The following is a 131,771-nucleotide window of genomic DNA, read 5'->3' as shown; positions in this document are numbered from 1 at the left end:
GAGGTAACCCCGGAGCCTTCTCTTCTTTCGGCTGAACAGCCCCAGCTCTCTCACCCTGTCATCATAGCAGAAAATGTTTTGAAGACCACCAGATAGTGCAGGGTGAAAGTCACTGTAATGTCCCCTCCGCTCCTTTGCCTAGAAGCAGCCTGGCTGGTGGCTGCACCTCCATCTCCCCCAACCCTGTGCTGTGGCACAGGGCAGCTCCTGCTCTGCCAGGTTCTTCCACCTTTCAGTCCTCCCAGATTCTTTCACTTTCTCTGTCGTGAACTCCTTTGCCCTGGTAGCTGTTTTGGAGGGCTGCCACTGTGACCGGCTTTCCACCTGGTTTAGATAATCTGAGCACTAAGGCTCCTTCTTACAGAAAATTAAGACTGCAATATGGCCCATCAATTTAAGGGTGTTTTTAAACCCAGGGATATGGATTAGAAATCATGCCCTGTTTTACCTCAGGCTTGAATGCAATCACTGTGCAATGAGGAAGCAGGAACAGTCCTCCTACACTTTTTCATAGTTCTCTTAAAGGAAATTATTTCACAACCGACGGTGGAAGGATCTGAGCAGGTTTCAGGAGAGAGGCCCGTGGGGATGTGCCCACACTGGGTCAGGGCAGAAACGAGGAAGCTGTAGAAATGCTCTGTGGTGGGCTTTATGGCAAACTGCTCCGGACACTGATGTCTGAGTGCCAGCTGCCCCCTTCAATTAGCTGCAGTGCGGATATAACCTTAGACCTTGCTTCATTTCCTGCCTCATTCTCTTGCTCCAGTTTGACATCATATCTCAATTAGAGACGGTACAAAATGAAAGAGGAAAGCCAAGTTACACACAGTATTCCCAATAATGCAATTACACTGAGCTGATACCTATTCCAGAGACTTCCCTGGTTTATAAAAATCAAAACAAACCAGCAAGGTAGCAGGAGGGGTTATAACAGAAAAAGGAAAGCAGCTGAACAGTTTATGTTGGGAAACAGCTTTGGCTAGGTTTGAAATTAACACTGTACCACTAAAAGATGTCTAAAAGTTCACTAAAGATGACACAAGCTTCCAGTCTTGATTTGGTGGCCTTCTTCCAGTACTCCTGGTTCTGTGCTCACTTGCCTCCAAATCCAAGGGCCATTTAATGCAAATGCTCTCTGTGATCAGGATGGTTGTCTTGTCCTAGGGAACATAAGTGGCTATCTACAAAAGAAAACATCTCCCAAGTGTTGCCTTGTATATGTAAATATGTACGCATGTTGGCTGTGTTTCTGTGAGGGCATTCACTAGTATCTCTCTGAAGAATGAAAGGAAAAATATGTATTTTCTGTCATCCATATCCTCAAGTTTTCTTTTCCTGAAGAGATTACAAACTCGTCTGTTGTATACAAGTAATATTCCATTCTTTTTCTTTCACTAGCAACTCATGAGGAAATCCAATCCAGCTTGCTTTCTGATTTCTGGAAGGGCAAATCTGTTAGTCTCCTCTTTGCCTTGGGCTCAGGGCAACATTTTCTGCAGGACATAAATCACTGAGACAGTTGGGTCAGGTCTTGGCTGGAGCCTGCTCAAAGCTTCTCTGTTCTTCCTAATGCATTCCCAAGGGTATATTTGTGCTCACAATCCATTATGGTCCCTGCCTGCTTCATTACCAACCTCTGGTCCTTTGACTGCCTCCATTCAGACATGGTACTTTGGTGTAGGATGGATACCTGGAGCCTCCATTGCCAGACAAACTCATGGCATGCATGACACTTCAGTCTGTGAGCTCTGCTCCTTGAACAACATGGCATGGACACGCTGTTCTTCCACACAATGGGAGGGTTTCTCCAAGTCTCCAGACGCACCGTTGCTCTGAGGAGCCCTGACCTGTGATTTTGGAAACTGCTTAGCAGTGTGTTATGAAAGCACACAATTCCTCCACTGTGCCGGTCCCTCATTCATGCAGCAATCCTTTTGGTGACATCAGTGTGCAAGATATTTTTAGCATGTAAAATGGGTGCGTTTCCAAGCTGTATTGCAAACTGTATCTTTCTCATTCATCATATATGGCATTACTCTACTCATTAAAATCAATTAGATCACTGCTATAAATCCTTAGCTTGACTATTTATTTTCTACTGCTCGTGTTTTGCTTTTCAGGGCAAATGCTGCTGGTTTAGTACCATGATGCCTGTGTATTTCTATCTCACATGTGATTAATAAATGTTGTATTTGCTGTCAGGCTGTAGCCAGGCCGTTAAGCTCTCCCAAAACCACTTGCAGTCTTGAGAGCTCACTGCAGCTGAGCTTGGGTCTGGAAGCAATAGTATTACCAGTGTTTTTCCTATATCCAGGTTTCCGCAGACCTCTGGAACAACCCCACAGAGTTAACCACAAGCCTACTTTGAAGTAATTCACTTCACAACATTCCATATTAAATCAAGACTGACAAGGGAAATCTCGAAGCTGCTCAAAGTCTTGGAACATTCATAAGAGCCTTGTAAGTAATAGAAGTACAAGCTTAAAACATACAGAAGGTGTTTCATTCCAATTTCTTGATGATTAACTGATTGCTCAGCTTTATTTGCTGCAAGCCAACTGTCAGCTTGCAGAGGGATTATTGAAGGGAGCTCAGAAATACAACATTTCACTCAAACAACCCAGATGTCATCTGTTTGCCAAAGTGGTGAAGCTGATCAGAATGACTTTGGTTGTACTCAGTTTATATTCAGTATATATTCAGTTTATATTCAGCTGTTTTCAGGTTGTATTCAGTTATTTACGGCTATCCAGTTTCACTTTTCTATCTGACATTAATACAGGGGAAAACCACAGCTCAGCCATTGTATGCTTTCATTTGTTCACAGGAGGCAAAACCGATACCTTATAGCTGACTGAGACTGCAAAAGAATTCATTTCAAGTAACAGAGGACACAGGTCACTCTTGGAAAACTTTTTCGAATAGGGGTATGGTTCCTTTTATTCATCTTCAAAATACAATAGCAAAAATGATATTTGGTAAAACTGTTTCTATGCCATGACTAAATATGTCCACATCTGGCAAAGGGAGCTTTATGTCCAGGTTCACTCTTTTCTTCATTTATTAAGGCAGTCATTAACTTTTAGGAGGGGATTAACCCATTGAGTTCCCCATGTTCACCTAGTTTAGAGGCATCTCCAGCTTGTCACATCCACAGGTCACCTCTGCATATGCGACAGTTTGTTCTATACAGCCTTGGGAGCACCTTTGCTATGGTTTGCAAATTGCATATCCCTAAAATTCTTGCACCAGGGATGTGCCCCTGCTCTCATAGAGCAAATTTAAGCCACCCATGCTAGGCTTGCTTTTTGTACTTTCCTTTCAGAAACCCATAGCCAGTAGGACACAACCTCCAGGTGGTCACAGATGGAGAAACACTCAGCCAGAGGCAATAGGAAAGAAGACAAGGTGGGTAGCACTCCTCCATGGGTGTCCAAATGCCACCTGCGAACACAAGAAAAGCTCCTGGGTGAGGCAATGGCAGAAAATAGTCCCCAACATTTCTAGCAAACGGAACTCTTCAAAACGTCCATGCATCCTTAGGAGTAAAAGAAGCAGGTGGCTTGTTAATTTGTTTTGTTTTGCTTTTTTAAACCATCTCTTGATTAGCTCTTGTGGCAATTCAGCCCCCATAGTTCCTGTCTTCCTGGACAAACCCGTGTCATGCCCCACTAAAATACTTAGGAAAGTGGTGACTTCATATGGGCGTTACTGGTTAGTAAGGCTAGTGTGGCTTTTAGAAACATGCTTGAAATAACTGTTTGAATGACGATTAACCTCTGGTCTTGATAAGAGAATAGTTAGGTGAATTGTTCAGGTTGTCTAAAGGACACATGAGTCAATTCTCATCCCAGCTGTTTTAGTTTCTGTGAAACTGAGTTGTTCTAGAAAGTAATTATTGCTTCTAAAAAGCCTTGCGTTTAAGAACAGCTAATTATTGCCAAACTGGCTGGCAGGGGAGATATCCGAGGATAATTTTGTTGTTCAGGAAACAGTAATCATAACTTAGTTTATGGCGTCATGTCATCAGAGCCCGTAAGGGATCCATGGCCCAGGATGTCAGTAGGAAGACTGTGCTCTTTTGACAGCAGTGCAAACACAGACACTGGCTGCTTGTGACAGCTAAACAATTCAAAACACCTTGCAGGAAAATGATCATGCAATTTATTGTTGATATTTCTGTAGATGATTCTTATTTCTATCACTTTGTCAGTACAGGGCAAACCGCATTAAATACAGACCGTTTACTCTCAGCATCAGTCTGCACAACCGATACCCAAACTCTTTCTAGGAAAGATGCAGTGACAGCAGTAATACCTGCCACTGCAGACTGGTCTGTCAAATTCCATGCCCTGAGCTTCAGATCCACGCAATTGTCTCTCTCCTGAAGCTTCCCTGAAAGAAGGTCTGTACATCACAATCCTCACTTTTGAGACATCTTAGCTGTATTCAAATTACAGATGAATAAACACAATGGAGACCTTCAAATGCCAAACAGCTCTTGCTGGATGGTAGAAAAGCTCATAAAAACATCTATTTTTCTTCTATTTTTACGTGTATGGTAGATAAATGGTTGAGCGTATTGTATTTCTAAGTTTGAATTCATTAGTTTCTATCCAACCCAGGCAAGAAATCTCTGAAAGTTGTTACTAAATGATCAGGCTTCTGTGTTGTCAGTTTGATCCCTGCAGGATTTGTCCATCTCAGACAAAATACCCATTCAGGTCTACTGGCTGCCTCAGCAGAGAGGTCAAGGACTGAAAGGGTGATGAAGTCTTCAATATCTACACATCTCTAAAGATAAATCCAGGGGGAGCCACATTAATGAAAATGCTGCTGCATATATCTTACTGCTGAATAAAAGCACTATTTTCAGATGTTGTCAGTCTCCCGTCTGACACAGATATTAAATTCACATAATCTGTCTTTAAAAAGTGCACGGCGAGTAGATTTTGAACCACGTTGTATCTTGCAATAAAATTTGATATTTATTTTTGGAACTGAAAGGCAGGCAGGTAGTTATGAACATGTCTTCACCTGTTTCCCCCACCTGAAATGTAAGTGCTGTTTGAAAACATTTAGGGAAACCGAACATCTTAGTAGGAGCTGCAGCAACTTTTTGTGAATTTATTTTAGCTTACATCAGTGTTCTCGGCTACAAGGATTATAATTTAGTGGAGAGACTCTCACTGGGAGCGGGGACTGAAGGCGTTGAGGCAGCAGCCCTGTGAGTTGACAGGGATGCTAATAGAGCCGCGGCGGAAGTTTAGAGAGCAGATCAGAGCAGCTGGGTGGGCTGATAGAAGGGATCAGGGCAGCCCAGAGGAGCAGTAAGAGGATCCAAGTAAGTGGATTAGTAGCATACCAAAGCACACATTACTTTTAGTTTTCAAAGTCCCATTGATTTTAGCGCAAGTGCTTTTACTAATGTGTGGCAGGAGAAACGGAGGGGGAGCAAGGCAGAATCAAGACGCGGAGAGCGGCTCCCTGTGGCAAGCTGGAAACGGCAAAAAGGCTGGGCTGGGGGGGCACAGCATCATGTCCCCACGTCAGGACTCAAAGGAGGATGGTCGTTGTCTGGGCTCCTTCATCCCGCAGCCTCAAGGAGCTGTCTAATGTCGCTAAATGCTATTGTTCCTGCAGCTGATTCTGCATTCATTTTGTGTCTGTAGCTCCAGTGATTGACTCTCCATGGCTGCACTCTTGCATCTGCCTTCAGCTGCTGTGACTGAAGCAAACAGCCACAGAAACGTAGGTGTGATTAGCGGCACAGCCCTCTTTGAACCCTTCCTAGCAGGGGACTCTCCGGGCTGACGGACTCTGAGCTGAGCTTGCCACAATTTGTGCCTGGAGCATTCATCAGTGATGGGACCACTCAGCCTAGCCGTACTTGGCTTCCCGTGATTAACGTTGATCCCTGAACTACCCCAAGCTTAAACGTGCCATTTCCTCTAGTGCCAGCCTGGGTTTACACTTCATCTCCTAGACAGAGGTGGTAGCGATGCAGAAACACATCCAGACTTTGCTAAGATTTCTAAAGACTATTACTCTTTATAGAGCACAAAAAATTCTGAGTTTCAGGCAAAATAATAAGCCCTGCTCGCATTGCCCTCAGTTACCTCGAAGTATCTTGGGTTTTAAGTCAGAAGCAGAGCAAGATTTGTGCAGCTTTTGATTTTTCCATGTTGTGGAGAAGCACAAAATAGCCATATATATGGGCAGATTTCTCCATTCTTCCACTTTAGCTTTCATAAAAAGGTTGTTGAGACCTTTTCCTCTTTATCCTCCAACCAAATCTGTTGCTTGGACACCTCGGTCTTCCCACTCCTCCCAGAATTCAAGTTTGAAAAGTGGCTTATCCTAGGGAAGAGTTGGTATCCTAATATCCATTTATCCCACGAGAATTCAATCAGAATGGATAACCATCAAAATTTGACTCTTATACTGCCCTGCCTTGCAATTTCCATCCAAGGTACACATAAAATGACAGAAGGAAGGAAAAGTCCAGCTTTACAGCCAAAATGGATTTTGCAGTCTGAAACAGAAGTGTACAGAGGGCTTGTAACACGCACACAAAGAACACTTTGTACATAGATTCAGTTATATTCTTTATTGTTGAACCAGTTCTGGAATGTTTTAGTTTCCCTGAGCTGGCAAACAGATAAAAACATCGTTGCATCCTGTAGCTTTTTCTTTAAAATTTATGTGAGGAAGATTAACAAACAGCAGAAGAGACAAGAAGTTATTTCAAAATAGCATCCCAAAGGAAAAAAAATGAAAAAAGAGTAAGGATTGAGACATACTAAGATGTCAAGTACTGCGACTGAAATGTTACAGGGAGAACTTACTGGGGATCAGAAAACACGTTAAACTGCACTTCCACGCTTCAGACTTGGGCATCCAGAACCCTACCTCTATGATGACCCAGTCCTCAGATACAACAACGTGAAAGCCCCCCAGAAGAGAAGGTTTATAGTAAGACAGAGAGACATTAGTGACTTACTGTCAAACTGGAAGATGAGAAAAAGTACTGCCTACGTATTCTATATGACCACAAAAACATCACTGGAAACCTGCAAGGGAAAAATGCTACCAGAGTTTATAAAATCTTCAATGACATTCATTAAACGTAACTAACTGAAATAGCTAACCTATTAACCCGTCACCTGTGCAACTCCTGATCTCTAATTTACCTCTTCACCCTTCTCCTGCTTTCTAATATCACCCTGAACTTCCTCAGGCTCCAAAAGGAGTAATCATGGCAATATTAAGACAACAGCAGCCTCTTCCTACCTCTCTTGGCCCTACGTGTGTTCCTTGATGTTAGACTTAAAGCCTCAAATCAGTCCATCGAGTTTTTACACCGTTTTTCAGTATGATTTTTCCACCTGAAAAGCTGAAGGATCTCTTAGTAGACCTGTGAAATTCTCCTAAGCTCTAGGCTTCTTCAGTCATTTTGGTCCTATTCAATCCTACTTTGTGAATAATAATCAAAATCTTGTGATTAACTGGATGCACCTGTTCTGGGGCTGAGGCTGGAAACAAAGGAACGGTCTGCAGCATCCTGATGTGAAGAGCATTGCTGCTATCCATACTGAAATATTACGAGGGTAATTATATTTAATTGATTAGCTAGTGTCCTACACATGAAATAAAATCATCATTTTACAAACCAGAAAATTGTCAGAAAAACTATTATCAGTTAGAATGGGAAGGGGATATTTTGAAAGTTACTTACAGCAGAATAAAATGGTAACTAGGAAATAGCCAAGGATAATCATACTGACTTGGAATATGTTGCAAGATAAAGCCTTTATTTAGTTAGCTAATTTCATGGCATTTTGAAAAACACATTACTCAATTACTGATTTGATTGAGGAAATACTTTGTGACCATTCAGGAATACATTAAACAATGCTCTGAATTTTCCATGTTTTCACCAGAAAAAAAAAAAAAAAGAACTACAGTTTCTTAATATGTAATGATAATAATCCAATACTGGGACATTAACTGAAATAAAAGATGAAATTAAAAGCTGACTGCCTGTTGGAGCCAGTGCACTTTATCATAAGTTACTTGGCTACCACAGAGATGCAGCCAACTATTGGAGTGACACAAAGCAGCAAGGAATAAGGACGACTTTCATCCCTGTGTTTCTCCAGCTAGAATATTTTGATGGTGGCCCATGAAAAATGAGCAAATGGTCTGAGTCCAGCTGCAGGATACCAGCCCCAAAACACCCCTCAAAAGAATCTTGCGACTTATTGCATACGTGGACTACAGGAGCCTTTGAGTTCAAGTATTTTTTTCTACATCATGGCTGAGAAACATGAGCAGTACAGGATGGAAAGATTGTTTTGCAGTTATTGGATCCTCCTACACATTCTGTGGATAACTAGAAGACTTTGACCTAAAGTCACCTTGTCCTAGTTTCTAATTCACTTTTATGCACATGAGATTGCAGGATCGGGGCCTAGGTATCCAAACTGGCTAACACTTTCATAAATGAAAAGCACAAGATTTACTTATCTGAGTAACCATAATTAGGTTTGTTTGCAGAATAAGCTCATTCCGCACATAGAAAAGGGTGAATCTCTTTTGTCAAATGCACAGGAAGCAAAATGAGTAATACTTATGAAAAAATGGATGTGCTAACCTGTAAAATGTTACCTGAAACTTGTATGCAGTGTTCAGACGAGAATGACATTTTGAATTGTAAGCGTTCCTTTAAGCAAAAAAATCTAACACAGAAGAACTAAAAGGAGGAAAAAACAGTCAATAAAACATGTTTCCATAAATTATATACCAGATGTTAAACAAAATTGAATAACCAAAGAAAAGAGAAAAGACCTTTTTATTTTTGTATCACATTCCTTTGGCAAAAGCAGGATAAAGCTTATCATGTGAGTTGACCAGTAAATGAAGGCCTTATGTTTCATAAAATTCTCCTATTGTCCCAGTAAGGATGAGAGTCATACAACAGTTTCAGCAATGCTTTAAGTCTGGTAAATAAAGTTAGCAGACAGGAATCAGCAGACTGTTTGGTAAAAAAAAATATACTCTTTTTTGTACACAAAACTTAGGAACACTGCTTCTGCATCTCAAACCTGACTTCACTGCACTGTACCAGAGATTAATTGGACCCATATAATTTAGCAAACAGCATATGACATCCATCTACCTTTGCTGTTTCAGCATTCACCCAAAAATATATAATACAGGATTTTAAATAGTATGTTAGCCCAGTTTCCTTTCACAAAGTCTTACAGAGAAGTTTAGGAAAATTCCAAAAGTAGCATATTGATTGCCTCTGGGATTTTCCACTTAGCAATTTAATAGAAAATTACACCCTTACCCAATCTGTGAGGTTTCCGTAACCTCCCTCATGAATTTAATTTTCCAGAGTCTAATAAATTTTACCATTAGGCATATTTTCTGATATTGCTTCACCATTAAGCCTATTTTCTGATTTTGCTTTTCGGGAACTGGGTAAACTCTCTGCATGGCGTTTGGACAGCACCTTCCACTAGAGAATTCAGATCTGTGTCTACTCACGCCACTATGATACAAATCATTATTATTAATATTCACTTTGTTTTCCTCTTACTAATTTTATTTCATTACTCAAAGTGATAGGGTCAGTCAATATTACTGGAGCCAATGGAATTCTCCTGGGTACTCTGATTAGACCACGTGAAGATCTGCTTCTGTTCGAGTATGCGTATGCAACTATCACATACTCTTCTCCTTGTCATAACACAGCCTGACTACATTTAAAACACAAGATGATGATCGGGAGCTGTGTTTTGGTTATCCGTAGTCATAACTGTAAAAGGCTGAGTCCTCCTCTATAGGCAATAAGCAAAGGCAGTCTTGACAGTGAAAACTAAAAGCTACACCAGAAACTAATTTAGTGCAACATAAGTGAGCCACAAGTATGGCTGGAGGCGTCAACTGGCAGATAAATCAAAGCATTAAGTTCAGCTGCATTTGGATCATCCATATGGCTATGGTGACCTCCTTGGTAATCATCGGAGGGTTGCCAGACGCTGTGAATCTTATTCCTTCCAAGGAATGAGACTGTTTTACTATGGGACTCCATGTTTGCCCATCGAGAGTGAAACTTGGCATCCTTTGGCAGGACAGCGGTTCAACGCGCTCTTCACGGTCTCGGTCTGTTCCTTGATGTGCTATGTGATAGATGCTGGCACATCACTGCCAGAATTGCTGTAAAACACAACAATGAACAGTTAGTTACTCAGCCCAGCCCTATTTCTGCCTTTTACCCACCCCGCATACCCCACTTGCACAGTGGCAGCTCCACCACCGCCAAGTCCAACGTTGCTGTGACACTCCCCACCGTCACTGTCCCCAGCTTGGGGTCACCTCCAGCCTCCAAAAATCACCCAGAGCCCCTCAGGGAGCCTCCCCCGTGGCTGGCAGGAGGGCTCCCTGACAGGAGGCCGCCGCTCCCTCACGGCCGGCCACCCCACCGAGGGGAACCGGGACCACGCCGAGAGCCCTGTCAGCACCCCCGGCTGCTCTGAGGGAGCCATCGGAGCTCCGAGGGCCGTGTAGCAGCGCCGGGGCACGGCAGAGGGAGCCAGCAAGTGGCTGTAGGGAGGAGGGAGGGGAAGGCGGGAGGGGGGCCACAAAATGGCGCTGCCCTCTCAGCCCCTCTCCCTCCAGCCCCCCTCCGGCGCCCAGCCCGGCTCGCCGCGGGGCCCGAAGCTCCGGGGCCGCGTCCCCGGGGTGGCGTGGGGCTGCTGGCCGGCCTCGGGGGCCGGCTCCTCCGCCGCCACCACCGCCGCCGCCGCCACCACGGCGGGGCTCGCCGCCTTCCCCCCAGCAGGTGGCAGCGGGGTCCCGGTGCCATCGAGCCATTGCGGGCCGCCCTTCGCAGCCGGCGGGGGAGGCGGCGGCGGCGGCGCTGCCCGGCATCGCCCCGGGCTCGTCCGTCCTCCCCCCCCCCTTCTTCTCGCCGCACCCCGCTTTCCCCTCAAAGTTTGGGGCGGCCTGGGAGGGCGGGCGGCGCCTTTGGGGGCCGGAGCCAACTTGTCCCGGCTGCCTTTATTTGCAGTTGGAGCCGAAATCTGCCAGGCTGCGTTTATTTTGCTGATTAAAGAGACGGACCTTGGTCTCGGCTGCTGCTCCCCGCTGCGCGGCCGCCCTGCTCGCTCCTCTCATCCCCTTTCTCCTTCCCTTTCTTCCTCCTGGCCGCACCATGGAGTTTACCGAGAGGAAGAGAAGCAGGAAATCCCAAAGCTTTAAACTGATAAATCAAGGTAAAAGTGGGGGGGGGGGGGGGGGGGGGGGGGGGCGGCTTTGTGCTGTTTGTTTGTTTGCGCCTCGGAGAAGACTTTTACATAAACGGGGCTGGCTGCCACGGGAGGCGAGCAGGATGTTATGAAATGTGTGTGCTCCCTTTCCTCCACCTCTGTAATGTCTCTCCCTCCTCGTATTTATTATTTAACTCCGGAATCGTATGCTTCAACTCCCCGAAGCACTGCAGGTCTCTATTTTGCTATTATTTTGTTGCCCCCCTTCTTTCCCTCTCTCACTTCTCACACACGCAAATGTACATTATTTACGTGCACGTCTTATATGTTGCTTTAAAAAAAAAGACACCTCCAAAGGTGGACGTGTTTTTTTTTTTGTTTTTTTTTTTTTTTTCCAGGCAGATCTCCTACAAAATAAAGTTGGATCGCGTTTCATTGTAAATCCCCCTGGGGTGAGGGGGGGGAGGAGAAAAAGGTGAAATGGAGAATTTATTAGAATAATGACACTTGAGCAGCGACGGACCTTTTTAGTATTCAACTCCTGTGGATTTGTTGTGTGTGTGTGTTTTTTTGCTTTTTTCTTCCTCCTCTCGACTGTGTCCATACGCGTATTTCAAAGAAAAGCCTCATAGAGGTTGCTTTATTAAAATCCACGCAGGTAATTAATTGTACGTGGGCGAGGAGGAATTGCTGGCATGCAACTTGTTCGCTCGGCGTGTGTTTGCTTTTCGGAAAGAGGGTATTTTAAAAGGGATCGCTGGGAAAATATTTGGATTCATGTCGGGGAAGGAACACAGCCCTCTGGTTCAATCCTGTGTGTTTTTGTTTTTTTTAAAAGATACAGCCGGTGGTAGTCATTTTAACAGGTGGACTTCCCAGCCCTAGGGTTTCCTTTGGGCTGGGTATTTATTGCTTCTTCAGCTGATTAGATCTCTTGCCCTGATTGATTTGAAGTGGGATTTTTTTATTATTATTATTTTTATTTTTTTTTTCCCCCTTTTGTGTCTCGAAGCCTTGGGCTGAAATATCTCCCTGAAATGCTGTGTGTGTCCTGCATGCCAAGTTCAGGGCAGGTGACTACTTTGGTGTAATGTCACACTTAGGGACAGGGGGGAGGGCGACTTTCAGTACTTGCTGGATGAAGGCTGATGTCTTCGTAGGCGTGCTGCAAAATCAGATTAGGAGCAGAGAAATGTAAAGATGGAAATGAACTTGCCTGGTAGGAAGAGTAAATAATTACTGCTTAAACAGCACAGGAGGGTCTGGAGCAGTGCACATAGCACCTTCTCCAAACTAGGGGGCCAGCGACTGGTCAGACTTGTTGAAATTTATTGGAGGTTTTTTAAACGCCAGCATCAGCAAACCCATGGAGGGCTTTCATTTCTATAAAGGACGGCTTTGGTTTGTGGGGTTTCTTAGCATCTGATGTTCGGAGTCGCCTCTCAAGCAGTTCGTGCAGGGCTGGAGCGTAGGGCTTGAAAGTGAAACGTGTGGACAAGCAAAACTGAAATCAAAGCCTCGGTTTTATTTTTCTCCTAATAGAGCCGTAAAAAATGTGCGCGCTGTCAAAAACGTGTCAATATTCTGCAAATTGTCAGTTGTCACTCATAACTGGATTAAATATTTCTCAATGTATAAGGCAATCTATTTAACCTCGTTGGATAAATTCATTTATGATGGTTAATTATTGGCATTTCTTATTTTATCTGCTGTCTCCTTTTGGATGTAGGAATTCAAATAGAAAGCTACACTAAAAGCACATCCTGGGAGAAAATATGTCTTTGCGCTTCGAGAGCAGAGAAGATAAAAATCACATTCTGTATGTGAGTCTGCTCTCACGTACCCTCTTTCTATCACAGTTGATTATGAAGATAATTATGTATAAATAGTTGTCTCTTGTAATTGGCCTTTGCCTCTTGCTGGAGTCATTCAGTAATGTCACAGTTTAGTGTTTACTGTTGTGAAATTGATATGGATTTCACAGCGCCTGGACTGTGACATCTGAGGCAGAAGAAGGAAACCAGAGAAAATGGTACGCTGGGTCGATTTGTTTGTAATGCACAGCCTGTCAATAACATGTATGATGCTTATTCTGCCCCAAAAAACTTCAGAGCACCTTACCAGCACCATCAGTTCCTTTCAGATCGAAAGGAAGTCCCTTCCTGCACTAAAACGCAGCCACCTCTGAGGTGCAACGTGGTGACTTCCAGGCAGCAGCTGTAGATCAGGAGAGCATTGTGCCCGGCTGGATGAGCACAGGGAAGTGCTAGAGAAGAAACCACATGTAATCTATGTACCTAAGGACTGCAAGTCTGTAAGTTATTTAGATCCTAGTTTCCACGTGCTCGCTCCTAGCAGATCTCCGGAGGATGAAAATGTGGAGAAAAGCTAATGGGCATGGAGTGCAGCTCGCATAAATTCTGTATTTTTAGCCTCGCAGAAGGGACCTTTTACTTCCTCGATGTTGTGGCTCAAACTTCACCTTTACCCAGTACACGTCAGGCAGCCCATATGTTTCACTCCCTCTGTGTGACACGCAAAACCCCAATGCTGCCTCTTTGGTTAGCACTTCACTCCTGACCTTGCTACCTTCCTTCTTTTTTTTTTTTTTTCTTTCTCTTCCCTACCATACTGACATTTCTTTCCAGGCCCTTTTCTTTCTTTTGTACTGCTGTATTATGCTTGATTCTGGTTTACTTACTGGGTAGTTCCTCCTCTTGTGCCGTTAAGACAGTCATGCTGTACAAATAAACAATCGTAACAAAGACGCTTGACTTATAGGAGACCTTTATAATTCTGTAGCTGATTGTTTTGTCAGAAAGGCAGGTGTGTTCCTCTTAAGAGGAGGAGTTGCTTATGGTGCCATTCGGTTCTCTTGTGCCTTTTAATTGAATCCCTCCGAGTGCTCTTCCAGGAGTTAATCTCCACCTGACTTCTTGCGAGGCAGGTAAATATAAGAACCAGTTTTCAGAGGGAGTAACTGAGCTAGTTGGGAGGGCTTCAGCATTACAGGAGTTAGGTGATGAGGCAGCTATTTCAAGACACTGAATATATTGTTCAGTCTTGAGTGACTTGCCTAAGGACAAAGTGTGTGCCAGTAGCAGAGTCAGAAATAGAATCCAGGAGAGCTGCCCTTAGATAGTTGTTTTTTGTTGTTGTTGGTTTTTTTCCTCTTGTAATTACTATTCCCTCTGTACACACATGTAAACAGAACTGTTTTTCTGCTGAACGCGTGCCTGTGATTACAGCAGAGACCTTCACAGAAAATATCCTTTTATTTGAAACAGAAATTCAATTTTCTGTGCGTGTCCTGTCATATCTCTGAATAAAAGATGCCAGTGTTTATTTTTAGGGTCATCTCGCGTGGACGTTAGTTTCTATAAGTGAATATCCTAAGGTGTCCCTGAGCCTCCTTTCCTCAGAACTCAGAGGCCAGTGACCTCAAGATAAGTCAGCAGAGCTGAAAGATGCAGCCCTGACTTACGTTGCTGGTTTTCTTATCAAGGCAAAGTTTGAAAGTTTCTCTCGGTCTCTGGGAAGGTAAAGTTTTCATTATAAATCTGCTTTCCATCTGTAAAGCAAGAAGCCAGATAATTGGCATCTGGTGGGATAATTTGCTATGAAAATGAACACAGTAATTTAGGGCAGGCATGGCTATTCCCTAAAATCTGTGAAATATTTTAGCTAAGCCTCTCCAGTGTGAGCGAAGTTGGTTTTGTTTTTTTTTCCTTTTTTTTTTTTTTAGGAGGTGCTGATACAGAGCACATTTTCTGTGGTTAATCTGATGTACATGAAATAAACTGCAGATATATTGATAAATTATGTAGTAAAACTGTAGCAATGTGTTCAGTGTTCATTTTTTCCAGATCACTTGAGTTCTAATTTTTTTTATCGTTTTTCATTCCAGATTACCATCATGAGATATATAAGATCTCTGACTACAGCAATGATGTTAATGGGGAGACCAAAGAAACACAACCCGTTTTTTTAGGTATGTGCTTGTGTTGATTAATTTCAGAGCAACATAGCGTGGCCATTTGCAATTAGGGAGGAAAAAAATCTCTGTGCAAGCATGGGAAGCGTCTGCCATTGTTTAATATGACGTTCTTTTCAAGACCCTTTTATTCTACGAATTGCCAATATATCCTTTATTAACACTGCTAAAAGTTGTAATTTCAGACATAAATGTTTATTAGTGTCTACACACAGTGCTAATTATCACTCACTCAGAGAGCCAGATGCTGACTCTGCAGTTTTGCAGCTCTGTGCTCACCCCATTTACATTGCATATTCTCTGGCATGCTTCACTGGCAATAGTTTGTGTAATTGGGGTATTACATCTTTGACATCTGGATAACAGAAATTCAATTTCCAGGAAGCTGCTATTTGTTTGGTTTTGCTTCTGCCTTGGGTGGGATAGAGGATTAATGTGCTGTCTTAATGTAATGTCCTTTCACCTCTATAGCCTGCCTGCTAATCCTGCCATGGGAAAAATTAAATTAAATTAAATCAACAGTTAAAAATGTGTAAAGAAAACAGAGAAGTAATACATAGTCTGCAGCGTGATATATACCACAGCATGATAGGACTAGTTATCGGTGAACCTTTATCTTTCTTGCCTGTATGCTTGTTGTCCTCTATAACTCTTCTGTAGAATGCTTCTCTTCCTGCTTCCAGCCCCCTTCTGTCTCATCCAGGACCTCTTCTGGGTGCTGAACCCCTTTGCAAAAGGACAGTGGGCCAAATTCAGAAGAATAAAGGCGAGGTTTTGAGCTACAGTAATGACTCTTAGCTCTTGCAAGCTCTTGGTCACCTTGCTCAGGCTTTGGAGAAAGCAAGTGCCTTCACAGCAGGAAATCTGGAGGCGTCTGCCTTTCCTTAGCTGTACCGGGAGCCTAAATGTTTGTGTGGAGGTGATCTAAGGTTTCTGGAGTCTGTGTGTGTTGCCCCCTAGAGCCAGTGAGAAGCACTCGTCCCGAGCATGTGAAGCAGCACCTGAAATCAAGCTGCAGGTAAAATCCTGTTGTCTCCTTAGTTCATTGTGCCATATCCTTTCCTAGAGGTCAGCGGCAAGTGGAAGAGAAAAGGGGGCGTCTTGGACGGTGTGGAGTCTTCCGATTAGAATATTTACAAGGGGGGAGAGCTGTGTGAAATTCCCTGCTTAGCTTCTCGCCATTAGGGTTGTGAGCAAACACTTCTTCCCTACACCTATTTCCAGGGGGAGTGAAGGAGGCTGCTAAGCTTTGCGTTTGGATTCTGTGTTGTGTAAGCACTTTTGGGTTGACCTGCACTAGAGATTTACCACGAACGTTTTCTCTTCAACCCCAAATCAGAATAAGGCTTTGTCAGGGGTTAGGCATCTAGCTGCTTAAGCCAGGGTGCTTCTAAGGCTGTGCAGGAGTTTGTGCTTTGCCATTTGTGCCGTGGCTCAGACCAATTGATGATTTTGGTCTGGCTGCGTTGTCTTTTGAGGGCTGCTTTGTCTTCTGGGGGCAGGTTTGTTACCTGCTTTTTATTTGGTTTTGTTGCTTTTTGTTTGCTTGGTTGATTTCTTTATGTGTCCAGCTTCTGGTTGTGACTGAATGTGCTCTGGCATCAAGTTCACCTACATCAGGAGCCCATCAGAATTTAGTCCTTAATGAGTCCCACCAAAGGACTTTCTTGTCAGGTGTTGAAGCCCAGAATTGCAGTCCTGGGAGCCCACCTTCAGCTGCTGTGAAAAGAAGGAGGACCCTATTTTCTAGAGACAGCCTGAGTTTCCAACTTCCAAATTTCCTCAAAACCTGTTAATTTTGACAAAACTAATGATTTACGACTGTGCAGGATCTGCAGACGAGGAATTTTTCTTCCTGTGGGAGCTGGGTTCTGTAGGTTGCCCAGAGCTCACATAACCCTCTCTGCTTTGTCCTCGGTAGCTTACGCCTCTGTCCAGATTGCTTAATGACAAAGGAGGTGATCTGAGATGTAGGAAAAGCAGTGGTGGGAACTGAACTTGGCTGAAAGCACTTGAAAATTGAGTTCCCGCCTTCCAGTGGGGATATGGGATGAGCAGCGCTTGGCATTCCAGCTTCCCTTTTGAAAATTTCACGTTGCACGCCGTAATTTTTCATTGTGCTTCAGGGAGGATGGGAGAACGATGCTTTCCCCAGCTCGTTGTCCTGTCCCCTAATAAGGCTGTAATCCCTGCTTCACTTAATTTCAGTGTTCTATGCCAAAATTAAACCTGGAAGGATAATCACTCCATCGAGTGCTCGGGTCCTTGGTTTAGAGTCAAGTTTATTCTTTGATTTAGGTCTTTTGACTGATCCGTGGGATGACTACAGCTGTTAAAACCTCAACGTGCTGCAGCCTTTAGTATGTAAATGGATGTTAAGATATGTCAGCGAAATTATTTACTGCAGAGAAGGGGAAACGTTAATGTCATCCTACAAGTGAAGCAGTGAAGCTTGGGAATAAGATGAGCAGATGTTTTGGTCAAGGGATGCACGGATGAGAAGAAGGGAGATTCCGGGGGTAAATGATTAAGCATTTAATGCATTGTTGGCATACGTTGGGATCAAATGTCGGAAAAGACCTGTTGAACCTGGATTTTTATTTATTTTCATTTTTTGCAACAGCACTAAATGGGCAAAGCCTGGCTTTGAGTCAATGTGGGCTGCGAATCGGAGGAAGCTTCAGCACCAGAGAAATGTGGTGGTGGAAGCGACTTCTGTTGGGTGTGAGGGCACACAGCACCACTGCTTTTTAAACGGAGCTTCATTGGCTTAGGAAGTTTGCACGTGTGTTGCAGTGGCTGAGTGCGTGGGAGATTACCCCGTCGTCTTTTCTAATCCTTTCCTCTGATAAGATGATAAATGGGAATTTGCATCGTCCTAGACAAAGGATGCAGTAAGCGCAGCCTTTGCAAAATTCCGGGTGAATCTATTGCTGCTGCCTTTTGCAGGTGAGGACTGGCATCTTTTTGTTGTTGTTGTTTTGAAGGGAAGGGCTCGGATATCTAATATCAGGAGAGTGCTCCCTCTGAAAAGCAGGACGCAGCCCGGAGTGAAGTGCTTAAACCTTGAATGTGATCAAGATTTAAGACAGCCCTGTCTTCAGCTTTTAGCAGTTATCAGCGTTAATGTGCTGTCAAGGCTGCTAGCCCAGACTTGGAAACGCAAGCCCGTGCAGGGACCGTACAGCCAGGGTTTGTGGACAACACCGGTTAAAGCCAGCTTGTCTGGTAAAAATATCTTTTGTGTATACCACTTTTTTTTTTTTTTTTTCCCCAGTCATAATATTTTATTATCAACACACAAAAAAAAGCGGAAAAAAAAAATATACCTCCAGACTGAGTGTTTTTACAATGCTTTCAACTTGAAATTCAGGCTCTATGTTTGAAAGGTTAATGTAGAAAACTAATTATATTATCCTGGTAACCAAATGTGTGATGAGACATTTGTCTGTGTAATTAACAGTGAAGAACTTTTATAGTTTCATAAAATCGAATGCTGCGCGCAGGGTGCTTGGAGCATTTGTTTTGAAGAGATGTCCAAAACAGAGATGTTTATGACTGATATAAAGTGGGGCTGAAATGTACTGTAATGCAGGTGTCTGTGCATTTTACAGCATTTCACGTTGTTGAAATGGAAGGCAGCAGATTAATAACGTTAGCGTGCCATGATAAAATAAATAATGTGTTCTTGGAGCAGGGGAATGATGCATAAGTTACTCACTAATTCCAAGAATTTATTCTGTCCCAGAAATAATACCCTTTGCAATTTATTCATAGAGGAAAAAGTTGACTTACCGCAAGTCTGTGAAGTTACTTGGTACTTTTAATAGAATTACATCCCAAGTATGGTTGTTGCAGTAATAGCTTCTATTATTAAGACCGCAGAAAAGATCATCTGAGAACACAGATATATAAAATAACTTTGTCAAGCATTTCCCTTTTGGGGCTGAAGCACGATCTTGACATGGGGTATTTCCAAGAAGACATTGTTGCACTTTTTTCTTTTTTTAATTCTATGACTCTGTTAGTATGTAAATGTAGAAACAGTTGCTCGCTTGCAGTTTCCTGAGTGATTTAGTTGATGCAGTGTGGCCTGAAGTCTGTAACTTCAGTATCTGATCCTACTGCGTGTTTTTGAAACTGTTTTACCAGGCTCTTCGGAAGAGTTACTTTGTCGTTGTGGCTGCCGCTGGGCCACCTCATCTCATTCGTCTTCCAAGGAAACAGCCCTTCGGATTCGCAGTGGTCCCGGGGCCTGACCCCGGCTTTGATTCTGCAGGTTGCTTTGCTCATATGTCGGTGATGTTTGTTAACTTCCCGGCTCTCGCAGCAGGCAGGGGGATCGATCAACCCATGGGCTTCCGTGCTTAGTTTCGGAGCGGGGGCTGAGGCCAGCTAATCCGAGGGTGCTGATTCAGAAGGCGCTTTGTGTGGTGATGTGAAGAATGGCAAGCGCTTTCAAACATCATTTTAGAGCACTGGTAAGATGCCTCGCCTAAGACGGCTTCAATATCCCTATATATTTGCTAGGGGTAGTAAAAGTCCCAGGCTTATAACTCATGGTGCTCGTGTGACCCTCTGACATTGTTCGTGACCGCCGCTCTCCCTGTTGACTTGGGTTTGAAGCTTTTCATTTGCAAAGCGTGTTGTTGCCTGTGTTACTTGTTCAGTGTAGGTTCTTACATGCCAGCGAAGGCTGGGGATCACTTGTTTGAGAAATGTGTGCTTATCCAATCAGCTTAGCTACACAGTTGCTCAATTCAAATTATCCACGGAGCAGTCACAACAACTTTCCGTTCGGTTTAGGAAACCTTTGATCTGATAAGGAAACAGGCACACGGCTCCTCTATTTTCCCCACGCTGGACTTCACAATTTTCAATTTCAGGAGCCCTGAACGGTACGAGTTAAGTGGCAAAAATAGCTGAGTTTTTGAAAGTTAGGGCATGCCGTAGGTATAGTTTTTGCTGAGAAGGGTTGCCTAACTTCCTTCTAGGATAACTGTTGTTCTTTTCTTGAGCACCACGTAATGTTCACAGCGGTGTTTTGGCCAGTGTGCTGACTTGGGCTGTGCACCGAAGGTGCGTGCCGTGCATGCGTGCACCTCCCCGGTTCCCTGCAGTACTCCGAATTAGCCCTTACAAGTTCTTCAAACACGGGCAGCTGACTTTTGCTGGCCCCGTTCCAGGAAGAGCACCGTTCAAGTGGTGTCTAATAAACTGGCATTTAGTAAGTTTGATTATATAACCTGCGTGCTCTGTCGCAATTTCTTCTGAGCCCTCGAAACTTGCAAGCCGTGCATCGACTTCTACTTTTTCCTCGCCTCTGCAGCCTTGTTTCCTTACAAACCGAAGCGATGTTGTCACCTCGTGTGTGTTTGTCTGGGTGTCTATTGCTGTACTTCCTACACTCTTAATAATTTCTGAACTCACTCACCAATTCCAGCTTAGTTTGACACAGAGGCAGAAATCTGAGATACCAAGGTCTTGCAGTAGGCAGCCTGATAGAGGTAAAAGTCCTGTTTATATAGCCAAGAAGGGAAGATTTCCCTAGGAGTTTTATCTGCCAAAACACAACAGAACACAGAACGAGACACTAATTCATAGAAAATCTGACTTTATTAGAAGTCAGCTACGAATACTTCCCAAAATATTTCCCATAAATGCTAAAAATAATGAAATTAATTGCAAAATATCAGGCCAAGAGAACATTACAGTTACTCGTTTACATAAGTCAAAAGGGGGGAAAAAAAACATTATGCAGTCCATTATCCAACCTTAACTCATTCATATATACACTTCGAAAGATATGCATTAATTACGTTGCAGTATAAAAGAAGTGGCAACCAAATATGTAATTAATGTTTTACCGAATGGGTATGGCTGCATGTCGCTTTATCGCTCTTTGTAGCGCTGTGATAGTATTTGACAAATTATTTGGAGAAGTCTAATGACCTGTTTGTAGGCAGCGAGCCATATTTATATGAAGTTCAATAAGCATAACGGTGAAAAAATGCTCAAGCGTCCAGAGGCAGAGAATTAATGAATTATCAATGATATTTTATTAGGGAAAATTGTTAACAGTTGTGTTACTTCAGCCAGTGGCACGCTTAGCACGTGGATGCCACCTCCTAGTAGGACATTTATGTTTTGTATCTGTGCATTTTAAATTGTTGACGTTCCTACATCTTTCAAAGCAGTACGTTTTAACACTGTGCGCATACTTGCAGTCAGGAAAGAGATTGAAAGTAATTTGGGGGGAAATCACTTTTTATGAATATTTGATGTAGAATTTATGAAAGGGTTTTGTTTTGTCCTTTGTTGTTCTCTAAGATTACGGTCAAGCCATGTGGAAAAAAAATAAATTATATATAAGGGGCCATCATAGAAATTACTATAATGGTTATTAAAAACATTGCTAATACATTTCTGCTGTGACTCTTATTTTCACACGCAAGCTCCTAAACGGGGCTGTAATTTGCCATGCCTGTCTGTTTTGAACAGTAATTTGCAAGTGAATTCAGTGGTTTCAGAGAAACCCAAAGGGATTACACGGGCAATCTGAGAGGCAAAACCTGGGGCTGCTGGCGGAGGCACTCCCACCTCCTCGGGTACGTACCCACAGGGCTTCCAGGGAAGGGCTGCACCGCAGCAGTGGTGCTTCGGAAGCCCAGAAGAGGGGAAGAGATGCTGGATTCTGGCAGATGGGCTGGGACGCGTGTTGCAAACGCTGCTCCTCCCAGTCCTCAGCAGCTAAGGAGCCTCTCAGGAGGCTTGTCACAGGCAGGTAACGCAGCAGCAAACTTCTTTTTTCTTTATTATCCCGTTCAGCATTTGAAAAGGAAGGCTGGCTCTTCCATAGGATGTAGTAGCTTGAGCTGTTTGGTTTTTCCTTTTTTTTTTTTCTTTTTTTAAATTACATAATTATTATCTATGAAGATCATCAGCAGTGGAATAGCTGACAGCAGAACGCTATCGTTGGGCTCTAGAGCTGATAGCCAGATGAGATAACCAGGGAGCAAGAAGTTAAATCTGTTCCTGCAGCAGCCCTCACATTCAGGCAGGCAGTGTAACATCCCCTCGGGTTGGGAAGACTGTAGCTGGGCAGTCACAAATTAAAAGCCATAAAAAGATGGCAACGTCATAACTGGGTTGGGTGGGTGGATGAGCTGTTGTAAACCTGCACGCTGTAGGCTTGACCTAATCTTCAGGGTGTGTTTTCAAGGACCTTCCTTCGAAAGAGAACGTATTTTGTGGGGGGAGAAAAAAGTTCATAAATGGGAAATCTCCCCCGTTTAAGTAGGGATCTAGGTAAATGCAAAGATATACTTAGGTAGGAGTTGCTGAAATTTCGGGATGTGTTGTGATATAAACGTAGGGATTTTTCTCTTTGGAGGTAAGCGTGCTCGCATCATTATATAGGAAGACCTCTATAAAAAGGAACATGCAACCAGAATCAGGGCTGAATAAGCTCAATTAACATTAATATTTGATGTAATTGGGTAAGGGAAATTTAATCTTTCAAGCAGTGTGTCACCTGACCAGCAGCGGAGCATGCAGTCAAGTAAGCCCGATAGGAGGAGGTGGGTGGGAAGCTTTTTTGATGTTTAGGTACGTTTTGCTATTAAACACCGACACGAGTGGGTAACGTAAAGCTCCGAGAGCACTACGTGCTGCTAAGTGGTACGATGGGAAGGGATCCTCTGATGCTGTCGTGCCGTGGAAGCGTTGGGAGCTGGGATGTGGGGCAAGAAAGGCAGCCTTCAGCGCCCAGATCTGAGCGCCTCGATCACCGCAGTCCCGCGGTACTCGGGGGCCTCTCCGTTTCCACCGAGGCTGGGAACTGCAAACGGTCAGCCCCTGGCTGGCTTGGGTCCAAGGAGCGTAATTTGTTAATTAAATCACCCGCGCGCGCATCAATCTGTAGACGACACAGCAAAATGAAACGTAACGTAGAACTTCCTTGCAGATGGCTTTCCTCGACGCTCCGGCTGGAGCGGAGACGCCGTTACGGTCCTTCGCACGGGGCCGGCGAGTGGTTTCGGCGTTGGGACTGGAAGCTTTCTTGCAAAGCGCCCGCTTTCCTGGTTGGAGTGGGCTGGAGATGCTCTGGGGTTCAGCCCAGGCTCGGTCCGATCACTCAGCTCATCTCTGCTCTGCTCCCTGGCCACGTCCTGAGTGTCCCTGGGTGCGCTGGGCTTGCCGGTGTCCCCGGTCTCCCCTCCTGGGGAGGGAGATGCCACTTTTTTATCTCCCTGGTTTAGCTGAGCACCTGCCTAAGAATGGTGCTGTTGAATTGATAAAACATTTCACGTGGCTGGCGTTAGCACGCTTTCAAATACCCTGTTGAACCAGAGCCAGTGCACGCTAGGTTTGGGTTTTGGAGAGGTTTTTTTTTTTTTTTTTTTTCTGAAATTTCTTCTCTATTCCTGCTTTTCCAAAAATAAGTTTGCTTTGGGAAGCAGGAATGTAAATTGAATTCAGCATCCCAATTATTACTGTATTAAGTATACTATAAAGGGTCAATTCATCAGTTTCTTGATCTTTGTTATTCCATTTGCTTAGGGTGTTTGATTTTTCTATTACCAGTAAAATAAAAAAAAATAGAAGCTTCTTATTTCAGAAGTGGTTATGAACACATCCTTATTACCAGTGAAATGTAATGTACGCTTTAACGAGCAAAATAGCTACTATCTGCCCAATACATATATATTCAGTGTGCAATCAGCAGTTTCGTACATAAAATTAATACTTAAACGGTGCCAGGAGTATTAAAGTATGTAATTGTTATTATTTAAATGTCCTGGATTTATTTGAAACGGTCACATTTGTCTTGTGTGTATTTTCATTTTGTTTTCCTAATCTACACTTTAAGACACCCAGCAGTTAGGCTATGTACGGTTAGACACGTATTAGCTGCTTTTTAATTTATTCCTGGATAATCCAGCGTTATTAAATTCTGTGGAGTGAGGAACTGATCCTGTTTATTAAAATCAATAGGTGCAGTGGTACTCTATGTTAGGGTGTGGTGTGGTGGTTTTTTTGTGTTGATTTTTTTTTATTTCCTTTGTAAAATCTGTCCTTAAGCGTACAGCAAACTGCTCTACAAAGGTCTGCTTCCTTAGGCTATACTCGGAAAATATCCGCTGATGTCAATGCCTGAATAGGATCAGTCTCTTAAAAGGATAGATTATTTGAAACTGCTCTAGCTATTATTATTTCCTTCTGGAGAGGAATAATCTTGCTCATCAAAGCCTTAGAAAGGGCATCAGGAAAGCCAAGTTCAGCAGGTCTTTTAACCATGTGAGACCTCAGCTTCAACTGTGTTAAAGCATAGCCTGGTGTGTACCAACTACTGCTCATCCGTGCCTTTTCTTTCTCTCTTTTATTTATTTATTTGTGTCCTCCAACAGCTAGGAACTCTTATTGGCATCTAAAATCACTAATCTCAACCCATTACCGTTTTTGCTAATTTACAGTGATAACTGTGGCTCTGTTTTCATTAGGAGATGAAAGCCGGGAAATTAAAAAACAAATTACAGGGATGAGAAGATTACTGAATGACAGCACTGGAAGAATCTATCAGCGAGTTGGCAAAGAAGGAGAAAAACTGAAGGAGGAGCCCCAGGATTTAGACTTAGCCTGGGCCCAGCGCCTGAATCCCCCTGCAGAGTCCCAAGCGAGCCTTCATCCTTCGCAGAGCGGTGCGTGGAATGAATTGTCACCCCAAGCCAGCCATTTTTCAGGGCAATACGGAACTCGATCCAAAACGTTCCAAAATCAAACGCGAGCCGTGACATCCAATGGTATGATCTGCATTAGATACTGAAAATAGTCTGTTTTTTCTTTTTTTTTCCTTGTACTGTACTGAATATCTGCCTTTGTTCTGATGATTTATTGTACCGCTGCACTGAAATCAGTTATAGTTCAGAGTCTACCAAATGAGCACATAGTTATCACTTTGAAAAGGTGCGAAAGTGGGCACAGTGCATTCTGCTACCATCTGTCTTAGCTTTTAAAATGGATTCCTGGTGATAGGACGAGAATTACTCAATTCTGTTATATAGGCTTAATTCCTTTCCAGTACTTATTAAAACAGCTTTTGCCATTGTTATTAAATTCATAGCTAATTAAATGTCAACTGGTACCACCCCTCTTTGCAGTGAGTAATGTAGTACAGTTGTGACACCACTTGCGGAGCAGGATTCTACTGGCTTTCATAAGGTGATGGAATCAGGCTTATAACTGGCCACTAAACTTCAGGTACAAAATCCCACTGGAGCCCTAGGGTTTTATTCTGATTAGGACCAATGGAGAAGAGATAGGATGGAGTCTACCTATGAACAGCATGTACTGTGGTCTATTCTGATCTGACAGAGAAAAGGAGATGGGTCGTGCCTTTTAAATGCATTTCTCTTAGTTTTCACTCCCAGAAAAAGAAGGTTTTACTACCAAATTCTTGAAGGACTTCCTTAAGAAAAGGAAAGGAAATTAAGGTTTTGCTCCTGATATAAGCCCTACGCCTAGAAAAGTTTTCATATTGAGGTTCGAACATCTAGAAAATAAAAAAAAATTGTCAGATTGAATCTGAAAACACTATCAATTTTCAATTTCCAGTTGGTTCTGAAGGTATTCATGCTTCCCATAGAGGGGCATCTGTTGTGAGTCCTTATCTAAAGGCACACGTTCTCATTGCTTCTAACATACAAAAAAAAAAAGGTATTGTTATTATTCTCAGTACTATCCTTTAGGAAGTAATATCCCCACACTAAAAGGCACGTGGTCTTAGAATTCACAGGATTGACTGGGTCTCTGTATAGATAATGATTCACATAGATGTGCTGGGTGACGTGGAGAAAGATGTTGCAGTAAGTCCTGCTAGGTTGGTTTGCTTTATAATGCTTATTAAACAGTGGTGGTGTTTTTAAAGATGCATAGTAACTTAGCAGATCTAAGGGAGAGGGGAAAGCAGACACTTGTTTGGATTTTGCATTCAAGTCTAAAACTGCACTCTCAAAATCCCACCGTAGCAGCCCTCTAAGTGTGGCAGGACCTGAATTTCATTATACATCTCCCTCTTTGGCCTGAGAGTCCCTGGGCACCTGCAGGGACAGTTCTCAGCATGCACAGGAGTGCCCGAGCCTGCACAGCTTAGGTGCCTAGTTCCTGGATCCAGCAAGTAGGTGGAGCAGCACCTATATCCCCTTAGGGGTCTGATTCAGCAGGTGAGCTAAACCGTGTCGACAGGATTTGGCCCCGTCTGCAAGAAAATGTCAGCTTTTTTAGCTTTTCACAGGAGGAAAGATTTTTTTTTTTTTTCTCTGATTTATGGTGTCGTACAGGTTAGCACGGTCTCTGAGACAGTCAGCTTGGGCTGAGATGAGCTCCCCAGCTCGGTAGGATGGATGCCCAAATCTCCCATCTCTCGGGGAAGTGCACCGAGGGAGCCTGGGTGGAGGCACCTTCCACCCCTCCCTTTGCAGCTGCTCTGCTGCAGAAAGGAATGCAATCTCTAGGCTATTACATAAAGCTGGGTGTGGGCCCTCTCCTCTGGTCACCTTTGCAAAGCAACCTGCCCAGTTCTTTGAGGGCAAGGTGATGGGTGTCTGCCCGCAGCAGGGTGTTCGGGATCCTGCTGGGCAGTCCCACTGCTGGGGCTCTGGTGCCCCACCTCTGCAAAAGGAGAGCTGCTGAGGCACTTCTGGGCTGCAGGCAAGCTCTGAAGCTTCTACTCAGCTAGCACGCAGCTCTTTTGGGCAGCTATGCTGAAGTCCCTAATTCCCCCCCTCCCTTGCATTGGGAACCCAAGTATCTAGTTCGGTATTTTACATGTTATTTAAAGGATGGACAAAGTCCTTTAAAGCTGGTTCTAGTAATGCTGAGCAGTACATCGAGGGAGATGCTACTTCTTGGGATTTACTTACCACAGCGTTTAAATTCGTGAACAAAACTGATCAGATAGGAAATAAGACGATTATTTAGGACTCTTAGGCTTAGGTCATGACTGGGGAGATGTCCAGGCACGTATAGCTGGTGGTTTGAGTCCAGAAACTGCTTCTGTCCACTGGATAGATTAAACCATACAATCATTTAGGTTGGAAAAGACCTCTAATATCATCAGGTTCAACCGTTAGATACTGTATGGGAAGCCAGGGTCTGGCAGATATACATTGTAGGCTGCCTGGATTACTCAGATTTGAAAGTAATGGACATCTGAATCCATCTAACTAGTATGGTTATCGACTTGCAAGCTAAAGGTTGTTCAAAGGAAGGCTGGAATGGATGTTTAATAGATGCTGGTATGTAGAAGGCAGGTGTGGGGGGAAAAAAATGTATTGCCAAAGGTAGACAAAGAGAGAGAAGGAGTAACAAGGAGAGACTAGAAATCGCTGCAACAGAGGGAAGAAGAAGAACATACTTGAAAAGCAAAGTGATTTCTTCCAAGCTGGACTTAAGGAGGCAGTTCTACAAGTCAGGGTGTCAGGTAGACATCTGTTACCCACTGATTTTAGTGAGTTTTTGATTTTAGTGGCCCCCTCTTGGGGCCATAAGCAGCGATAAGCATGCCTATCCAGCTAGAATCAACAAACTCAGCGTCTGGCTAAAATATTTGAGTTTCATTTTTGGAGTTCTGTAGGAAACCCAGTAGCGATGCAGCAGCTGGATTTCTTTTTTTTGTTTGTTTACACCAAGATTGTTTGCAATGGATTTCACTTGCATGTTTTTTCAAATATAAACTCGTGCAGTAATTTTGTCCCGATTGAATTTACTCTCAGCAGATCCAGCTGCAAGGACCGCTGTCCTGGGCTACTCGCGGCTCTCACAGGGAAAGCAGTGTGTTTGTGTAATGTATTTGTGTCTTCTCTCAATCATACAAGCTAGTATCAAATTCACATGCTGGCTAGCTTCCAAAAAGAGAGGGGAGATGGCTCTTTAAAGACTCCTTCATAAAAATAAAAAGTCTGTTCTCTTTTTAAAATTAAAAATTGATTTATAACAAGTTGAAAAGGGTTGCTTTTGTCCTCTAAAAATGATAAAGATAGTGCTTGGAACAATGACTGAGAACACTCTCTAAGATGTTTCTTACAAAACAGTAACTGATCAGAAGAGTGAGGGTAGAAATAAAATAAAAAACCCTCATGAATATGTATGAAGTCAGTAGAACCCTGCTTTGATTTGAAATATTGGTGGTCTCTTTTTCCCATTTCCAGCGCCTATGGTAGATTTACATGGGTAATTTCTATCAATGCTAATGGGGATTATAATGTAAATCCCCCATGCCTCAATGGGAAAATAGACCCTCTGGTGTTCCATCAGGAGACTGAGTGCCTGCACGCTTTCATTAGGGGTGTATTATATTGCAACAGGGAAGACGGACAGGTATTTACTGATCGAATTTGCTTTGTCCAATTTTTACTTGTAATTCAGCACGATGTAGAGTCTTTGTTAAGAAGACAACAAAAGCCACCAGCGTTGTCTCCCACTGTAGTCTTTTCAGATATTATTTCCAGAGGCCTGCTAAAGTACGGGATTTTGATGAGGAGGGAGGATGGGCCTTATCCCAAGGAACTTACTTATCCTAAGGAACTTCTTAGTCTCAGCAGAGAAGAGAGAGAGCACCGGAGAAGCCTGCAGGAAGGGATGACGAGGATTTCCTTACTATGTATTTCTCTTATTAATAAAAATCTCCTGATTTTCTGGGACTCCATGTTTCTGGGAAACAGATACAGGCAGGTACTGCAGAAAGGGCGTCTTACTGAAAAGTACAGAGTTATGCTGGTGCTGTTAAATTTGAAAGTAGTTGTGAACCTCACGTCTGCTTTAAAAGTCTACATTAACAAATAGGTGAAAGGATGTTGGTGGAGCCAAGTTCAGGGATTCTGAGTAATCTGCAAAGCCAAAGATAACATTTTTTTTTCCCTATGTACTTGTTACAATGGGCTAAACATGTTATGGACCATTGAAAACATAAAATCCTATCCATGCCTCAAGGAGCTTTCAGTGTGAATAGACAGGGTACAAAGGAAGGATGATTTCAAACTAGGCAGGGTTGTGCTGAGTCAGTAATCTGGGTTTGTTTTAATATGAGGCTCTCAGCCTGTTTTCCAGATTGCTTTTTACTCTTAGAAGTTGTTATAGTTACAGCTGTAACCTTGAAGAAGAAAAGCCAGTGGAACTACTACATTCACGTTTATTAGATTCTCAGAGATTCTTAAAATGCTCCATTTATCCTAATGCAGTGTGAACAGTTGTTGTCCATGGATTTGTTGTCCGTGGATTACTGAATTTTCAGTAGTGCAGACAATCAAAATATGTGAGGAAAAGAGGAGAGTGGTACCCAGAAGACACGAGCAACCTTTAAGTGACACATCAGTTTAGCTTTGGAAGTAACTCAGCTCTGGGGAAAAAAAAGCACCAGCTTTCTTAAGTCTGATAGATGACACACAAGGTCTGACAGAGTGAATGGGACAAGAAATAAGTACCTGGGAAGGGAGTTCTGAGGAATGAGGGGCGCGCTGGAAGAACTAAGAAAGGGTGGGATCAGTCTAGCAGTGGCCAGATTTTCAGCCGTTGAAAATGAGGATTGCGGAAGTCAGAGGATGTGTGTGGGTCTGACATCAGTGGAGCCCTGATGAAAAGACTGCAAACCAAACCTAGAGAGGTATTAATAAACCAGTTTGGCTTCAGAGGAAAGCAAAAGTAATAATGAAAAATGGAAGGATTTATGAGTGAAGATTAAATAAGTTGCTTATGTTCGCTTTAGCGAAGTAATGATAAAAGGGCACCTGATAACTGTCAGGATATGGAAGAAAAAGGGAAACACGCTCTCTGAAGTCCACCATATGTGACACCACGTGAGATGATTTTTGTTAGATCCATTTGTATATATCTTCATAAAATGATCATCCCTCCTCTTGCATGCTTTGATGAGCAGTAAAACAGCCATCAATTTAAATGACGCTGAGCACATTCTGAGACGAAGGGAGGTGCGTTCCATCTGGCCTCAGTTGCAGGCAGACACTGCTAGGTGTTTTGTGGAATTTTGAATTTTTTATTGGCAATATTAAAGCCAGGGATGCAGTTATTTTAAACTAAAGCACAGGATGTAACTGTTCAGGTAAAGCTGAAAAACTCTGAACTGTTACAGCCTAATTCAAGACCTACGGTGCAAAACTCTTGGAAGGCAAGGCAGTAATAACAGCATTTGAAAAGTGCGTGAATTCAGTTAAACAGTAGTAAGAATTACTAGAAAAGGGTAATCTGTTGAACTACTATATTAATCTTCAAGGAGAAACTATGGAAAACCCATCTCATAGGTCAGAGTGCTGGAAAACATGCCATAGAAAACAATTCCACGCTAGCAAACAGAGGAGCAAATCTGAAAGCTTTTCTTGCTGGTGATTTTTTTCTATTCTTTTTTCCATTTTGTTTGGGTTTGGGTTTTTTTGTGTGTGCGTGTCTCATTCTCTGAATAGAGGATTTTATTTTCATTCTCAGTTCTTCGTGTGGTAAAGAATCACATGTAACATTCAAGCAGTTTAAAAATTCTTAGGCCCTCATTTAATGTGCAGTATAAACCTTTATTACGCAGCCTGTCTTCATTCTTTATAAGACTGCTCTGGGAGATGGGCTTTTTTGTGTGTGATAAAGTGAGTATGTTTATAATGAGGTTTGGTGCTATTGTTATTCAAGATGAACTAGCCTAACAATAGAGAGCCCTGCTGTGAGGAGTGCATTGTATTCATGCTCTGAGCAGTCTTCTCCAGCCCATGTAACATTGCATCCTTTACTGTATATAACTGCGCATCCTAGTAATTGGATAAAACTTAGCATCCTCTTCCTCTTAAAAGGGACCACGTTGAAAATTATTTGCTCTCTTGCTTTGGATCTAATTTCACGATCAGGTGTAGTGATAATAGTTTCAGATTCCTGCTGGTATTTTTTGTTTGTGTGGGTTCGTAGGGGTTATATCGCCTCTCACGTATTTCGTTCCTCTCTCTTTCAGGAGAAATCCCAATGGTGAATTCATCAATTGGACCAAACTGCTGTACGTGCAATTGCCAGTCAACTCTACAGGCTATTCTTCAAGAGCTCAAGACCATGAGGAAATTGATGCAGATTCAAGCAGGTACAAAGACTGGTCCCATACATCTGCGTCCATGTCTAGCATCTTCTTGTTAGGAAAAATAGTCTCTTAAGACAGAGATCTATCTGGACATTCAGCATAACCTGGGCAACCCGGACCGTTTATTTCTGGTTGGTTGGTTGGTTTTGACACATCGTTCAAAGTCAAATTTTCACAGGCTCTGTGGAAATGTAATTTTTACTTTTTCTGTAACATGGGATGTGAACTTGTAAGAATCTTTTGAAGCTGAACTACAAAAATAATAGTGTGGTTAGATACTCTACTACTAGTGGGAGATGAGTAGGTGGGTTAATATGCCACAACTAACCCTGGTTTGTGTGTATTTGTTCAGAGGTGCCAAATGCTACTTTGCCTGTTATTACCTAGTCCACTAATCTTAGGGAAAAATAAACAAAACAAAAACAAATTTGGAAGGCAGCCTGAAGTTACTGGCTAGCACTTCATTCGAAGATCTTTCAAGTTGCAGCTCCGCGATAGCCTAAACTGAGCTAGATGCTGCATGTTGTGGCCTCCACCCTTCTTCAGACTGGTCTACCATTTCCTGTACTAAGCTATTTCTACTAGCTGAACTAGCAGAAATCTGTTCACTGGGGAGGACTCTGGGGGCTAGGTTTCTGCTAGGTTAGGAGCTGAAATAGAACAGCGCAGGGCTAGAAGAGCACTGGAGCCAGCAAGATAACGAGACTGGCAGCTGGGAGTTAGGTAGATGATCGTAGGCTGCCATGAAGCTTACAGCCTCTGTGCTTCGTAAAGGGTGGTGTTAATCCTAATGAGGAGTTGGAGACATTGGAGATTTTTCAGCCGAGTTCCCCATCCATTGTGAGCGATAGGGAGTGGATCCATAGAGGTTTTTCTTACAGTAGCTGGATAACAACTCTGTAAGAAAAGAGAGCGTTGAGTAATTACCTGAAAAATGGGTGGAGCGAAGGGCTGACTAAACTCCTTGTATCCACAGCACATAGTGCTTTAGTGAGCTAAGGGGAGGATCAGACAGGTTTTGTAATATCACTTGATGCAAATAAAAACGATTTTTAAAAAGTCATCAATTTACGAAGAAGTACATGAAGGCCCAGTTTTACAATATTTTCTGGGATAGGGATTTCTTTACTCAGGTGTGCTGATTTTATTGAAATTATGTGCATGATTAAAATTTTTTTGTGGTGTTTATGCCAGAAGAGCTGGCTCCTCAATAGCAGGAGTATTTCGTATTTATTATGTATTTACAATATAAAAACGTTGTTAATTAGTGAATCTCTTGATGAAAAGACCAGGGAATAGTCCATAGTTTCTGGTATGCATGGAAAAAATGTTTTTTCAGAGAAAAAAAAGTTTGGTATTTTTGTTGCTAAAAGAAAAAATGTAAAATGTCAATATATAAGTGAAAGTGTAATAACTTCTTTTGGTATTCAGACACCCTTCTGTCTAAACGATAAACTATAAATTACAGCACTGTAAGTCCTTACTAGAAATTAAATACCACAGAAATAATTTAATAAACAGTATCACAAGGTTTGTTTTTTCCCCAAGTTTTGTAGGCGAGAACCCTTAGTAGTTCACTTGTAGCTTGAATGAGTTTGATTTGCATGTGGTGAAACATAGATGTCTAGCACTTTAGTGGGTTTTTTTGGTTTTCCCCTTGATCTTAATAAATATCAATACAAGTCATTGTATCTGCATAGCGTTCTGCTGGAGGACTGGCTCATGTTGATATGGGTTCAGGATTGGTGCCTTAATTTGTACAAGTGACAGTGGATACTAGAAAATGCAAAATATCGATAATTATAAAATACGGTCTCTTGGGTTTCAAAAGTAACACATGAACTGTCAGTTTCTGTATGAGCAAAAAAAAACTGATACAACTTGGGGTTAGTTTTTTTTCCTAGAAATTAAACTATTGAATAGTGTTTTCACTCATTCTTGACATAATGGTACTCGAAATGTTCTTGCTGAGCTAATTAACTTGGTGACTACATTCAGAAAAATAACTGTAATTGCATTAGCACTTGTGTTATTTTATCAAGAAAAGATGCTCAAAGACAATGAGATTCTCAGTCATTCAAGAGTATACAAATTAATCATCGCTTAAGCCCTTTATGTCACTAACCATCCAGTGGACACTAGGAGGAAAAGCCACATATTCCTGATTTTCCTAAAACTATTCATCAATATGTCTTGAAATACCTCATAGTGGAGCTCAGTGTCATTATCCCCATTGTACAGATTGGAAAATTATGCAAAGGTGATAAAATGTAACTGTTCCACATGCACAAACAGCACTGAAAACTGTACCATTTATCCAGAAGATGAGTTCAGTATGCCTGTAGTTTAATGGTGTGTCTGTGTGGTTATGCATGTTTCTTTGTCTATAAATTTAATTCATTACTTTTTTTTCATTCAGTTGGAACTCAAAACAGACAGCAGCCTCCTGTTCCTCTGATTTGTGCGCAAAAGTCGACAATATCAAGAAAGAGAAATAAAAAGAAAAAACTACCCCTCAAAACTGTTGAACCAATTACCATGAATAAGAAAACCAGCACTGCAGAGAATGAAAAGAAGCTGTCAGCAAACTCTGAAAGATCAAATCTGCAAGCAGTTGAACCCCCCCTAAGTTCAGAAACCACTGTTTCAGGATTTGGAATTATCCTTGAATCAACTTCATCAGATGTAAGTTATATTTCAATACATTGAATCACATGTGTTTAAAGCACTAATTTGGGAGAATCTGTACTCATGTCAGCTTGAAATGTATTTCCTCTTCTTGCAAGAATAAACAAGAAAAACTTGGGTAGATTTGATGGAGACAGTAGAGTTCGACATGGAGAGTGCTGATTAAAAAAATTGTTTTTTTTTTTTGTTTTGTTTTTATTTTCCATGTTTCATGAGCATGAAGTTTGGTCTTGAATTCAAGGCATCCTGTTGTCTGAGCTTGCAGTGGAAAATTGTTTTTCTTTACCTGTCCTGTTGCCAAGAGCCACCATGAGATCAGGAGCTGTGGAAAGTGCTCTGTGCATAAAGATTCACAACCCTGTTATTTGTTGATTAATTCAAGTAGTCCACACATAAGCCCTTATCCTGCCTAGATGTGCTTCACTGAATGCCTGGCTGGTCCTACTGACCTCAGAGGACTCCTCACCTCCATAAAGTTCATACCTGTCTTTGCTAAATTGGGTTCTTTAGTCTTCATTGCTGTGGCTGCTGTGGCCTTGGCACTGTTGATGATGTCCCTGTGATTAAAGGGGCCCAAATTTGCCGCTTTTAAAACATGTACTTGTCACATATAAAATTGCAGTAAGCATATTTTCTTGATTCACATAACATGTATGCATTGATAGAAATTTCATGTATCTGGTGGCTGATTGGCTTTGTTTAATGACCAAACAGATGTAGTCTGAACAGTTCACTGATGAGTAAACTGATCATTAATTTCTCTAATACATTTTTAATTTTGAGAAGGCAGTTTCCAATTTCCTAAGTACTGTGAGATAGAAAAACATAATTAAATTCAGTATCAATAAGCGTAAATGAAAACAATGCTGCAGATAATGTTCTACCTTTCTGGAAGTGGGAACTAATAATAAAAGAGAGTAGTCATGATAATTCAGTTATATAGATGCAAGCCACACCACTAATTAGATTGCAGTCTCTTGCCATAGAGTCTGTGTAGTGGTATAAAGTAACTAGTTTGATGCTTTTTCAAAGGTTTTGTTGTATGATGCTTGATAATGTCTGAAGGAATGTGTTTGGGGAGGGACTTGTAATTTAGCTCCAATACGTGATTTCTGCTTGTAATTTTTCTTTGCTTGTGGCACTCCTTTCAGTTTGAAACACAGTTTTGAAAACAGTTTTGTACTTGCAATGGAATTTAATTTGGCTTCATGAATGTGTTTCATTGCTGGACACAATCCTTTGTAGGTGCCAATTTGAACTTAAAAAAGAACAGAAAGCATGTGGTTCATAAATCAGATCTTCATTTGCCCTCCCATGCTTTGGCCCCTGTTTGCCACAGCAGTTGTTTGAATATATTTACAGAGCCAGAACCCCAAGACAAACAAATTGATTTTGTTTTGCCTTTGGAAAGAAAACAGTTGAGTTCTGAAAACACATATATTTAACAGTGAAAATAAAATGTGACCTTAAACATTTTGAAAAGGCTAAATAAAGTCATTTCTTTCAGACTGAATGGTGGTATTATGTTTTTCTATTTAGTCGTAAGCATCTCTAGTGTGCTCACAAACAGCATGTCTGAGTGCTTAAAGAAACTGAAAGACATTTTACACGGCACCATAAATTAGCGTTCTCGTTACAATATTGCATGCGTTGTGGGTCATACACAAATAGCGCTGCCACTGTTATTTTTCCAACGTTTATTGAACTTTAAGAAGATCACAGAATCATAGAACATCCTGAGTTGGAAGGGGCCCCCAGAGATCGACTCCAACTCCTGACTCCATGCAGGACCACCCAAAAATCAGGCCATGTGTCAGAGAGCGGTGTCCAAACACTTCTTGAACTCCAGCAGGCTCAGGACCATGCCCGCTGCCCTGGGCAGCCTGTCCCAGTGCCCGACCACCCCTGGGTGCAGAACCTTTCCCTAACCTATTCCCTGACCCTCCCCTGTCCCAGCTCCATGCCGTTCCCTGGGGTCCTGTCGCTGTCCCCAGAGAGCAGAGCTCAGCGCCTGCCCCTCCGCTCCCCTCGTGAGGGAGCTGCAGGCCGCCATGAGGCCTCCCCTCGGCCTGCTCTGCTCTGGGCTGAACAAACCGAGGGCCCTCAGCCGCCCCTCATATGTCCTCCCCTCTAGACCCTGCACCACTTTGTAGCCCTCCTTTGGGCACCCTTTAATAGTTTTATGTCCTTTTTATACTGTGGCACCCAAAACCACACACGGTGCTTGAGGTGAGGCCGCCCCAGAGCAGAGCAGGACAATCCCTCCCCTTGCCCAGCTGGCCATGCCATGCCTGAGGCACCCCAGGGTGCTGTTGGCCCTCCTGGCTGCCAGGGCACACCGCTGGCTCGTGTTCAGCTTGCTGTTGACATCTCAAATGAAGATCGCAGCTTCATTTATATAAAATTGGGGCTACATAACCCAAACCAGTGCAGTTAGTTCAGATTTGCTAAGATGAAATACTGCTGCTTATGGAGATGGAAAAAGTCTGCGTTTGGCTCACTGAGGTCAACCCTTAATCTGGCCCACAAATCAGATAACCCATTTTTTAAATGTAATGATCTGTTACTCATAGATAAATTTTCTTGTGTTTGTTTTACTGTTATAAGATTTCATTTATAATCTAATCATTTCTAATCTAAATAGTACAACCTACTGAAATGTCTAGGATTAACTCTAATTCACTACCTGTTAATTCTAGCACTGGTATTCAGGTCTTATTTTTTTCATTGTACAGGAGTAGTTTACACACCAGTTTCTTATGCCAGGATCACTGTCTGTTAACAAATGCTTTTCCTTTTGAGAAATCACATTCAAAATGATCATAAAGTTCAATTAGATACTGATTGTCTTGGATTGAAAAACAATTAGCTACTAAAGGAAACCAAGAATAAATCAGTATTTTTCCTTCAAATTCTTTCACTTATATAGAAATTAATATATTTAATATAAAGAAGTCAAAACTAAAGTAATATTGACTCCTTTATGGTGATGCAGAGGTGAGGTTTCAACTGTATTTTACAGCTGTATTAGTGAGAATGACTTGTCTGTTCTAGCCTGCTTGTATCGTCGAGGTCATCTTAAATTGTCCATTGTAAGACCCAAGACCAAAGTAGCAAAAATAGGGTAGGATACCTTCATCACCATGACAACTACATTCTGGTTTTTGATTAACATGAAGTAGAATTTTTCCCAAGTAGTAAACTTGGCCCACATTTATTTACACTTGAAAATCTTCATCACCAGAAACTGTAGAAGTGAAATATAAAACCCACCTACATCAGAAGAGCGTCAAATAGAGTAACACTGACAAAAAACTTTTTGTCCAGAACAGGCTGAAAATATTATGTGTTTTTCAGACTTTTTCATTACTATCTGCATATTTTAAGAATGTTCATCCTGGCTTCCAAAAGCATTGTGTGTGGTCTTCAGTTTCATGTGTGTATCACACAATGTACATTGTGTATAGTGTATGCTTTGGAAATACTGCTTGCTGTAACTCTCTTGATATTGATTTTAAAAATCCATGGGAAAAGAGTTATGCAGCCAAATCCTTCTGCAATTGGCAGCCATTTCTTCTATCTAGACTCAAGAAGTTTGCAGGTGATTTGATGCAGGCTGGCATTTGCTCTTGTTCTGTAAACACTTTTGAAAATGCACCCTCGCTGGTGAATGTATTTTCATGCAAGGAAATAAAAAGAGCAAGTCGTTAGGAACAAGGCTGTAATGTTACGTTATTTTCTCACATCATGACCACAGATTTTAATTTCATTTTTTTTTACCCCTTTCCAAGTTCCAGATAATATCTTAAAATATATAGTCTTTTCACGATGCATCTTCATTCTAGATATACAGTTTTTTCCATACAGGCACCTTGTGTAAGCATTGTGTGGTAGTCATCAAAGAAAATGCTATAAATGTTGTTCGTGTAATTTCTGATTTGTACAGACAGGGGCAGCAAAAAAACTCTCAGAAAGGGGACTTCCTCAAAGGCCTTTGTCTGCTTTGGCCCAAAGTGTGCTTGAGATGAGTCGTGTGAAATACAACATGATTTTTCCTCCTTCATCCCCTCCATCTCCCTTTCTGGAAGTAGCATAAATCTCTGTGATTTATCTCAGAGGGTTGTTGGGTTTTTTTTGTTTGCTTTTGTTTTGTTTTGTGTTGAAATTATCTATGTATATGACATCATCCTGTTCTGAGGCTGCATTTGGGGGATATAAAACTGAGGGAGAAGTATCTAATCAGCAAGCACTGGCTACAGAGACAACCTCTAAGTCATCCTCTACTTTGCATGGGCTGTATTTGCACTAGAAGCCCTCTTGGGAAGCTGCATGGAATGGACTGTTGGCCCTGCCGCTGTCCTTCCTGGAAGCGCCTGGCTGCCTCACAGCATGCTAATCTGCATCATTTGGCAGCGAAACAGGTCCATAAAACGGGTAGATAAATGTCCAAAAAGCTTTGTATAGGAATATTGCTCCGGGATGATCCTCTGGTTTGTAATTATTATCCAATATTGAAAGGTATCTCTTTTCTTTTTGTTAGCTGTACGCCTTGAAATAATGTCAGTGATTGTTAACTCTTACGGTGGCTAGACATAAGTGTGATTATTTGATTTGCCTTTTAAGGTTCTTATTCACTGATGGGGTTTGATTTCAATGAAGTAGGTGCTGAATGGGATACTGAATAGCTGGAAGAAGATTCATGGTTTGATTATTTAAGTGATTGTAAAGTCTTGCCAGATGCATGATTGAAGTAAAATAATGTGTTTGAATGCTATTTTAATTAAAACATTCATATTCTTTTGGTAGCCAGAAGTGCAACTTGCAGAAGGCTTTGATGTCTTCATGCCGAAATCTCAGCTGGACTCTATATTGTCAAACTATACTCGCTCAGGAAGTCTGCTCTTTAGGAAGCTGGTCTGTGCATTTTTTGATGACAAGACTTTGGCTAACTCTTTACCAAATGGCAAAAGGAAAAGAGGGCTCAATGACAACCGAAAAGGACTAGACCAAAATATTGTGGGTGCAATAAAAGGTATGTTTTTGCTTACTTTCATATGTGTAATTAGAACACATTTGCAGCTAAGGAGAATCTAAAGGGATTAGAATTTCTGACGTGCATTAGGTCTATTAAAATATGCAGTCTTATTTTTATTCCCTTTCATTCACTTGTTAAAAATAGATTCTACAGGGACAGCTTGTGTTAAGTTTAAGCCAATGATCCCAGTTTCTGAAGTCAGGCTCTAAGGCTGGAATCTCAATGTTCTGTTTAAGAATTCTTTTTTCCTGGATATCAGTGACACAAGGAAATCTTGAAAACATAATGACGGCATAACTGTTCATCTTCAGTCAGAATTCTGAACCTTCTCTACATCTGACTGCATCTGCTCTGTAAATAGTTTAATAGTTGGTGGCTGGAATGGGGAGAGATAGGGGAAGATTTTACCGGGACCAAGAGATGAGCTTGATGCTCATAAGAGCTGTGGTGGTTGAACTGGGAGCAAGTTTCTTAGCTGGTGTTACATTATGCTGGGTATTTTTGTTAGCGATCACTGCTTTCCGGGTTCCAGAAGGAAATATCTACTCTCAAACACTGTAATCACAACATATGAAAAGCTAATATTACATCAGAGACTCTGAATTGGATTCTACTGTTTTGAAGATACTGTTTTGCCCAGAGAAGCTGTGGCTGCCCCGTCCCTGGAGGTGGTCAAGACCAGGTTGGATGGGGCTTTGGGCAACCTGATCTAGTGGGTAGCATCCCAGCCCATGGAAGTGGGGATGGAACTAGATGATCTTTAAGGTTCCTTCCAACCCAAGACGTTCTATGACTCTATGAAATTGCATATAGCAAGAAAAATACCCAAGTTACGAAAAGGCGGTGTTCCAAAACAGGGCTTATTTTAGGGTCCTTGACTTGTCCTGAGGTACAGACTGCTAACCTAGGAGATAAAAGGCAATGAGAAGAACTTCTGTAATCACATTGGCAGCAAAAGGAGGCAGGGGAACCTTTTGCAGCCACTGCTGTGTGTAGTTTCAGGCCCCCTCCCCATGCAAGAAAGACATTGACATACTAGAGTGAGGCCAGTGGCTGGCCACCAAGACTTATTGTAGGACTGAAACAGGTAAGTGGTGAAGTATGTATGCAAAGTGGCAAACGAGAAGAGGCTGAGAGAGCTGGGTTCAGTCAGCCTGGAGAAGAGAAAGTTCAGGAGAAACCACATCGCTGTTCACAACTGCCTAGTGGGATGGTGTAGAGAAGATGGAGTCTGACTCTTCTCAGAGGCACAAGAGGCATTGGACACAGGGAAAATTTCAACAATATACAAGAAGCTTTTTCAACGTGAGGGTGGTGAAACAGTGGAACAGGAGCTCAGAGAGGCTGTGGGATCTCCATCCCTGAAGGTATACAGAATTTGACTGGACATGGTCCAGAGCATCATGATCTAGTTGGGTGTGCTTCAAGCATCAGGATGGACATGGAGATGTCCAGAAGTCCCTTTCAACCTGTGCAATGCTTTAATAAAGTGGTTATGTCATAGTCCTAATGCACCTTGCAGAGTTTCTGGCAGACTTCCTTACAGTTCTGCCTATAATTACGGTTCAATTATAAACACTACCTATTTTTCTAGAAATCAATAATCTGTGAAAATTTGCAGTTGAATTCGCTCCATCTGTATTTCATTCTTCCCTAAAAGCTTTAATAAATAAGTTAAGTGGAAGAGAAAGGAGTTTGAAATTACTTTAAAAAAAAATAAAATACTTGGAGCAGCACTGTTGTAAAAAAAAATGTTTCTGAGTTGATGCAGTGGCACTATTAAAATAGCAGTCGTCACCCACTGCAGAGATCAGTGTTTCTCAGGAGCTGAGCTCACGTTACCAGCACAAATCCTGAAGCTTGGTTTAACCTCTTCCCTTGGTCCCAGCAGGGAGGAAGAAGGAGTTTCAACAGATAAATTTTGTCTGCGTTGGTACTACTAGGTACCGCTGTAAGAACAGTGACCTTTATTGGCATTTACAGGGTTGCCCAAATGCTAGTGCGTGATCCCTGGTAGGGGAGCCCCGTCCTAAAAGCTGTGATGGAATAAGATGCTGAGGGCATCTGAGGATCTTTACTCAGCCTGGCTCCAATGGCACCGTTTTTCCCCTCAAAGAGCTGGGCTATCAAGCACTGTGGTTTCATTTATTCCAAGAAATGACTGAGTCAGTATGAAATCTCCATGAGAACAACATCATGTTGTTTGCATTATTTCATTAGGACATTCCTCTACCAGATATCCTTTAGTGGCACTTTTAGTCCTTCTCTGTGGCAGAGACACGAAAGTGGGGAAAAAAAAAGGCTACATTCATGACAGAAACGAGCAGAGAACTTAAAGGAGAGACTGTTTGCTTGAAAATTGCTCTCCTTGTCTGAAAACATTTTAACTGCCATCCTTACGGGTAATTTAACACCTCTGTAACAGGATGATTAGCCAGGAATAAATTCTCCCTTTTGACTTTGGATATTCAGTGGCACTTGTTGAATCAGTTGCAGTGCTTCTCCTGGGCAATCAATTTCCCGTGTGAGCTGCATCAATCTTTCCCTTAGCGCTCAGAGGAGGGGGGAAGAGAGATCAGAAGTGGTTGGTTTTTTTCCTTTACGTTCCTGACAAGAAGTCCAGCCCTGCACGAAGGTCCGTTCCTGCAGAAGTAATGAGCTGTGATCAGATCTGCTGGGGAGACTTATGGCACGGGGTGAGGTACAGCTCAGATGGACCAGAGATGTGAGGTCCCACTTCTGCCTCCTTCCTATTCCATTCCCACGCTTGCTCTCCGAGGCTGCTGTACCCTCTTTACACATGCAGCCAGCAGCAAGCAATAGCCAAAATTTCACCTTGGGCACGTGTGGAGGGTGGCCTGGTGTCCCAGGTTGTCCCCAGGCCCCAGTCACAAACACAAAGTGCTGTCCCACGTTCGAAGTAGGAGTCTTAAGGCATCAGTCAGGCTCCCATTGTATTAGGGACCATATGAATTGAGAAGAGAAAGATCATTTCTACCTTCAAGGAGCCTGTGAAGCGTTGCAAATCGGACACCGGCAATATATGGGGCTGTACTGACTTCTCTGGGAAACCTCCTGAGTCGGTCCAGACTGCAGAGAAAAATATTGTTAATGCCTTTCATGCAATGGTTTTGTGAAGTTGTTAACATGAAAAGAATTTGGAGGGTGTGATTACTTTGGGTCCCTTTGTACTTAGCAGCTAGCACTGCTTCAAAAGTCTGTGTATAAGAATTCTAAAATTGACAGTTTTTGTTGCATGCTTCTCCACCCTATTTGTGTGACATTTATTCCCAAGGATTACAAATTCCTTCGGCTGGGACCAGTTTTCTTTCTTTGTTTGCTGGTCGTTAGTGGACAGTTGGCTCTGAGGCCTAAGCCCAAGACTACAATAGCAATACTAACAGCCATAATATTTTTTCTATTTTTGCTCTCGTTGACTTTGCACACACCTCTCAGTTGTGTGATGAAAATCAATTGCATCAGTTTCACTGCATTTATAATTTCCTAATTTTGATATATCAGTGTTTGGTTTGCTGTAAATATGGCACAGAATTTCCTTTTGTGCATGGGTTTAAAGACAGTGTTGTTCATACATGAGCTATTTTTACAGAAATATAAAATTGGACCTATATGATATTTATTTTTCTCAAGCAAATCTGCTTTTTTAGTAGCTTTATAAAGGTTCTGTTCCGCCCAGCTTGGCAGTATGAGAACTGTAGAGATTTCTGCAGTGGTAGGACTTGTGTCTTTCAACAGTTTGCTTGCTGACTTAGAAACGAGACTGAGAGGCCGCCAAATGACCAGATGTTCACTCCTCTACTCCCACCGTACGGAAGGCAGCATTTAGAAGTGCCTACCACATCTGGAGACTCGGTTCAAAGTACTTATTTTGTGAAACATTGAGTTTGACCCTGTTCTTGCAATCCTAGACTTCGCCATTGAAATGCTCTTTGTTAAGCTGACAGTTTGATGTAGTTTGTTTGCAATCTTCTTCAGCCTCCTTTTCTCGGTTGTGGTGGCACGTTTGAAAAAGATATCTTTTTATTTCAGTCTTCACAGAAAAATACTGCACTGCTAACCATGTGGATAAACTTCCTGGTCCTAGGGACTGGGTCCAGATCCTTCAGGATCAAATTAAACTGGCAAGAAGACGATTAAAAAGAGGCTCAGGTATGTATAAAAAAAATAAGGAAAAACCATGTGAGTGTAAGATTAAAATCTGAGAGCCTTTTCTTGTTGACTGTAAGTGTTGTACACGGTCACTCTGTGAAAATCTGACCTCCCAGATTTTAGCAGGTTTCTATGTAAAAGTACGGGGTGACACGTTCAGGAGCGGTCTTTGCAGCTTTTTAAAAGTCTTTTTCAATGTTGTCTCCAACCTCTTTCCATTAGCAACCAAAACTTTCTTAGAATCATCTCCTGAAGTGGAAGGGACCCATGGGGGTCATTGAGTCCAACTCCTGATCCCACACAGGACAACCTAAGAGTTAAGCCGTCTATCTATGAGCGTTCTTCCCAGCGTTTTATGGGATTTGAGTCATAAACCAGCTGATCCAGCCGGGGTTGTGGGTAGAAGTTTTTAAATTCCCTGTTACTTGGCCTGCCAAGCCACTTACCGTGCTGTTAGGACATAACCTAAATTACCTTTCCTTCCAAACTCTGCGTCTCTGGAAGGACAGAGGAGTTTTCTCACACTCCTTGCGAAAGAATCAGCATCACTGTAGCAAAAAAAAGACCCTCCCACGCTGGTTGTGCCTGTGAGGACCTACCAAAGCATAGGAGTGTGCTTGCCAGCAGTGAGTAACAGGTAATTTGGGTAGGGATTTGCAGCAAAGCCGCTCAGCTTTGCAGAGTAACATGCAGGGCAGCCTGGGACCAACCTGACAGAGCTCTCCGGGCAGCGAAGGCACAGTTTGAAGCACCCACCCTGAGAGCATCCGGCTGCATCGCTTTGCCCACGAGCTCTCAGTTGCAGTGATGAACGGCAACGCGCAGTCCCAAAATCCCCCGTGGAGTTCACAGGAATCTGAAAGCAATATCGCTGATTAAGAGATGTTTAATTACTTTACAGACCTGAACTAGTCTCCTTCCCGTCTTCATGCCTCATGTCCTACAAGGGGCTTTCTTCATGCTTCCTACTTTTCCCTTCTGGTGTCTCTTAAGGCTCTCTTGTGGTCATATTTCCTGCCCGTCTCTCCCTTGGAGCATCTGACTTCACTGTCTGAGGTGCATCACTTGTGCCAACGTCCTTAAATGTGCTCCTTCACCGTTACCATGTGTAGCTGACTGCCTCTTCCCCTCTTCCCTTCTGCCCCTCGCCACAATTAAGTGCCAATTAGCATCCATGGGTTGAGGAATGGGAAACTCGATGGCTCAGCAGGGGGTGCAGTGGTCCTGCTGGCTATGGAGAGGTGAGCTAGGCTGCAGGAAAAGGCAAAAACATTTCTCTCCGGCTCCATGTGCCAGAGAGCCAGTGTTTTCTGTCCAAACACACACCGGCATCTGAATTCTTTATCCACAGCTCTGTTAATGCCAGGAGGAAAAAGTGTAAAACTAAGGAGAACGAGGAGCACCCAGAGGTGGGGGAAATGCAGATTATTCAGTAGCATGAGCTTCCCACCACTAGAAACCACCACTAGCCTTAAAAAGGGCTTCTTGTGCGTGTTGGGGAGGGAGGAGAGAGGGACACAAGGTAATCTCGTTAAAGACAGTGTCAGCTCACTGAGGTTGTACAACAGGACTGCTTTCTGCCCCTTCCAAAGGCTGGCTGGGCAGAAGGGTGGAAATGCAGTTTCAGGCTCTGATAAGGTGAAGAGCACAGCGTGGGATGTGGGCAAAAGAGGGTCTTTGGGTTGTCTGCAGAAGATCCCTCAGGGAAGAGGATTGACCTAATTTTGTTTGGATTTTTGTTTTCTTTCATCCTTTTTTAACTGCTTTTCTTGGTGCCTCTGCAGGGTATTAATTAAAATGACAATGCCGTTCTGCTTTTGCCTTTTAAACAGGGCCACTTCCATCTCTGGTCCTTTCTTGGGATGGCAGAATCGAAGCAGAGGATATTCTTTGTACGTGAGCAAGACTATGAAGAAAAATAAGCGAGGCTGAGTATAGTGAGGGTGAATAAGATAGGCTCCCGTCTCTGTCTCTGCCTGCAGAGGGAGGCTAACTCATCAGCCGGCGTGGGCATGAGTAGTAAACAGAAACACACCTAACAGCCCCTCAGTTTTATTTACTAAAAGAAGTACGTCGTAACTGCATTGCTAGAAAGGCTCTTTTTTTTTTTTCCTGTTGTTTAGTTTGCTCACTGATCCCTAAGTGCATCGTTTTCTTCCTGCCACTTGGCCACAGGCAGACACGGTCTTTTAGATGCAGCAGGAGTGATTGAAAATGCCACTGCTGTGGACAGTATCCACTGCTTGGAGTTCCCCCTTCTACGGCAGAGCAGGAGCAAACAGGTTGCAGTCTTCATCTTGTTGAAACAAGGTTATTTGGTACTTGAGTGTTACAGCCATGAGTTTGTGATACCAGGAGCACAGAGCTGATCAGATGACATCTCCATCCAGTCCCATATTTTGCTTCCTACGATGCCCATTAGTAGATGCCCAAGGAGGTCCCCAGGGCCAAGGGAAAGATGGGATGTTTGCTAGCACAGTCTCACAGTCCTCAGAAGTCTTAGCCTGATTTAAACCTGGCTGCGTGGGAACAACGCAAATGTGAACTATTCATTGTGAAACCTTTCTAAAATTGTCAGCGCTGTGGGTAACTCGCCGAGACCAAAATGGGAGAGGAGGGCAGTTCCGGAGGGAGGTTTGATCTGCTTAGGGGAAAAGATGTTCCCAGCCTTCATCTTGCAAAATGCTGTCTTTAAGAACCCGAAAACCCCCAAGCAGGTGTCCTCGCTTCCCTACTCCCCAGTCACCCTCTCTTAGCTTTGTCTACGTTTGCTCCCTGCAAAACTCCAGCTGGGCTTGTGGGCATGGGCTGAGGTGCCCGAAGAACAAATTGGAGCCAGCATTAAGCTAGATTGACCTGAGACTTTCTAAGCCGTCGTGTCTCCCTGCTGGCTGATCATGCTGCTTTATCTAAATCAGTTTCGAGTTTGTTTCGACACACAGGCTTTATCTGCGAAAAGCTTAAGGTGGTCTATTTATTTCACAGAAACCACAAAACAACTTTTTAGTCACCACTGAGTTGTGCTAAATTTGAACAGCAGAAGTATTTAAGAGACAAGGGGCAGGCTTTCCATTCTGTTTGCCTTCCCCTGAGCCGTTTAGTCTATCCTCTGATTAGTTTCTCACTTCAAACCAGGCAATAAGACACTGCATTCATGAGCAGCCCTGTCTGCTTTATCCTGTAGAACATTATTTCAGTCTGATAATGTAAATCCTGCTCTAGCTTCCAGTGATATTAATGATTTCAAAGAATTCTAGCAAATGAGTGAGATAGGTCTGCTTTTTGTACCTCTCTCTCTAGGGTGTATTCTCTTGAGGATTCCCAAATTAATTGAAATCATGATCACTGGATGATTGATGCTGTCCAGCTTCAACCTTATTTATCATGTTTGGCTCATCTCCTAGAATTGGGGATGGAAAAGCTCCCTACTTGGAAAGCTAATCAAAAAAAAAAAAAAAAAACACTTAAAAATTCTGCTTTCTAGAAAATAGTTCCCCTGTGTGGATTTTGAAAGGTTGTTATCCTAAACCAAATAAAAATTCATTTAAGTTCGGAATCAGTGACAATATTTTTCATAGCTAGAAATATTCTTTTTTTAATTTATTTATTTTTGCTTTGGCTTTTTCTTAGCTCTTTGAGATTATTGCCTGAGATCTGAGACTTGGGTAGGGTTTTTTTTTTATTTGTTAGATCTGAGAATAAAGCTGTCACTACCATTAAATTTTTATTGGCCTTGTTCAGTCTTCTCAAAATTTCACAAGTCGGCTGTCACAAAGGGGAGAAGAGACTGCGAGGTTAATGTTACAAACAGATGTTATAATTAAAATTAAATAGTATGATAATTTTCCTCAGCCTTGACTATCGGTCCCGTTTCATGCCAGCAGCACAGCGTCCTGGGGTACAGCTTCGGAGTGCCAGATCTGCCTTCTCCCAGCAGAGAAGCTTCTTGGCTTCTGGCACGGGATGCAAAGTGGCCCTGGAAGGGAAGGAAGTCAAAGGGAAAAAAAAAAAAAAGATGCGTAGGTTTCCTCTTTTAAAGCAGTGTGAATTACTGTGCAAATCATCTCGTAATTTACTCGGCGCGTTCCCCACCGCGTGGTCTTTCCACCCTACAGAGAGAACATGGGTCGGGGGCTGGTGGCCTTGCCAGTGGCATTACAGAGCCAGGCGAGCATTAGCAAAAAGATCTAAGAAGGGCAAAATCAGAAGGAACTGACTCGCTGCTCATGTCACCTCTGTGCTAGACATAGTACGGAAGCCTTTTGATTACTAAACTCTTCATCCCTTAATAAGCAGCGGGTCAGGGGCCACACATCTCTTGCAGTAAGTTCTCCCTCCCTTTTTATGTTTTGAGGAGAGTACATACTCCATTAATCTGTAACGTCTGCCCGTTGCGTAGCCAGGGAAGTTGATGCTGTATGACTAACTCTCCTGGAGTACTGAGGGTAAGAGCTGTTCATGCAAAGTGATTGCAATGTGCATAACCTGGAAGCTTTTGATTGCCGTACTCAATAAAGGAGAACGTGGCAATGTTGGAAAACATGCCGAAACTTTTCAGGCAGGATTAATTTAAATTACAATTCCATGACGTTTCATCCTTGAATTGTTGTTTAAAATTAATATTGCTTTGTTGCAATGTAAAACAGTGGGAAAGAAGGAAAAATACTTGCACGCTTTTTGGAAATTTGCCTTTTCTCCCACATCCTTGTTCAAACCCCTGCTTCCATTGCCTCGTGTAACGTTTTGGGAGGGGGGTAGAGGGGCTTGGTTGTTTTTTGGTTTTTGCTTTCAATTTCTCTTCATCCTTCTGATTTCCCTGTTTTGTGCTTCTGATCCAATGCCTATGTATTGTGAGAGATTGTGTTGATTATTTTTTTTTTGCTTAGCAATAAACACAGGACCAGGAAGGATGTCGGATGTAAGCCCAAGATGTGACACACTGCTTTTGTGGCTAGTATCTTAGATAAAGATAGCGATATTAAAATGAGCTACTCTTGCAATAATCTTGCCAGCCCTGAGCATACAAGTACTGCTGTCCAAGGAGCAAAACAGCAGGTGTACACTTAACAAACATGGACACCAGAAGCTAAACAGTTTTTTGGGGAAAAAAATAGACCTCTAAGGAAATGGCTAGTAGGATTGTTTTGCAGTAGCTGTTGAGCTCTACCTAAGCAAAGGACAGAAACGAGTGTTAGAATTCCCACAGCAGAATCTATTCCTGCTTGCCTTGTCTTGCAGGCTGGCTCAGGACATGTGAAGTTTGGCTGGCAGTCCCTGGGTGCGGTTGTTGAAGGCAAACCTTCTTTCCTGCTTGGAATGCAATGGGAGAAGGTGCTGCTTTACATCCATGTTAGGAGGTCCAAGTGTTTATCACGCACTTGTGAGCAGGAGCTTTGCTGGTCGTACTTCACCTCAAGCTGTGGCTACACATCCAGTGTCATAAAACAAACTGGGACAGGCACTGAGAAGTGCATGTCTTGTTCCCACTCCCTTCCTGGCATTGGCAAAAGCATTCATGTGGCCACATTGTCAGTTTTTAACTGGACGTGACCTCTGTGGCCATATGAACGTTTGTGCTGGCATGAGCAACGGGGCTGGAACAATCGGTGGTGAGCTGGACCTCATCTATCAGCACCGTATCGGTCTTGTGCCAGATTAAAATGGCCAGGTAACTACTCTGTTATCAACAAAGTTGGTTCTGCAAATTTGGAAACTCAAGCCCTTATCTGCGGAAAGCCAAGTACTTCCTAGCCTCCGTTTGTTTCTGTGTGACTCCTTCCTCTGAGTTCAAGTTTAGCCAGGCGTGAGGAGGGCAGTAAGGCAGAAAGAGAACCACGTTTCTAGAGCTGCTTCAGGAGTCGCTGCTGAGACTTCCAGAAAACCTCTCACTGGAGTGGACGGTGTAGCTGGTGGCATGGGCCTTGATACTGATAGAGGGAAGACTTCCAGACTATTGCCAGCATTCGTATCATGTCTTGCTTCCCCCATTTTCATAGCCTGGGTCCCTTCAGGCCATGGGACCGTTTACATCTCTTGCATGCCATGCTGCAGAACCACTTGGTGCAGGTAGTTCTTCGTAACATAGCTACAAGTTGGCCTCAGCCTGTGATCCCAGTAGTATATATCCTATCGGTTCTTTCCTAGCCACTCATTTCACCACACTGTCTCCTCCATCCAGTCCTTCCATCGCTGTTAGTCCAGTCCGGATGCAAACCAACGTAGAGGCAGAGAATCATGTAACCTCTTCCCATTTATTGAGCTCCACGCTCCTTCCAAAATTAAAGATTTTTTGCAATAAGCTGTAGCAAGCACTTAATTTCTTTCTGCTCAGTGTGCCCCCCTCTCACAGGAAGGAGAAAAAGTTATCAGTTCAAGGCACAATCAGAGTAATTTGCAGGCCTGTGTCTTGTACTTGTTAGGGCTCTCAATTTAAACCTTCCATGGGAGGAAAGCTGTTTAATATTAGTTGGTTTTTTGTTTGCTTCTGTTTTCTTTATTACCTGCTTGAGGGTAGGAAGGCTTTGCAGAGGGATCTGGATAGGCTGAGTCCAACCACAGGACATTCAACAAGGCCGAGTTCTGGGTGCTGCGCTTGGGGCACAGCACCCCCAGGCAGCGGTGCAGGCTGGGGGAAGAGAGGCTGGAAAGCTGCCCGGCAGGAAAGGACCTGGGGGCGCTGGTCAACAGGACCAGGGAAGCGATCGTCCCCTTGTACACACCTCAAATATCGTGTTCAGGTTTGGGCCCCTCGCTACAAGAAGGATGTGGAGTTGCTGGAGCATTGCTCAAGCAGAGAAGAGCAACAAAGCTGGTGGAGGGACAAGAAAACGAGAGTTATGAGGAGCGAGTGGGGGAATTGGGGCTGTTTGGTCCGGAGAAGAGGAGGCTGAGGGGAGACCTCATCGCTCCCTACAGCTACCTGAAAGGAGGCTGCAGCACGAGGTGTCGGTCTCTTTTCTCAGGTGACAAGTGATAGGACACAAGGAAATGGTCTCAAGTTGTCCCAGGGGAACTTTACATTGGATTTTAAGAAGAACTTCTTTATGGAGGGGGGTGATCAAGCATTGCAATGGGATTCACAGGGAGGTGGTGGAGTCCCCATCCCTGGAGGTATTTAAGAGGCGTGTGGACGCGGTGCTTAGGGATATGGTTTAGTGATGGAACTCGGTAGGTCAGGTTGATGGTTGGACTTGATGATGCGGAAGGTCTTTTCCTACCTAGCTGATTCTGTGATTCTTTACTTCAACTAATTTTGCAGAAGTGGGTGGAAAGCGTAGAGCCAAAACTCTAAACTGACTTCCATACAAGTAGGAAAGAGAGCAACCTCCGGGGATGGATAGCCAGGGGTAGCTGGAGGAAGGGAATTTTAACATAGCTCAGCAGCTGGATTAGTTCATCTTATGATGTCCTCATAAAGGCAACAACTCAACATCTTTGTGTACAGCTATAAAAAAGATGACCAGGACAGTTAGCTTAGTGTCAAGCGAGAGCTGAACTAAGTTGCTCAAGGTATCTATGGCCTTGGTTAAATTTGGTGCCTGTGGAAAACGTGCATGGAACGGAGGTGGCACGATGCACATCCACCACACTGCACGTGTACAATGTAAGGGACTTCACCTTTATGACCACATCGAGTGTGCTTAAGTGCTCTTGAAGATCTCATTGTGTTTTAAAGGCCTTAAATATCGTGCTGAATTGTCAAAAGACAAAGGTAATGGGATTTTGAATGGGGATTGTGTGGGTTAGGCACCTAATTCCTGTTAAATGCCTGTAATTTACTCGGGGTTCAGACGCACACTCCAGGGTACTACAGCCTGACAAGTCACTGCACATCCGCGGAGCCACATGAACCATCTCTATGCATACCCTTGGCCCGTGGCAAATAGGAGAGGAACAAATTAGGCTTTTAGCCTTCCTTTACCGTGGGCTAGATTAAGGCAAATGATCTTGCACATGCCGTGAGTTAAAAGCGTGTGTGTGTGTATATATACACTGTAATTGCCTGTGTACCCGCACGGTTACCTGCTGTTGTAATTCTGCTAGGTGCCCACCTGCACCTTTGAAGACTTCCTGCCCCAGCAAATCTCTCTCCCCCCAAACGAGCTTGCCTGTGGTCACGGAAAGTTTGGATGCAGAAATGGGACTATTCATACTTTCCCCTCAGGTGTCTGATGATGGCAACTACAGGAGGATGGAGTAGAAGCCGTAGATGGCTTAACAAACAGGACTTCTCTTATGTGATTTTATAAAATGATTGCAGCTCCCCTTATCAACCTCTTATGTCCTGAAACCTTAAAAGGAGCAAGCGTTACTGCAGCCCATTGCTGGCACAACTGCTTATTAATACCAAAGCCTCTCCTAAGTTTGCATTTTTATTATATGACCTTTTCCTCCAAGCAGTGAGTTTTTAACCGAGCGATAGCAAATTGCAGCTGAGGAAAGTAGATAGAAAATGCAAAATCACTCTACAGTGTGTAGCTTTTTAATCGCATTCCTGTATTCAGTAAAAGTAATGAGATTTCTTGTTTATATTTGTAATCAGCAGAGGCAACTGACTGTGATGAGAAGCCGGACATTTCGTTACTACAAACAGGTAAAATGCATTAAAATTTTTATCAGCTTCCAATGTTTGTGTTTGTTTATTGCGCATAAGCAGTTTTCAATAATCCTGCCGTGCCATATACATTCGGGTAATTGCACACGGGACCCAGCTATCTACGTTTTGAACGCCCCGTATTAAAAAAACAAATGCACCGGAATCTTAAAATTTCCTCCTCTATTTCATATTCATAAAACCTCAGGGTTCATGGCAGCAGCTAAGCTAATAAGGCCGGTAAGTCACCCTTCTTATTCCAAACAGGATCTTGTGCTCATCCCTTGTATTTCTGGGAGTTTTCGGGGTTCTTAACAGTGTTACGGGTGGGGACGGACTCAATGATTTCTACTGTAGCATCTGTTCAGTTGGGCAAGGTAGTAGCAAGAATATCTTGGGTTTACGGAAGGACTGCATGTTGTATGCATATGTTATGATAGTTAAGTGTTGTTTTACTTTCTCTTGGAGTGCAGGCACCCTGCCTCAAAGCCTGGTAATTGTTAAATAGCAATGTAGCTATGCAGGGCGGGGGCTAGGAAATACAGTTTTTTGTGTGCTGTTTTACATCGTGTTAAAATCGAGATAGGCTGAGAGTGAATTCTGAAACACCCTCTCGTTAACAGGCAGTTCATTAATAAGTGCCCTGGTGGTAGGAACAGAGTTCCCATCCTCCCAAAACCGCGTGGAGCCAGAGTGTGGGGAGGTGGCCATTCCCCTGTAATTTCACAAGGATGCAGCCTAACACCGCCGAAGCCAAAGGAAAAGGAGGGATGCTACAATAGATGCTGCGGATGCTACAAGAGCTTTAGCAGATGAGCAGGGTCACAGCCTGCAGTCCATTTCTATCAGATTCCTGAGGTGTAACAACAAAGCGCGGCTGGAGATCAGCCGTGCAATTGCTGCGAAGATGAAGGACGTGGCTGGCATCGGGTTGCTGAGCACAGCCCGCAGTACCTGGAGGCTCGGGGTGGTCGGGAGAGCGACACCGCAGCATCTGCCTCGGCAGGATCACTTCCTAATCCCTCTTACGTAAGGGCTGGAGAAGGGGCTTTCAGCCGCCACCGCTGCGTGCTGGGGGCCAGAGCAGCAGCTGCCAGCCGCCGAGCACGGCCGGTTGAAATCCTGCTGTCAGAGCACGTGCAGTTACCAAGGAATAGGAGCAGCGAAGCAGCGGCGAGGACAAGCAGCTATAGTCTTGTTCTGGCAGGGACCCAGTGGGGGCTGGGAGCACACGCTCGCTGGGAGCTGCCGTGCTGCTTTCTTGGCCAGCCAGTGAATATTTCAGGGTACCGTTGTGATAATAGGCGCAGGAAGCTCTGCTTTGAAAGGTCTCTTCCAAGTGACATCCTGTTTGTTTCCTTTATCAGGGAGGGAAGCAATTCCATTGAAAGAGGGCCCTAATAAAGCTTGCTAACGCTACGTAGCGTTATCTTTACGTTGCTGGAGTAATCGTATTAAGGCGCAGAGTTACCGGATTGCTGCGCTTTTCTGTAGCTGCTTCTTGCACCTCGTGCTAGCGGTGGAAACGAGCGTGCTGAGATGGTCGTGGCAGAGAAGCCAACTCCCCGTCCACCCTACAAGCAACTCACCACCAGTGCGCTCTGACCGCTCGTACGACTCGGAGCATCACACCGCGCACACAGTTCTCGAGCCGAAATGTTTCTTTTGCGTGTGTGTGTGTCTCCATACTACCCGCGGAAGGATGCCTAAATAAACCACGGTGCGATTTGCATCGGTGGGGGAGGCGGTGCTCGCGGGCCGCGCGCCAAGCATTTGACTCACACCCATTATTATATGTGTGTGCAAGTGCCTCTTTATACTACGTATCAATGTAATATCACACTGTTCTTGGAAGCAAATGATTTAAAGTGATATACAGACAGTCTAATGACAGTAATTACGATGGAGAGCCAAAATACAGATGCTTTCTATCGAGGAGTGTCACAAAAGAGGTGGAATGGAACTTTTATAGAGGTCTTTCCCTGCCTTAGCACAGCTGCTTTTATAGGGGGAGTTACTGACAGGGCGTTAAAAGAGAGCTTTAGCGTGATGTATTCAGCTGTCTTCTCTGTTTAGCTTGCAAATTCTCCTTGCTGACGGCGTTTGTACAGCGCCTGGTGCGGTGGGCCTCCCTCGCAGGTGACATCTCTTGGGAGATAAATCAGGAACGATCCGTGGTTGGCGTGGTGTGGCAGTGGGATAAAAGTGGGCTGGATCAGATCACTTGAGGGGAGTCGTGCCCAAGGCTGGGCTGGGAGGAAAGGTGGGGTGCTGGAGCCGTTTGTGACGAACATCGGGTGGTTGCTCTCTTGGTCTTCACGAACTGAACAAACTTGGGAAGCGAAAGCGCCCAGACTGAATTAAATCAGTGGTAAGTGTTGGTGCACAAAAGGGAGAACTCGGATTTCTCTAATCTGCCTTTTCTGCTCAGTCAAGGCTACCTGTGACCCCGGTGACATTATACACACGATCCGGGGATATGTGGGCTGTCAGTGCTGCAGTTCTTCAACCTACGCGTTTTCAGATCACAGCCTATGGATGGCTGGCATTTCATCTGAGACACCTCGGTTGGAAGTGTGCTTGCTCCCAGCTCTCTTCACAGATGACAGGAGAAGGAATAAGTTCAGATCAGCTACATTCACAATCGGAAGAGCCTGTTCTGTGGTGCCAGGAGGACTGCTCTGAATGTGGCTCATTTACGTAGGTGCCTCCAGCCAGGTTTGAATCTGCTCCTTCTGGGCCCACAAGTGGCAAAGTCCTGGTCTCCGGGGAGAAAAGAGGTGTTTTCTTTCCAAAACCCTCTTTTGGAACTCAAAAGCCTTGTAAAAAATGTAGCTGGTACATTCTCCTAAAACTAAGGAAGATGTTTTTGCCCAATTATGTTTTAGCACTTCAGAGCAAGAATCATGCTCCCGTTTTAAAATCACCCTAGATGCTGAGAGTGCCTTTGCTTTGAAGGCTGATGATTGAAGGGTGTTTAAAGAAAATTGGAAGAACTGTAGCAGTTAAACTTGCTGGGAACTTTGGCAGAATAACAGATAAATCTCAAGAAAATGCTAGAAGAGTTGTGTTTAACAAACCTTAGGAAAGCTCAGGACTCCGATAGTTCCAGCTTCTGCGCGTACTAAAGCGGGCTGTTGCTAAAGCTGAAGTCTGTGTCCAGAGCTGAGCTGAGACAGATCAGGCAGCTCCCAGGCTAATTACTGTGGAGTGGCTGCAAAGACCGATTAGTTTCTCATTGATGTGGGAACCTGAAAGGTGTGGGATATATCTTTATCAGAATGAAGACGTGGCAGCTTTTGGAGTCTTCCTGTATGAGTTGGCGTTGCAAAAAAAGCTCATTTTAGTTTGGTCTACGGTTTATATAAAGCATCTGGATTTATTTTTTTTTTTAAGTATAACCCATAAGTTCTGCATATGGAAACAAATTTAAGACAGCTGCAACACCCTTTTCATGAATCCTCATCATGTAAATCACATTTGGAAGATACGCGCAGCCCAGGCCCTCCTTATACCTGTGTTTTGGACCACCGCTGGGCTGAAGGTTTCATACAGTTTCTCCGCATTGGGGTTAATTTTGAGATGAGAAAGTATTTTGATATCCCTAAAAGAAGCAGAATCAGTAACGTCCCAGTCCTCAGGTCCGGGGGTGATACGGCTTTGTCGAGAGATGAGAGCAATCTCTTCGGGAAGAAACCAGTGATGAGAAAATAGCAACGATCCGATTCTGTATAGGTTGTCTCCTTTTCTCTCGAAATACAATATCAAGAAAATGAAACTTCAAAAAAAAAAAAAGAACCTTTTCGAAACCTTAAATATAAATCCTTTATTGTAATATAAATCTTTATCCTTTCAGTGCCTGATTGTGAGTCTTCCCTTTTCATTGGGTTGTGTTTGCCTTTTACACTGATTGATGTTTGTCTTCTATTTGCCCTGTGTTCTTAGCGCTGTAGTGGTAATTCTTCTGTCCATCTTTCATTGTGCTGTTTAGAAAAAACACATTCTTAAAGTGGTTTAAAAAGACAGGATATAATCATACAGCATACCTCTGTTTTTTTGTTGTTCTTTTTTTTTATTTTTATTCTGCCATATGCATTTGGACTGCTATGGAGTGGTTTTTTTCCCTCTTTTTTTTGTTATTTTTTTGTTTTTTTTCTAAAGAACATCCAAAAGTATGTACTCTAGGTTTAAAATTCATGGGGTGCTTTTTTCACTTCTTCAGAAACGCAACTTCAAAGTGGGAAGCAGCGCAGTGCAGTTTGTGCCGCAGTCTAATGCGGTGCTTTACATCTGAAGTGGGGCGTACTTTATTTTCTGTGAAAAACTTTGGTCACTTTTTTCAATATGAAAAAAATATAAATCCATTTAATTTGCTTTCTTTAGCCGGTTGGGCTCTACTCTAGATGGAATTCAGCAGCTGCTGTCTGCATGTGCACCAACAGTTCGGCCCCATCACGAATTAGAATTAGAATCCAAATATATAATTTCCAGCTTTTTGTTTTGTTTTGTTTTTTTAAATGGATGACTGAACTGATTTCTTAAAAAAGTTTTTCTTTTAAACTAATTTAATTTCTTAAAAACGTTTTCCTTTTAAACTAATGTCCTCCAACTCTTCTTCCTCCAGGTAACCTTTTCGACACCACAACGGATAATCTGATCGATGCACACCCAGATTTTTCTGTTTAACCTTCACGCCGGTGATGGTAGCGGTTATAAAACATCCTCTCCGTTGAGTAATGTTCCTGCAAGATCGGTGCGAGAACTTCAGCCTCCTGCGGGACGTGGACGTCCGTACAGCTTTCCCTTCGAGTTTGTGTTGTTCCACGCGTTTTCCATGTACCCTCAAGTAACGAAACCACCAGGTTGTTTCACCGGTTCTCATCTTAATTAGAGATGATTTCTCTCCATATCTAATAAGGTATTTAATTAGGATGGTAGCCACTCTACCTGAAGACGTTCTCTTGCCTTTGTTTTTTCCTTGGCCATTGTACTTTCCCACATGATTGTGTGCTTGTGTTTCATCTTAAGCTATGCAGAGGTGGGTGAACACAGCTGGATGACTCTTCCCCTCCGTGGGGACCGTGGTGGCATCTCTCCTTCCCGAACCCAGGGGGCTCGATGAGCGCTTGACTGGTAGAAGTGTCCTGCTCTTGTGCTTCTGCAGACCCACTTTTCCTTTCCTGGCTGCTGTTTCTCTGTTTAGAGACCCGTAGTGCAAATGGCCAGGCATACACAGCCGTAATTAAAAAGTCCTGCCTGGATCTAGCAGGAAAAAGAGCAGGATACGTAGCCCATTTCTGCATGCGTAGCAGGGAGAAGCTGTTCCTCGAGCAAGCTGGAGTTGCCCTCCGTGGTCCCAGCGTGATGGCTCTCGAGCAGTTTTGTAGTGCTGATTGCTGGAGGGAGGCATGCTCTCCTTGCTTTCCCTACCACCTCAATCTCAAAACGGATTAGTTTGCTGATTTCCAGGATGAGGGTCTGCACACTGTGATTTCGCAACCACTGCCCTTGGGGACAATATTTTTTTTTTTTTTTTAAAAAAGTCACCTTTTGACCGGCACTCTATTGATGTCTCAGCAGTTAGGATGAGTGAATTGATCAAGAAATTCACCCTCTTAGACACAGAAAGCGTCGGTCCTTTCAGGTCAGGGCTAAGGGAAAATCTTACGCGGCCCTCCTCCGTGCAAACTGCCACTTCTGCACCTTTCAACAGCACTAAATTCACTTTAAGAAACGTAGGGGAAAAGTCTAGAAGGTCTTACCTGCAACATCTATCGATCAGCAGAGAGTTTGAGTGGGCTTCCTGCGATTCGAGGGAGAGATTGCTATAGCCTTCACCATTGTGTTTCATTTTCCTTTGTGTATTTTAGGTGCATCTTTTTTTTTTTTTTTTCCCCCCCTTTGAAACTATTTGGCCTTTGAGTGTTTCAACTGAAGTGCTATTACCGAGTGGGATGTTTCTTTTTTCAAACTATTTAAAGATTTCTTTCATTTTTAAAACCCCTGAAGCCTGTTTCTCGGAAGCTGTCAAATCCCCACAGATGTGGTGTGTTTTCCCAGCACCTGAGAAATCAGGCTGCCAGCCTTCCCCACCCACAAACGATGTACTTTTAGGAATGACCGTGTCTTCTCGAAAACTGTGGAATATATTGAATGTGCACTGCGAACCTTAAAAAAAAAAGTCTTTCCTTCCTTCATGGCTTGGAGTTGTCTGCATAGGGCGGGGGCAGCGATGCCCCCACGCCGTGTGTCCGTATCGTAACACTTCAGCAATGAAATCAGCGTTTTGTAAATTTTGAAGATTGCGTTGGTGTTTACTTACTGTGACTACTGTTCAGACTTTCTTCAGAAATCTTTTTATAGGGTTTATTAGAAAAAAAAAAGAAAAAAAGAAAATCATTCCATATTTAGGTAAAAATGTCTCAATCTTCTGTATATATGTTTTATTAATATGTAAATATTTAGATATTTTTAAATTCCTATGTTCTTAATAAAGCGACAAGGGACTAGTTGTGATATGGTGTATAACATTGTGTCGTGTTATCGATCTCTGGGAAACCCTCTTTGTCAGTCCAGAAAAGAAAACCTACAATAAATAACTTTAATTGAACGTGCCTTCCTGTGTTTTGTACTGGATTGCCACATTTCAGAGAAATTACCTAGGAATTTATGGACCAGGTAGGGAAACGTATGGAAAACCCTAAAAGTTGCTACCACGATGCTGTTTTTCTGACTGGCTCTGATGGAAACGCTTCTGCCCGTCCATCGGAACAATGGCTATATCCAATCGCGTAATAACTCTCGAGTATTAAGTGCTGATATGCCTGAAGTCTAATTTTAATTGAATTAGGTGCCTTTATAATCTTCACTTAAAAGGTTAAGCTCTGCTTCTATGGAAACAACACATAGGGAGGGCAAACCAACATTCATAATTTGGTGTGGCCGCGAAGAAATACGCCCGGTAATTTATTATCACACCCTCATCAAGCGTTGGTTAGCCTTAGAAAATATTCCCTGCAAAAACACGCTCCTGGTAATCTCCAGTCGATGAGAAGAGGGCAGAGCACTCGCCGCACCTTGCCTGCTTTCTGCGAGGAGCACCAGGCAGCAGTTGATGGTGAAAAGGCCTGCGACGGTTTCGTTTCCACTTCGGTGGGTGCAGGGAGGATCCACGGGCATTGTGCAAGTCGTCTGGGTTCCTGTCCATCTCCACGAGCTGAGAGAGCTCCACCTGAGTCCGAATTGGCTTCAGATCCGAGTGCAAGTCGTCGTTCCCACAAATAATGATCATTGAACTTGGTGGAACAAATCCATCCTTCGCTGAGCGATTATTTTCACTGTCCCACTCTGCGTTGCGAGTCGTCCTCGTGCGGGTTTGTTCTGCTTGATTTTTTTAATCCCAGGGCAGGTTAACGCGCTGTTATTTGTAGCTTTGTGATACGATCAGGGACAAGAAATGTCACCGTGTGCCAGGAAATGCGACGGCTCAGAGGCCGTGGCAAGGATGCTGCAAGGATGCTCCAGGATGGAGCCGGCACCAGAGCTCCACGCCGTGCGTCCCGCCGTCCTATTTACGGGACGCTAGCGATGAATTCTTTGGGTGAAAAAAAATCCTTCTGAAGCTTAACAGGAAAAGGATATCCTTGCAGTGACATGAAAGGAAACGGGAGCCCGGGCTTTATAAAAAATGCATTAATTGCGAGGCAAGAAGAAAGTCATCTGAAGCCTGTGTGACATGTGGGTTTGGAAACGGCTGGCAGAGGGAGCGCGCCGTCACATCGCCCGGGTTTTGGGGGACTGGCGGCCCCGACAGATCCCACCCTAGAGCTGTCAGTGGGAAGACAAAGCTGCATCCCCGACGGGCGACGCAGCTCTACATCATCGTGGGAAAGGGGAGGCACGGCCCCAGGAAAACCCCAGAGATGACAACGGGCAGCTGGGGTGTCCTACCCCACTGCCACGTCCCCCTGAAGGGACAGACACAGCCGGCATTTCACGAGACTGAGCAAAACCAACCCGCTTGTGCACGTTCTCCCCAAAATCTCAGATAAGTTGAGCGCCTTCACCCCTTCCCCGCCACCGGCTGCGTCACGGAGAGGCAGGCAAGGGGTTCCTACAAGTAGGTCAGGTATGATTTCTCATCCGACGAAAGCTAATAAAAGGCACTGATGTGAAACCTATAACATTATGTGTATAAATAATTTAGCTCGGTTGTGTAAACATTGATTCTGGGTTTAAAAAAAAAAAAAAAAAAACAAAGAATGAATTCCGTCAGCTCTTCCCCCTCCCTTGCGTGCGTACGTCGTTATGTATGACATAACGGGGGCAGAAAATAATTAGCACTTGGGGAATTTGGAAGCCGGGGAGATGCCCCACATGTTTCTGCGTTGGCTCCTTCCTTCACCCAGGCCCTCACAGAGGGATCAGAGGAGCAGGGGAGCTAATTACAAACAAAGACATCATTTTTGTCGTGTAATTGCAGGTTTCCATTGACCAGAAGGCTGGTGGTGAGAGAGGAGGCTGTGTTTTGTACCCCATGTTCTTCCCTCTGCTCTTCTCCCCTCCCTTTGCAGACACATCCACCTGGGAGACATCCCAAAAACGCCTCGTACACGGCGACGCTCCTGCCCCGCAGCAACTCTGGAGGCACTGGGCTAAGAAAATGCGGGCAGGAGGGGGACGAGGGGGGCTTTGTGTGTCCGGACACCACGAGCCCGTGCAAAGTCCCCAGCAAGATGCAGAGAAGTCAGCACGGGGGGATCTGGGCTGGCACCAGCGTGAGGCTCTTGCTGTTACCGCAGCTTAGAGAAGGCAAAGATTAATGTAATCATTTAATCCCAAGAGGTTTCAGGATTCGCTGACTGTACCTCATGGCTCCATTCATCGCGGCACACGGGGCGCGTGTGACCTGCTCTGTTCCCATCCGGGCACACCTCCGCTCTCCACTCATTTCCCTTTTCCAACCCATTACGCGTGCAGTTAGAGCCCAACTCAACCCCACGGGCTTTTTGGCTGGCGAGGATAATGCTCACGGATGTCCAACAAGACCCATCGTGCCACCCCAAATCCAGACTTTCTGCCCCGTTTGCAGACACCAGGATGGAGGCAGCGATGACCCCGCTGAGACTTCAAAATGTGAGTGGGATCAGAGCGAGGATGCTGAGCCCAATTGGTTTATCTCTAAACTAAGTCACTCGCAAGACACGGACCACAAAACGTGTTCAGAGTGTCCTGGGGCTCCTAAAACCACCAGAGCCACCACCAGGCTGGCACGAGCTGAGCCAACAGCTCCCTGGCAGGTGGCTCTCAAAGACCTCTGAAGGTGGAGACCCTGCATCCAGGCCATACGAACTGCTCCCGACTGGGTAAGCATCATCCCACCGCCCAGCCCAAAGGGGTGCACCTTCCCCTGGTGCCAAAACCCGGGCAGCAGCCTCTGGGCAGAATTTGGGGAAAAAAATCAGTGCTGCTGCTGCGAGGACTCCTCCGTGTCCTGGCTCCTCTGCCCGTAAGGGCATCACCTGCGGAGCACAAAGCGTGCCAAAGCCCGGTGCGTCGCCAGAGATTTTGCATTTAACATTTATTACAGTAACGAGCTCCAGCGCAGCAAATTCGCTGCCCTTTGCTGAGCGGCCGTCTCTCACTGAATGTCCCTTGGGGAACCGGAGGCTGGAGCAGGAGAGGTTGGTCCCAAAACTGGGAGCTGCTGGGGCAGGGGAGGAGCAGGCAGGGTCGAGGGACACCTTCTGCCACCCCTCCGGAGCTGCGCAGGGTTGGTGCTGAGCTGCTGAACCACCAACCTCTTCCCAGGCTGTAGGGTTTTCCCGCAAGCCAGCACCCACCCTAAAAAGCACAGTGGATGCTTCCTCCAGCAGAAAATCTCCTCCAGCTGGCGATTGCTTTCCGGGAGCTCCCGGTGATTCCTGCTTGCTGATACACGGGTGGAGAGTCCGGGTTTATGGCCGGGGGGTTTGCCCTTCCTGCTCTGCGTCAAAGCACCGCGTTTCTTTCCGGGGTTGTCAGAAAATCAAAGAGGGCAGCCAGGGGAGACGTGAGCAGTTGCTCTTGTGGTGTTGCAGAAATATCCTGGGCTGGAGAGACCCAGGGTGGAGGTGCTCGGGAGGACGGCAGCGAGACCTGGAGGACATCACCACGCTGGGGCTCCTGGTCCAGGGCGGGAGGCACCGACCTCTTGCTCTGAGCTGTGCCACTTGCAAATGTTCACCCGGCTGGCATGCAGCGGGTGCTCAGACCTAGGAAAAATAAAATAAAATAAAATAAAAAATCCTGGAAAGAAAGAATCAAACAGCAAAAAATCCTGCCCAAGACGGGAGGCTGTGGGCACCCCGCACCAAGAAGGCGCTGGGTGACCTTGGGCCACCTGGCTTCTCCTCCGTCCTTCTCCATCCGTGGGAGGAAGGATGAAGCCAGAGGCAGAAGGAAACCACTTTGCTCCCCTCCAAGGCTCCCAGGTGCAAAGGTTAATGCGCGCCCGGCGCCGTGCCCTTTGCAGGGCGGCGAGGGTTTTGCTGGGGAATCCAGCTCCCTTCCTCCAGCAATAAATTGCTCTTCAACTATTGCCATCTTGTGGCGCCCGTGACCTGCTGCTTGTTCCTCTCCTCCGCTAATGGTGCTGGGGAGAAGCAGCGGTGTACACGGGCAATTTTAAAATGAAATGTAAATGAATCAGAAATGCCTCCGGACGAGCCATTAGCATAAATCCAATCAAAGGGCTTTGTTTAACTTGTTAAAAATGACTAAATATTTAGTGAGTGTGGGTGGGCGAGGTGATTCCTGCTCACACTCGGCGAGTTTTAGAAGCAGAACTCTCTCCGCTATCTTAAACGACTGAACGCAGAGGCAATTTTCCACCCTGAACTCTGCCTCCTTGCTGGGTAACTCACAGAAGTATCACCGCGTATGCAAGGAGGCTGACTCCAAAATGGGATCTTTGCTTCTAAAAGCAGCCCAAAGGCTTCGGGGCCGTGCCCTGCCCACTGCAGGGGCCCCTTGCAGCAAATCCCATCTCGGTCGCTCAGGCAGGCGATGCGGTGCAGCACGCTCCTGTCCTGCCCCACCACGACTTGTGCCCATCGCCTTTGCCACGGGCAAGAGCTGCCCCGATGACAACAATTTTGGCCCAAATTGGGAAGGTTTCTTCATCTTGGTTGTAGCTGTGGAGGCTCAGAAGGTGCACGCAGGGCTGATGGCTGTGCTGGATCGAGCGGTGTGAGCGGAACCTGCGCTCCGCTGCCCTCGTCCACCCCGTGGACCACTGGCGTCCACTCCTCGCCCCCCCCCGAAGTGCCACCAGCTTTGGCACAGCCACCAACAGCAGGAATCAAAGTGTTTGCAGGAGCACAGGTCTGTTCCCTGACCTGTTACACTGCAAACGTGATATAGTAATAGTAATAATAAGTAATAAACTAAGAAGACAAAAAAGACAGAGACAAAGACAACAAAAAAAGATGAAGACAAAGAAGACAAAGACGAAGACAACGAAGAAGACGATGAAGAAGATGATGAGGAAGAAGATAGACAAAAATAAAGACGATGAAGAAGAAGATGATGAAGACGACAAAGAAGTCAATGAAGACAACAGAGATGATGAAGATGATGAAGACAAAGAAGAAGAAGAAGGAGGAGGAGGAGGAGGAGGAGGAGGAGGAGAAGGAGGAGGAGAAGGAGGAGGAGAAGGAGGAGGAGGAGGAGGAGGAGGAGGAGAAGGAGAAGGAGAAGGAGAAGGAGGAGAAGGAGGAGGAGGAGGAGGAGGAGGAGGAGGAGGAGGAGGAGAAGGAGGAGAAGGAGAAGGAGAAGGAGAAGGAGGAGGAGGAGGAGGAGGAGGAGGAGGAGGAGGAGGAGGAGGAGGAGGAGAAGGAGAAGGAGAAGGAGAAGGAGAAGGAGAAGGAGAAGGAGAAGAAGACAAAAAGGATGGGAAGAAGAAGAGGAGGACTGGTGATTGCAAGTCTTAGCTCTGCAGGTTGGGTTAATTCAAACAACTGCATTAAAACCAGCAGTGGCTCCATGCGTCTGCAGGCACAGCTCCAGCAAGAGGGCACTGCCTTCCTTTTGGAGCTCTTCCCTGCAGGTTTACTCTCCCGCACAGAGATCTCACTCGATGATTTTTTGTTAGCGAGGGTGTTAATTGCATTGCTGGAAATCAAAGCATCTGTCCCTACCATCGCAGCCATTGGTAGTTTTTCGCTTTTGCTGCCCCATGGGGTCCTGCAAAGGCAGCGGGGAGGTTATTTAGTGCCAAACCTGGGCACGGGCAGGAGAAAATGCACCCAGACGGTGCTGCAGTGGGAGAGAAGGGGCAAGCGGCTGCAGGGCAAAGAGATGGAGAAATGGGAGGATTTAATGGCACGGTCTTCACCTTCCCTGGGTGTTTGGGTGTTCGTTTGTTAATGCTGGAGAAAAACAAATCAGTAAATCCTGCTGGCTCCTGGCCCAGCACCTTGCAAACAGCAGCACCCGAAGCAACCGGGGTCGAACCCAAGCCACCCGGCACATCGGTGGCGTAGAGGAGAGCATCCCACCCTCTGATCTGCAGGATCCGTGCTTTAGGAAGCGAGCCCCGCTGCGAGGTCTAAGAAGAGTGAAAGCAGGGCTTCCGCCTCCTGATGGGGGCTTGGACAGTGTTTCCCCCGTTGGTCCCACCGATCCCACCCAGCCCCGCAGCTTCTGGACGGGGCTGGCAGCGGTGGGAGACCAGATCCGTGGATGGAGATTAAGCAAGAAGCCTACTTGCCAGAAAATTATCTGAAGCGGGTGGTTCCGGCTCGCAGCAGCTCCATTTACATTCACCGATGGCTCGCTGCAAGCTGCGCGCAGCTCCGTAAACAAGCACGAGATGGGCAAGGCAGGTGTTCCTGCTGGAGGACGATCGCTGGCGCGGTCGGGCTGCAGCCAGGGCTCGTGGTGGTGACTCAGGGCTGTCCCCCAGGGGAGCACGAGGGGCAGCAGGTGACGGGCGTGCAGCCCTGATGGCTCCGGAGGCGGCCCACGGGAGCGCACGGGGCTGGAGCAGCTTTGGGATGCCCGTGCCGGAGCATCCCTGCTCCAAACCTCTCTTGGTGGGGATGCCGAGTTTCTGGGGCATCTGAGGAAGAAAAAGAGAGGTTCCTAGCGTGGCCAAGATGCTCTCTGACAGCTGTGAGCACTGCAGAGGGTGCAGGCAGATCGGGGCAGGATTTATTGTGGCGGGACGTGTCTTGGGAGAATGGAGTCCTACAAAGGGTGAAGGACACGAGGGGGAAGGAGGGGTGAGTGTGGTACAACGCCAGGCTTGAGGCTGCAATAGGGAAGCGGGGAAGATAGGGGATGGCTGAGGTGGGGAGGGACCTCTGGGTCCGTCTGGTCCCATCCTGCTACAGCGAAGGCTGTCGGCTCACCAGCCCCATGCACACGTTTTATTTTCCGTGTGGAGACCACACGGGCATTAACAAGGAGCAGCTCTGCAGGATCTGCCTGGTAGAAGCTGGGGACAAGTCTGGAAGGCCGGCCCTGGCTGTGTGTTTTTGCAGGGGGAGTGAGCAGTGGGCAAAGGGCCGCCCAGCTCAACCTCTTCGGCTGCGGGGTGGAGATGAGACGATGCTCAGGGCGAGGCGGGAGCACGGATGGCAATCCCATCGTTGCCTGGGTCCTTCCCCAGGTGGGGATGCCATGCAGGTGGGAGACTAATGGCAGAACATTTTAGGAGAGATTTTGGTAGGGCCAGGAGGGATGCAGCAGGAAGCCACCCTTAACTTTGTGGGCATCTCCTGCGAGAGCATGCGGACACGTCTCGTGTAGGAGCATCCTGGGGAGAGCCCTTGCTGCCCGGCTGTTTGTACAAGCCCCGTGACACCCGGGCAAATAAACAGGCAGAAAACAGGAGGCGAACGCTCCCCTGGTGCTTTCAGGGCGAACACGTGCAGCAGCAAGGCATGAAACGCCGCAGAAGAAGCGAGGAAGAGACGGGAGCTGCAAGGGCACATCCTCACAGCAAGGGTTGGAGCGGCTTTAAAGCGCGAGGCTGATTTCCCCTCTGATGCAGATGTTATCTGCGCGGATGGGCCCCATCTCGTACCAGCAGGCTCTGGAAACAGGAGCCCAGACACCGCTGGGACCCCCTGGGCTGCTCGGGGGCAGCATCACCCCCTGCTTCAGCCCCCAGCTCCAGCCCAAGCCCCTGCCCATGGGCGCATCCCCGTGGGCACCCCCTGCTCGGCTCAGAAGAGGACCTGGATCGGGTGCTGAAGCTGTATTTCTTGCCTTTGACTCAAGCATCTGCCAAAACGTGCCAATCCGGCTGCTGGGAAGCCGATTCGGGCAAAGGCAGCTCCAAACGCTGCCTGCAGAAACGCGGGGACACGAAGGAAGCGGCACTTCCTCGCGCTGTCCTAAGACACAGTGGAAAAAAATGCACAAAAGCTGCTGGGCGGGCACCGTTCTGTTTGGATTTTGCACAGACTTTTGATAAAATCTCCCATCAGAGCCCATTAAAGCGCCTTATCGGAGGTTAATGGGGCAAAGTCCCCGTTTGGCGACAGAAAACAAAGACGTAACGAACATCTGCTCCTCGGGGCAAGGAGGGGGAAGCACTGAGGCACAGAAGAGGCCACTGCTGGCATCATTACTAATTAATGCCGCCCGCGTATTAATGAGAGGCAGGAAGAAGACAGCGAGGCAAGGGAGGCTGAGAACAGCACAAACTTAGGTCGCTTCATCAAAGCAGGGACCTCGGCAGGACGCTGCGTTGTGAAATGGGTTCTGCAAGGCGAGAAATGAAGTTATAGCAACAAGGTCAAAGCTCCTGCACCAAGAAAACACAGCATTTCCCTCTCAGACCAGGAGAATGCTTAGCATACGAGGCCGTAACTCTGTCGATTTTAAGTAAATGCATGCGTTTAAGCACAGGACCAGCCCTACATGTCAGTGGAAGGAGTTGTCTCCACGCATTGAGCTCAGTGTTCAGCACGATCGCTGCTGAATCAGCTGGTTGGATTTTACCAGCAACGGGTATCCTGAAATGGAAACGAATTTTCCCAGCAGTGGGAATTCTGAAATGGAAATAAATAAATAAAGTCACTTTTAGTTGCCGTTCCTTACCCTGGCTTTAATCAGCTCTGTTTTATCATGCTCTCGTGACGCTGCAGCTTCTCACTTAGAAACCTTGCCATGGGAAGGTTGTAGGTATTAAAAACAAAAAACAAAACCACTTCTGCTGACGTTTAAGAAACAGAAAGGGGAGATTACAAGCGCTGAATCCGGCAAGCTCTAAAGTAGCAGAACCAAACCTGCCGCCTGCCTCGCCAGGCCCATCGCTCGGATTTACCTTCGGCCACAGAAATTTGAGCTGCTCCAGCCCCGGCCGCACCTGTAAAGGTGAAGGCCGCCCGCTGCGTGCTCCTGGTGCAGGAGCAGCCGGCTTTGGTGTGACAGCGCCGTCAGGCAGCACCCCGGGGCATGCACAGAGGGCTCTTTATCTCTTTTTGTTTTTTTCTTCCTGTTTTTTTCCACTTCCGAAGGTGTGCGGAGCAGACCGTTTTCATGGCGCTGGACCAAACCGCTCCAGATCGGGGGATTTCTGCAGAACTGCACGCCAGACAGCAAAAAAGCCTTTAAAAGAGGAAAAAAGACATTCAGTCATTTTTGTTTATTTATTTGTTAAGTCCTAGAACACCATTATTTAACCGTAGGAAAATGCTACATGGATAATTTCACCATGCAATCTCACTGATGCGTGCAACGTCAGGCAGGAGGCTGCCATTCGCATCCCTGCCGTGCACCATCCCCCATTTCAGCACCTTGCCCCCTTTGCGCCATGCCCCATTTTCCCTCTCCTCACCCCAAAACCCAGCCATTCGCAAACAGAACGTGGGGCATGGGGTGGTGTCACCGGACCTCTCCACCTTGGTGTGAATTTTGGTGTATTCAGGTTTTCTTTTGCTCATGCTGCCACCTGGAATCTCAGTATTATTATTATTTTTTCCCTGCTCTATTAAAGAAATATCTGTTCAACCCTCGTGAGAAAAAGGCGAATGTGATTTACTTCCTCCGTCCCCTACAAAGAAATCAGAAGAGAAAAAATTCTGTAAGTCAGGGCTTAAAAAATCTGCAGCGTTCCTTGTTTTATCTTGGTTTCCTGTATGTTTAGTGTCTTATTTATTTGTTTATTTATTATTTTTTTTTCATTTAAATGAGATGGAGTGATAGAGGCAATGGGGAAAAGCTCAGGGAACTTTAGGTTGGAGCACCCGATTACGGCCCCTCAAGGCACTGAGGGGTGACTTTTCAGACCGAAATCATCCACCACGGGGCACACAAACAACACGTGGAAGCAGTGCCCAGCACTTCAGCTCGGATGGATGGCTGTCGGAAAAGATCCTGAGATCCTCTGGTGGCCTCCACCCCGCTCTGTGGCCTCTGAGGAGGAAGGCAGGGAGGAAGAGGAGCCCAGCCTCCAGCTCAGGACCCGGGGCATCGCCAGCTGCCCAACACCTGGATCTGGAGAACTTCTGTGTGTGGAGCTTGGAATCACCAAATTAAGGTTGAAGAAGACCTCCGAGATCGTCTGGAAGGAGAAATCGGTGAAATTACACAAATATTGGTGGCCTCCAAAAGGTGCTCGGTGCCTCCACTCTTCTGGTCCTCAGCTCTGCAGTCCAGGGGCGCTGCGTTTGCTTGGAGATAAAAAAAAGAGCAATTAAAAGCCAGGCGAGAAAAGTAGTGTTTTAATTTCCTCCTCTGTTTAATTTGAAGCCGGACTTTTTCAAAGAGAGTTGCACAAAAGGCCGCCTACGAATTAAACCATCTTTGAATTAACAGACAATTACTTAATTAGATGCTTACCTGCAAACTGCAAGAAACAAGCTATTTTTTTTTCAAAAAAAATTATTCTGCAGTGTAACTGCGGGCCCTACGCTATCTGTATCTCCCTTACCTCAGCAGAAAGCTCACCTGGCATGTGAAGCAAGACAAATTTTGGGGGGAAATCATGCAAGAAATCCAAATTTTGAGGGAAAATCATGCCAGAGCGGCAAGTTTTGAGGGAAAATCATGCAAGAGAGCCCAATTTTGAGGGAAAATTGTGCAAAAGAGGCAATTTTTGAGGGAAAATCATGAAAAAGAGGCAATTTTTGAGGGAAAATCATGCTAGAGAGCGAAATTTTGAGGGAAAATCATGAAAAAGAGCCAAATTTTGAGGGAGAATCGTGCTAGAGAGCCAAATTTTGAGGGAAAATCATGCCAGAGAGCCCAATTTGGGGGGGAAATCATGCAAGAGAGCTTAATTTTCAGGGAAAATCATGCAAGAGGGCCCAATTTTGAGGGAAAATCATGCAAAAGAGGCAATTTCTGAGGAAAAATCATGCAAGAGAGCCCAATTTTGAAGGAAAATTATTCCAGGGAGCCAAATTTTGAGGGAAAACCGTGAAAAAGAGACAAATTTTGAGGGAAAATCATGCCAGAGAGTTAATTTTTGAGGGAAAATCATGCAGGAGAACCCAATTTTGAGGGAAAGTCAGGCGAGAGAGCTCAATTTTGAGGGAAAATCATTCAAAAGAGCCAAATTTTGAGGGAAAATCATGCAAGAGAGCCCAATTTTGAGGGAAAATCACTGAAATTTCGCATTTCACTGATTGAGAAAAGGGGTCTTTGGGGGCGAGGGGCCCCCTTCGAGGCGCAGCAGCGCTGCACACGGGGGCGCGCAGGCCGTGCACGCCGCATCGCGGTGCTCTGCTTGCAAACGGCCGCGGGCCGCATTGCCGCACGGCCGCCGTTGCAACCCGGCCCCGGGGCGCGGTTGCACCGCGGGTCGCGCGCGCGGGAACGCGGGAACGGGGTTCGCGCGCGGTGCGGGGAGGGGAGGGAGTGCGGGGAGGGGGGGGAGGGGGGGGGAGCGCGCGGCGCGCGCGCCGCGTGGGCGGGGCGACGGGGCGGGGAGGGGAGGGGAGGGGGGGGAGTGAGGTGGGGGGGGAATTTAACCCCTTCGCTGCCGGCGGGCGGCGGAGCGCGGCGGCGGTTTCTTTTCTGTTCAGGCGGCGCCGAGGGAGCCCCGCCGCGCCCGGTGCATTGTGGGACTGGGCCGGGAGCCCCGTTCGCGGGAGGAGGCGGAGGGCGAGGAGGCGAAGCCGGTGAGAGGGAGACCTGAGGAGGGAAGGGGGAATGGGGGGGGGGTGTTTAAAGGGGAATTCGCCTCACGCTGAAATCGAGGCGGGGGGGGTGCGGGGGGGGACGCGCGGGGCGCTGCGCTCCGGCTTCGGGCCCCGGCGGCCTCCTTCCCACCCCCCCCACCACAGGCAAGGCCTCGGGGAGGAAGGGCAGGGAGAAGGGCGGTTGTGGGGAGGAGGAGGTTGGGGGGGGGGGGGGGGGGAGTGAGGAGGGCGAGCGCCGCGCCGCTTTAAAAATAAATAAATAAAATAAAAAGGAAAACCCGCCCCGCGCCGCCGGCCGCCGCCGCCGCGCCGGCAGCGAAAGGGTTAAACCATCGGTTACCCCCCCCCCCCCCCCCCCCGCCGACATTTTGTTTCCTGGGGGGGGGGGGCGGCGCGCGCCCGATGGCGGCGGCCGTGAGGGAGGCGGGAGCGCGCCTGAGGCGCTGAGGGGAAATGGGGGGGGAGGGGGGGGTGGCTTACCTGCACCGCGCCTCCGCTTCTTCCTCCTCTTCCTCCTCCTCACCTTCATCATCATCTTCCTCATCGTCCTCCTCCTCCCTCACACGCGGCCCCGTGCCCGCTCGGTGGTGGCGGAGGGGGGCGCCCCCCCCTGCCGGGCGGCTGCTGCTCTTCCTCATCTTCCTCCTCCTCATCTTCCTCCTCCTCTTTCTCCTCATCTTCTTCAGCCTCCTCCTCCTCCTCTTCCTCCCCTCAGAGGCCGAAAGCACCAGCCGGCCGCCGAAGGTGTCCCAGAGCCGCCGTTTGTATCCCCCCCCCCCCCTCCCCCCCCCCGCCCGCAGCTCTTTAGCGAGGCAAGGGTGAAACTTAGTTATTATTATTTATTGTTTTATTATTTTTTTTTTACTATTTATCATGCCTTAAAGCAAGGAGCTTTACAGGAGGGTCAGGAGGTGCTCCCTGCCGCCAGGACTTGCTGCCATGGCAGGCTGTGGGGCGCTGCTGCACGCTCTGCTCAAACCTTCATTAAATTAAATGTTAAAAAAAAAAAAAAAAAAAAAAAGGCGACTGTCTTCTCTCTGTGGGTGTTTTCCATTAAATAAAGGCGTCCTGGTTCCTTTCGGTGTTCCTTCTCGAAGCGGGGAGCTTGGCTGGCTGTGTCTTGTAGAAAGTTGCTGTGGCCTCGAGCCCTTCCCTTCCCTGTGTAGGTAGGCAGGGGGTGCTAGGAGTAGTGCAATTACCGCTTAGACGAAGGAAAAAGTTCCCCTTTTGGGGCGAGCTGCTGCTCGTACGCTTCTGGAATTAATTTGGACCAAGTGCTAAAACAAAAAAAACACCCTCCTCGAAAAGCTTTTGTCTCCCCTTCCCATTGACAGGTTCCTTCCCAGCCAGTATCTTTTCTCCCTTTCTTTTCTTGTTTTTTTTGGATGGCGAGTGCTTTAGTGGCTCACGTTGGAAGGCGACAGCTCCGGACCGGGTTCATTGCTCATCCAAGACACGTTCGTGTAGCTAGAGGTTGGATCACTGCCCGCGCCTGGGCTTTGGGAGATTTGTTTTAAATAAGCGACACGCCTCCCCGAGAAGGAGAGAAAGCGCCGGACAGGGGAGCCGGGCTCCCTATCACAACTTCCCAGGGAGCTTACAGCTCCAATTATAACAAAATATATCCAGCAAATTAGCAGACTGAAAGGTTCGTGCAACTGACATAACCGCTAACAAGCGGCGGACAGGGCGGATCGGTTGCACAGCCTATGGATTTACTTCTTCCTTATGTTTGGTGCTGCTCAACTTACTCGACACCAGTCATGTACTGTCTTTTTCTTTTTTTCTAACTTTCCAGCTTAACCTCCTGTCAGGTTTTGTCATGCTGCGCTCTGTTTGTCATTTTCTCGTGAGGCAGGACCCTTGCTTTCTAAGAAACCGCCGCGTATGGGTCATTTTTAGTAACTCCTGAAAGCTTTTTTTCTCCGAGGAAGATAAACTGCATTGTATCCCGGCCGTTCCTGTTTAGAAGGCAGTGTTTGAGTTAGGCCCCTTATTAGTTTTGGAGTGTGCTGTATGTGAGTCAGAGTGGAAAAACGTTCTAAAATTAGACGTGCATTGTTAAGAATTTTATTAAATGAGTTACATCAGTGTCTTTTTACATTGCCACTCTAACGGACGATTCTCTGGGTACTCTCAGTCTAGTTGCTTGACTAAAAAAGGGGCTCGAGAGGCACGAAACTTTTAGGCATTTTTAGGCCCGTGAACACACGGAAAGGTAAACCGGCGTGTTTGTGGGTAAACTGCTCTGATTAAATGCAGCCTCTTTGTTCTTCTGTTACCTGTGCGAACACAACACCGGCGTTGTGTTTTCCCCCAAGGACAGCAGGTGTATTCTGCAGTTTCAGCTTCTTACATCAGACCCGAAGCTGAGCCATTATACGAAAAAGTGTCCCGCTCGTGAGATTCACGTGTTAATGGATCAAAGCGCGATCCTGCGCCGCGCTGAGTACAACCAGATGTCTCTGCTGAGCGCCTCGCAGGATCAGGGCCCGGGCTTCCTTTTGGAAATTGACCTCGGCGCTCTGGGAACTATTACATTTCTTTCATTACTTCTGGGTTAAATGAGGTTGGTAAGCGTGTTAGATTCTCTATTTTTAATGAGAAACGCAGCATAACCGGAGGAGAGATTTATTCTCTGATGCTTCTGAACGGCGGAAGGTAGGAAGAGGAGTGGGGACAGGTGGGCTACACGGGGCGCTTTTCTCTTTTTAACTTTGTGCAGAGCCTGGCGTCTCGTAGCTGCTAGGATTTTCTAATCTTCCCCATTTTTCCAGTCAGACTGCTCGGCAGAGAAACCCTGATACCGTTGCTCTGGGGTGGGAAAGGCCAGCGGCGCGTGCGAGGGAACCATGTCTGTTCGGGAGTCGTTTAACCCAGAGAGTTACGAGCTGGACAAGAGCTTCCGACTGACCCGCTTCACCGAACTGAAAGGTACAGGCTGCAAAGTGCCTCAGGATGTGTTACAGAAACTGCTCGAGTCTCTCCAAGAAAACCATTTTCAGGAAGACGAACAGTTCCTGGGGGCAGTTATGCCCAGGCTGGGTAAGTAGTTGCTCCCCTAGGCACGCGTGGTCCTTCTGCTCTGTCCGTGTGGCGACCCCAGCTCATCTGCTGTTTGTTTAACCCCTTTGAAGATGTTGTGTGGTGCGTAATGCACGCGTATCACCCAGAAGTCGGAAGAATTAATCTGGCTGGCATCTGGGATGCGAGAATAATTATTTAAGGTCCTGCAGTGCGCTCAGCTGTGAAGATAAAATGGTCAGGAATGGCCTTAATTAGCAATAGCCACGTGCGTAGGAATTGCAGTCTCCCCCTTCACCCTCTTCCCCGTAGATGCTTTGCAAACTGAAGTAGTAGCAAGTAATTTCTGGAATGTTAAATTAACGCTCTGGCTTTTAAAATCTATGCAATGAATAGTCCTTAGCGGACTTAGAGGTGAAGTTCCCCTCTCCCTCCCTTTCCCCTCATTCCTGGGGCAAAGAAAAGCGAGCGAGGGAAAACTTTCTCACTGCAGCAGAGGCTGCGAGTGGATTGTTTCGCAGCCGTCATTTTTTTTTTTCCCTTTCGGTCCTTTCGTTGTACCCCACTCTAACCTTTTTGCTCACCTGTAGAAGCTGCCTGGGAAAGGCTCTTTCCACGACCTCTGTGTTTCTTGCCAGCTTCACTTTCTCTTTGGTGTTTGCACAATGATGCAAGCAATAAGGGAAAACAACCCGCACAAGCCACTTCCATGGGGAACAGGGCGAACGTAGGTATTTTGATACCAGCTCCTGTACCTGACACTGATATAGATATAGGAATGTAGATATGAGTTTAACGACACTTTTAATTCTGTTTGCCTATTTACTCAGCCCTGCGTATTCAAGCTCTGCTTTGCGGTGCAGTATGGATTTTTTCCTCAGCTTAGGAATATCAATGTAGCATTTATTCTGAAATTATTTAATTATCAATTTGGCGTCCGATAGCCTTATTAAAAAATTATTTTAACGTGGCTAATTATCTGTTAGCAGACTAACAGGTTGCAACCCATTATTCCAGTGGAGATTGAATTCAGTGAGAGATTAGTAAGGAGCCCGTGTTCTGGCTTAGACAATAGCGATCTTATTGTGTGTGGAGCTGGGGTGGCACGATAATTTCATATTCCCTAACGAGGGACGCTTTGAGCTTCTTTTGTACCCAAATTGCTATTTATGTGCCGTTGTTTTTTTCTTAATTAAACGCGTTATTCACAGCAACGTTTCCATTTGGCAAATTTCTGAAATCAGTAACAGTTTGGTTTAGGTTTAATTTTCCAGCTATTTTTTTCCTCTTATAAACTTAGAGGCTCTAAACTGTAATGGGAACTGCTGATAGATTTTTCTTCTCCAGCTGTATGATGAGGTACAAAGCGGACTAATGCCGTCAGTACGTAGGTGCGTCGTGGTGTAGCAGGAAACGTGTTAGTGATAGGAGGTGGAGAAAGCAGATCTCTGTATAGAGATGCTTTTACGGTGAGTATCCCTTTAACGAATCTGTCTTCAGGTAAATTAGGTATTAATTACCTCTGGTGCGTTGTGCTTGGAAGGGCTAGCCTGGAAGCTTTACAGGCTGCGCGTATGCACAGTGCTTCTGAGATGCAGCCAGAAGGGAAATTCCCACAAACGGGCTCAGCTTCGCTCAGTGTGAGTTTTACAAGTGGTGGCACCCAGAGCAATGTCGGAAACTGCAAGCTCGGTACTAATTCTCTGAGCTGTTACACGTTTTCGGATTCTGATTGGGTTTCTCTTATTTAATCAGCCTCCTTTGTTTGTGGTTTTGTTTGCGTGGAACATGAACGTAGCCTCAGAAAGGCCCTGGTGCCCGTCTGTGTAGCAGCCCTTTCGCTGCAATGTCAAAAACCTCCCAAGCGGAGTCAGTCCTGCAACATCATGACGCGGGGGGGTGAGCTGAGGGCAAAATAGCTGCTGTATCTCCTCTGTAACTGCTCGCATGCCCCTCTCCGGAGATGTTAAGTGTCGGACATAGTGGCTTGGTAGCTTCTGCAGAGGATGAGCAACCCTAAATTACTGCTTCTTAGTACCCCTTCTCTTCTGAGGCAAGATCTTCTGCCTCTGCAGCCGCCTGCATGGCTGCTGCCTGGCAGGCCTTCAGCTCCGTGCCCTCAGCGGGGGCTCGGACGGCAGCAGCTCGCTCGGTTCCTGCACAGGACGCTGCCAAACGCTGCCTTGTAGCTCTTGGTAGGTAGCACGTTTCATTAACGCCCGGGGAAAGTTACCTGCCCGCCTTCTGCTCCCTGCAGGCTGGTTGGTTGAAGGGTCTCTCCTTGCGAGGTGCACAAAGAAAAGGCAGGCAGCTCGCTGTCAGCCCAGGGAGGAGGTAAGCTACCTGCCGCTGCCACCAGGCAGGAGCTTGTCGACGGGGGGGACACACAGGGCAGCTGCCGTGGTTCGATTTGCCACCCGCTGCTTTTTTGTGCGGGCTCTCGCATCCCGGCGAGCGCCTGGAGGTTTCTACCATTGCTTATTCTGTTTGAAATCTCCCCCGTCAGGGAAGGCTTCGCTTGGTGTGGTATTGTGGTTTTCTCAAAGGAGTTTCCCTGCCTGGCAGATCGCCTTGCCGCCTTTCGGTCTCTCAGAAGTAAGACGAGGTGAACGCAGAAGCTCGCAGAAGCTCCAAGTGGCTGAATCATCCTTCGCCAAGGGCCGAGGCTGTGACTTAGGGTGGTTTTTTTCTCCCTCCAGAAGTGAGGAAATGCCCTTTATGAGAAGCTGTGCCCTTTGAAAACTGTCATTATGCTTCTGTCGAGGTGGGAGTAACAGGAAAACCTATTAGCTTTTGACAACGTCAGTTTACGTAGTTCCTTTTAACTTTAAATGCACATAAATACAAGCACAGATGTTAAAAGCAGCGTGCTTTTACTGTACTGCAACAAACCGTAGCAAGTTTCCTTCTCACTTTCAGCCATTTACATTTCTGCTCTGTTCCAGTCAGGAGTTTTCATTCTTTTCTCCGTTTTCCTCTTCTTTTCACTACATGCTTTCTCCAGGGAAGGGATTTGCCACCTCTGTTCAGGCAGCATCGAGAGCTGTATTTCACAGGCGCGTTTTGTAAGGTCTCTTGTTCGGAGCAACAGACAGCTGAGGACAAAGTTGCCTCACTGATGGATCTCTCTCTTTGCAGGAATTGGGATGGACACTTGCGTTATTCCGTTAAGGCACGGAGGTTTGTCGTTGGTTCAGACAACGGATTATATTTATCCTATTGTGGATGACCCTTATATGATGGTAAGTTGGCTGAACGGAACTGGTAGATATATATATTACCGATCTGATTTGTGCTTCTTGCTTGTCTGACGGCAGTTTGGACCATTTCTTCTAGACGTGCAGCGTTAATTGTTTGCTGAACTGCGCTCAGAGCCTTTCCTACATGGCAGCGAGAAGGGAAGGGCCTTGTTTCATCCCGCAGTCCTTTCCGTGTCAGCCAGGAATGCTGCAGCGCTGTGGCCGGAGGTGAAAGCTGGCCGATCTGCCACCTTGAATTCAAATTTCCCTCCACCTGTTCCGTGCGATTTGGCTTGAAAAGCGTTAAAAGGGGAAAAAAGAGCTGTCTGTGAAGCAGCAGACAGAAACCTCTGCTTACGAGGAGCACTGCATTGTAGTTGGCCTTTGTTTTTTTTTTTCCCTTGGGGTTCTGAAATGACCGGGTAACTTGTTACTGCCGGAAAAGCCTAAATGCCAGGAGGTGGTAATAGCGTCTGGCAACCTCAGGGTGCTTTGTGAACGTCGGGTTTCCCGCCCTGCTATCCAGTCACAGAAGGGCAAGTTGAAATGGCTTGTCAGAAGTCGCGTGCTCTTTGTCTTTGGTTCTTTCTGCGTTCATCTTTCATTCAGTTCACTGCAACAGCCCCCTCCGTGGTGTTGTGTGATGGCGGTCAGTATTGGCTTGAGCAGAAGGCGGTGGGGAAGCAGATGTGTGTTATAAGAAAGGTCTCAGTGAAGCTGTAAGGACCTCCACAGCAAGCTTTCTGCAAACGACAGTTAAGAAATGCTAGACTTCGAGTTCCTGTGATTTCGGTGTGGCTCCTTTGCGTTAAAGCAGGCTTTTACTGCTGTTTATGTGATCGCTTCTTGTTTTGGTATTTGTTCTGTTGGGTAGGTTTGGGACGTGCGGTTTGCGATTGGGACGGTTTTTTCAGCACGCTTGACCAGGTGTTGCCTGTGCATATAAGCAAGCAGAGCTCCTTTGATTTCCGCTCCAGCAGAGCGCTGCTCCTGCTGACTGAGCAGCCAAGATCTCTGGCTGGTTCCTAGAGTTTAAAGCTGCTGAGCTCTCCTGAGAAATTTGGTTCAAATTTCAAGCTGGGAACCGCCAGGGACCAGAGGAAAAAAAAAATCTGTCTTCTTGGAGAGTAGTTTTCAACGTCACCAGCCGAGAAACTTTCTTTTCTCACCTTGTACCCAAAACTTGTAAGGGATGGCGTAAGAAGGCTGCGGTGGTGGTGGGGGTTGTTTTGTTTGGGGATCCAAAGGGACTGAGATGCCGCAGCGGCGAGAGACGAGTCTGCGTGCAGATGAGGTTTAGGCCTGTGTGGCGGCAGAGGAATGTAAATTTGGCCTTCGCCCGCCTTCTGTGGTTGCGTCTCAGTGAAAGCCTCTGCTGCGATCCCCACGCACCAGCAGCTGTAACTTTGGCATTTCCGAGCTATCGGGTTCCTCGCTGCCATTCTTATCAACGTCCGTGTCAGCGCGATGGCTTGCCGCTTCCGATCCGTTCGCAGGTGGGTGCTTCTTCTGAAAAGCCGGCTGAGAACAGGGGTTGTGTGATACGCCTTCTTGCTGCCTGACCCTCTGCTCGGACCCCTCTCACCTGGGCACTGGAGTACCTGGGGGAAACAGGGATCGCCATTTCCTTTTGCGGACCAACGTCAGCTGCAGGAGAGGCAAACACAACCTGCTAGGGCTTTTTATTTTTTTTTTTTTAGGACAGCGAGGAGCTGAGGAACGGTGAGACTCGGGAATTCCGAGCTGGTGTCCAGGCTGCGTAAAGGACTGTGCCCTGGATACCTCTGTCCTTTTCAAGCCGGGCTGTTTCCGCCCTGTTTCTCTCGCTGCTTCTTTCCCTGTTTTTAACCTAGCCTCCCCGACCCATGCCTGCTGTTATCCCTCTCTGCTCTCATTATCGCTCGCATGCACTTGCTGCTTCTTGCTCTTCTGCTCCGTTTCCTTACTTAGTCAGTTCTAGCCTGGTTTTGGGTGGGTGCTCTGTGACTCAGAGTCTCTTCCTCTCTCTGTTCGCGCTACCTACCTGCAGCTCCTTATCTCATCTCTCTTCCTAGCTGGGGGCAGGGAAAGGAAGGAGGGAGAGCCGAAGGTGCAAATGGGCTCCAAGCCGGGAGCAGCGACAGAAGGGATTAGAAGGCATGAGGGAGGTAAAAATGCGCTTGGACCCAGCCGAATTTCTGAGTTTTGCTTTGGAAAACTGGACAGTGACAAAGTTTTTAAACTTGGTAACCGAAATACTTTGTTTTAAAACGAGCAGAAAAACGAACAAACAAAAAATCCCTCCTCCTTCTCCCCGTGCCCCTTCTTTTCAGCTCTGTTCTTGAAAACACCTGATCCATGTTGGCTGAAGCATCCCAGGATGTGTGCCTGTAAAGGTTACGTCCAGCATAGGACTTCTCCCTTTAGATGGTTCGGGGTTGGAAAGGTTACAAGTAATTGAAAATGGGTTTCCAGTCAAGTACCAAGCCACCAGTGGTAGGACTGGTACTGGCCACCCCTCTGGGATGGCGTGGGGATGCCTTTTTGAGTGCAGGAGCAGGAAATTGGCTGCTTAAAAGGGCTGGGCTCCGTTCCCCTCTCTCTTACAAGGACCTGTTCTGAAAGGGTTCTGCTTTTGCCCTCATAAATACTTCTTAGTATTGCGAGTAGATTGCCGTGTTCCAGTGATCCGTGTGGTTAGGAGACGTGTGGGACAGAGCTCAGGTGACCTGCCCGTGAATCCTGGCCTGTCTGTCGGTGTTTGCAAGCCACGTATCGTTCCCTCTGCTACTTCAGACTTGAGGCTTGCCCTCCCCGGGTTTGTTTCCAGAAGGGTTTTGCCAGCTGGCAAAAGCGGTGTTAGGCTGACCTCTGACTGCTAGCAGACAGAGCTGTTGTCAGTGTGGTTTTAAAAACTTATCTCTCATGCTTAAGAGGGCATAAACCAGCGGTTTGCTTGGTAAATACTGAAGATAGTGGAGAACAGTTTGATAGTCCCCTTCCAGAAAAGGAAAATGACAGGCTTTAGTGTTCTTAAGCATCCGGGAGTTTAACAGTGAGTATCTATCAAACCACGCAGTCCGCAGCTCATTCTCCTCTTAGTAGTGTAATTTAAAACATATTCTGCTTTCCAAATGCACAAGGGATTCCCCTGATGCCACTGGAAGCTCTTTAATTTATGAAAAACTGGATCATGCTTAATTGTGGTTTGGAGGTTTTATTTCAGGTCATCAGAAAGTGAAGCAACTGCCCGAAAATACTCGCTCTTGAATAACAAACCCAAAACCCTGGATGTGTGACTAAACTGTAAGGTTTTGGGGATGGCAGAAATGTAGACACGTGTTTAAATGTTTTCTCCCCCACCTGTCTTCCAGTTAAAGCGTGTTTCTGTGTTCCAAATTGTGTTGAATAGGCATGTTTTTGCTGCAGTGGCATTGCCTCTGAATTTGATGAAAAACGTAGATTTAAGATCATCAAACCAGATGCTGATTGCAGTTTTGCAGCTGCAAACCTAAATCTTTTAATAATATGTGTGGAGTCTTCCAGATTAACACACCAGAATGTTATTTTAGAAAGTAATTTAAAATTATTTTGCCCTCCCTTGGGACACGCCCCGTGTCAGAAGGTTCTGCATCTTCATCAGGAAGCTTGATGTCTTGTCTCTGCCGGGTTCATAACCCAAACCCACCCGACTTGCTGGCTAATTGAGATCCATTCATTTAGCAAAATTAGAGCAGATAAGCTCACGAGACCCCGGTGAACCCTTCTCGGTCCTTTCAGCTTCAAGACTCCTTAGTCTTCTGTCAAAGACCCCTCCGCGTCTCTTGGAGAGGGTTTTATCGCACAAAAAGTTTATAAAAAAGGTGTTTGTACGCACAAAAGTTTATAAAAGTGTACGTGCTGTAGGAAAACTCCTGTTGCTTGGACAGTGACAGAGCAGGCACGTCTCCCACGCCACACAGCTGGTGTGGATCAGGCAGACACCTTGCCCCAGCAGCCGTGCGTGCTTCCAAGCCGTGACAAGGCCAGCATCTGGGAGACCTGAGCTCTTCAATCCCCAGCATGTGCTCTCTTCTGCAGGCGGCTCCTTACTGAAATCCTAGCACAAGAGCCACCTGAGCGTGCCTGTGTGCTGCTAGCACAGCTGTGTCCCCTGCAAAGAAGAGTACTGTCCCGAAAACTTGAGAGTAACATGGCCTCTGGGGTGGTGCAGAGGAGCTTTCTCATCCAGGTCCCTGTCTCCTATATACTCCGGTTCAGAAGAGACTACAGCTTTAGATTTTGGGATCACCTTCCTAGCAGGTGTAAATTGACACACCGTAGTCTTCATCATCAGCGTACAGAATTCTGTGCTGGACTAGAGGTAATAGGAGCTTAGCAGTTTAAGTGAGCTGAGCTCGTTATCAAAGCTGGATTTTCTCAAGTGTAATGTCAGCCTCTAAAATAAGAGCCTAAACTCATGAGATCCCTGTGTAGCTACTGAGAGCGAGGCAGCTGGGATGAATTCTCTCCTTACCTGTCAAAGGGGCAGGTATCTGCATTTCTAGATGGGCACGTTGTATGGAATGGATCACACCACGTTTTGGGCTGGGTTTCTGAGTGCAGGAGCCTGTGGAATAATCACAGAATAAGCAGCTCTGAGCCCAAACTCACACTAGATGTCTCGTTTATGGCAGGTGTTTGTCTGAACGTACACAAACAGCCCAGCAGATTTTTTTTTTCTTTCTTTTTCAGGGACGGATAGCGTGTGCCAATGTCTTAAGTGACCTTTATGCCATGGGGGTCACGGAATGCGACAACATGTTGATGCTCCTTGGGATCAGCAATAAAATGACAGATAGGGTAAGATTCGGGGTGACTGCTTTTGAAGTAAGGACCCAAACAGCTCTACGTACTTAGAGTGTGTTTTTTTGTAGTATTTTCTCCTCAAAGTTTGAAACCTTTTAAGCAAGAGGTGGTCTTAGTGAGAGCCTCAATTCATAGTGCGGGTCTTGCCTCATAAACTTTCTGAGGTTACTTGATAAAAACTGATTTTTCTGTGGCATTGTAATCTGCTGCTGCTTTGTGATACCCGCAGAAATGGATACGGCTGGTTTGCTTATGCAAGCTTCGTAGCATCGTGTTGAAGCAGAAGAAACTGAAATAGATTGCTTTTATTTTTATTTCTTTGTGGTGGAAGTGACCAGCATGTATGTACGTTTGCTCTAGCCAGAAAAAAAGAAATGACTGTTTATTCTTAGAAGGAAGTAAGTCGGAATTTTACAAGTTAGGGGAGGCTAAGTGCATCTCGATTTAACGTTGCCTGATTGCGCTGTGCTGCTGGCTGTACCTCATTTACAACAGCAGGACAGTTGTTCTGAGTCTTTCAGAGCTCTCTGAATTCTCCAGTTTTATATGACCTTTTGGAGAATGTTTCTTCAGCATCCTTCGAGGAGCTGCTTTATGGCATAACATGCAATTTTCAGGAAGCTGCCTTCTTCCTGAGGCTGTTTTTTCTCCTTGAACTATTTGCTGTGAGGGGATTTGACCTGAGTGATTAAAGCCCCGGACTGGTCTTGAAATGGCTCGTACTGCTGTGTACGGAACTCTGACTTCTGTTTTGATCTTTAGGAAAGAGACAAAGTGATGCCTCTAATTATCCAGGGTTTCAAAGATGCAGCAGAAGAGGCAGGAACATCTGTTACTGGTGGCCAAACAGTGTTAAATCCCTGGATTGTTTTAGGAGGAGTGGCCACGACAGTCTGTCAGCCTAATGAATTTATAATGTAAGTTAAATCACTGAACAATCAAAGGCATTGGTCTGAAGGGATACAGTAAAAATCCTTTAAATACTGTGTTGTGATCTGTCTCCTGATGAATAAAGCAGTGCCTTCTCCTGCTTGCATTTGTCCGTAGCACTCAACAGATGCCACATCTTTTGTACTTTATTTGCTTTTTTAAACGGGAAGTCCTTTTACTTTTCCCCCAGTATCTTTTGATCTTGCTCTCTCTTCTGAGAGTTAAGCTTCTAACCTTTAAAGGTACCGAAGACTGCTTTGGGACATAAATTTCTGTCCCAGTTTAAGATGCATGTATAAATATCTCCCAATTAACCTATTAATTGCTGTAGAGAACGGGAGAATTGCTGTGTTTACATCAGTCTGGCTGTTTAACAGTAGCCAGTCTTGAATATCCTACTGTGGCATGCTGCAGTATACAAAGGAATTTGGGATCCTAGTGATGCCAGGCTTATGTCCTCAGTGACCTAGCCCACTTTTTCCCCTCTACTATCTTATGTCTCTGGTAAATTGAAAGAAGAGATGTAAATTAGTGTGTCTGATTGCAAGCATTGTTCTACTCCAAGAAAGGAGGATTAGCACTTTTAAATAAGTTTGCTGCTTTTTTGCTCAATAATGCCCCTTGGCAACGAATCCCAAAGGGTAATTCTGCAATTAGTCTTTTTTTTTTATCTGCACAATAAGATACACGGGTCTGTGAAAATATAATTATCAGCACTTATTCCTAATAATGTGTGAATCGCACTCTGTAATTAATATATGAATTCTTTGTTTTCAGGCCAGACAATGCAGTGCCAGGAGATGTGCTTGTATTAACTAAACCCTTGGGAACACAAGTGGCCGTAGCTGTCCACCAGTGGCTAGATATTGTGAGTACACCGCAGAAAAAGGAGTAGGGAAGAGGGACGTGGGGTAAAGGTGACCTTCCCTATTCGCTCAACGTCTCAAAAGGAAAAACTTCAGTAGTGTGAGAAGTATATTGAGTCCTCAGCTGGGACTGATCCTCCTCTCTCCCCTCCTTCCTCCTTGGTGTGTCAGCCTTATCTGCTTACATGCAAAGCTCTTTGGAATCGAGGCAGTTTACCAGTTTGCGTTTAGTGAACCTATCTTAATTGGGTCTAATTCTTAGCTCTCAGGCATTGCTGTAACAAACAAAATCGTTGACTAACAGACGAGCACCCTGGGTAAAATTATGCCCTATTCCAGGTGCCAAAGTAGTTGGCAGAAGCTTATTGATGTCAATTACGCCAAGATTGCTGTCTGTGTTCATGGGCTTGCTGCTCGTGTACACGGCATTAGCTCTACGTTTCACCCTGTGCGTTCAGTAAGAATATTTCCAGCAGCATTATGTAGGTAGACATATTTCCATCTGTTACTTCGGGCAAAAATGGAACTACTGAACTGAAAAGTGACTACAAAATAGGCATCTGCTTATGTTGTCTGGCTCCCAGTCCGTGTCTTCAGAACTAGACCTGCTCAGTTTACATTTTAAAAAGATGCATCTTTTTCTACTTTTGGGACTACCAAGCCAATAGGCAGGCAGAGGAGTGAGCTGAAATCTACTTAGTCTTGACTGTCACCCACTGCGGTGTCAGATGAATCCTAATTCCAGAGCAAAAGTGGGAGAGAAGCAGCTTAAAACCTTCATTGGGGTCTGAAGTGTGAGCAATTAGGGAAATGTTTCTCCTCCTTTGTAGAGTATGGCCTAGCCATTTTGAATCCTCTGTTTTCCAATCAGATAAAAGGATCAAGGCCTCAGATGATCCTGATATGAAAATCAAATGAAAGAAGACATACATTTTATAGCATGTTTTCTGGCCATAATCTCACTCCTTAACATATCTGTTACTATACTGACAAATAGACTCGCAAATTAAGGATATTCTGCGTTTCCACATATTTCAAGTACTTCTAATTTCGCTGACTGTCAACCAGAAACACTTTCTGGTCTGAAAAATGGGGACAGCGAGGAAATCAATTCTCGTATTGCATGTAAACAGCATATATCTTTGTGGTAGGAAAAATTCTGAGTAGCTGCGCTGCCTTGTCTTCAGCTTTGTCTTGTGAAAGAGGAGGGAAAATAAAGCTGGAATTACCCATCACAAGTCCACCTGTAAATCAAACTTCAGAAAGGAATTTGACTTTGTATTGAAAAGTATGTGGAAGAAGGTACGTAGTACAGCAAGTTTATACCCAGGCGAGAAAGGAAAAACAGAGTGTAGAGGTAGGTGGCTACAAAACAAACAAGCTTTAAAAATAAACAAGCAAACCAAAACAAAAAAAAATCAAAGCAAACAGAGGTATTTAAACACAGAGCAGTAGTGAATAGTTAAAGGAACTAACTAAAGGGCAACCCGTGGCAATAACCACATGAGAGCTGCCTTTACGGAAGGAAAATCCAAATGGAGGCCCAAATTTTCCTCCTTGCTTGCTTCCTGGCAGCGTTGTTGCAGCTAAGCCCCAGCTATGTTGCTGGCAGCAGCTTCTTCAGGGTGTAAAGGGAAGAGGCTGTAGGGAGAGGGGCTCTGTGGGGGCTCCAGGGGACCGGGTCAGGGATGGAAGGGGTTGCTCCGATGTACATCTCCAGGAAGGGTTTTCTAGTCCCTGCTGTGAGACACCTCTGAATGGGAAAGGTCTATCTAAGCTTGCTTTAAAAGTTCTTGGGGGATTTTTGTGAACTTTTCTGCCTTCTGTTTCTTGCCCGTTAATCCCACTGTACCTGTATCTGATTGTTATAGTGGGAGGAATTTGTGTCTAATTTACAGCCTATCTGTGTTTGAGCCTCAGCCTTTAGTTCTTCTTTCACCTCATTTCCATTCTTAGCATCTGACCTGTTCCCATCTCATGATCAGCCTCAAAAAGGTATTTTCAAAACTATCACAAAATGACTGATCAGGTTTTTCAGTCATACCCAAAGCCAGATTAATCTCTATTCTGTCCTAGGTGTTAATAATCTCATTTATTTTTCCCCTGCTCTCTCACTTATCTAAATAAAAATGCTTGTCTTGCTTGCTTGGACAGACCAAGTTCAACCTCATTTCAGAAGGTCTGATCTTACTCCTATACTTCTTTAGTCTTTAAAAAAGGATTTTTTTTTAGTTGACCAGCCTCTTTCCCTTTCTTACACCCTTTCTGGATTCTTTCTTACACCCCTGGAAGTCAGTGCTCACTTCTTAAGGATAAGAGCCTCTTTGACAAGACCCTTCCCCAGTGCAGCATCATACAGCAATTCTTAGCAGTTTTTGCAACTTTGGTTAAGTAAGAAATTTTTTAATGTATTTATGCTGTGGAATAGCAGTGTAGGCTTTGTGGCTCCAAAACAATCTTATTTTTATTTACTGCAGTTCGCTGTAGTTTTACTTTATTTGCAAAAAGAACAAACCCCGTTGTAGCGTTGATCTAAACAGTTAAATGGTTGCTTTGTTTCCTTCTGGGTCTGGAATTACTTCAGTTTCGAACACAATAATTGCTCTTTATAAGGTACCGTTTCCTAAATCGTTCTGACAGCCTTTGGGGATGAAAAGCATTGCTTAGCGTGTGATGGAGGCACGAATCCACACGAGAGACTGGGGAATGGGTGGAAGGATGTGCTGATGTTGAACTGTAAAGGAAGCTTATGAAAAACTGTCTTAATCCTACTTCACTAGAGTGAAGTGTACCTTCTTGAGAGCTGGACTTCTGGGTAGCAAGTGGCCTTTCTTGATCAGAGCGTCCAGGTGTGAAATGAAGAACTTTCTCTTTAAAAACAAAGAAGCCAGAGATTAAAAATCTCAGCATCCAGCAGCAGAGTTCCTGTCATTTGGTTGCAGAGTTCAAGCCAGAAAGTTGCCTTGAAGGACTAATTTGCCTAGGGTAGGTCGTTCCACTCCACTACACTGCAGGTGAAAGCGATATTAGAGGTGCTTAGGTGCTCAATAGACCTTTAAATGAACTTCACGTGGGTGCAAGCAGGGTAAAGCACATACAGCAGGCTTCAGAACCTCTGAGTGAAACACTCAGGCTGTTGTTCCTCTTAAACTCAGTTTAAAAAAATAATAATAATAAAAAAATCACAAGTGCCTTTTGAATGAAGGATTTTAAGTGATAGGGATGTGCTTTAAAATATGTAGATGAAAACCTAAGAAAATCCTCTTTCTTTCATCCATTAGCCAGAAAAGTGGAATAAAATCAAACTAGTGGTAACGCAGGAAGATGTAGAGCTAGCATACCAGGAAGCAATGATGAACATGGCCCGGCTGAACCGAACAGGTAAAGGAAATGCATGTGTTGGGGGAGGTGGGGGAGATTGTGGGGTTTTTGGTCATTCCTCCCCAATTCTGTACTTAATTTCATTTCGCTGCTGTGGGGAAGTGTGACACAGCTGCTTTATCCCTTCCTTCTTTCCCATATTTCTGCTGTTCAGTGTTTGTGAAGCAAGCAAATTAAAATCAAACGCCCTCTTTTAATTATACAGCAAAAACACAAATGCTGCTGGAGATGATTATGACTCATACGAGTGCTGCAAGTAACATCTGAGTGAGTTAGAGGATGTTTTAAAGGGAAATCTATGGGATTTGTTCCTTTTTATTTTTTGTGCCTAGAGAACTCGGGAGGGCCTGACTGCAATAAGGCTTTAAAAAAAAAAAAAAGGGAAATGGAATAAAAAAGGAAAATCTCTTAATTTTTTTGTGCTTCAATTTAATTTTTTAATTTTATGCTGTCATATTATGTGTTTCCCAAAGTGTGGAATATGTAGCACCTGCATTCTTTCCTTTTTTTTTTTCTTTAAATTTTGGTGGTGGGGTTGTTTTGCTTTTACCATAGAAATTTTAAGTCAGGATTTCCCTTTGCTCGAAGTATCTTTAGAGGAGCTGAGGATTGAATTAGACATTTCCTTCTCAGTTGAAGGAACAGGAATAGTTAAATAGCTCTTCTCCCATTTATTCGGATTTCATTTGGTATTTGTTACATCATCCCGCTGCTTTTTGATTCTTTCACAAAATCTTCCAGGAAAAATAAATGACCAGGATTGTCTTATGGAAAAGAACTCAGTCCTGCTCACGTACTGGGAAGCCCCAGAGAAGGGCAAAACGTTCTTGGCTTTGTTTTTCTGCCCTCACTTTTGTCAGGCACTTCTAACAACACTTAAATATTCCTACCTGGAGCTATTGTGCTGCATGCAGAGGTGCCTTTCTGATACCCAGGGCTCTGTAAGTTGCAAATGCCCAAGAATTTCATGAATGCATAGGTGGGGAGGCTGGGGCTTCGGGCTGGCTGCGCCTGTCCATCCACCAGCTTCACTCCCTTCCCCCACGACCTGCAGGCTTTGCTCTTAAGCTCTTAAATTAAGTGTCCAGCTTAAACTAAGTGCCCAGAACTTAAGTTCCAGTGTGATCTTTTCTCAAACACTTTTTTTTTTTTTTTAAATTTAAACAGTAAGCAGAACTGATTTGAATTAAAGGTATGCAACTTCATTCGAACTGCGCACAGTATCGTGGAAACGTTACTTTCCCAGATACTTCTTTTCCTGATTTGTTTGTTTTTTCTCCCCTTTTGAAGCTGCTGGACTCATGCACACTTTCAATGCACACGCAGCTACGGACATCACGGGGTTTGGAATCCTGGGACACGCACAGAACCTTGCCAAGCAGCAGCGAAACGAGGTGTCCTTCGTTATTCATAACCTTCCTGTTCTTGCTAAGATGGCTGCTGTCAGTAAGGCTTGCGGAAACATGTTTGGCCTTATGCATGGGACTTGTCCAGAGACTTCAGGTAAGCAACAGTTGTATCGCTTTTCCTTCCCTGTGTCTCTACATCGGAGTTAAGTAACATTTCAAATGTATAAACGCTGTGCTTTGCGCTCAGAATCACCGTTGATTTGGGTTATGTCCACGTTAAGGAGCGTTAGCCGTACAACTCTTTGCAAGTAAGTTGTTCAGCCTAATTTCCAAACCACCATCCTGTTCTGAACGGCTCCTTATGAAACGCTATCATAGAAACCGTCGCCGTGCCTGGTATCTGGAACCTTTTACAGTTAAGAGTCGGTGACGGTTCTGAGTTCTTTTGAAATGCATTTTTCTCATAGCTATTAGCTCCAGAACAAGGAATCCCAGCACAGCTGGCACAGCGCTCTCAGAAAGGTAGAACCGCCTGCAGTAGGTTGCCAATTAAATGAGTGGAGTTTGGCTTCTCATTCTGAAGGAGCGTGAAGTTGGGTGCTGAATGGGCCAGGCTGAGGGAAGCCTTCTCTGTCCACAGCACACAGACATCGAGAATACAGATTTTCTGTCCTAAGTTTATAAAACGTGACTTCAGGGGCTATGAGCAGCAGCAAGAAAAGAATTTGGTCTCTGACCCCTTCAGTTCTTGAGTTCCCTAGTTAATACAGCTGCCCCTTGCAGTGACAATTAATACAGAAAACTGAAAATCAGGCTATAAGCATCAAGTTAATTTCAGATGAACATTTAAACGCTCATCAGGTGATTTTAAAACTTCTGATGCTCTATTTGAACGCTGTCTTATTCAGTGTAGGCTGCTTTGCCTCCCAGAATAATCACTGTCGTCTGCTGGCAGTCTCTGTACTTCATTTTCCCTTTGAACCGTCTGTCCTGTTCCATTTTGTTTTTCTTCTTCAGTCTTGCTGTTCTTTCTCTTTGGGAAATGGAGAAGATATAGCAACGAATCTGTCTTTTCTCTTATCTCTTTTCCCCACCCTCTTCCTGCTCTCCAAAAGTATTATCCAAGTTCTCTGCAGCTCACAACAGAGGGGGCCCCTTGAAGCAAAACAGTCTAAGGCTCTGGAAAGAAGCATCACAGTGAGAGCCATAAACTTTTCCCCCAGCGAATACACAACTTGCCACGATCTGCGGAATTGTTCCTCAGCCATCTGTGTTTATAACAGATGCTCTGTCCTACAGAGAGCGTGTGGCTCAGATGCTGTGTAACAGGATATGGGACATGAACCCTTCCAGGAGTTCAAATCCAGCTTCAGTCGGCCGAGGCCAGAAATATCTGGTGGCTGTGTGGTGAGCTGTAAATAAGGTTGGTAGCACCAGGCAGGTCCTTTCTAGCTAGGAGTCCGCGTAACCGGAGTGCAAGTGGCACTGCTGCTTGTGCTGCTTGCACAGGGCGTTTGTTACCAGTTGCAGGGAGGCTGAAAAATAGCTTGGACACAGATCTGGAGCTGCAAGATGGCTCTTTCAGGTGAGTGGCTGTGACACAGGCTTCGTGCAGCTGGCATGGGAATGGTGTAGCTGTAAACTGGGTGCTGGAGTCTTCAGAGCTGCCCCTTCTGCACCCTGCGGACAGTGCTGTCCTTTCACTGAAGGAACGTAAAAAACAGGTGGAGAGTATGGAAGGGGAGAACAGTCAACTTCTGAATCCCTTTTGGGAATGAGAGTAAGAGGCGTTTGAAACTCAGAATTGCCTTACCTTTCAGCAGAAACAGGTGATGATTGGAAAAACCAGCAAGAATATCTGGTTAGTTGTGAACTTCGGGTGCCTCAGAACACCTATATTTGATTTCATCGTAGCATTAAAATGGGGTTTTGTTACAGGGTCGTGTCTGCCAGATATTAGAGAGATCCTTAGCCGGGTGGATGTAGTAGCTACAAGGGTATGAAAGCTAAAGGGTCTGAAAGCTGGAAAGCTGCACGTGTGGGCTTTATGCTTAGCGCTTGCTAGTCTGGCACGTTGCAGCAGTGTGTGTCAGCTTGGTGAGCTGCCGTGGCTGTTCGGCATTCAGACCCACGCCGTTTGTCCACTTCACGTCCCAGGGTTGATTTATTTGGAGGCAAGCGTGTGCCCTGCGGCACCCGTATGTCCAGCTGTGAGGATGCTCTTTTAGGGCTGCTCAGGGCTGTTCATACTGTAATCTTTGTATACGCTCTTTCTCTGATATCTTAAGTTTCCAGAAATGCTCTGTCTGTGGCTTCTTCATTTGCGAACAGATGTTTTTCCGCGGAGTGGGCAGGCAACGTGAAATTTACTGGAAAACAACGTGAATGGATTTTAAGAATGTTGTGTTTGTTTTGTTTTGTTTTGTTTTTTTTTTCCCCAGCGCACATTTGCTGGGCACCTGTTGACAAAAGTCAGTGTTGGAAAGATCTCGTGTGTCATGTGTTCCATCCTCCAGGCACTGCTGCTTGTGGTGTTTTCTGAAAATTCCAGTTTTATGCGAGTTTGGGCTCTCTTCTAGGCAACTCCTTGGTAGTGGTTAAAGTTGCGGTTTCAGAAAACTTAATTCTGCTTATTAGACTGGCTGCTGGTAGAAATAAGTTACAGAATTATTCTGTGGGGGATACTCTAGGATACTTGAGCGTGTGTATATTTTTGCCAGTCCTCTTCTAATAACTTTTGAAGCTGTTGACTGGTGTCAGACTACTTTGTTGGTATAGTAGAAGTGTCTCAGCGATACAGTGTTTCTGTGGATTTTGTGAAAATCGACGGATAGAAAAGAAGGGCTGTTGCCTCACTGAGAGGTAAGGCTTATGATTTCAGCCTATTGTTAGTCGGGAGAGAAAGCCGTTAACAGGAGCCAGGAGATTTGTTCGGGAGCTTTCAGTGGCCAGTCCCCTGCTTGCAGTACAACAGTTAAAAGCAGCAATGTTCAAAATCTCTTACAAAAAAAAAAAAAACCCTTACGCTTTTAGAAAGGTAAGCCGGAACGGATAGCGAGTGTCTGCATTCTTTTCCACCCCCCAAGAAGCACACACCAAATTCTCAAACTGCCAGGGCCATTTGTCCATTCGGTCTGCAGCCTGTTTGCTTTGTCTTCAGTGGTGGTGGCTGCAGACCTCGGAAGCTCCTTGAGATGCTGCTTGTGTGCGCTTCTGCTTCGTTTTCCCTAGGCGCGTTGCAGCAGCTTAAGCTCCTGGTGGCTGTGACGTTGTACAGGTGAGGATTTCCTGCAGTTGTCTACGGGACAAAAACCACTCTGAGCAGCTGGGGATACCGGTAATAGAGCGGAAAAACCTTTGGGCAAATCCCAGGGTAAAAGAAACTGATCAATCTACCACAGAAATATATTTAGGATTCCCACAGACAGGAACCCTACCGCTGACCAGCAGTGCCCCGTAGCCTTTATTAAAGGTTATTGATCAAACTGGGGGATGCAGCCAGCAGGTGGAAGTATGTTTCAGCTGGGATTTGGTACGTTTTTCAGATCTTGCCAAAGAGTTTTAACCAGGTGAGCATACAAGTGATAACAAAATTGCAGGAAGAGTGTATGGGGAAGAGATAATGAATGAAGACTATTCTCATGTTCTTGGTTCTCTTTCTCCCTGTACTTCCACTTCTCCCTGCTGGCTGGTCAGCACTCTCCGTGCACTGCTACTTATAATTCTCTTCCCTGACTCGCCTGCACTGTGACGTGGGTTGCTCTTCAGTTTGATTTAGGGCCTTCCACAGGAACGGCACGTTGTTCCTTTGCAGTTGATTTGTCTGCTACGTATGGAGCAGCTTAAACGTTTTCATGTTTCTGGTTTTTGTTGGTTTGTGCTTTTGGTGGAGGTACCTGGATGTTATGTTCTGAAATCTCTGTGAGAGAGGTAGGCATTTTTCTGGATGGCGCACTCATTTGCTCCGTATAGAACCCCAAAAATAACTTTCATGCTTCCACATATCCTTATAAATTATTATAAAATACGTATAATTATACATTGCCCTTACAAGAGGCTGGCTATTGGAACGTGGCACTGTATAGGCATGAGCTTTGCAAGTTGTGTGGAGCACACGACACTTTGAGGTTTAACTAGGCATCTGTAGATGAATTTGCAGCTCCGCGTTGTAGAGCTTCACAGATTTGCAGTACAGCATAAATTTAAAAAAAAAAAAAAAAAGTAAGCAATTCAGGAAACCTGTAACTTTTAGTAGTAGAGGGCAGCACCAAAATATTTAGTGACTTCATCTGTGCCCCTGGAAATTTGTGCCCTGGCTGACAACAAAACTCACGCTAGTATTTGCAAAATCCCCTTTTCAGTGCTTTGGGATTCTTCAAATGCAGGAGTTCTTACTAACCAAATGGCAACCTTGCTAGCTACTTAGGGTGCTGCCTCTGAAAAGCATTCATTAGTCAGTATTTTTCTGTTGTCTCTGTAAGAAAAGATCTTACTGGAAAGGCTAAACGAGGTCAGAAAACTTCCCGTCTAACAAAGGGGGTCAAAGGGACTGACTGTCTCGGAGCACTGGGTCAAGCCTGGGTTTAATTTTCTGCCTTTTGTGTTCTGTTGTAACCGTCCCTGTTCTGATGGAGGATTTCATCACAGGCAGTGGGGTTACTTGCAGAATCAGCTGCTCCCAATCCGTGGTTATAGGTATCTGAATATGACCTTTATCCAAAACGTTCCTGGGTACGCTTCTTGCGGAGGCACTTTGCAGCCCTCTGTTGGAAGTTTACAATGCTGGCGTTGTTTTCCTGTGTCGTTTGTTGGCATCAGCACGATGTCCTTTTGCCAGCATCTTTTTTGTGTGGTTGGCTTCATTTACGTACGCACCGAACACTGAACTTTTTCTGTAAAACAAGAGCTCGCAGACTTCCACCGTGTCTTCACTTGGAGTCCTGCAGTTTGACAGAACCCACCGAAGTCACCGAGTGTGTGTCTAAACAGGAATTTGGCACGTTTAGGTTGAAACGCTTTGCAATCAGACATTTAACGCTCTGCTTTTTTTCTTCCTTTTTCAGGAGGCCTCCTCATCTGTTTACCACGGGAACAAGCAGCACGGTTCTGTGCTGAGATCAAGTCTCCAAAATACGGCGAGGGCCACCAAGCATGGATTATTGGCATTGTAGAGAAGGGCAACCGCACGGCCAGAATTATAGACAAACCACGAATCATTGAAGTTGCACCACAGGTGGCCACTCAGAACGTGAACCCAACGCCGGGTGCCACCTCTTAATATAGATGAAATAGCTGTTTGTTTTTAAATAGATCTATTCCTTTATCATCCTACAATTTAAAAAGAACTGTAAAAAAAGAAAAGAAAACTTGTGTCTGCACATCTGGTGGCCTTAGGTCAGTTTATGAGTGGATACAATTAATGAAATAAAATCCATTGCCTTTTTTTCCTGTTACATTAACTGAAGATGCACCTAATCTTGAGGCAGCTTCTGAGTTGAGAATTATATTGTTATCCAATACTGTTGATTCATTTTGAATCTTTAGACACTTATCTCTTGCCGCATAGGCTCTTTTTAAAGGTGCTTTCACGTAGCACAGACATTACCAGTAGTAGTGTCAAATAGCAGTTTGTGTCCTTTCATTATATGTATATTTATCATAAGTCTAATTTTGATGCCTTGAGTGATATTCCAGAGAGGCAATAAATTTGATAAGCGACACAGTGGGTATGCCCAGTAGTAAGATGGTTGCATGATTACATTCAATCTTTGATTTTTATTTTTATTTTTTTTTATTTTTTCGTAAGGTTTAGTCTTACCAAGAGCATCTACGACCCTGGACATTGCTTGGTAGTGCACTCTGTTTAAACGAGCAAGTGCTGACTTTGCATGGAAAGCACTTCAGAGTCGAAGGAGTCATTTTTAATTTCATTATTTGTAGCCCTGACAATATTTACTGTATTATCAATGATTTTCTTTATTGATAGTAAGGAAAAATAATCCTTTTTTTTTTTTTTTGCAATGTGATTGGATGTGCTATAGTGCAACAAAGGTTTTGCAGACCAAAAGGAGGTTACTGTATAATATTCATTTACAATTCACTATATAAATAACTACACAAATAATTTTTAAATATAATCAAACTAAAATAAACCTCTGTTCTGTGGATGGTAGTGTTTAATACATTTTATATTTTGTATAGTGATTACAGGCCTTTTTGTTTCTTTAAAATCAGCAGCTGTTTAGTATAATTCTTAGTATTATTTTGTTCTTTGCTCAAATACATTTTTGTGCACGCTTTTGTGATCTGTGTTTAAAATCTACATTGCCAACATTGCAGCTTGAACTTAAGCTTGTTATTCAAAATAAATATTTAATTTTTTTTTATTGCTCTTGTATAAACGCATGAACTTTTTTGATTCCTACCTGAATTACAAACTGGAAAGAGGAGAGATCCTCCTTTATCTTTTGTTTTAATGCAAGTGTAATTATATGGATTGTTGTTACTCCTTTGGTCAGCTCTGCGAGCTGTGATGTCCCATGGTAATCTAGAATATCTCCTCCTGTGTGCCAGAATTTAGGGGCAAGCAGGTTATCTCCGAGCATATTGTCCACTTCATTGCGTTTATTTTACTTGTCAGCGCAAAGCATGCGATGGATGTGAATTGTTTCCTCTGTATCCTCTGCAAGTCTCCTGGCTGTGCCTGCTCTAACCCAGACGAGGGTTCGTGAGCAGCCCTGTGCGTGGAACGAAAGCCGAAACCCATCTTTTTCCTCCGAGGGTGTGTAAAGCTCCACGTTCGCTGCTAACTCTGCTCTGCCAGCCCCCAGGAGCCAAGCCACACCGTGCGATTCTTCTGCGGAACGGAACCGAGCACGTTTCTCTGAACCAGCTCTTTTTAAAAGCTTCCCACATTGTGGAATTAGCTCCTTGATGCTCAGACCAGGACGAAAAAATCTTTGGTAATCAATACCGCTACCAGCAGGAATAACAAGGGCTTCTGTCTGTGAAAAATGACTCGCTAGAGACAAACCTGTCGTGTGCAACGTGCAAGGCTTAAATTTCCAGTCTTGCTCCTAGTGAAATCTGGGGCAAAACTTGGCTCATCTTTTTCCACTCAGTAGCGTTCTCAACAGACACCTATGAAAAGCTAGAGTTTTCTTCATTTTTTTCCTTTTGTAACAAAACAACTAGGACATGGCCGTCCTGTTCCTGGAAACTAAGTCCGAGTTGTGTGTTCACAACACAACCTCAAAGCAGTAACTGAATTTTTGACTTTGTTGGGGGTGGGGGGAACGGGACAAAACGTTTTAGGGTTTTCACAGCCGTTCTGAACACCAAAATAAAGCATCGAAAACTAGCTGTCTATGCAAAAAGTCCTGAATTAAGTTTTTTTTCCCTTACCATTTTGTGAAATGCATTCTGTGTTCTGATACAAAACCATGTGGCTGGGCTTCTGTTCTTTATGGTCAAGGAAAAGACTGTCGCTGCATAAATAACTTCATTAGATTAAAAAAAAAAAACTAGATTAAATGTGTATGAAGTGCTCGGTGTGTGAAAGCACTTGTTGGAAAGATGGCTTGTGTTTTCAGCTGGTGCTAGATGCGGGCGAGGGGCTCGTACCGCGCAGGAAAATGTTCTGGTTTGTAGCTGCTGCTCTTCGCTGCTCTGTCGATAAGTTCATCAGCCAGGTGTGAAACCAACCCTTCTCTTTTACCGAGCGTGCTTTGAAGGTTTCTCCTCGCGGGTGAGGGTGCCTGGAGGAAGGCTGCTTCATCAGCAAGGTGAGTGAAAATTCACAACCATCGGTCATCGTGTTCCTAAAAGCTTTCAGGGCCAACCCCCTTTTTTTTTTTTTTTTTTTGTCCAGCTGTTCAGAGAAAGCTTCCCTTTGGAGCTGCTGAATCCAGCCACCAGCAGCAGCACCAGGGGAAATGCCTTGTTGGTTTCTGATGGCAGCAATTTGCATCCCAAAGGGCTTCCTGGCGCTGGCAGCCCGGAGGTGGTGTTTGCCCTGGTCAGAGCTGATGTGGGCAGTTATTTCCAGCTGTGCCACTGGATTCAGAGGGGGCGATAGCGCTGAGCTGCAATCCCCCCTTATCATCACCGGGTGAATGCGGTGATTTGTGCAGAAGCTTTATTTGCTAAATGCCAGGTCTTCGATCAAGCCTAAGCTATAGGAGGGTATATGAAGAGGACTTAGCAGGTCCGAAGTCATACAGCTTTGAACAATCAGATATTAGTGCTAGATATTTCTAGCACTCAAAGATAGCCTTTTAAATTAATTTTTTGTTAACGCGTAGTGTTTTGCTGGCATCAAAAAGCCGTGAGAAAGCAACAACTAGTGTTTTTTATTGGCTTTGTCCAGCCTCCTATACAAATGTAATGTGCTTTCATTTGCATACGCAGGTATCTGCATGCACCGGCTTCCACAAGTCAGTCTCGAAGAAAAAGCTACTTGTAAAACTCCATTGAAGTTACGGCAGGAGTGGAGAGTAAGAAGAAGGAATTTAACAACTGGAAAGCTCCCTAGCCTGAACGATACAATTGATAAGTAGCGTGGATTGTTAGCTAGTTAATATCTATTACAATCTCTCTTTAATATGAGGTTTCTTCTGTCTTTTTGCTTTTCCCCTGCAGCAGGGGTAAAATAACGCTCTTGAAATTAGCCGTAATGGTATATAACGTCAGAATGGTTTTTATTTTTATTTTTTTTTAAAGGTATTATTTTGAACTGATGTTTTGCTAGTAATTGAGGACTGGCCAGCTGTTTTCTACCTGGGAGACATGAGAGTTAGTGTGAGTGCTGCAGGAACAAGGCAGAACTCAGAAAAAAGAGTGACCGGAGGGTGAGCAGATGGGCACAGTAACCAATATTTGCTGGTTTATTGACTTTTTTCCACTAAATGTTTGGCAAGCGGTTGGGAGGAGTCATCATCTAAGGTGTGTCTGTATTCTGACCACGAGATAGGACTGCAACCTCTGGCCAGTGCTCAGAGTGGGGGAAGGTAATACGTATCCCTGTATAATTCTGGGGGCATTTGTCCCAGGTTAGGTGGTCAGTGGGGAGAGGGAGGAGACCTCAGTTGGATCAACACCTCCGTGAAGGGCGATTCTGCACATCAGCTCACAAACTGCAGGGATCAGGTGGTGGTGAAAGAGCTTGCTGTGCAGGAAGAGGCTGTTTTTTTTCTGTGTGTGGTTTTGTTTTTTCCTTTTTTTTAATTATTTTTAAATTTTTCTGTTGCCTCTTTTTAAGGTATGAAGAAGCTGTTACTTCACATCTCCAGCCATCAAAGAGGGAGATATGGTAACCACAGGAAAATGGTCCTGGTGTTTCTAAGGTAAATGTATATTTGTGTTCACATACGATACACATTCCTTATTACAACAGGTCACTCAGAGGATGCGCCTGCTATAGTAAATGAGCTCTTAAAATAATTTAGTCTGGAACAGATGTCTTACAGGCTCCTGGTCCAAAGCAAGGACAATCACACTAGGTTTCTGAGGCCTGTGTGAGTCAAGTTTTGAATATCTTCATGGTAGACATTGCTCAGTCCTTCCATACCCCCTATTCCAGTCTTTGGCCACCCCTGAAATTGAAGTTTTGGCCTAATTGAGAAATTTGGCCTGATTTTCTTCATATATCTAACAGGAATTTTCCTTGCTGCAGTTGCAGACATTTTCCTTGCTGCAGTTGTTGCAGAATTTTCCTTGCTGCGGACCTGTTGTCTCTTAATTTTGTTGTGAACCCTCAGGAAGAGTTTGGCTGTCTTCTCTAGTACCTATTAGGCACTTGCAGACAGCTGTAGGATCTCCGGGGAGCCTTCTCTTCCTCCAGCTGCAGTATTTTCTCAGCCTTTCCTTGTGCATCGTATGCTTCAGCCTCCTAATTTGGTGGCTCTCCACTGGACCAGCTCCAGTGTGCCAATGTCTTTTTCTCTCTCCTGCTGGGGAGCCCAAAACTACACACAATGTCCAGACGTAATCTTTCAAGTGCCTGCTGGAAGGGAACAATCACTTCCCTTGACGCTTTGGGGGTATCTTGCTAATGCAGCCCAGCATGCAGTTAGCCCTTCCCGCTGAGCAACCTGAAATATGTCCGTGCCCGTGGCAGCGGCGTTGGACTAGGTGACCTTTAAAGGTCTTTCCCAACCTAAACCTTTCCGATCGCAGGCGTACGCTTCTTGCTCATCTTCATCTCATCCGTTGAGACTTTTCCTGCGAGGCTGCTTTGCAGCCAGCTGCACTTTGTACTGCTGGTCACGGCCTTTTGAGAGCAGCAGTTCAGCCAATGTTCCACCCATTTTTATAGTCTGCCTGTCCCAACAGGGCAAAAACCTTTGTAATGTCAAAGTAAACGCTGTCCATTGCCCTGCCCTAGTCCGCGGAGCTGTTCCACTGCAGAAGGTGAGGAGATTGGCCAGGCCCAATTTGCCTTTGGTAAATCTATGCAGGTTGTTCCCAGTTGTCTTGTCCTTGGTGTACCTGGACATGGCAAACCCAGGAAGACTTAATCCATAATCTTTTTGGAGACCGGGGCATAGCTTGTAACTCCCCGGATCCCTTGTCTTGCCCTTTGTGAAGACAGGTATGACATTTGCCTTTTTGTAGACATCTTGAACCTCTCCTGGCAACAGTAGAGGGAGCAGCTTTGCAGTTGTATCAGCTCATGCTGATACATCCCATGTAGCGAGTCCCACAGATTTGAGAACGCCCACTTTGCTCAAGTGGTCTCTGACTCAGTCTGCTGCAACACAAGTGATGTTTTTTGCCCTGGGATCTTGCTGCTTGACTCAGGAACCTGACCTCAGGAACCTCAGAGACCATGCCAGCAGTTCCCATGCAGTTCCCTTGACCTTTTCTGTGTCCTTCATCACTAGCCCCCTCTATTTGTTCCCCACAGGGTCCATATTTTGTCTCCCTTTTGCTCCTAATATATCTGCAGAAGCCCTTCTTGAATCTTCTGGTGTTGAAAAGTGAACCTGTGTGTTGGTGGTAGATTTTATTGTTCTTGTTAGCGGCTCCTACATCCGTTTTCCCTGACATCTAAGTTTAAAAAAGCTAATTTTGCTGAGTTGCAGCAGCTGCCACTTCCCACTGCAGTAAATTAGGCTTTCAGAAGACCTCATCTTTGGAATTACAGTTCTGATCATAATGTGGATTTTAATAGTCAATTGAGATGCTTATTAAATTACAACGCTGTGCATTAGAACCATCTCAGTGCTGCTTGTAGAAATCCTGATCGTTTAGTTTTTATTACTTTTGTGATTTAATGAACAGAAAACATTAAAACTAAAAGCCAAATGCAAAACAGCTGTATAAAAATGTTCAATAAAACTTGGTAAACTGACAGACATAGCTGTAAAAGTAATTTGCAAAGACACGGCCACTGTCAAATGCCATTAATTTTAATAAAAAGATGAATGTCGCCATCAGTTATCTTAACAAAGAAAGTCTCTTCCTTCTTTCTTTTCCTAGGTTGGTGATATTCAGCCTGTACTTTAGCAAAGCTTATGAATGTATTTGAAAATGATTCACTCTGTAGTGTTTTTTCATTTATTGAATAAGATACAAAGGACATTTTTTTCATTTGAACAGACCACCATATTATATATGAGAGAATACCATGTGTGTTACAGAACAGCGAACGCTTTCCCAGTTTTTAGAGAGTGAACACAGCAGTTGTGCCATTTATGTCACGGTGTGGTTCTCGCTTCTGCAGCACAGAGCGGTGGCAGCGATGCCTGAAGTCGACCTTTTGTTATATTAAAGTACACGTGTACAGCGCTTTGGGCATGGGCTGTATGTGATGGTACAAATAAAGGGCAGCCGCACCTCAACCATCCATTCCTCTGTGTCAAGGTGGATGATGTATCCTGAATTATTTGGGGATTTGATATAACAGGGTGGGCCAGGAACATGGGAGTTGCTGTGCAAGCCAGTGTTACTGGATATTAACCAGTATTACCAGTGCTAACACGGGTGGTGTTAGCAACATCACCAGAGAAGCAATAAGTAAAAAGGAATGATTGTAAACAATGCACGGGGAGATGAGCTCTCTGAGGTTTGATTTATTCTTGTTTAAAAATGCATATATGTACATACACACAGGTATGTGTGTGTATTATGTATGTATAAAAGCATGTTCGTTCTCAAGCTTCTAAATCAGTACAGCAGAATTACTCACTGCACGTTCTTTTTATTTTTTTCAGACACGAAAGACACCTTTGCAGAAGATGCTGTTAAACGTATACAGGGGAAGAAACAGCTACATCACAAGGGGTCTGTGTCAGAACTGGCATGTGTAGTATTGTTTGTCTTTTATCTTTTTGATGTCTCGTACCTGAATTTTGTCACAGGTGAAGATTTATTGGGGTTCCTGTCTCTTTGGATTGTGAAGGTAATTACAGCATATATCTGAATTATAAATAGAGCTTTCGGTGCAGTTGTAATTACAACCTCTGTAACAAAACTGTTACTCTTGTTGCTTTTTTTCCTTTCCCTTGAATTTGCTTTTAGAGAGACTCTTATTAACTTTTTGTTTACCTATGACTAAGGGTTTTCCTATAGATCAGGAGTCAAAGGTCTGCTGTTACTGGCAATAAAGGGCTGTGTGCTGTCACTGCTGCCGCTTGTTTTCCCTTCGTCATGCCTGCGTGCTTCCTTCTGACTACACAGAACAGTTTTGTCATATGAGAAGTGTTTTTCTGGGTTCCTGATCCTGTTTTTTCCCACTTGTGTGAACACCCTCCCTTCTGTCACGGTCCCTGAAGGGAGTGACCAACCTCACTTGAGCATGCATGGGACTGCTGGCCACATGAGCAAGAAACAGGATCGCGCTCCAGTCCGGGCAGCAGCCACAAATGACTACGTACCCTGCTGTGCTACATCTTTACTTAAGTCCTTGATAGTTTTGCCACCGAGTTTTGAAGGCATTCAGGTTTGGTTTTAGGATGCGGGTTAAGTTCAGAAGCACTTCCTGTCCATGCCTTCGTTTCTGTTTATCTGTAGAGCTAACATACTGAAGCTCAGGATGTTGACAGCCGAGGTCTTGTTTCATCAAGACGCCACCTTGGATTCGAGCACAACCTGTTGCACAATGGACTTGAGCTTCCTAAAGTAGCTGTGGTGCACACCCCATCATCGTGAGATGGCTCGGAGCAACAGGGGACGTGCTCTCCTGGAGGACTGTACAGCAGCGGTGATGGTGCGTCTTCAGGAGCAGGGCCTGGCTGCGTCGCTCATGCAGAAGAGGATTATGAAGAAATTGAGCAGGTGCTGGCATACAGTGCGTTGGCACAATAATGTCAATTCTTAGCGTAATTTCCCTCCAGTCCTGATGCTGCTACTTGGTTTATATTGCTGCAAAGTATTTGTTAACGGGTTTTCCCTGCAGTGCTTTGCTCAGTCCTGGTCGGACAAACACCCCTAGCCCAGGGAATGGAGAAGGAAGCAGGATGGCTAATTCCATCATCAGAAACCTCACCTTTCAGCTGCGCCCGCCTCACAGCATAGCACTTTCAGGGAAAGTGAGGATGAACTGATTGCCACACCGATGGCACAAGCTAGTCTAAACGGTGACACAGGGGACCTGAAGCCCGCTTTGGAGGAGTGGTAAGGCTCTAAAAGGAGCACCGGCAACAGCAGGTGTGCAAAAATAACAAAAATCACCTTTTGAGCCATGCTGGAGGTGTTTTAAGTCCCTTAATATTCTCAGACTTCTCAGGTGACATGCTCACGGTGTTAGTTAAGGCAGAGGAGAGGATGCTAGGAGCAACCTATACTCATACAGCACTTCTGAGCACATGGACGTTTTAATGCTAAGTGCTCTTATCCTCCTACACCAGGATTTCCCTTCCAGGCTTTCTTCCTCACCCCGAACTCCCCAGGTGCAGCACTGTGACCCGCTTTGCTCCTTGGCCTCTTTGCTGACTTAAAAGCACCGGAGCTGCCACAGGAGCTGGGCAGAAAGGCCACCCAGCACAGCGTCCTGCATCCAGTGCAGATGTGATGGAGGCTGCAAGCGTTCCAGGTCTGTATCGATGCAAGTAAGGCACTTAGGAAACAAACCCTGACACGGTATTGAGGTGACTGTGGGGCCATAAAGATCTTTGCAAACTGATTCGTGGAGAAACGAGGCAAGCTCTGAAAGTCTCCTGAGAGACGGGAGCTAAAAAAAAAAAAAAAAAAAAAAAAAAAAAAAAAAAAAAGAGAATATTCCTGCCAGCCTCATCCATGGTCTGTGACCGAGCACGCCAAGCGCCGCTCTCTGCACAGGGCTGATTAAATCCTCGCAGCTCAGTAACTGCTGGCACAGAAAGGGAAAAACACGGGAAGGGGGGAGCGAGCAAAAGCACGCTCAGAGCTTCCCCACGTACTTCCCAGCCTCCAGCGGGCCCTCCCACTCACAAACCCTGCCAGGCCTTGGCTCCCTTTCTGCAGCTTTTCTGAGCATGCACGGCTGCTGGCGCATGTGCAGCCCAGGCAGCGGCTGCAGAGGGTGACGGGGCCCAGCTCCTCCCCGGGTGTTTGTAGGGTCAGGCTGCGGGACGAGCGCGATGGAGCAGCTGGGGAAGCGGTCGGGGCCGGCGGCTCGGCTGGACACCATCCTCCGGCACCTCTCGCCCCGGCTGGGGACAGCCCCTGCTCTTGTATCCTTTATGTCCGTGGGGAGGGAGGCGGTGAGATGTTGGCCCTCTTGGGGTGGGGGCCTTTTGGATGCCCCCACCCCTCCGTGTGCTTTTGCACACCTAGGAGGGCTTCGGTGGTGCTCTACGAGGATGCGCAGGCACCCCGGCTGTGGGGTGGTAGCGTGTGGCAGGCAGGTAGGCAGCAGGGCAGCGTGTGTCCTGGTGGTTTGGTTTCGGGGAGTCCCGCCCCAAAAGCCTCTCGCTGCCTGGAGTTTCTTCCCCGTGCCCTACAACCCGGGCACGGGGCTGTGCATCTGATGGGCCGGCCACCTTTTGGCATCGCTCCACGGCACGTGATGTTCTGATCAGCTCTGCTTGCTCATTTCTCGGGGTCTGCTCGTAAAACATGCTGAAAACACAACACGCGTGTGCATCCTGCAGCTGCCTGTGTGTCGGGAGCAGTGAGCAGGGGGATTTACCCTAAAGATTGACGTTTTGGGGGGAAATAAACCCTGCAGGGCTCAGCAATCACACAGCAAGTCTCAGACCTTGTCGGCAGCTGCAGACCTGACCATTAGACCAGCACCAGGAAAAGCTCCGAGGTTTTGTCTGTGCTGTACTGGTGAGTGGGAAAGGATGTAGAGATTTTGGAGGCCGCCTGCCTTACCGTAGACCAAAGAAACAAGACTGGCAGAAAGTTTTCACCCTGGTCTGTTCCACATTTCCAAAAATTAAGTGAAGACTGCCTGCTGATGCTATTTTTAAAGTTGCTGCCTTAAATTTTGCCCCTTTTTTTTTTTTTTAATAAAAAATAAATGCTGCAGATTCTCAGTAAGAGCTGAATGCTGGCAAGTTTTCTGAATTATAATAAATTAGTGAAGAGGATGTGATCAAGCAGGACATAAAAGTCTCCAAATGTATAAAAAGTATAAAGATGTATGGATAGCAGTTAACCAAGGCTGGTAAGAGACACAGGTGCAAGCAGGGGCACAAAATCAGACGTAAATGCAAGGAAAAGCACCCTGGTTGTAAGGGGAGTAAGTTCCTGATGGGATCCTAAAGTGTTTCCCCATTATTGTTAGGTTTACTTGTGTTTTTTCAGGCAAACCCAGGGGACCCCCCAGGTCTGTATCCAGTTTCAGGCACTGCTGTTATTAAATCTAGACGTAAAGGCTGTGACATGAAGAGCCTTGGACAAAATTATGATTAAACTGGGCGGGAACAAGGAAGGTGTGTGGGTAAGGTAAATAACAGAAACTGGTAAGAACGGGTTTATTTGACGTATGTTCCCTCGGTGTACCAGTTTTGTTTTAATCCCTGGCTTTGAGGAATCTGCTATGACAGTCACCTTTCCACCCCAAAAACATCTCCTTTTACAGAGGAAGAAATACCTTGGCAGTGATACTGGTCACACCAGTCACAAAATAGAAAGCGACCCCAAACCACGGGAGCTCTGAGCTGCTCTGCTGGGGTGCGGATGTGTGCAGCCACTTCTCCCTGCTTAGTAAATCCTCCGGCAGGAGTTAGCTGCCTTCTGCCAGCTCACCCCAAGGCCCAAGCTGCCCAGCCTGGAGAAGAGTGTCCTGATCTCTCTGTTTATTTAAAATGAAACCTGCACCATAGGGAGTTTAATATCATCTTGTATGTACCTAATTACCTAATTGTATGTACCTAATTACCTAATGTACCTAATTCCTCCTGTAGCTGCTCTTAGGGATGGGTATGTTAGGGATTGGTGGCTATTGGTAATACTGGTGTATTGAAACCACGAGTGGGAGAATTAGATTAGATGTAAGGAAGAAAATCTTTACTCTGAGGGCGGTGAGGCCCTGGCGCAGGCTGCCCAGAGGAGCTGTGGCTGCCCCATCCCTGGCAGTGCCCAAGGCCAGGCTGGATGGGGCTGGGGGCAGCCTGGGCTGGTGGGAGGTGTCCCTGCCCATGGCACTGGGTGGGCTTTCAGGTCCCTTCCAACCCAAGACATTCTACGATTCTGTGATATTTTTAAGATGACCCATGTGGTAGGATTCAGGACATGGAGATGTTCATTAACTCTATGTGTCTGAGTGTATATTCCTTAATTTGCATCCCAGGCAAGCGTTCCTACTTCAGCACACGTTACTGCTGCTCCTCAGCCAGGGAGGTTTCGGTAAGTTGTATCATCTTTTGTAGAGAGCAGAAAAAACAAACACTTCTGAGCTCAATTTTTGTTTCCACCCTGCGCAACTTAGCTCCTGCGCTGATCATCAGTCTTTGCGCAGTCCTCCATTTTGCAGGGATGTATTCCCATAATTTAACTGTAGTTTAATAATAAAGCTTAACCCCAAATCTTGAAAACGTCCAAGCGGATAATCTGACTGTGGAGGACATTCCCATCTGCTCCTATCTCCCTGCTGAGAGCGAAGCTGCTGAGCCTTTCCCACTCAGAAGGGCACGAAGCACAGCAGCAGCTGCTTCCAGTTCTGCATGTGGCAGAGGTGCTCCACACACCTTGTTGGCTCTGCTGGGCTGAGCCATCCCTCGGGCATGGTAAATAACCGTGTGTCTGGAGAGCTGAGGTGACATTCAAGTGCCCTGGTGCCTGCTGTGAGAGGGTTTGTCAATAATTTTCCCCCGGGGTTGGTTGGGGCCATCTGCCTCTAGCACCAGGTGCCGATGCCCTGCGCTTCGCCCTAACGCGCCAACGCCTTTCTCCTGCGTGTCTCAGCTATACCCTGGACAACAACATCCTCACCCCAGAGCAAAGGCAGTTCTATGAAGATAACGGTTATCTGCTCATTAAGAAGCTCGTTTCTGATGAAGACATTGAGCGCTTCAGGTATGGGACGCTTGGCCGAGGTGCTGATGGGTCGTGGGCACAGGGGCAAACCTGGGGAAGTTGGACTCTCCCAAAACTAAGTGACAGGACGAGGGGGGATGGCTTTAAACTACAAGTGGGAGATTTCGATTAGCTATAAGGAAGAAATTCTTCCCGCAGAGGGCGGTGAGGCCCTGGCGCAGGCTGCCCAGAGGAGCTGTGGCTGCCCCATCCCTGGCAGTGCCCAAGGCCAGGCTGGATGGGGCTTTGGGCAGCCTGGGCTGGTGGGAGGTGTCCCTGCCCATGGCAGGGGGTGGCACTGGGGGGGCTTTGAGGTCCCTTCCAGCCCAAACCATTCTGGGATTCTATGAAAACAGACGTGTGTGGTGGTGCTGGATGCAGTGTCTTTGAGGAGAGCAATTTGCCCAAATATAGCTACAATGCACTCTGTCTTCTCTCTCTCCTGCTTTGCAGGAAGGAGTTCATAAGGATCTGTAAGAAGGAGGTGAGCCCCCCGGGAGCTATGATTATGAAAAACGAGGCCCTGAAATCCAAGTATGGCCAGTCTGAAAATGTAGTTAATAAAGTGCAGGACTTCCAGGAAGATGAGGAGCTCTTCAGATACTGCACCCTGCCCCAGGTAAAAATAAGTAAAATAAATAAATAGATAAAATAAAATGTGCAGCCCTTCAGCAATCTTTTCTCTTGTCTTTCATGTTCCTTATATTTTTTTCTGTTTTCTCCCTTGTAGGTCCTCAAATACGTTGAGTGCTTCACAGGGCCAAACATAATGGCAATGCACACCATGCTGATAAACAAACTTCCAGATTCTGGTAAGGAGAACTAGGAGAAGAGAGAAATGAAGAAATCGTTTGTGTATGCTGTCTATTGAATAATGGGAGACAAATTAAAACAAAATAATTTTGTAAATTTATGAGACCACTTTGGTAACAGTTTGGGGTTTTTTAACCTTAGCTTACTTAGATAACATTTTTTGTATTTCAGTTTTCAGTGGATTTTGTTTGTTTGTTTTCTTGGCTGCACCAAGGTGTTCAAAGTGGGCAAGTGAGCTCCCTGTTCAGCCGGCTGTGCTTGCGTAAGGGCCCACTGTTGGAAACGTGACATGCCTTTAAGCCTGACTTTTCAAATGTGGTGATAACAAGTGCTTCCTTGGACCTCGGTAAAAGGCAATAAATACAGAGATCATCTTTTGCTCAGAGTTTCTGTACTCCTGACCTCACTGACAGTGGCTGCATGCTCAGCGGTTTGATGTGATGATACTTGAGCAGGTACCAAAGGAAAGAGTTTGAAGCCTGGCTTTGGCTGCTCCTGCTAGAAATTGAAATCATAATTTATACAAGGATGATGAGCAGGGAGCGTAAAGAGAACCTGACCAACCATGTTACAGTTTTCCAAAGTAGCTCTGACCCCATGTAAGCTGTTTCATCTTAGGGAAGTTGAGACCTGAGCAGTTTCTTATGCTCGGGTGTGCAGACACACAGTATGTGGAGTTATTAAAATACTGAGCTGGTGAAAGTCGTCTCCACTTGCCATCTTGGAAACATCGCAGAAAAGTGTGTCGTTTTTGTTTGGGAATTCAACAGGAGACCATGCATTTTTAATGCAGAAGGAAAACAATCGTGGTCAAGAAATGGGAAGCTGCTCTGTAATTATAAGACCTCCACTCGGTGTTTTTGAGAGTACTTGAGGAGAGGTGCGGGTCTCAGGAGAGTTTTCTAGGCTGCCCAAAGTCTAAATAATATGACAAATGAAGCAAGTAGAAACAGCCTTACTATATCTGTCCTGGGAGCAAACTCAGTGGTGAAATAAATCATCAAATATGTAAAAGGTTTTGGTGCGAAAGAGGATGCTATGTTTCCATTTCCATAGTAAGAAGAGAAGTAACAAGCAAACCTACAGTAATATTCTTGTTTGTTTTGACTTCAGAGGGGAAAAAAAGCCTATAGGAAGAAGGCTAGAAGGGTGCTGGGTAGACTGTCTGGGGGAACTGAAAAAAAAAAATAAAAGAGAATAAACAGCCAAATGAACATCTGTGGAGTGCAGCATGGGCAGGGCTGATTCTACTTGCAGCACAACGACAGATCAAGAGACTTCTTGACAGCCTTCCCGGCGCTGCTGTCTGGAGTTATTTGAAAATCTTTGTGCTGGGAAAGGTTTATGCAACACTGTGCTGGTTAAAGTTCACAAACGAGAGCAGCCAAGTGAAAGGCGAAAGCTTGGCAGGCGGGTGGTGGTGGTGGTGGCGGTGGTGAAGGCCACCAAAGGAGTCTTCTGAGGAGGCCGTGTCCCGTTCGATGAGGCTGAAGGTTTTGTCCCTGTGTTGCAGATAAGCAGACTTTTCTCCACCCCATGCATCAGGACCTGCACTATTTCCCGTTCCGGCCGGCGGACCGCATCGTGTGCTCCTGGACCGCCATGGAGAGGGCTGACGAGACCAACGGGTGCCTGGTCGTGCAGCCGGGCACGCACAAGGAGACCCTGAAGCCTCACTCCTACACGCAGTGTGAGGTAGAGCTGCACGGGGGGGCTCACCACAGTGGTGTGGGGCACAGGGCAAGGCTGAGGTTCTCAGCAAGGGTTTTTCTGTCTCTGCAAACGCTGTCTTGTTGTTTTGTGGGAGAGTGCCTTTGTTTGCCTCACTGGGCAGATTTGCTCCTGTTCCCAGCTTCACCCAAAGCCTTTTGGAGTGAGGTTGCTCTGGTTCTTCATCAGAGGAAAGTAACACCTGGTAGATCACGGCATAATATTGGTGTACTTTCAAGAATACCCCCCTAGGTCTATACCTAGATGCTGGAGGGGATCCTTTTCTGGAGCTGAACTTGCACCATAGTTTGGGGCCAGGGGCTGGGGCCCCTGAATTGTCCGTCACGTTGTGGCATAGCTGCCTAAACACGTGCAACCATTTTCCAGTGCCCTTGCCAAGTCTGAGGATTCTCTCTCCTCCTGAGAATTTGTTCCTGCTTGCAGAGCTCATGTGCTTTCCTGTAGGAGCAAAACGGGACAGTAAACAACAGGCTGGGATTAAATACCTAAGGTTATCTTCTGTTATCTTCCTGTTAAGAACGGATATTTCCTAGCCTGGCCCAGCACTGATGGTGGCTAAATGGGGAGCAGAAGGCTGGACCCCAGAGGTGGCATCCCTTGTGGGATTCCCTGGTGCTCTTCTCTGTTCTCTCCAGTGGAGAAACCTTCTTAATTGTCATCTGGCGTCAGAAAACAGAAAAAAATATGATTTTGCTGTACCTCAGGCTTGTAGTAGCAAGACTTGTAGGCATGCAGGCGGGTTCTCAGCTGGCCATACCAAATAACCTTCCTGGAGGAACGCAGGTCAGGAGCTGTCTCCACCATTCCCTGCACTGAGAATCTCCACTTGCTCTAATTTTAACTGAGTGATTTCAACTCAGCTTTTTTTTTTTTTTTTTTTTCCCCTAGGGTAAGACAAACAAGCTTTTCCATGGGATTATTGATTACGACGAGAAGGGTCCCAAGGTTCACCTTGTCATGGAGAAGGGAGACACGGTGTTCTTCCATCCGCTGCTCATTCACGGCTCTGGGATAAACAGGACGTCAGGTTTCCGAAAGGTAGGAAACCATGCCTTGCTGTACCTGCTGATATTTTTGTTTGTTTGCTTGCTTGCAACTGATCAAAACAATACCCGACACCCCAAGCTCATGAATATCTGATGAGCTTTTAAAGGTGGTTTTTAACTTCCTGGTATACTTTTGCTGTCTCTCTCTGATTTTCTTCCTTTTTAACATCTCTGTGTTTTGGGAGAAGAGCATGCTGTGGGGCTGTTTGAGAAAAAACAGAGCAGGAGCAGAAATTAGTTGCTGAATCTCTGTTTGAAGTGTTTAGAAATCTGTGAGATGGTGAGCTTAGTGCTGCTCTCTCATTTCCAGGGTGGCTGGAAACATCCTGCCTAACGCTGGTGTGGGGAGGCAGAGGGATGGAAGCGATGGGAGTGGAGCTCTTCCTGGGGCTGGGGGAATGCTTTGTGAGCAGGGGAGAAAGACGAGCATGTGTGTGAGCAGGAATATTTCTCCAGGGAAACCCTTGCAGGAGTTCTCTGAATGGAGGAAGGAACTTGCAGAGTTGGTCTGTAAGGAACGAGTGGGGTGCCTACAATCAGGGACACAGGAGTATTTTTTCCATTTGTTATTTGTGTAGCCAGTGCAGTAGTGTGATGCCCAATTTCCTCCCACAGAGTATAAGCTGCCACTTTGCCAGCTCGGAGGGCTACTACATCGATGTCAAGAACACGATCCAAGAAGACCTGGAGAAAGAACTGCAAGAAATGGTACAAAAGAAATACAGCTTGCCTTCAATGAAACTCAGGGTAAGACTTTGGTGTGTTCCTTGTTACAATCCTCTTCAGTTCCCTTTTCTACGTACCTCTTGTATGGCAGTTTTGTGCTTTTGCTACTCCCAGTTTCACAGGTGAAGCTATGCCAAGCAGAGGTGCTTGGCAAAATAAAAGATCTGATATTCTGAGGCTGGTTGCAGGCTTTTTTTTTTTTTTTTGGCCTTTGTGCTCTTACGGCTGCTTCTTGCTGTCTAGCTACCTGCGCTGGAGAAATGGCCTTGCTCCCTAGGCAGCTCTTTCGTGTTGGTTGAGCTCTAGCAGTTCCTCCTCCAGCTCTGCTTACCAGAGTGGATTTTGTGAACGTGCCTTGGTCCCTCTCAGCAAGGTGGGAAGGTGCAGACCACGTCAGCGCTTCTTCAGGGGGCTGCAAAAGGAGTCGTGTAAGTGAGGAGGGAGGAGCTCTGGGCTCTGCTGTAGCGATGGCTCAGCTCTTCTCACACCATCCAAGGGGGTCTGGGCTTTCTGACAAGACGTCTGGCCTTGCCCCACTGGGTAGCAGTAGGGAGGGCTAATGTGGCAAGGCAGGAACGGGGGCACTTTATGCAAGCTTTACCCTTTGCTGCATCTCCTGGTTCCAGGTTTGCTGAACCAGAGCCCTTGACTGTTTGGACCGCAGGATGTAAACAGGAAGACGTAGCGATCTCTTGTCCCAAATTCACAATAATTAGGAGGTGCAATAATAAATTCTGTGCTTGTCTCCATCTGGCATGTCCCCAGTTCTTATGGTTTCAACTCCTAATGGCAGGTGGCTTTTCCTCTTAAAACAAGTAGCCGCATCTGACTGCAAAAGTTGATGGATTGTTTTTTGGTTAAGTATAATCCCACATCAATTGTTCAGACTTGAGGCAAAAGCAGGGATGTAGGCAGCACTATATATCTGCCACAAAAAGAAAAAAAAAAAACAAAAACAAAAAACGAGATGAATGTAACAGATTCTTGCAATAAATAATTGAAACCGTTGTGTAAAATATAAAACAAATCTAAATTCTCCAGGGATTAAGCGCCTGAAAGAAGAACAAACCTTATTACAGGGGCTGAATGTTTCCAAGTGTTCTGAATTTCTTTATCCACAGCAGTTCCCAAACAGATACACATCCAGTATCAAGGCCAGGTGTAATAGGCAGTGAGCTCCTTTTGAAGTTACTCAATACCTAGGGCATTATGGAGCAGAGGGCTTTCTTTTTCACCTTTGGTTGTTTTTTCCTCCACGGTGTGCCGAGGTATGGCTGGGTATCGGGCTTTATTTTGTAACCCTGGACTTGCAGATTGTCTGTAAAGTTACAGCTGCTTGACTTTTGATTCCTGGAGTTACGTAGGTAGGCAGTGAAATCCAAAGTTCCTTCTTGGGAGTGGAAATCAGTGTGTGCCCACATGTGCCTTAGATCAGTCTATGTGTTTTCTTGTAGCGTTCTATTTTCTTTAACCAGAGTTGGAGCTTTTTCCCGAGGAGGAGTGCTCGGGTCTTATATTTTACCTTCCTGAGACCAATGATGAGAACTAAGCAATCCTCAGACAGGGAAACCAAGATAGCAACTTGCCCAAGGTGTACCTCCTTGAAGTGGTCTTTTTTTCTGCTTTACAGTCCGCAGCGATGTCTGCTTGCCACCCCGTTTCTGGCAAAGGGATCGTATTCATGTCATCTCCGTTATTTCCTGCTGGGCTCTGCTGCACAGAGGTAGTTGCTTGCTCACGTGTAGCAGCATGCGACACGCAGTCAGTCCCTGAGCTTTTCCAGTCACCCAGTGGTGCACAAGGGAGGCATTGTGTGTACCAGCACGTTAGGACGACTTCTGCAAGGATAATATTCGTTGCGCTGCTTGTTTCCTTCCAGAACTGAACTGCGGGCAGCTCGCAGGCCGTGCCAGACCTGCCAGTGGAGTGGAGGCTGTGCCTTTTTCCCAGTTCTGGCTGTTTTGCTTCTTGATATTTAGGATTTGAAAGGATATTCAGTAAAGTTCATGGTGTGTTTTTTTTCCTCTGTCTCATTTTTTGTTTTGAAGGATATCTGGAACTTCCGAGCGCGGCTTGTGCAAGGGGAAAGGATTAATCTGTAGAAGAACATCTGAGGACCAGGATGGAAAACATCTGTCCGAGTCTGAGCGCCTCTAATGGGAGAGAGCAGCAGAGTTGTGTGCGCCTTGGTGACCCGCGTATCGGTAACTCAGCCAAATGCTGCACCGCAAAACCTTTTTATGCTAATACTAAATAATCGCACTGAGGTTGAACAGCTGATGTACGTCAAAGAAAATCTAACCTCGGAAAACAGAGATTTGCTGTGGTTATTTTAGCCAATCAAAGAATGATGGTCTTTAAAGAGCACCTTGATTTTTTGATGTTTTCACTCTTTGGTTTTTAAAAGTTTCTCCTGCGACGTACCTCTGAGCTGACGCTATATTAATAATAAGATTTTTATGCAAGGGTACGTTGTTTTAAAGTGCCCGACTTCTTTTTTCTATGCAAAGTAAGCACACGGAATCAGTTTCATACAGCCCCTCAGTATGTGCTTACGTGGGAAGTCATTAGAACAGCTGATGAAGGTGGAGATGGTGACACCAGCAGAAGGGAGCTGTGCAAGGAACTGGGCAAAGGGAAAGCAGCAGCCACTTGCATAGGGAAATGGAATTCACGGGCTGGAACGTGATCACTGGTGGAGTTCTCCAGACGTGGCCTGGTGTGGTCTGATAGCTAGCTGAGCAGCACTGGCACAAGATAAATGTGTGGTTAATAGGGTTGGGAACGGCTGGGCCGGCCAAACAGCCTCCTGGCGGCCTTGCACAATGATTTGGAGCTGTGTGAAACGAGGGAGTCCTCCTCCGAGTCTGGCAGGTCTGGAAAAAGTGCCTGTTGGTGTTGGCTGGTCGGGAGGTGGTTGGGCACTCCTCGAGATGCACTGGGTGGACTGACGTGCACGGACACGACCCTCTCACCTTTCACTCTGTTTTTCCTTGACTTCTGAAAGACTCTTTTGCTTTCAGACTCTATTGTTTTGGAAATACTTATTAAATTAGAGCACAACTATATTTGGAGGCTATGTGGTATTACTTCTGCCGTTCACAAATCCTGGTGTTGCGTGTAGTTGTACATCCCAGTATAAAATTGGTGTCCTCAGCTCTTTTCCACTCGGCCCTTCCATCTGAAGAAACAGCACCAAAGTGTCCCTCTGCCTTTCTCCCCTGGGAGGCTGCAGGGTTGTCCTCTCGTGTCCAAGGCTGTCCAAGGGCCAGGCCGCACGGATGTCCTCTCGTGCCTCCTTCTGCTCTGCTGCCCCGTGGTCAGAAGGATGCTCAGGCAAGGCAGATCAGGTGCATCCCGTCCTCGACCCGCAACACTCACACCCTTCTCACCCTGGACGCTGCCCACGCAAGAGCCCAGGGCTTGAAGCTGTTGCAGCTTGCTGGCTGCGAACTGTCAGAGCCAGGGAGCAAAGGGCCAGGCGGAGCAGAGCCGTGCTGCGCAGCCAGCGATGGTGGCAGGGCTGGCTCCTCCTGGCTCTGCTCCAAACGCCGCTCACGTCTTTGCTCACAGGCAGTCATCAAACAGCTGAGGTCTGGCTGCAGTGCAGAGAAGGGTTTGGGATTTCTTCCTCTTCCTGCGGCGTCCGTGGGTTTGCTGTTTGTGTGCGTGGTTTCTGAACGCGTGCTCTGTGTAACCCCGGCACCGATCCCTCTCCGAGGGCGCTGTGCCACGATGCCTCTCCGGACCCGGACCTTCTCGACCTGGCCTTTGCGTGCTGCATGGGCCTGAGCGAAAGATTTCCAGTGAGTTGGAGGCTCTGCTCAGCCCAGCTGCTGCTCTCTGGGGGATTTCTGTCCCGTTCCTGACACAGGATCAAGGGAGACCTCGCTGCCTGGTGCTGCTCATGCAGCTGAGCTGGCTGCAGAGGGAGCTGCGACCACAGAGAAGATCTACAGGTGTCCCACAGATTCACAGAGCTTTTGAGGTTTCCCTTTCTACAATTGGGAGAGAGAAGGGAAGGAAGAGCTTTGGCTTTGTTTTTAAAAATGTGTGCATCTCTGCCTATGGGCTTAAACCTCTTTCAGAGGAACAAACCTGTCAAAGCCCTCGCAGACTGCATGAACGCAGCAGTCGATGAGAGACTCGTGTGCTCACGCCCTCCTGCAACCGGCCAAGCACACTCCAGAGCCAGGGGAGGACAAACCTGAGGCGAGCTCGCCTCTGTGCGCAAACCCTCACAATGCAAAGCCGTCGGATCCCTTTCCCCTGAAATGACTCAGTCTCTTTTTTTTAAGCTTTTTTTAAGGAATACAAAAACAAGCTCCACAGCCCTGTCTCTTTTAGGGTCTGGCTTCCTTGCAGTGCAGCACCTCTGGCAGCAGCTTGCTCTGGCACTTTCATACATGATTTAGAAACTTCCTCTAAATGAAGAGCGAGCTCTGAGAGTGATTTTAATTAGGCCGGTTTCAGTCAAGTCTCGTTGATTTGCCGCAGTTTACTCTTAGGAAGCTATTCCTAACCTTCTTCTTTCCAGCCAAGCCTCACTTGAAAAGCTGGGGAATATCTGGTGGCAGATCCCAGCCCCTGTGCCTGGGATGGGGACCCAGACCTCTGCAGTTTAGGGTGGAGAGGGCACGGAGCAGCACAAGGCATCACTGCCTGCGCCTGCTGCAGTCCCCACAGAAAGCATCGGCTCCTGCAGGATTTCCCAGAAAAGAAGCTGAATTTGTGGGCAGAGCTGAGCGGGACATGCAAGGGAGGTGACTGCAGAGGAGCTGTGGCCACAGGAGAGTTGCACGGTTTTATTAGCCTTGGTCCCAAGCTAACACTTCTCCTTTGAATTACCACCAAGGAGAGGAAAAGCAATAATTACCCAAGCCACTCGCTCCCCCCCCCGACCCTGATTTTTTTTGAGGAAGGCTCAACAGCAGTGAGGCCCCCAGCACTTAACAAAGCTCTCAGAAAACATTTGGCTCGCCTTGCACATCCTTAGGATTGCATCCTCTGGATGCTTTTTTGAGGAGCTGATTGTTTAGGGGTGGTAGAAAGGAAGCCAAGTGCTGGGTACCAACAAATTTTCACTTATCCAGCTGTCTGCACTTGCCAGACGCCCCGCTGTTTAAGATACTTTGTGTGTCCTAAACACTTGAAATCACTTTTCTGGGGAGCTTAGTAAATGAAAATAAATGAAGAGAAGGTTCTTTGCTTAGCGTTTGAGTGTGATTTTTCCAGACCGAGAGGTCAGACACGTCAAATTTAGCCTGTAACTCCTGCCCTCCCTGACAGTTGTTGCGTGCTCAGTGCTTTGATATGAAGACACTTGTCCAGGTGCCAAAGGAGGGATTTTGAAGCCTGGTTTCGGCTCCTACTGCTGCAGATCAAAGTCTTACTTCAGGGAAAAAAAGGAAGCTTAATTAACTATATTACAGGTTTTCAAAGCAGATTTGACTATTCAAAAGCGTTTGTAGTTTAGCAAAGTTGAGCCCCACACTGTCTCCCAGGCGGAGGTGCCCAGACTGTGCAAGCATGCTGAGCGTTGAGTTATTCAAACACAGTTTGTTGGTGTCATTCCCAGCAACTCCACAGAGCAGCTGTGGCCAGTACAGAGCCAAGCCTGGCCTTTTACTGGGCCACAGAGCGAGATTTAAACTCGTTTGGCCTCAGCGCTGTGTCAGCAAAGAGCACGCTTAGAGGCAGGGCTTCCCCTACAGCTTTGGAGCAGCTTCTGAAGCCACGGTGCCATGATGAGTGATTTACTGTGGAAACTCCGTGTCCCACCTGAAGTGGAGGAAGAGCCTCTCCAGTGCAGCTCCCCACGTTTCAGGTAGGCTGAGTTCAACGGGTGCCTGGTGCACAAGGAGCCCCTGAAGCCTCACGCCCACCCACAGTGGCATTTTTCTCTATTATTTTTCACTATTTTTGCCAAGTCTGAACGTTTTCTCCTCTAAATTCATTCCTGCCTTGCAAGTATATGTATTGCCCGTAGAACAACTGGATGATAAAGAATTGACCAGACTTTAATTTCAAGCTCTGCCTTTGTCCCTTAGGATGCTTCCTGACCTGGCCCGGTGTTGGAGGTGGCCTCACTTGGAGCAGGAGGCGGGACCGAACACCCCAGGGGCGCTGTAACACCCTCTGTGCTCCTCTCCATTTGCTCCAACGGAGAAAAGTTGTGAAATGTTTGAATTCAGCTTCAGAAAGCAGGCAAAGAGCTAGTTAGCAGCGAGATGAGAATTTCTCCTGGCAGTTTCAGGTCAAAAAGAAAGGGGTAGGAAACCACCTCTGCCCGCAGCTTCAGTATTAGTTCAGTCGATAAAACTAGGGGCATTATTAAACTGCTTACCCAGGACCTGGTTACGAGACCAGTAGCCTGACGGGGCTGCCTGGGCGCAGCGGGTAGGAATCCTTACCGAACACCCGCATTTCCTCCGACTGCTGGTTTAATCGCTGATAATCTGAGCTCAAGCGGGTAGATATTGCTCCAGGTCACGCGCACCCAGTGGTCTCTGTAACCGGTGATGCCTGGTTTCTTCACACTGTCACTCTGTCAGCTGGGAGGGCTGCTACGCTGCTGCCAAGAACACGAGCCAAGAGGACCTGGAGAGAGGAAGAGCTTAAATATAAATAAAATAAATATAGCTATATTAATAAAATATATAAATATTAATATAAAGTGACAAATAGATTGCGCAGTAACCTTAAATAGTGACCTTACGTTGTAACCGGCTAACCTTTTCGGCCTTTGTCATAAGACTGCTTCTTGCTGCCTGTGCCCGAGGGGTGCCCCTGCTGTCCCCGCGGCCCCTTCTCGGCTCTGGAACGGAGCTGGGGGGCTCGGCAGGTTCCTCCTCCAGCTCTGCTCACCAGCGGAGCTGCCAAGAAGGATTTTGTCAGCACCCAGTGGTGCCTTTCAGTGCGAATCAGACCCAGATCATGCAAACTTTTTCCAGCAGCTGCTTCAGTGACTGTAAACCAAAGTTGTGAGAGCAGGAGGGCAGCGTTTACCCAGGACTCAGAATTAATCTTTTGCCTCTGAAGATGAGGATGGAAAGCACGTGCCGGAGCACCAGCTCCTGAGCAGGGAGAGCCACTGCTCTCTAGCCAGATTTCTGTGCTTTTTGCCCTCAACGTAACTAACTTACCCAAATACTGCGTTGCAAAAGCGTAATTTATGCTAACACAAAGTGGTTGCACCGAGGCTGAACAGCTGATGTACTTCAAAGGAAACCTCATCTGCAAATCAAAGAGAAAGGATGACAGGAGATGTGCTTCGTTTCGTGATTTTTTTTCCCCTAATATCTCTTTTGATACACTTTTGGGTGGATATTAATGTAAGGGTATTAATAATCTGAACATAATCATAATTAGATGAAATTAATATTATTAATATAAGGTTATATGCAAGTTTATGGTTTTTGAGGTCTCCAGCATCTTTCTCCATGCGAAGGAAGCACAATGAATCCATTTCTTGCAAGCCCTTAGTGGGAGCTCATGTCATTAGTGCAGCTGCTGAAGATGGGGATTTTATTCTTTTTTGAAATAAAGAGGAAATTAGAGGGAAACCACGTCTGGGGTTGTTTTATTTCAAGACTTCAGAAACAGCTTCCCAGGTTGCAGACCCAGAGGGCCCCACCATTTTCTTGTCTAATAGCCACTTTTGAGGATTCCTTTTTTAAACTACTCACTTATTTCCCAGCTTTAAATGCCACTTCCAGAAAAGCTTTTCCTCCCCCAAAACCAGGGAGCAAGGCTGCTTTACCCCGGGCTAACCCACGGCACCCTGACATTGCAACGGCCCCGATAAAGCTGCAGCAGCTTCTGCAGCCCCAGGGCACGGAGCAGCGTCCACCTCGCGCCTTTTGCACTGCCCTGCTCCCAGTTTCATCGCTCCCTGACCCTTGAGGATGAGGAGGAAGCCACGGACAAAGGTTGTTTTACCTTTTTGATCCCTGGTGCGTCAGCCAGTGGTGGAAGACTCCAGCTGCACCTCGAGGTTTTTCCCCACGCGGGCATCGCAGGGCAAAATGAAGCAGGATCCACAACGTGGCTTTGCAAGGGAAATGGGAACAACAGTGCAGGAGAAGAGCGTTTTGCCCATGCTTCCATCCCGCCAACACTTAATTTTGGGAGAGGGAAGCCAGGCAGTGAGTTAGGAGAATAAAACGAGGCGCAAGAGCTGGGTGAGCCCAGCTCGCTGTGCGCTGCACGGGCTCTGCCACGAGAAACTGACAGGCATAGAGGACGGTCCTCTTGTAGCGTGCTTGTTCAGAAGGGTATTAACTTCTCATTAATCTGGTTTTATCTGCGGGTCGGTAGGACTCAACTGATTAGTGCCGAGGGATAAAATGCTAAAGGTTTAATTTTTGCCAGCGTTCGTAAAATCCAAGGGAAGATAATTTGTGGCAGCAGGGCAAGGTGTTTTAAATTAACATTTCAGCAGGAGCTGAGGGCTGGGGAGATGTTTAACAGATCTGAAACCCAGCCTGATTCTGTGGGAGGCTTTTATGAGACCAGCTGGCTATCGGGTCCAGCTGGGCTTGTCGTGGCACCTCTGTCCTGCTCCTGCTCCCGCTCCCAAGGATCGGTGGAAATGCACGAGCTTGGTACCAAGCAGAGCCCGCAGGCTGCCCTGGCACGGTGCGGGGTGTGTGCGCTCACGAGGCAGCGTGCCCCGGCAGGCAGCTCCCCTCCTGTCTCCTCCTGCTGTGCTGGAGCCATCTCTGGCACAAGGAAAATCTCCCCAGGAACAGACCGAGGCACACAGACTCCATGACACGAGTCCCAGCACTCCCTCATTTACTGCTGGGGTTTAAGCAAAGCAGTTTGGTTCAGTACCGTCACCCTATTTTTGCACACAAGAATTGAGAATATTGCTTTTGTTCCTCATCTCTCAAGGAGAAACGTACCTGGCCTACACACCACAGTCCTGCGTGCACTGGTGAAGATAAAGGATTACCTTTGGCAATTTGATTTCTGCAGGAATTTCCCTTCCCTTGCCCCAAGAGATAGGAATCGGAAAACACGTGAGGCTTTCAACTTGCCAGTTGAAGGCTGATACTGATGTGGAGTTGTGCTCTGGTTTTGTGGACTCCAAATGAGAAACTCCTGCCGGTCTGAATGAGAAAAACCGTGTGGGAACCAGAATTACAGACCAATTCCCTTTGGTGATTCAGCAGTGAGCTAGCAAAGATGCTGAGCAAGCAACTCACACCTTTTCTTCCTCAGAGAAATACCATCCAGAGGCAGGGAGTGCTCGATTACGCAGCGTTTATTCTGGATCAGGCAACAAGGGGCATTTCCAAGCAATGTCACAGCTCCGTATTTAGAGTCACCAACCAGTGGCACCTCCTGCCCCAAAAGTACCAAAACGAGACTGAAATGAAGGTAACGTGCCAAGCAAAGCTGCCCAGCAGAAGCACCACCTGGAGAAGAGGGCTACAGTACGCAGGTGAACCTGCCCAGATGCTTCAAATGAAGCAACATCTTCCTTCCAGCCCCTGTGCAAGCAAACAAGAGCCATCGATGAGGCCACTGCGACATAAAAATGTGGCGGTTTCACCAAAACACAGAGATGCCGGTGGTTTTAGGTACTTAAAACCCCCCTGTGATCCTACTGGGATCACTCCTGCTTGGTCTGAGACATCTCCTGTCCCCCAGGCAGCTGTGCCAGCATCCAAGGTCCACAAGACAATGAACGGGAAGGTTTTCAGGAAGATTTAAAATGCCAGAAAAAGGGGAAAAGCTGTGCAACAGAATCACTCAGCTCTTTAAGAACACTCACAAGAGTGCCAGACTCATTAAAATGCCTTTTCCAAGGTGGGAGCAGCAGGTTCGCAGCTGTAGAAGTGTTGTAGTGCGGGTGGTGCTGGGAATCCAGCACGGGCTGTGGGAAAAGGGAAAGGCTTTTGTTAAGAGCTCTGGTTAGCCTGCGCTGCAGACACCTGGGGGGCACAGAAGTTTTCTGAAGTCATAAGCCAAGGAGACGACTCAGGAACCACTTGAAATCTGTTCTTAAGGGTTCCAAGCGAATAATTTTGGAGCCAATGAAGATTGCTGTGTGGTTACAAGCCTCTCAGACCCCTTTTCAGCCAACAACTGAAAAGGCACGAGGCTGACATTAAGCACCACAATATTAACTTCACAAGTGCATACAGAATCAACAGTTCTCCCACTTCATGATGATTTGTCCCTTAAAATTCTGGTGGGGTCATCCTACACTGGTCATTTAACATAAATTGTGGGGTCCCTAGGGATTTCTTGGTACAAACTCCACAGTACCTGTCTCTTTTCTAGGCTAAATCTTGTAAACCACCCGTTACTAAGAAAGTACAGACATGAACGGGTATTTCATACGCAGCCTTTGTCAGGCAGTTTTAAAAAGATCAACGCTGAATGCCCATGCAGCGGTCAAGAGGAGACTTTGTGGATGTCCTTCTCACGAGGAATTGATTTCCTTGTAGATTCATCAAGCCAGACTCCTCCTGGCATTCCAGTAATGTGCGGGTTAGACATAGAAATTCATCCTTATGTTATGAAAACACCAACTCCAGGTCACTTAAGACTATTGAGGAATTTTGGTTGCTCTTCCCCTCTCGGTAAAAGTGTTTCTCCACCAATCTTCGGACCTTTTTTCTCCTAGAAATACGAGTCATGGAGAAAGGAAGTTAAAATGTGCTAAGAGGTTTTCCAGTTTAATGACAGAAGTTGTGGTGGGACTAAGTTAGCTGATTAAATATTAGCAGACCCTGTAGGAATCTTGACATTCTGAATTCTCACAGATCTGGGAAAAAGCAATTTCCCCATCCCCATGGTTAATTAAAATAAAGCTTCAAGAACAGAAAGCAAAAGGAGAAACTCCACTAAAACACAGCCCGCAGGTTCCTGTACAGGTCTGACAAGGTGCAGAGCTGCTGGGCTTTGTGGGCAGGTCCTAAGGGCGCTGAAGCAGAGCCTGGGACAGAAGCCAGAGTGCTGAGGTGCTCAGAAATCGGTGTCTTACACTTACCTTTAACATCCCATCTCGCTCCCACTTGAAGAGGCCGCAGGTGCTGAAAGATGAAGATGACAGGTGAGGACCACCGTGGTGTGTCTGCTGCACAGCATGAGGGGGTCCAAAACGAGCCCCCACGCTTTTCCCACACCACTCAGCAGGAAGGACTGACATTCCAGTTTTAGGGCACGATTCTGTGACTCCCAGCACGCTACTTGCGAATGGACAGTATGAAAACCCCGAGCTGCTGTTTCACAAGGCTCATTTCTTACCTGCAGGGTTTTTTGGGGAGCCTGTCAAGGGAAATGGCTCGGTTGCCACAAGGACATTTGAAAAATCGCTTGATGCCATCATGCCAGTGGTAGTCGTGGCTATCCTGCACGCACGTCTCCAGAGGCTTGAAATAGGTGTAATTACACTGTCGGGGAGGAGAAAGAGCTGTGACTGCTTCACCGGCACACAAAACCTGTTGTGTGGGCTGGGGACAGCTGAATATCCAAACCAAAGCCCCTCTGCCTTCTCCCATCTAGAGGTGCCCACCAGTCTGAGAGATCTGAGAGAGATGTTTTTCAAGGCATGCGGCTTCATTTATCACGTAATGTGGGGAACTGAGGGTCCTGGTCCCAAGCACTTCTGGGATAAAGCTGGTAAATGGATGCCAGAGCACCAACATCCAGGGAACTCACTGCCATAAACACCAAACTGATGCTGAGCACAGCACTAAAGCCTGCCTTGCCTGTGTCCTCATGTCTCAAAGTCTCTCAGGGCACGTGCTGCTCTCAAAAACAGTTGCAAGGAATAAAACCATCTCCATTTGATCCCTGCACTGGACTATGGCCAAGTGAGTGACTGACGGGAGGCTGCAGGATGGTCCAGCACCGTTTTGTACAATCTGCGCCCCGGTCCCCTGCTGTCACCCTGGCTCCACCTCACTTACTGTTTTGCATGTCACAACCCGACATTTCACTTCTTTAATGTTCCTCATCTTCTCTTCCATTTCTTCCTTTTTCACCAGGGGCTGAAAGTATTGTTCCTGCAGCTCAGCCTCAGCCTGTAGGGGCACAGGAAAAGGGTTATGGGGAGAAAGATGGGAGAAGCCACTCCACATGTGGCCTCTGGGCAAATTACGGGGACTGTCTGGAGAACACTGCAATCCAGGAGCCAGAGAAATAACAAACATTTCTTGCTTCGAATAATCTACATAGTGCACATGCTGTGCTCCACCACAACATATCCAAGACAAGAGCCCTGTGTCTCTGGGGAGTCAGTATCCTCTGGGGATATGCTCAGCAAGGACCCTGATGGGAGCAACCCAAGCTCTTAGCAGTTCAGTGCAACCTTTCTGTGGCCAAGATGATAAGAAATGAGGTATGAAATAGGCACGTGGCTAATTTGTTTTTACAGGTAGAAGGATTTCTTTGTTCATCCACTAACTGGGAAGCTTCACTGATTCTTGCAAACAGCAAAACAAGAGAGGATGGCACCTTGACCTTATGATGGCTACGGTAATAATGTTGGTTTGCAGACAATGTGCTCTGTGTGCTCAGAGACCCCTGAGACTCGTCAGGACGATGTGGTGCCTACGGCATGTTTGGGTACCTGCTTCTTGCTGAAATCATTATGCGAAGTCCAATCAACTCCCTAGGTCTAAGCCCTCAGTCATGGCTGGATTGAGGGAGGCCATACCTCTTTCAAGACACCCGTGTGCTTTGACTTGGCATTCAGGATTTTCTGGAACTCTTCTGACTGCAGATAGGCCAGCTGCTCACGTCGCTTCTTCTGGGCAGGCTCCAGTTCATCCACATCTAGAAAAATAAAAGAGTTCAGTCCTCTAGAGACTGAGTTCAAAACAAGGTTGTGATTTCTAAGCATGGTCACTGGAGGAGATTTTGGAATACTGAGATGTCTCAAGCAAATGTTCAGGTCAAGCAACAGCCTTTAATAGTTCGGGAGAATGTGAAGCCAAGGCCAAAGATGGCTTCAGAGAAATAACAGCATTTTATACATAACATTGCACCTTGTCTCAAAGCTGAGTCCTTGACCCAGTAATAGTGCTCTGTTCAGCAGAACATAAGCATGTTTTTTTCCATTCTAAAAAGCATACTTTTTCCATTCTAGAACTTAACATGACTTACCATTCTTTGTGTCTGTGTTCTGTGACTGAGCAACGTTTTTCTCAACTCTTTCAACAATTTCTAGGACATCATCAAGATCAGCTCTCTTCCGCTTGACACTGTTTGGATCAGTTTTAGCAAGAACCTGGCCTTTTGCTCGTAGTCGGTGTATTGCAGCCAGCTAGAAAACAGGGAAGAGCAGTGAATGGGTTGGTGACCAGCCTGGCTCCCATGTTCCTACTTCCAGGAGTAGCAGAGGAAGTCTGTCAAATGGAGGAGGCAAGATCCACACAGAACAGGGCAAAGAGAAAACCAACAAAATCCCCAGCTCTGCTGTACGTCTAATTCAACACGCCACCCAACCTCATTTCACAATCCATAAAGTAACTCTTCCAAACCGTGAAGTGACTCCTCCAGGGGCGTTACCAAGGCTTGATATCTCTGCACAAGTGCTTTAACTGTTTCACAGAATAGAAAGTCTTCCAGAAGAAACTAATAGGAAATTGTATACAGCTATTCCTTTCCATACTCGCAAAAATTCAGATTTCTTCCTAGAAGACTTGCTGGAAGAGAGAAGTTTCTTCCACAAACATGTGAACAGATCTGTGCCAAGCAAAGAGCACTGAGCTAGCCTATACATGAAGGCTGACGACTCCTGTATTACCCCAGATCAAACTTCCCTTAACCTCCCCTTCTTCACACTCAAAACCCACCCATTCAAAGAGCTGTTACCTTTTTGGCTTCTGCCAAGCTGCCTAGTTTTGGTGTTGGAGGTGGAGGCCCATCAAAGAAGAGGATATCTTCTCCTTCTGAGAAGCCTGTGCCGAGCCTCGGCCTTTGAGGAGTTGACATTTTTGCAGCTTTGGGAAACTCTGCCCCAGGTGTTGGGGAAAGGTGTGAGGACTGCCCGGAGGAGGATGGGAGAGCCGGGCTGTCAGCTTTACTTGTGTTCTGGAGAAACCTTGTAAGGCAAAAGACAGAGACACAAGTCAAAGGGACAGAAGGGTTCTTTCCAAGACAAACAAACAAACAGAGAGAAACCTTAAATGAAGCTGGCAGGTAGGGGCTGAAAGCACATGAAGAAATGGACTTTTCTGTAGAACTGGTAGTTAAGCAGTGGTAGTTAAGCACATAAATACTTAAGTTTACGTAAGTCATGGCAGAGGTTGGACGGGTTCATGGGAAAAACAATCCCTTCAGGGATACTGTAACAGACACCACCTTTAGCTTGTGAAGTCCCTGAAATACATGCTGTTGGAGGCTGGAGGAATATTTTGGGGAGAAATCATCATGATCAGCACCTAGTTTTATTCTTCTCCTTCGAGTTCTGTTTTGGAACCTTTAGGTTTTGTTTTGGCTCCAGTTGAGCCTTTTGAGGCTACTAGGCTACGTCAGTTTCACTCAGGATGGCCCTTACAGCGTTTTCCTTAAGTTTGTTAACAGAGATGCACTTGGCAAATTGAAGACCCTTGCAGACCAGCAATGAAATGAACCAGGAGTCCTGACCCCAGCTTCCTACTCTAATCAACGTCTTCCCATCATGCCTTCCACTTACTGGGCACCACACTGGAGTATTTAGTTCTCTATTAAAACAAACAAACAAAAACCCCAGTGCAGTATTTCTATTTAAACAAAGTTTTTATGAAAAAAGCAAAACATCTCTGCATAATAATGGACCCCTTCTTGTGAAAGTCAGTATGGGTTACCTCCTCTGAATCTCCTCAGATCGCTTTTTTCTGGCCTCCAGCAATTTCTGTTTCTGTTGCTTGAGCAGTGCTGATGCAGAGAGAGACTGGAAATTGCCCCCTTGCTTATTTTCAGCATCTGGAAGAAATACAGCAAAAACCACCAACGTGTGCTCAGAAGGAGCTGAGTGCTCTCAGGAGTGGGTTTTCCTTCAGGCACAAGGACGTACCTGCTTTGGTCCAGTGCTTGCAGAGGTTTCGTGCTCCAAAGGTTGGCTGTGCCAGCAGTTCTTTGAACTCCTCAGAGCATGGCATGGGCCTCTTTGCTGCACCTGGCATGGAAGAGGCATAAATACAAGAGATTTGGAGCCAGAAAGGGAAGCAGGCCTAGCTTTAGAGATGTCGAGTAGTTTAGGTTGGAAGTAACCCCTGCAGGTCACCTGCTCAAGCACCCCCCAAAGCAGGACTAACTTCTACATTACATCTGGTTGCTCGAGCACAGCACGTCACACAAACATTTCTACCTCTTCAGCAATTTCATCAGTCAGCCCCCCACCAGCCTTGGCTGTCTGTGGTGTTCCTACCATCCCCCTTTTTAAACAGTTTTTGCTTGAAAGCCCCACAGCCATCAAACGTTATTCTTGGAGAATTAAGAGCAGCTAAAGGCTAGAGAAATTACACACACTATGTTGCCTGAAATGGTGGCAGCTGAAGGAACTAAAAGATGGATCAGACATCTAAGCAATGTCTGGAGCACGTGGTTTGAATAATCTGTCATCTGCTCTCCACTGAGTGTAAAGAAGGTGTAATATTAAGTACTTTTCAGAAAAGAAACAGAGGCAGAGAAGATCAGTGAATTTCCAAAGACTATGGAAGGAACATGCTTTGAAGACGACAAAAGAAAAGCACAAGAAACAGGCTAGGCACCCAGCAGGTCCCCTGCATTGCAGACCTGTCTCTGATTTATACTTAGTATTCCTTGGAAGCTTCCCAGACTAACAGAAGCCATCTATTTTAATCAATTAAAATAAATTCTCTGGTTCAAAGTTCTTAGAATTTCCAATTCCCATTAATCTGGCAAAGATCTTCTGTCATTGTCCAAAGACAGAACAGGAGACTTAATTCAGGGGCACTGCTGAAAAAAGATGCACAAAGCCACACGGTTGCTTGGTTACATTTGCCTGGCAGCTGTGATCTCAAGAAGAAAGAGGAGTTTAGATCAATTGAGAAAGCAGCCTGCAAACGTCTATCTCTGCAGCAAACAAATCACCAGATTCATTCAGGGTCCTGGGACGCAGCTACACATCAAGTCAAAAAAATATCTGGAGGGTGAAGAGACTACACAGGTAGTTAGGTACCAATTTTCTGCTTGGTTTCCTGGACAATTGCATCAACTCCTCTCACGACCAGATTGGAGAGAGTGGTTTGAACCTTCCTTTTCGGCGCTGCAGCTGCTGCACTAGAAAGAGGAAACAAAACCAGAATGTCAGGTGTGTTTTTTTTTTGGAGTTGTTTCATTACTGTGGAGTCATAACAGTTATCAGATGGCAGTGGTAAGGGAATCAAAGCAGTGCGCAAACGCAGGGCTTGATCCAGCTGTGACTCAAGTCTTTCCACAGTTGTCTTCAGTGGGATTTGGATAAAGGACCTGAGCCCTCCACTTTAGTCTGTGATACATAGTGATCTACCGACTTTGGTAACTTAATAATACACAGGGCGTACCGTTGCCTCTTCATGGACACAGTGATACTGGGTCATTTCAGTCAAGGAAGGGAAGAGGAGGAAGAAGAAATACAGAATGCACTGACACTGAAACTGGGATTAAAATTTAATGAGTCACGATAAATTAGGGTAAGGGAATGGCACTGAAAAATACTCAGCTCGAATGCTTGGGACCTCATTGTAAAGGTCGTTTACCTACTGACACACAATACCATCTGGCTTCACAACGCAGTATTAATTCAGAGGTGAAAACACACCCGCCCACATCTTAGCACTGCCTGATGAAGTTTTCCCATCAAACAGCAGCTCTGTTACCTTGTGAGGCCAGAAGTATTACACCAAACATGGGACATTTATTCCTGTTTGATGAATGCAGGTAAGTGAAAGGGAACTCTAACTAAATATCTACCCTTAAGAGAGAGCTTCATGCTCACTTGTATATGGGAAAGAAATTCTGTTCAAAATCTGAGACCTGTGCTTTAGCCCAAAGGAAACGTGCGGTTTGTCTTACACTGAGGCTGCGTATGCTGTTGAAGAGACTCCTCCATAGTAAAATCCATCCTGGCACAGCCTCTCCTTCAAACCGGGATTTTTCCGAGCAACTTTTTTGGGAATGCGGCCCCCAGAGAAGGTAGACTGCAGATCTGCCCGCTTCGAGCTGAGCTTCTTGTACTGGGATTGTACGTGGTACTGACAATACTCACAGTCATTCTGAAAAGAAATGGAAGAAGATTGTTGCAAAACACTATTAGATACAATTTACTTCATGCCCCTCACCCACGTGTGGCTAAACTGAGGTTGTACCTCCACTGTAGCACTCCAGCAATCACCCAAATCAGCAAACACACGCTCGCACTCAGCAATAAAAAAAAATAAAATTGCCTGTGCTAATCACTGGAGAAAAAAAAAAAAAGCTTGTGCATCAAAGACTTCTTCCATCCCAGGAATTTTAAGGCCACTCCTTGGCTCAAAACAACCGACGTTCCAGGTCCTCTTGCCCAGATTCTGTACTCCCGACTCTGAGCTGTATGCCATTTTCTTACTGGTATGAACACAAAGATAAACTAGAGCACGTTTCATGCACTGGTTCCAAATTAATTCATCAGGTTTCAGCGTCAATCCACAGCAGTTTGGAACTTAAGATAGTAAACTTGCCTGTCAGAGAAAGCAGTGTCATAAAAGCACTCTCTCAGGGGATTCTTTTTACCAACAAGAAGAAATTACTGTTCTCTTGTTGATATCCATCTGCCCCATATTTGTATAACTACAATTATCCCATAATCAAACATCTTTTGTCACTAAGTAAACAGGCAGCCAATTCCTTCAGGAGGTCCTTCCGCCAGAGCCTCCATCTGTGGTCTGTTCCAAGCGGCCGTGGAATATTTCACTGACCCTGAGAGCCCTGTGCACAGGCACTTCCTGGAGTGGATCTGTAGTCTCAGCCTTGTTTTGCTACAAGTACCTTTTTCTATTTGTCCTCTTCCCTACTCTACACTTTTAGTTCCTCTCCAGTTTTTCATTCCTTCCTTTTCTCTCCTGCTTCTAAGTACTTCCCTACTAACTTCCCTAATACCCTGCTGACTTGGACAAGGTTCCTTTCAGATATCTTAACGTCACCATAGCCGTGAAGCAAGTGACACAGTCCACAAGTCCTTTAAACTTAGACAAGTCAATACTGTCTCCAGAAAGTGAATCCCACCACCTTTTCCCTCTCCTCTCTAATGGTTGTGCAGGTACAAATATTCCGGCAGCCAGTGGGCATGCTGGACCAGGGAACTCACCTGGTTAAGATCATCTCCAAAACCAGAACCATTCCCAAGAAAAACCTTCTATTGTTTTACTTCGGGTTAGCTCCCTAGTGCACTGCATGGAAGCTTGCACTGGCACAAAGGGTAGCGAAAGGATGTGGAGATGGTGACAGACATGAGTCGATATCATTATCTTTCCACTGCAGCACTAGCTTTGCTTTTAGGGAACTGCAGCGCTCCTGCTACAGGGCTGTCAGAGAAACAGCTCTTCAGAGTTTCATTCCTCAGCTTTTCCACCCACTTTAATTACTTACAAGATCCAGAAAGAAATAAAAGAGTTGGAGCATGAGTACAAAAGCAGCAGCTAAAATTTACCAACAGATTCAGGATGTCCTAACTACTGAGGGTACAAACCAGGTTCACTATCTGTGTGCAGGAACCACCATTCTTCTTCCTGGCTTTGCAGGTACCCAGGTCCAGAGCTTCACCCATGAGCAGGATCTTCTGGGGATGGTCAACAGACAGACACACCTAGAAAGAAACCAGAACATGCCTTGAGGAGGGGCTTTTCTCTAGATGTCACTGGTTTGCTTCTGGTTTAGTTTGGCACCTCTGGTATTAGCAGCGCAGTTTTAAAAAACGCAGGCCTAGTTTAAAAAAGCCACACATCCTGCTCAGACTGAGAAAAGGCTCAGTTAAAAACAAAAAAGTGAATTTGTTTCCCACAAGGAGATGAAGGATGTTTTGTTTCTATGCTCAGAGCCTCAGGAAAGCAAGCTGACAGCATCATGGCAACCACATTTGGCAGCGGAGGGGAAGTGGAGATGGACTGGAACTCTTTGTCCCTCTCCATATGTCCAGGTCCAGACAAAACTGTCTCCTGTGGGACATCAGAAACATCATCTTCACGCCACCCAGAGATACTGGGGCTTGTAGACAAGAAATATTCTGCGAAGTCAGTTTTAATGTAGCTCTAGACATGTACATTTTTACCTAAGAAGAAACATTCAATATAGGCCTTGCATTAAACCTGGTGTGCCTTTCTACTCACGAGCAGGACTTTCTACAGCTTATTAATGGTAATTTCAGCAATTATATAGTTTAATAGACAATTAATGAGATTCTTAATTTTTCCATTTGGAGAATTTAAAATGCAAAATACTACATCACCAGCTACTAGACTGAAATTACCCTTGACACAAGTCAGTAAAAACGGTTTCCATTCCAGTGCAATTAAAAAGACATTAAAAAAACATTTAACTTATTAGCAAAATGAAGCTACCTTACATGTTTTGATACATAAAGAAAAAGTAATTCATCATGTTCCACATTTATAAGTAACTGATTAAACAAATGAAGTGCTAAATATCAACTTACTATACATAATATATGATTTGTTTTATAAATCAAACGCTGTTTTTTCTTAGCCATGATTTTGGAACCAGGAAACATTTTCAATCACATCTCATGCTTAAATTAGGGGAGAAAAATGAGTTTCCCCCTTTTTTCAGCTTGTTGAGACATTTCAGCTGAACCAGGCGCTGCACTGAAGTAGCTGAATGAACTGACAAGAAGATACAATTCCTACAACTCCAGAGGAGCTGACTGCTACCGAGAACAGGTTAAACACTAGAATAAACTTTGATTGTAGATGCCTAATAGGATTTCTTGAAGTTAGTTTTCCAGAAAATCAGGAGCAAAAACACATCATGCAAATATCTAGATCGGACTACTGTGATTTCAACCTTAACGTGTTATAAAGCTAAATCTCAGGCAGATATGAAAAAGCTCGGCTATGTTTTTTTGTTTGTTTTTTCCACAGCTGATGAGTAAGTTAAAAATTCTCCCACCTCGTCCGAGCCTTCTTTAGGTTTCATAGGATTAGCGTTGAGCAGCCCAATGACTGTGCCTTGGTCTGTCTTCCAGTGCTCCTTATGGACGTCACCAAACAAGAAGAGTGAGACGGATTGATTGAGATCCCGCAGGTCGTTCAGCCGCCAGATACTGAAGGTTCTGCCCTGGAAGACATTCGCTTTCCTTTCAGCTCTCAGCAAGAGGACGCTGATTGCATCCCCTCTTGCTGTTGCATTGAAGAAGTTATTCTGATTATTTTCCCCTGGGGTTTCCTAATTTAGGCAAGCACAAACTGTAACCTCGATTAAGGTTAGATACAATACATCCAGCCAAGCCACACAGCCAGTTCTAGGATTCTCAGAGGCCAAGCTAGTGCTATAATGCTGCTCTCACTAATCTTCCTGATATTAAAGCTGGTCAGCACTCTGGCTCACTGAATGAAGAGGTTTTGACCCCACTGAACAATCACAACCAAGGCATATTCAGTTCTCTGTTTCATCAGTGAAAGTCCACAGGTCATGCACCATATAGGATAGAATGATCTCGAGGGAAACGAGGGAGGCACAATATGTTGGCACGTTTAAAACGAGAGACCTGTCTAGAAAGACTGAGAGTCACAGTCATTTTTTTGCACTGGTGTTTCGCACATAACAGTGGGCAAACAGATTTTGACAGATTTATGCCACGGCTACACTTATACTAGCGCCCAGGACAGTTGCTCCAGATAAGCTAAGGACTTACCCTGAGGACTAAAAGCAGCATTACTGCACGAAGAAAGACAAGCCAAGCTCTTTAATACAGGAGCTTTACAGTAACTACACAGAGGAAGCTGATTAAGTTGAAGACCTAATTGGTTTCTCAGGATAGAAGACCAGCATTTCACTGGGATACAACGAAGTTACTTACATTATTTGCGCTCTGAGGAGTGACCTTCTTTATTATAACTCCAAATGTCACCCAGTCTGTTTCCTCCAAGTTTTCTGTAGCAAGTTTGCTTTTCAGCTGGGACAGTCGGATCAGCTTTCGGTTAGCCATTTTTCTGTCCATTTCAGCTGATGAAACCCGGGGTTTTCTACATCAAATGAAAGCGTGTCAAAAAAGAACACATTCCTTTACATAAAGGGACAGACACAAACAAAAACATCCTGCATTCTCATGTGGAAGACTGTCTCAAAGCAAAATGTCTTTGTGCCTCATTTCACCCTGAGTTCACGTGAAACAAAACCCCTTAGCTCCAGATGCTGCCCAAATCCTGGAAAGCTACCAGCCACACACTTTGTTCCTTGTCCAAACAGTCGCACTGCAATTTAGCCCTGAGCTTTCACTAACTCTTCTCGTTTCAGGAAGGACCAGGTATCAAAACTATCTGGAAATATGCTAGAAATCCAGCACGGTTTCTGGTTAGGAAGACACGGCAAGTATTCAGAGACCTCTTGTGGCTGCAGCGAGTATGGGAATGCCGAGTGGCTCTTGAGGCTTCTCAGTGTGAAATGAAATCTGCTCTGCTGGGGCAGAAGCAGGCCTGTGTACATGTCCACTGCTGAGGACATCCCAGGGAAGTCAGTGCTAATAAAATTATAGATTTTTGTTAGAAAGGAATGAAGATAAAAATAGGAACGTGGTAATAAGCCACGTAAAAAGTCAACTTTCATGCCAACCAGACAATGCTGTGGCTTTATGTTACAGCCTGTACTGATGCCTGACTAGTCTGCCATGGTTAAGCAATGTATAAACAGCAAATCAGAAATCCAGTCCTCCGCTCTCTGCCTGTGTGATTAGCATCACGGGACATTGGACCGATTGCGTTCACTCTCCCATCACTTGAGGGTGATATCCCCAGAGAGGTGGGGATCCTGCTGGGCTGCTGACCTTAATCTCAGTCCCGAGAAGGTTTCCACAGACACCGGCTGAGATGTTGTACTGGAGCACGTAGGCGTCTGATGAGTCTTCTCTCTGGTCACCTTATTGGGTGTGTTCCCCGGGGCAGACTTGAGAGGCTGGAATGCCAGACTGAGGACTTGTCGCGGAGGAGGAGTCTTGGTCTCTTTAGCAGGAAAAAATGCAAAAAAGAATACCTCTTGATAATGAAAGAAAACTTCTAAATGAAAATAACGTTAACTTACAGCTGAGCAAGCAGGAGTCTAATTTAACACAGGGGAGCAAAGGCATAAACCTGTCTTATTGGTACGGGACTCGTCTTCCAGTCAGCTAGGAACTGACAGCTCCAGGTCAGTTGCGCGTACTCAAGCAGTG

General features: G+C 45.6%; 4 protein-coding genes and 1 long non-coding RNA gene across 8 annotated transcripts in view; 4 read left to right on the top strand and 1 right to left on the bottom strand.

The window, feature by feature from the left end:
- The first annotated feature begins 10,879 nt into the window (after positions 1 to 10,879).
- On the top strand, positions 10,880 to 58,496 carry BEND7 (BEN domain containing 7). Of its 3 annotated transcripts, XM_035549536.2 has the most exons (9): positions 10,880 to 11,285; positions 15,187 to 15,270; positions 24,777 to 25,076; positions 31,277 to 31,399; positions 33,816 to 34,081; positions 38,891 to 39,116; positions 43,170 to 43,289; positions 51,832 to 51,882; positions 56,507 to 58,490. In XM_035549536.2, the coding sequence occupies exons 1-9, from the start codon at positions 11,225 to 11,227 to the stop codon at positions 56,566 to 56,568; spliced, it is 1,293 nt and encodes a 430-aa protein (XP_035405429.1). In that variant the 5' UTR covers positions 10,880 to 11,224; the 3' UTR covers positions 56,569 to 58,490. The 3 variants fall into 3 exon arrangements, with proteins under 3 accessions (XP_035405429.1, XP_050564232.1, XP_035405430.1); XM_050708275.1 differs by lacking the exon at positions 43,170 to 43,289 and having other exon boundaries at positions 56,507 to 58,496; XM_035549537.2 differs by lacking the exons at positions 51,832 to 51,882; positions 56,507 to 58,490 and adding an exon at positions 45,122 to 45,345.
- Positions 58,497 to 69,795: 11,299 nt separating this feature from the next.
- SEPHS1 (selenophosphate synthetase 1) lies at positions 69,796 to 94,998 on the top strand. 2 transcript variants are annotated; one of them, XM_035549532.2, is made up of 9 exons: positions 69,796 to 70,001; positions 72,804 to 73,067; positions 76,185 to 76,288; positions 80,999 to 81,106; positions 81,875 to 82,029; positions 82,820 to 82,910; positions 86,190 to 86,289; positions 87,580 to 87,792; positions 92,702 to 94,998. In XM_035549532.2, exons 2-9 carry the CDS (start codon positions 72,875 to 72,877, stop codon positions 92,914 to 92,916), a joined length of 1,179 nt encoding a protein of 392 aa, XP_035405425.1. In that variant the 5' UTR covers positions 69,796 to 70,001; positions 72,804 to 72,874; the 3' UTR covers positions 92,917 to 94,998. The 2 variants fall into 2 exon arrangements, with proteins under 2 accessions (XP_035405425.1, XP_035405424.1); XM_035549531.2 differs by having other exon boundaries at positions 69,807 to 70,001; positions 72,800 to 73,067.
- Positions 94,999 to 96,349: 1,351 nt separating this feature from the next.
- LOC126913147 (uncharacterized) lies at positions 96,350 to 99,915 on the top strand. Its single transcript, XR_007707732.1, has 3 exons — positions 96,350 to 96,487; positions 96,898 to 96,982; positions 99,854 to 99,915. It is a non-coding gene; the product is annotated as an uncharacterized LOC126913147 (long non-coding RNA).
- A 1,633-nt stretch (positions 99,916 to 101,548) lies between these two features.
- PHYH (phytanoyl-CoA 2-hydroxylase) lies at positions 101,549 to 112,468 on the top strand. The gene is made up of 10 exons (XM_050708271.1): positions 101,549 to 101,673; positions 102,027 to 102,292; positions 104,362 to 104,417; positions 104,976 to 105,086; positions 105,540 to 105,705; positions 105,817 to 105,898; positions 107,413 to 107,594; positions 108,519 to 108,668; positions 109,292 to 109,423; positions 111,451 to 112,468. The coding sequence occupies exons 2-10, from the start codon at positions 102,200 to 102,202 to the stop codon at positions 111,502 to 111,504; spliced, it is 1,026 nt and encodes a 341-aa protein (XP_050564228.1). The 5' UTR covers positions 101,549 to 101,673; positions 102,027 to 102,199; the 3' UTR covers positions 111,505 to 112,468.
- Positions 112,469 to 118,657: 6,189 nt separating this feature from the next.
- Positions 118,658 to 131,771, bottom strand: part of MCM10 (minichromosome maintenance 10 replication initiation factor) — a 16,577-nt gene continuing 3,463 nt past the window's right edge. The window contains exons 6-20 of the mRNA XM_050708270.1: positions 131,388 to 131,562; positions 130,425 to 130,590; positions 129,515 to 129,682; positions 128,079 to 128,195; positions 126,428 to 126,627; positions 125,553 to 125,653; positions 124,425 to 124,526; positions 124,216 to 124,333; positions 123,242 to 123,470; positions 122,531 to 122,690; positions 122,082 to 122,200; positions 121,333 to 121,446; positions 120,668 to 120,813; positions 120,411 to 120,453; positions 118,658 to 120,040 (exon numbers count right to left, since the gene is read on the bottom strand). Coding sequence (XP_050564227.1) covers positions 119,957 to 120,040; positions 120,411 to 120,453; positions 120,668 to 120,813; positions 121,333 to 121,446; positions 122,082 to 122,200; positions 122,531 to 122,690; positions 123,242 to 123,470; positions 124,216 to 124,333; positions 124,425 to 124,526; positions 125,553 to 125,653; positions 126,428 to 126,627; positions 128,079 to 128,195; positions 129,515 to 129,682; positions 130,425 to 130,590; positions 131,388 to 131,562 — 2,042 coding nt within the window. The 3' untranslated portion in view covers positions 118,658 to 119,956. The remainder of the gene's footprint in view (positions 120,041 to 120,410; positions 120,454 to 120,667; positions 120,814 to 121,332; positions 121,447 to 122,081; positions 122,201 to 122,530; positions 122,691 to 123,241; positions 123,471 to 124,215; positions 124,334 to 124,424; positions 124,527 to 125,552; positions 125,654 to 126,427; positions 126,628 to 128,078; positions 128,196 to 129,514; positions 129,683 to 130,424; positions 130,591 to 131,387; positions 131,563 to 131,771) is intronic.

Source organism: Cygnus atratus, chromosome 1 (assembly GCF_013377495.2).
Source record: "Cygnus atratus isolate AKBS03 ecotype Queensland, Australia chromosome 1, CAtr_DNAZoo_HiC_assembly, whole genome shotgun sequence".
In the NCBI taxonomy this organism is placed as follows: domain Eukaryota; kingdom Metazoa; phylum Chordata; class Aves; order Anseriformes; family Anatidae; genus Cygnus; species Cygnus atratus.
The sequence above is the reverse complement of the archived record's forward strand: the minus strand, read 5'-3'. Positions and strand labels throughout refer to the sequence as shown.

What these genes read in the sequence shown, in the direction of transcription:
- SEPHS1 (XM_035549532.2), top strand. Translation starts at nt 72,875, where the DNA reads ATGTCTGTTCGGGAGTCGTTTAACCCAGAGAGTTACGAGCTGGACAAG. An exon ending in TCCACCAGTGGCTAGATATT is followed by an intron (nt 82,911 to 86,189) that starts GTGAGTACACCG and finishes TTCATCCATTAG; the next exon opens with CCAGAAAAGTGGAATAAAAT. An exon ending in GACTTGTCCAGAGACTTCAG is followed by an intron (nt 87,793 to 92,701) that starts GTAAGCAACAGT and finishes TTCCTTTTTCAG; the next exon opens with GAGGCCTCCTCATCTGTTTA.
- PHYH (XM_050708271.1), top strand. Translation starts at nt 102,200, where the DNA reads ATGGAGCAGCTGGGGAAGCGGTCGGGGCCGGCGGCTCGGCTGGACACC. An exon ending in GAAGACATTGAGCGCTTCAG is followed by an intron (nt 105,087 to 105,539) that starts GTATGGGACGCT and finishes CCTGCTTTGCAG; the next exon opens with GAAGGAGTTCATAAGGATCT. An exon ending in ACTCCTACACGCAGTGTGAG is followed by an intron (nt 107,595 to 108,518) that starts GTAGAGCTGCAC and finishes TTTTTCCCCTAG; the next exon opens with GGTAAGACAAACAAGCTTTT.
- BEND7 (XM_035549536.2), top strand. Translation starts at nt 11,225, where the DNA reads ATGGAGTTTACCGAGAGGAAGAGAAGCAGGAAATCCCAAAGCTTTAAA. An exon ending in CTTTAAACTGATAAATCAAG is followed by an intron (nt 11,286 to 15,186) that starts GTAAAAGTGGGG and finishes TTTTCATTCCAG; the next exon opens with ATTACCATCATGAGATATAT. An exon ending in TTGAATCAACTTCATCAGAT is followed by an intron (nt 34,082 to 38,890) that starts GTAAGTTATATT and finishes TTCTTTTGGTAG; the next exon opens with CCAGAAGTGCAACTTGCAGA.